This window comes from Mesocricetus auratus, unplaced genomic scaffold, assembly GCF_017639785.1.
Source record: "Mesocricetus auratus isolate SY011 unplaced genomic scaffold, BCM_Maur_2.0 Super-Scaffold_100009, whole genome shotgun sequence".
Lineage (NCBI taxonomy): Eukaryota > Metazoa > Chordata > Mammalia > Rodentia > Cricetidae > Mesocricetus > Mesocricetus auratus.
Genome location: NW_024429193.1, coordinates 26,850,103 through 26,986,174, shown reverse-complemented (window position 1 = coordinate 26,986,174; position 136,072 = coordinate 26,850,103). Strand labels below are relative to the sequence as shown.

Here is a 136,072-nt window from a genome sequence, read left to right as displayed (position 1 = left end):
TCTTTGTAATCTTCCAATAAGTTGTGAAGTCCTTAAGAATGAAAACAAGTAAACACTGAGAGCAGCAAGCTGGTTTCTCAGCAAATGGAGAGTTTGTGATCTTGCTATCAAGAAGAAACTAAATCGTAAACACAACTTAACTTTGGGTATCCTCAATAGTTTGGACAAGTAATGTTCCTCCAAAGGCCAGTGTATTAAAAGTTTGGTTGCTGGTCCAGTGATGTGGTGCACACCTTTAATCCCAGCACTCTGGGAGGCAGAGGCTGGCGGGTCTCTGTGAGTTCAAGGACAGGCTAGTCTACAGAGCGAGTTCCAGGACAGCCTCCAAAGCTACAGAGAAACCCTGTCTCAAAGAAAAGCAACAACAGCAAAAAGAAGTCTGGTGAAGTACTGAATCTCTTTACACAAATTTAAACTTTTGTGTTAACACTAGGCAAATAGTAAATGCCACCTCCAGGCAGATCTCTAACAGCCACATTAACATGACAAAAAATACTTTGAGACAGGTTCCTATGTAGCCCAAGTTGGTTTAGCACTTGCTGTGAAGCCAAAGATGACTTTTAACTCCTGTTCTACCTGGCTCCACCCCAGTGTGCTAGGATTACCAGTGTAAGCAACACATCTGGTTTGTGCAGTGCTGGGGGTTGAACCTGGGGCTTTGTTCATCCTAAGTAAGCATTGCGCTACACCCAACACACTAAAAATTCTTAAATATTGTCTGAAAAATGTCGTGTGTGTGTGTGTGTATGTGTGTGTGATGTGTGTACGTGTGTGTATGTGTGTGTGATGTGTAGTGTGTGTGCATATATGATGTGTGTGTGATGTGTGGTGTGTGTGTGATGTGTGTGTGTGTATGTATATGTGTGTGTGATGTGATATGTGTATGTATGTGTGTGATGTGTGTATGTGTGATGTGTGTATGTGTGGTGTTGTGTGTGTGTGTGGTGTGGTGTGTGTGTGTGTGTGTGTGTGTGTGTGTGTGTGATGTGCGAATGCCCTAACGTTCATGCAGCTCATGTGGAGATAAAGGACAACATATAGAAGCTGAGTCACTTATTTCCTTTCACCATGCGGTCTCTGGGAATCAAACTCAGATCCTTAAGCGTGGTGGCAAGTGACCTTACCCACTGAGAACCTGAAACAGTTTCTAGAAACATAGTTTGGAATCTATGACTACTTTTGGTTTAGAGAAGGCCTTATTGTGAAGTAAATGTAATATGCATACTATATTTATATGCAATTCAAATCATTATATTTTATATAAAACAAGTGATTAGGGTCACTTAGATAACAAGAGGCCTTATTTGAAGCCTCTTGTGACCTTTGACCTAGTTATCCTATGATTCTGTTGCGTATCATTCTCTTGATTTTCTTTTTGTTGTTGTTTTTGTTTTTTGAGACAGCGTTTCTCTGTGTAACATCCCTGGTTGTTCAATTCTCTTGATTTTCAAAGGCCTTGGTTACCTATCCAAAGAGACTTGAATAATTCTGCCTGAAGGAAAAGCGCAGGTACAGATGGACTCGTTTGAATATCCACGGATTTGTTGTTGCTTTCGAATTTTGGTTGCTACCCAGATTCACAAACTATCCAGTAAACATTTCCCCGGGGAAGTCACTCTTAGGAGCATTAGATAAAGCCTTGCTGCTGCCATCCCCTTCCCTAGGAGCCTCTTATCTTATACTCTAAAGATTTTGAAGATCTTGGCCATCATTCAAGAGCATGGATGACTCTTTCTATGCCCATAACCTTCCCTTTTAGGCAAACGATGTTTGGCACTGTCAGTGTTTTGCATGGTCTAAATGCTATTAAGGGCTCTTTTTAAAAGATTAAGAGAATGCAAAAACTGTAAAACCAGAACAGAGTAACACTGGGAATGCCATCTGACTTCAGAGTCCATCTTTACTTGCTCCTGAGTGCATATGCAATCCCGAGTGGGAGCCACACCTTTAGATGTGGTCCAGATAAGATCTTTACTCAGAACATCATTTTGAATAGGGGACTGCCAAGTGTGTTCTTGTGTCTATGAATAGCAGGTTCCTAGAGTTAAAATGTCACCACACATCACGAGCTAGGACTGGGCTTCAACTTGAATACACAGACATGGGCTGTGGTTTTGTGAGGTACCAAAACCAAGGTAGTAAGCACCCCCCAAGAGCCAGGAAAGAGTATTTAGCATTGGTGGTTGCCTGTCCTGCATATTCAGGCATTTTCAGGTTGCCAGTCCCAAAGGGTTTGAAGCGGTGCTCATAGCTCAGGTTATATAACCAGGAGAACTGACCTGGAGGAGAAGAGCCCTGAGTTGATTAGTGTTGAGAACATTCCAGGAAACTTAATGGACCAGTTGTGACAGGATTAGTTCTCTCTCTCTCTCTCTCTCTCTCTCTCTCTCTCTCTCTCTCTCTCTCTCTCTCTCTCTCTCTCTCTCTCCCTCCCTCTCCCTCTCCCTCTCCCTCTCTCTCTCCCTCTCTCTCTTTTTCTCTTTCTCTTTCCTCCTTCTCTCTCTTCTTTTCTTTCTTATATTCACGTGTGTGTGTGTGTGTGTGTGTGTATGTGTGTGTGCACGTGTGATTTCATTTATTTTTTTACATGGGGTTCTGAGATAGCCCTGGATTGCCTGGAACTCACTATGTGGACTAGGCTGGCTTTGAACTCCACAGAGGTCTACTTACCTCTGCCTCCAGCCAGTACTGGGATTAAAGGTGTGCACCACCATGCCTGGGTCCATGCTAGTTGTTTGTGACCATGACTAGGACTGTCACTAAAGCTCACTGTTGAGGCAGTCTAGCTGGTCATCAGGCTCCTGTCTTCTTAGACCTTCCCCTGGACTGTGATTGCAGACACCTGTGGCCATGCCTGGTTTTGATGTGAGTGCAGAGGATTGAACTCAGGACCTTTGGTTTTCATAGCCAGTGCTTCCTACCTACTGAGCTCTCTCCCCAGCCTAGGTGTGTTCTGTTCTGTTCTTTTTTGTTTTCTGTTTTTGGTTTTTTGAGACAGGGTTTCTCTGTGGCTTTGGAGGCTGTCCTGGAACTAGCTTTTGTAGACCAGATGGTCTCGAACTGTGTGTTCTTTATATGAGACAGTAGCAGTGTGTGCTCACCAACATCGAGTCTCCCTTCACGTCTACATTTATTCTTTCACTCAGTCAGCAAACAGTTTGATGGAGAAGGTGAAGCTAAGTATTGGGCATGAAATGCTAAGCATAGTGGACATGGTTCTTGTCCTCACAGAGCATACAGCTCTATAGAAAACAGATTTTTTTCTATTAAACTAAGTATACATAATACTTACCGTCTGACAGTTACAATGTTCTAAGGCATTTGTAAATATTGTTATTGATATTTATAGTCTATGTGGAGGGTATCATTGTCACTCTATCGATGAAGAAACTGAGCTATAGAGAAAGTGTGGCTGGGTTCATTCATCTGTTCCATCCTGTGCCAAGGTCTGAAGTCTACGTGTTTGGCAGCAAGATCCTGCTCGTAAGTATTTGTTTATACACTGAGCAAGTGTTCTGTAGGAAAGTATAGGCTGTCATAACAGCATCCGATCTAATTTAAGGAGAAGAAATTCAATTAGGCCTCAAATGAAATACACGTCGCAGCCATTAGTGTCAAATGTTCCAAGTCGTTCAAGTGATTGGAAATAAAAACGGAACGTTTAAAGGGGGGGACAAAGGCCAGCGAGACGGTTCAGCAGGTGAAGCTGCTTGCTGCCAAGGCTGATGGCCTGAGTTTGATTCCCAGAGCCTGCATAGCAGAAGAGAACCGACTCCCAAGAAACTTCTCTACATGTGAACGTGTATGTTTGAGCACACGCATACACACACACACACACACACACACACACACACACACACAAATAAATGTGATAAAATTTATTACAAATTGAAAAAGAAGAGAAAAAAGATGCAGGTGTGGTGGTGCACTCCTGTAGTCCCAGTACTTGAGACGATAAGTCAAGAGGACTGTCAGCCTGTGATATCTAGGAAAAAAATAAAAAGGAAGCATGGTACAGAGCACTGAATCATTGTGGCAATTCGAAGGCCAGCAGTGGGTGTGGTCAGAGCAGAGACACTACAAGCAGAAGGGGCGTGGCCACCATCAGTTCAGCACTGATTGCTCCAACGCTGTTCAGGGATAGACAGACAACATTCCTTCTTTTGGAAACTTCCCTCAGAAAAATTGGGAAGGACCCAGCATGGGCTGGGACAGTGTGTGCTTCATGAACGCAGCTGGCTCCTCGCTAGTGGACGTGTTTGAACAGACAGACCTTGAGATTTCTTCCAGCGCTAAGGAGCTACCATTTTCGTCTGCAGTGGGTTTCTGAGTTTCCAAATTCTGAGCTTCTGATGCTATAGCGGATTTGGTTCTGATGAAGTTTCTCTCTACAGTGTCAAAATGGCTTGATCTGGAAATTTATAATGGACCCAAGTTTTTCCAGACTAACATGGACTCTTTTTTAACCTTGACAAATCCTATTTGCACAAAGCTAATATGTTACTCTAACACAGGATTCTCTACCCTTTATTAAAACTTGCCACATTCATTGTTGCTATTAACGTCTATCATTTTGACAATCAAATGTAATCCAAGAAGTTGAGCTCTGTGAAAGCGCCCTCTTGTGGTTTGGGTCTCCAGGCCATCCCCACACAACTCTAGTTCTTCCAACGTTTAAATCTACGGGGAATTTCACTTTGGAGATATTCCTTTTCATAGTCAAAATACATATTAGAGTAGGAAAATGCCACACTCAGTTTTCATCTGAGGAGGCTGGAGATCTCGTCAGCATTGTGACTTCTGTTGTCTGAAGTTCCCTACCATCCATTCTCCTGCGGCCTCTTTCTTCTGTCCCAAAGCACTGGCCTAAGTGCGTTCCATAGACTTATCGGGTTCAGAGAAAGAGTTCATATATTGGTTTCTTTCTTTCTTTCTTTCTTTCTTTCTTTCTTTCTTTCTTTCTTTCTTTCTTTCTTTCTTCCTTCCTTCCTTTCTTTCTTGGTTTTTCGAACAGGGCTTCTCTGTATTGTTTGGAGGCTATCCTGGAACTCACTCTGTAGACCAGGCTGGCCTCCAACTCACAGAGCTCCTCCTGCCTCTGCCTCCCTAGTGCTGGAATTAAAGGCTTGTGCCACCAACTTCCAGTTGATTTTTTTTCAAATTAAGCTTGGTGATTGTAATGAGTTTACTTGCTTCATCAGAAATACTTGCTATTATATATTCCTATCCTAGTAAAAATGAGGAAAATCTTTCTTTAAAAATTATTACTTTTAGCCAGGCTTTGGTGGTGCCGTCTTCAATGTTCAAATATTTGTGTGTGCTTGGAGCCCAGCACAGCATCTAACCAGTCCAGGACTTGAGCATATATTGGTTGGTGCTCCAGCAGCTGGTTCCTTTGACTTCAGGTCTATCAAGGATTCATTTAGAAAGCATGGGCTTGTGGACCTTGGCCATGGCTACATATTAAAGTCACCTTGCTAGATTAAAAATACAGACAAAGGCAGCCAGGCGGTGGTGGTGCACGCCTTTAATCCCAGCACTTGGGAGGCAGAGGCAGGCGGTTCTCTGTGAGGTCGAGGCCGGGCTGGACCGACAGCCTCCAAAACAATACAGAGAAACCCTGTCTCGTAAAAACAAAACAAAACAAAAATACAGACAAAGAACAGTCAAATTGGGATCTCAGGCCCAGGGCCCAGGAGCCAACGCCTCGAACCATTGACATAGGCAAAACTGCTTGGAAATTTATTTTAATGTTTGTCTTACAACTGCTAAGAACCTAGGATTGATACAGGAACGAAGGAAGACATTCCCAAGTGCATGGACTGCAAAATAAAGTAACCCTTCCCGCTCTCTTCTTTCCTCCACTTTGACTACATGGGACGATTTAACTTCAGAAAGAAAGGCAGTGTGACCAAGGAGGCTGCAGCCTGCTGACTTAGCCTTTGTTCCTTCCCTGGAGCCCTTTGGTCTGGAGCAGCAATTACCTCAGAACGGTAGCTGACAAGTCAGTACTGAGCAAGGTCAGCCAGGGGGCCTATCTTTCACATGCCCTCCGTACACAAACAGTGGCTTGTGGACATGGAAAACTCAATGAGAGAGTAGAGTTCAAATGTGAGCTATTTAAAGCCCAAGGAGGTTTTGTCCTTCAAAGGCAAAGCTACATTAAATTAAGGACCTAAATCACAGTGTTCTGTGTGATGTTTTCAAAACATCTTATTTTTGTAGCTGGTTTGGAGGATAGTGGTACCTACAATTATAGACAAGGCCTTCTGATCTTTATTTCCCATAATTTTAACCTGTTTTTATAAGCCAGGGGTAGAAGCCACCAGAATTAAAGGACTTTTTGTGTTCTTTTGTAGTAAAACACTAGTATCTATTCCACAGTAAACAAAATACATACATGCTTGCATATACCCAAAGACAGTATCTGTTGCAAGGCAGATAAATGGATAATTAGGATCTCAGGTAGAAAGTTGGAAAACTAAATGAAGAGTTTTAATAGTATGAACTATAATAGTATTAAGAACTATTAATTACTTTACTGTCATATTATTACAGAGCAGTAAGAATTGTTACTTTATTATTACATTGTGAATTACAGTAGTATTAATAACTATTAATTACTACTATTGTACTATGAAACTATTAGGCTGGGAACGGTGGCACATGTCTCCAATCCCAGTACCTAGGTCAGAGGCAGGCCAATCTCTGTGAATTTGAGGCCATCCTGGTTGACATAGTAGGTTCCAGGCCAGCCAAGGCTACACAGAGAATCTTTGTCTTAAGATGATAATGACAGCAAAGAATTAGTGAAATGATTTATTGCTACTACCACTAATACGTTAAATACCGATGTTCTACTTACCTGTGCTGTCTAATGGAGGCTCACAACCATCCCATTCAACTAGAATTATTGCAACCCCTCCTTTACGGGGGTGACTAAGGCCTGGAGAAGTTTAAGGATGCAGCCGGGAGTGCAGCCTTGGAAAGCGTTGGAAGTGGTATCTAAATGCAGGGACTTTGGTTCCGGAACCTGCATACGCCCCTCTCCATTCCCCAGCTGTTCTGTACAACAGAGAAGTTTTTGGGCTACAGAGAAGAAACCAGATTAAATATCTTGTTTGGTTTGGGTGATAAAAATAGTTTTCTGTCTTTCATATAAATGTAATTTGGGGTGTATTTTCATTCCGATTGTGTTCTTATGGATAGTTTTTCCAAGGATTTGTTCCTATTTGTTTTTTCATGTCTGGGATTCAGTTCTGCTTGCTTTGTACTCTAGATTTTGATTACAGGACAGGAAGGTGCCTTGGCTGCAAACTAGATTGATCAAAAACTCTTCCAAATGAATGGCTTTCAAATGGGTTTGGCAAAGGATCTGTGACTAGTGAAGATAAATCTTATGTCTAAGTCCTCGTAGAGTGTTCCCTCAGGAAAAGTGGTTAATATTGCACAACTGGCATTTCCCATGGCCATTTTTTTAGATAGATAAAGGAATCTTTCTGCTTGGGAACAGATATGCTATCTATATGCAAAGCCCACTCCAAACATCCATGTTACAGACTATAAAGTTGGTTACTTCGGTTTCTCTACATGTTGGTATGTTTGTGTGTGTGTGTGTGTGTGTGTGTGTGTGTGTGTGTGTGTGTGAGTGTCATGTGTACCATGCCATAAATTTAACTGTGAGAAAAATGCATCTAATTTGTGCATCAATATTGTGCAAGCTTTGGGAATATGAGTGAGGGAGATCTAACCTCTCCTATAACAGCAACTTAATATTCTGTGTTTGGAAGACTTACTTGTAAATTTGAAAAGTAAACAAAGAGTTATCATACTGTGACTGTAGTACCCAAAACAGCTTGGGTACACTGCTGCCATGGCATGTAAAATAAAAACCAGCTAAAAAAGTAGGCTTGGGTTTCAGTTTACTGGCAGGCAGCACCAGATTCCAGGAAAATCCATGAGCTGACACTACCCAGAGAGGGCCAGCATCTAAGGGGAAGTAACTGCCATTCCAAACATCCCAATCTTTAGATAAGATTAGATAGGATCACCAGATGTCCTGGAGTCCAGCACACACGTATTCCCCTTTCAGCAAGACACCCCTAGACAAATGTCAACCAATCAGTGTCTTGAACCCTGGAAGTCCCCTCACCCCCCCGATCTCTACTATGATAAAACCCTACCCTGCCCAGGCTGGGTACCTTTTGTTTTTAACTGCTGCTTTGGAGTCCAATCTCAAGCTTGAATAAAGGTTTTTTGCTTTTGCATATAGATTCAGTCTCCTTAGTGTTTTTTTGGGGGGGGGTCCTTCTATCTGGACGTAACAGTGACATTAACAGCAATGAAAATGATTATGAAGTTACTGTTTATTTGAAACTATGAGCCAGGACTTCTGCTAACAAAGCTACAGGGAAAAAATGAGATTTACTAAAAGACAATTAGTGCTACAAGGAGGTCAGTGACATAGTAACACTTTTTTTAGTGTCTGAAAACCCCAGTGCAAAGGGGTCTTCAGTGTAAAGGGAAGCGTCGGGGTGGGATGATCAACCCAAAACACTTGCTGAGCCATTCTCGCCTGGAATTCCCAAGTCATGCTGTCCCTCTCACTAAGGAAGCCAATGCCTTGGTAATATAGTGTTAGACAAATATTGCTGTGAATGAACTTGAGTAGACCTTAAGAATTTATAAACCTTCCTTATCAAATATACTATATTTATCAAGCATATGCTGCTTATCTATTTTTTTTTTAGCAGCTTGGTGTTAACTCATACGAGAGTAGGCAGAGTTATCAGGCTATATGTTTCCACAGTGTCAGGGATTTTTCCCAAGGAATTCTTTTTGTTTAAGGAGACTGCCATTTTGTACATTTTCACCCTTCAAAGCCGGCACTAAATTTCCCAAAGGTAAAGGCACGAGAGAACTCCCATAACAGGTAGTGGTAAACATTCAAAATGAAAGTAAAGGGTGCTGGAGGATGGCGATCCACAGTGTGGAAATGCTAGAACTTCGCCACGCAGCCGTGGTTGTCACGTGCTCCACAGCACCGCGCCTCTCTGCGCCTGTCGGTGTATCTCCAACCGTAGGGGCAGGGGTTTAGCCCCATCTTACTTGTTGTATGGAGAGTTGCTGACCTTTTCAGTTTATTCGGATTTTTTTTATTCTTTTCTTTTTAAAAATTGTGGTGAGGACAGAGTAGCAACTACTAAACTCCTTCTATCCTGGACCAGAATCCCAGATCTCCCCATTAACTTTCATTCTTCCACAGGGTATAAGACTTATTGATGGGTGTGTTTAAGGAGCTCTGTGATCTTTTAATCCTTTGTTTTTTCTTGTAGTTCCTCAGAGTGCTCTTGTAGTTATAAGCATTGTCAAATAGATGTGTTGTAAGATCCAAAATTACAATTTTAAGTATTAAATGCTATGCCTAAGAGATCCATTAAACAAAAATGCCTCTGATCTCCAAGCTTCTTGGCCAAGGACAGATAGTTCCTGAACTGCTGGAGGTTATGGTTTATGGGAGATAACAGGCCACTTGTTTTTACTCCCCTTATCAAGTCTGTTTGACCCAACTGGGCTGACTGTACTAGATCCCATGTGGGTGGGAGGTTTATGGACAGGAAATACATCAGGACGTATGCTTGCTCCTGATTGGATGTAGGCTGTAGGTACATCAGTATGACTTAAGCCTCTGCAAACCATGACTGAGGGCCATTTTTCTGGAAATTCAAAGATGGACCTGGCCAGAGAGTCTATCCACCTGACCAGTATCTATTTAAAGCTTGCTTCAAATTTAAATTGTTGTAGTGGTCTTATTCTTAACCAGTGGGATTAACAATATCATCCTGTTACTCTTAATTCTGGGTGTGCTAATAAACTGCTACCATGATGTATTAAACTCAGTTCCAGCATCTGCCAGTTAGAATTATGTTAGTGTAGATATTTACTTGCGGAGACACACTCATATTCAAATTAAGCACACACTTCACATCATAGGCTATATATTCTTTTGAGTCATTGGAACTTCATCTTCTTATTTCTGTGGACACTGAGTTCAATCTAAAACAATATTTATCCAGTAAGGTTATTAGTAACTGGGAATGAAAGACATTTGGCTATTAGTTGTTTTCAACCAATAAGGACCTTTGCATTATACTAGTAAGAGAGCAAAAATAGCTACTTGCAATTTTCAAAGTGCATTTAAAATAGAAAGCAGGCTTATACACCTTATTTAAGCTGCATTATCTTTTTTTTTAAGTTGTCTAAATAGTCAATACTAGAAAAACTCAAATTGCACCGAGAGAGTATCCATTATAGAATGCATTCCCATTCTCTCTTAGTCATTTCATTGCCTGGTTATCATTTCTGTCATGTGTATTTCCAGAAATATTCTGTGAACATCGTATTTTCACAGATGGTAAGTATGATGGTCACACACTATAACATCTATGCTAGACAGTATCTTAGAGAATCTACCCAAGTCATCTCATATAATCATCAAGCCAGATTTGTACAATGTCCTTGATCACAAATCCCTTTAAAATAAAGGAATCTAGTTACTATCTGAACTAGCTGGTTTAAAAGAGCCAAGATTTTATTCTAGGCAACTCAGCTTCAAAGCACAGACTTTTAATCATTACAGTATTGCCATAAAATAATGTACATGTAATTTTGTATCTTTCATTGTTCATTGTTTTGTTTTGGAAATTGTTTTATAAATGCATAGAAATAATTCATTATTTTTGGCTGCTGAACATTATTCCATTATAGTCTTCTCCCAACAGGGACCCCCTGTTTTCCTCCAAGGGACATTAGGCAATGACAGAAGATATAGTTTGGTTGTCGTTGGGATAGAGAGATGCTTCTGGCATCTAGGGCACAGAATTCAGAGGCATAACCTTATAACAAAGCATTATTCAGCTCTCAATATCAAGAGTTTAATATTGGGAAATCTTACGATATGCTTCCATTTAAGCTATTTCATACTTTTCTCAAAATTTTAGCTAGGAATTTGATTGTGTCTTTTTTGCATTCTAATTTCTATAAAGTAATATAATATAAAAAACCACAAATTCTAAACTTGAGAGGTCAAGATGACAATGCGGATTCCTAGAAACTTCTTTCTTTCTGTAAATCCTTTAGAATCTGAGAGGGGCAAATCTGGAAAAGTCTAGAATTTTACTGCTCTTTTCATCCCTCCTTGCACTGTGTGACAACACACAATTCCTATTTGGCTAAGGAACATACTGAATCCAGAATGCATTCAACCTCAGAGAACACTGAGCTGGGCTGCTGAGTCTCCTGATGATCTGGAGCTGTAGAGTGGGTGTCTTTGGAGATGAGTAACAATTCCCTGAAGGGTTTTACTTATAACACTTATGCTTTCTCTGTTAAAAAATAACAATAGAAACATAGTTGTGACCAGTCAGGCAATACTGAAGCACAGTGAAATTTTCTCCCTGCCTACCTTTACACTGTTCCCTAAGGATAACCACTACCAAGAGTTTACTATGGAGCACAGGTTGTAGCCCAGTTAGTACAGGGTTTGTTAAGCATGCATGAGGCCTCAGATTCAATCCCCAGCACTGTATAAACTAAGTGTAAGTGCCACATAGGAGTAATCTCCACACTTGGGAGGTAGAGCCAGGAGGACCAGACGTTCAAGATTATCCTTGACTGGAGAGTGAGTTTGAGGCCAGTCTGGAATACATGAGACTCTGTCAAAAGAAAAAAAAAGGAGTTTATATATTTTAAAGTAAGCTATAGGAACATTGTTTAAACAAGGTGGGTGTTAGGGAAGTCCTGTTATTTGCCTGTGCATTTGTCAATAAAGTACTGTCTGGCCAGTAGAAAACCTAGATAGGAGGGACTAGGAGTCGAGGAGGATTCTGGGAGGAGAAACACAAGAGAGTCAACATGTAACCGCCATGGGGGTAGGAGCCCAGAACTATTCTCTGGTAAGAGACATACTTAGATTAACAATTATGGGGTAATTACTTAAAGCAGAGCTAGCCAGTAAGAGACAAGCAAGGCCAACAGCTTCATAATGAATATAGCCTCTTGTGTGTTTATTTGGGATTGAAGCGGCTCTGGAACCAGGCTGGCAGGAAGGCTCTTCTCAAGGAAAAAAGCTTCTCTTAACAGGTGGGCACATGCTGTGTGTCACGTTCATTTTTTTCTTTCATGCCAAAATGGATTCACTTACTCCATGGTGGAAAATGATTCTGCCAGGAAAGTTTTTTTTTTTCTTTTGGTTTCTTCAAGACAGGGTTTCTCTGTATTGTTTTGGAGGCTGTCCCGGAACTTTCTCTGTAGACCAGGCTGGCCTTGAACTCACAGAGATCCACCTGCCTGCCTCTGCCCCCTGAGTGCTGGGACTAAAGGCATGCACCACCAACACCCGGCTGGAGGCATTTTCTTAATTGAGGTTCCCTTCTCTCAGATGAGTTTGGCTTGTGTCAAGTTGACATAAAACTAACCAGTACAATAATATATACAAAAAGCTGCCTTTAATCCCAGCACTCAGGAGGCAGAGGCAGGCGGATCTCTGTGGGTTTGAGACCTGCCTGGTCTACAAAGCTACACAGAGCTTCTCCTCCTCCTCCTCCTCCTCCTCTCATCCTCTTCCTCCTCCTTATTCTTTGAGACAGAGTTTCTTTGCAGCTTTGGAGGTTGTTTTGGAACTCACTCTGTAGACCAGGTTGGCCTTGAACTCACAGAGATCCACCTGCCTCTGCCTACTGAGTGCTGGGATTAAAGGCAAGCGACACCAATGCCCGGATGCTGCTTCTTTATGTACTTTGCCTGACGATGTTCAGACCTACTTCGGGCTGCAGGCAGGGATGGGGCCAAGTGACCATGGGCTGAATCCTCTACAACGGGACTCACAATAAATAACTTTATTCAATTATTTATCTCAGGTATTTTGTCAAAGCAATAAAAAGCAAATTAACAGAATTATCTCAGACATCCCTACTTTGGGGGAAATTTAAGAATCTGTTATAGAAGCATAACTAATGCTTATGATTTGATTGGAATTATATGTCAATTATTTTGAGAGAATTGTATAATTAAGCCTCCATTGCTATGGACAAAGCACATCTACATATGAGCATCTTGCAGTATAGTTTTACTGTTTGTCTTAATTAGTTTATTAGAATTACTTCAGATATTTTATTTCTGCGCTATTTACATGACATCCCTATTTAAATTCTATCATTACATCAGAGAAATGTGTACTGAGTGCCTATTTCATTTTTTGAACTTTTCATATCAACTTTATGGGAGACATGAGTCTATGACTTGAGGTTAGGAATTTATATAATCTATCATCTCCCTTTAACAATAACATCCTTGTAGGGCATGGTGGCACATACCTTTAATCTCAAAGGCAGTCCTGGTTTACACAGAGAGAGACTGTCTCCAAAAACAACAAAAAAGTCCATTTTCTTTCCAAACTTTTGCCTTTGGTTTACCTTTTGTCTTTAAAAGCAAGTCTCATAGCTTGAAATCACTTTTCCCCCCACTTATCCAAAGTCATCGTGGTCCGAAGTATAGCTTGGCGCCATCTAGTGGTAGCCGCTCTCTAAATGAATTTCAGGGAAGTATTTGGGAATTTCTTGGTAATAACACAATTTTGTTGGTTCAGTTTGGGAAAGCTGGGTGTAGATATTGGGGTTTGTGGTAGACATGGAAAACATCTACTCTGTGTCAGAATTAATGATATCCTGGGTATACTTAGCAAGGTTTTACTGTATGTACCTGTATCCTCTGCCCCCCACTCCCAATATAATTTAAGCTTTAAATAGTTGAGGATTTTTATCATTCAATCCACAGCTATACCACCAATAATAACGATTCCTTGCAGGGAGACATTCAGATATTGAAGGAAGTGAGTGAATAGATAACTGAAATTTTGTTTATATGGTACATTTGCCAATTTCTCCTGAAAGTCTATCAGCCAACGACTTTACAGTTTTGGACACTTTCATCAAGTGGATACAAGATTAAAAGCTTCACTTCTTCTTTCATTGTGTTTTGCTTGAATCAGGAGCTCATGTATCTCAGGTCGGCCTCCAACTCTCTACGTAGCCAAGGATGGCCTTGAACTTGTGGTCTTACAGACTCCACCTCCTCGGTGCTGGGATTATAGACATGCACCACCACATCAAATTTATAAAGCTTCTCGATGAACTCAGACTCCCTTCATAAGGTTTTGGGGTAGTCTGTTTTCGTTTGGGGTCATAACAATTATTTAAATACTGATATGAATCAAGATTTCTTCTGGATAGTATCTATTAAGACCCTGGAAACTTGCTCTGTGGTATAACAATACTGAGAGGTGGGAAATGCTTTTTGAGGTGGAGCTTTGTGGGCGGTGACTGGATGACAGGACACCTGCTTTGGAAGGGACTCATGTTCACCTCTAGGTACAGAGCTCTCAGGACAGGTTAGTCCTTGAGAATGAATTCTTATAAGTAGCAAGCCTGACTCCTCATGGGCCTCTGCCTTCTCCTTGAATGGTTGCTTCCTTTTCCTGTCCTCAGTGCCTTTAAAAGCTCCCATCCAGCACATGTTGCTATGAGTCATGGGGTCCTCATCAGAAGCCACTGTGCCTTGGACCTTCAAAGCTACAAGCCAAAATACCTTCTTTAGGGGTGTTTTATTATACCAGTACAAGGCAGGCTAAGATTTCAGATACGATATAACTGTTTTACAGAAACACCAGAAAGTCTGATAAAGGTCTTCAGGTCAATTTCTGGTTTGGCATATTTGTCTAAGGACTCCATATGACTTCTCATATTGAAAACTCTTTGCTTTGACTATTATAAATATATTTTATTTGATTTCATGCTTACTATGGATTAAATGCCAGCTGGCAGTTTAATTTCCTAAGAAAAATAGAAGACTCACAGAACAGTGACTTTATTAGTTTGTTTATATATGGTGTCTTACTATCTAGTCTAGGCTAGCCTTGCTCTGATGTCCTACTGTCTCAACCTCTGGAGGGCTGGAATTAAAGATGTATGTGCTTAAAATAATTATGTTTCAAAGAATCATTCCATTTTATTTTCTAGTATCTATGTCCAAATTATCATCATATACATATATTGAATAAGGAAAAGCATGTCTTTTTATTTTGCATATCATATGATTTCACTTTTGCACTCTGTGATTTTAAATAAGAAAGCCTAGCTAATTCAAAGAAATAAATATACTTAAAGTACCATGAATTAAATTTATTTTTAAAAAGTGAGAAAATATTTAAATATGAAAATTAATGCTAATTCAAGATATAAAGAGAATTTACTTTTAAGAATGAAACATCATAGAGTTCCTTTGTAGACCAAACATACAATTTTTTCCTAGATTTGGTGACTTATACTTGTAGTGCATGCACTTGGGAGTCTGAGGTAGGACAACTGTTGTGAGTTCAAGGATAATATTGGTTATACAGTGAGTTCTAGACTAGCCTGTGCTACATAAAGAGAGAAGAACCTTGTCTCAAAAAATATTTGATTTTTTCAGACAACGTAAAAAATCTGAACATCCTAAATAATCATACATTTTTTGTTCCACTAGAATCAAAACAAAAACAATCCATCCCCATAACAAACCTAAACAGAATAAACTTTTGTCACTATCAGTCCCAGCAAAGAGCATAGTGTACAGACATTGCCATCTAGTGTCCAACTTTAGAATTTATTTGTAAAACCTGTAATCTAAACTGATTATCTCAAAACGTAGATAGAATCTTGACTGAAAATTGAAGTCAGAACCAGAAACTCTTCTCCATGTCTTTTCCTCCTCCCTTCTCATCCCTTTCCTCCTCCCTTCTCATCCCTTTCCTCCTCCCTTCTCCATCCCTTTCCTCCTCTCTTCTCCATCCTTTCCTCCTCTCTTCTCCATCCTTTTCCTCCTCTCTTCTCCATCCCCTCCCTACTCCTCTCTTCCCCATCCCCTCTCCTCTCTTCCTCCATTCCTTCTCCTCTCCTCTCTCTTCCCCTCCTTTATCTACTCCTTACACACCATGCTCCCTTCATTTCCCTTTCTAACCTGTCTTCTCTTGCCTTCCTGGACACAGGGCGTCAGTATGTAGACCAGACTGGCCTGAAGCTGTGATATCCCTGCCATATTCATACTAATGCTGGGATTATAGGCATGCACCACTAAGCTTAGCATTTAAGCCATTAAGGTAATTGAGCAATGTCTTAAAAATTGAGGAAAGGAAATAGCAGGTTACTAAAGTTGTTTATTTCTAATATGTAGGAGAACATAGAGGAAATGCCAAGCAGCCAGAATACATGAAAATGGACAAACAACACCAGGAGTCAATCTTTTATGTTTAATCTTTGTGTGTGTTGTATGCATATGTTTGTGTGTGTATGTGGGTATGTGTGCATGCTGGTATACATGTATGGATGTACAATGTGTGTGTGGAGGACAGAGGTTGATGTCAGTATCTTCCTTAGTTATTGTCCACCTTATCTTTTGAGACAGGGTCTCTTCGTGAACTTGGAGCTCATTGTTGCTGGCCATCAAGCTCCAGGATTCCTGCTGTCTCTGCCCCGGCTCCCAACAATGAGGTTACAGATTTATGGAGCTGCACTCAACTTCTAAATGGGTACTGGGGATCTGAACTCAGGTCTTCATGGTTTGTGGAAAACACTTTACTGACATCCATTTCCGCAGCTCCAAGAGTCAAATCTTTAAAATGATGCAAAACATAGTAGCTTTAATCATTTAAGGGTTTTGTGTGAGGGGGGGAAACTCTACATTAGGTATTCATCACTTTTATGAAATTTATTTGTTTTGACCTCTAACTACCATTTGTTGAAGATTTGGTGAGCTTACACATGAAGGTGTGTGCGTCCCTTGGCAGCCAGCAATGAGCATGACCATGACATTGCTACTGATCACAAGGAGGAGGAATTCACCCTTGCTACTGAAGCAGCGGATGCTCGCCCTTTGCTGAGGAGAGCTCGCTGCAGGAGCATTTCCACGCATAGTGAGATTTCTGAGAGCAAAGCCTGTGCTTGCTTCCATAGAGAAGGCAGGTCACAGAGAAAGGAACAACTGGCAGGTGTTCTCCGGATCCTCAGTATAAAAGTAATAGTCGATAAAACAAAAAAGTGATAGTAATGTAATTTGATAAAACTTACTTGGATGATTGTCTAAACCTTTACCATTGGTACATATACAAAGATTAATGTATCTTCAAAGTGTCTTTTCCTTTACTTTAACTTTAAACTTTGGAACAAAAGCTGAGCATGTCTGTCACCTTTAATCTTTTGTGAATGAATTCTATTACCTTGAGCTAAGGAGGCCCAAACTGTGTCTAACATCTTTCCTTTTTTCAAGGTAGGTGTGTGTGTGTGTGTGTGTGTGTGTGCATATGTAAGTTCACATGTGCTTGCACATGTAATTTTGGTGTCCACAGAGTCCAGAGGCTGGTGGTACAGGAACTTGTGAGAAGCCTGAAGTGCATGCCAGGAATCAAACTCTGGTCACTTGGAAAAACAGTATGCAATCTTACCAACTTGTTGGTTTTGATTTCCATGTAGTTCACACACAAGGTCCAGAGGCCCCTGACCCAAATGCCTCCTCTTTGAGGACTAGCTTTGAGACCAGAAGGTGGCATGCAATTGTCTAAAGGAAAGAAGCAACCACATCAAGGACCAGCATGACACCATTATCCTAAGTTTATTAATCGTGTTACACCTAAGGATGCAGTAATTACATGTATACCTTTGTAGTGACCAACAGCTGTGTAATTGGATGTAAGACCTGCTCAACAAGTAGGAAATCATGCCTGATACTGGAAAATTTACCCACTAGCCAGGGATAGTGGCGTCATAAATCTTGGAGAAGAACCTATAACCACCACTTCACTAACCCAGCGTAATCATTAGCTACATTCTGTTTGTCCTTATACCTGCAGATGAATGTAGTCCTCACCCCTCATCAAGGAAACTTCTTGACAGACCAAGACAATTACAGAAAATTACAGCCAATCATATTGCAAAGTTATGGAACTCTGTCCCAGTGGATACATCTATACAGAGAGCCATGTAGTTAGCGTGGTCTAGCTGCCTTGAGAGGCACGTGTCATAGGTTTTACAGGTTAGAGTCCATGGCTCCTGGGACACAGTGTGCCTTCCAGTTCCTGAGAGACTGATGCACTTCCCCAGGCAGTGAAGCTTTCAGGCCGCTTTGTGGTACTCTGAGTGTTCCTGCCAAGGAAGCACGAACGCTTGACAGGACAATTGGTCTTAGACATTCGTCTTGTGTATCCTGTATGACTTGCAAACTTCACTGTATTCTGGCAACTGCAACTGTATTGATCCTGATTGCTCTCAATAAGATTGTCACAGTCTCAATTGTGTTGTGCCCTCTCCAACCAGCTGGATTTTAATTATTTGAAGCCTTATCTGATGAGTAGGTCCGGTAAGTAGGTGGGGCACTTACACAACTCCTGCACCTTATCGATCAGGGATCACTCTAGAAGAGGATGAGGAAAGACTATAGGAGCCAGAGGACTGGGAAGAATGAACAAAGACTATAGGAGCCAGAGGACCAGGGAGTTTGCTGTGAGATTGTGTCTTCTAGATATTTTGTGTCAGAAGCTGTAAAGTCTCATTAATATGATTGCTTAAACATGAGCTGAACAAGAACAACATCAATAGTCAAGCTAATGTGGACAGGGGAAAGTTTAGGAGACCTTAACCCTACACAAAGAGACAACCAAGGAACACTGAGATGGGTAGGAATAGTCTCTCCCTTGGGGGGGAAAAAAGGCAGGTGGATCTCTGAGTTCGAGCCCAGCCTGGTCTACAGAGCAAGTTCCAGGACAGGCTCCAAAGTCATACAGAGAAGCCTGTCTTGAAAAACGAAAAAAAGTCTCTCCCAGTGAAGAGTACACCAACTGGATAAGTAACCCCGAATGATCAGCCCTGAAAACATACACACAGTATTGCTCGGACTGAGCAGGTTGCGTTTATGTGTTTTGGAACATGAACATGAACACACATACACATAATAACAATTAATGAACAAAGAGGCCAGGAATTTGAGAGATAGCTAGGAGGGATAATGGAAGAGTTTGGAGGGAGGAAAGGAGAAGGGGGAAATGATGTAAGTATATTATAACCTCAACAAATAAAACAAATGCTTAAAAACAAAGCGAAGCCCTGAAAAACCGGTTTCTTTTTGGTATTTTAAATTATGTGTATATGTGCATATACATATTTATATATGTGTTTGTGCCATAAGAGGGCACCGTGTCCTCTGGAGGAGTTAGCTACAGGTGATTGTTAGCTGCCTCATGTGGACATTAAAATTGAGGCCTCTGGAAGAGCAGCAAGGACTATTAACTACAGAACCATCTCTCCAGGTCAGCGATGATTTATTATGTTCCCAGATCCTATCTAGATCATTACCTTACCTTTTTTTCTTTTTTCTTTTGTCTGTTTTTTGGTCTTGTCTTCTTAGCCTTCTCCTGAATGGGTTAGCTTGGATTTTTTGTTTTTGTTTTTGTTTTGATGGCCTTGAGAATTCTGAGGACTATTTCCTAGGGATTTTGTAGCATATCCCACTATTTGGAATCTGATTTATAATTGTAATTATAAATATAAATATATATTATATTAATAGTATGTATGGCAATTCTTTTTTTATTTTTTATTTTTAAATTTAAATTAGAAACAAGGTTGCTTCACATGTCAATCCCAGGTCCCTCTCCCTTTCCCTCCCCTCTTCCCACACCCTCCCACCAACCGTCCCCCTCCCAATACCCTCTTCTTTCCCCAAGGAGGGTGAGGCCCTCCATGGGGGAGTATGTATGGCAATTCTTAGAAGGTGATTTGATTGCAGAGGAAGGTCACAGAGGTCAAGCATCATTTCCTCTACCGTACGAAGGCTACATATGAGCAAACTCATTGTTCACTTGCCCTGGCTCCAGGAGATTCTGTCCCTTTTATCACAACCAAGTTGCTCTTCCCTGATCTGTTTCTATAGCATGCTCTTTGGAAGGAAGCATGCGCAGCCCATGATAAGGGCCAGAGTCTTGTGCTCCCATGCCTTGACAGGCTCTACATCAACTATTTGAATTTCTGCATGGGAGGCCTCTTCCTCCTTCTCCATTAGCTCATCCAGCCACATGCCTGTATCAGCAGATTCACAGGTGTGTGTTTTACATTCCTGATACTCCATCACCACGGTATTTGTTTCTCAGATGTTCTCACTGTTGACCACGGGAAGCTCCCATTGGTTCCTTTGGCAGATCCTTGTGAGACAATGCATTTATTTATTGTAACATCCTTCTCTTCCTTTCTCTCCCACCCTTCTCTCTCTTTCTTTCGGACAGTTTTTCTTGCACCCCAGCCTGTCTTAAAACTCACCATTTTGCTATGGATGACTTCGAATTTCTGATTCTTCTGCCTCCCAATCCTGAGTGCTGGGATTAAGGATTTTTGCAGCACTATGCCCAGTTTACAAAATGCTGGGATTGAATCTAGGGCTTCATGCACGCTGGCTGAGTACTCTGCCCGGGGAACTATACCCCCAGTCCTGAATTTTTCTTATTTTCTGACCAAATATGTTTCAGCTCATCTTAGTTTCTGCCACGCTCCCAGAACCAGTCATTTTCCCATGCAGTCCTGGATCTTTTATTATTATTAGAAATGATATTAGAAAGCATCTTCTTATTTGTAAACACTGGAAATCAAATATCTGGGTGTTAGGTTCTTGCTCTGCTGAAGGTCACTTCTTTTGAACCCCCCTGAGCGGAGAGACAGAGAAACACATTTGCATGTTGTACCGATTGGTTTTTCTCAGCTTTTGACACTAACCTAGACACACCAGGGAAGATGGAATCTCTACTGAGCAACAGCTTCAGTCAGATTGGCCTGTAGTCTAGTCTCCAGGGAGCATTTTTCTTCCTGACTAATGATTGGTGTGGAGGGGCCTAGCTCACTGTGGGAGGTGCCGCCATTGCGCAGGTGGTTCGGGGTTGTATAGGAAAGCAGGCTGAGCAAGCCACAAGGAGAAAGCAGTGTTTTCCCATGACCTCTGCTTCAGTTCCTGCCTCCAGGTTCCTGCCTGGAAGTTCTGCCTTGGCCTCTGTTAATGGATTGGAACCTGGGAAATTTAGGCCAGTGCAGTGACATCGGATAGTGAACACACATTTACAAGCTGTTTTTGCTAAAAGGAATGGGCTCCTCACTTGGGTCTACAGGGTAACTAAATGCAGTCTGGAAGCCTAGCATATTCGCTTTCACTTTGTGTCTGTCCCCTTTACAGTTTAAGTTTAGCCTGTTTAGTCTCTGTGTGCAGCCATGTTAACCACTCTAGGAATGTTCATTTGAACTTTGAGGTCTAATCTATCTCATTTTCCTGAGCCACCGTCCTAAACCTGAAGTCATCTAGGAGGAACACTAGAACATCAAAGGACGGTCACATCCCACATGTAAAAATTATCTGTGATGGGTAGACACTACCCTGGAGCCAGAGTAAGCATCTCGTGGGTACCAGATTGTTCCCTTCAGGCAACAAGAACTGCTTCTGGTCCCCTTGCAGAACCACAATTGAGGTAACGATCACCCAGACCACACATTGCCAAACTACATGTTCATCTTCTCCCCTGCCTCCAACCTTTCCTCTACTTAAACTTGAAGCTCATATCACTATCCTAAAGATAAAACCCAGGGTCACCATAACCTTTCATGGGTTCCTCTTCCCAACATGCCACACTGATTTTATCTCCTTTGCTTTTCAACATCACTTGGTGAGACAGAGATCCTCGCCTGATGGGGCTACTGGAGCTGGGGATTTGCCTTAAAACTCCAGCTACAATGGGAAAACAAATGAAGACCTAGACTTGCTGTGGCTTATTACCTGCAGAGACCATTGTCCAGGAGGCGGAGCTCAGCTTTGCCTGAATGAAAGAGACGGAGCTGGGATCCCGAGGAGGCACAACACGGATGCTGGGAGAGGGCTGCACAGAGTGAGCTCCAGAGACTTCGGAGTCCACATGAAAGGTCAGGAGGAAATCCAAGTGAGTCAGGGAAATTCCCCTTAAGAGGGCCTGAGGAGAAACGCCCCGGAAGCGGGCTGTGTTCCCACCTGTCCAAGTGATCAAAGTATTCACAGGGCTTCTGAACAATTGGAATGAATTAAGGTCAGGATACTGTATTAGCACAAAAGGAAACTTCTCAGGTGACTTTTTGGTTAAGTGGGAAATTGTGACAAAAGCTCTATTGAAAGAAGTTTTAAAAAATGGATCTGAGAACCCATTAGGAAGCAGGACTCATCGTTTTTCAAACTACTGCCCAGGATATGAGTTTTAGTTACCTTCATCCTGTGCAGATATCTGTGGTGACCACAACGATTTGGCAGTTGTATCATGCTCTGTGGCGCAACTTACATCTCAAGAGTGCATCTGGCTCTTGCTTTGTGGACACTTTTATTCTGTTTTTACATATTTCGTCTACCCTTCTCCAGCCACATGGCCCTATTCCTGCTTAGTATTCAATAGCCTGCACTAAACCCTCACACTGCCTTCCTCGGAACGATTCAGAACTATCTGAACTCTGTCTCCACACTTTAAGCTCCGATGATCCTAAGCAAACCTTTGCCACTTCTGCAGATTCTGAGTTTGGAGTGACACCTGATATATAGATAACACAGGGAAAGGAGAGCAAATGTTTTCTTTTCTCCCTTACAAGTTTAAAAAACAAATCAGTTGGCAGGCTGGAGAGTTGGCTCAGTAGTTAAGAGCACTTGTTGCCCTTCCAGAGAACCTGGGTTCGATTCCCAGAACCCACATGGCAGCTCACAATTGTCTGTAACTCCAGTTCCAAGGGATCTGACGCCCTCCTTGGGACTCTATGGGCATCAGTCACCCATATAGTGCAAATCCCATGTGTTAGCAAAACACTCGTACACATAAAAACAAAAAGTTGTTTCAACAGCATCTCCCAAGGATTGCTAGTTCTTAAATCACGTTTAGAAACACTGGGACTTAAACACACTCATTGTTTCTTTATCTTGTGGTTGTCCTTTAGTTTTCTAATTGTGACATGCTTGACGTTAGAAAGCTTAGCAGTAAGGACACACTTACAATCAGTGAGTACTCCCACGGCGCAGATTGTGTCTAAGAACAATTTCCCTCACACAGCAATGGAGACTCTGAGAAATGGCTGTCTTCAGAGGAGACACTTTTTTTCTTTTTCTTTATGGGAAGCTTGGAATCTTTTAAAAAGAAGATAATCTGTTGGTGTAGTTTTCTTGTTCTACCAGGTTCCAGCACTCGTCAACCCCAAATAAACACACTGATGCTTTATTAATTATAATATAGGTGGCCAGGGCTTCTTATTGGCTAGCTCTCTTACTCATTAACCCATTTCATTAATAGATGTATTTCCTTGTGGTCTTATCTTACTGGAGAATGCCTGGTGCATCCTTTCTTCCCAGACCCTACATGGTGACTCCGTAGTCCCTCTCTGCCCACCTTTCCCAGAATTCTCCTTGTCTCCTAGTCCCACCTATCTTCCTGCCTCTATTGGCTACTGGCCAGACAGTGTTTTATTCATCAGCCCATAAGAGAAACATATATACAAAAGGACATCCCCCATCAATAATTATTTTTTAGATGCATACAAAAGTTTTCTTTATGACCTTTACACAGATTTTCCTGTTTATTATTGATCTTAATTTGGAATTCTCTCTTAGTCTCATGCTACTGTTACTGGCCGAATTTCGAATTGTACTGAAATTCAGTCTTACACCCAGACCCTCAGATTAAGAATCCTCTATATAGAGCTAAAAGGAAACATTGACAGTTTAGGTGGTGGAGGAACAAGATCAGAATTGCATTTTGTAAGTACCAGTCTGACACATCATTGGGAATGGAGAGGGTGGCAGGTGAGAAGAGGGCAGTATATGTTGTGCGTGTGGGTGGGTGCGTGTGTGTGTGTGTGTGTGTGTGTGTTCGTGCGTGCATTTGTGTGTGCGTGCATCTGTGTGTGTGCATGTGTGTGTGCGTGCGTACACCTGTGTGTGCGTGCATCTGTGTGTGTGCATGCGTGCATGTATCTGTGTGTGTGCGTGTGTGTGCGTGCGTGCACCTGTGTGTGCGTGCATCTGTGTGTGTGCATGCATCTATGTGTGTGTGCGTGGGTGCATCTGTGTGTGTGTGCGTGCATCTGTGTGTGTTTGTGTGTGGTGTGATGATTACGACTAGATGCAGGGTAGGGACTAATTTGAGATCTTGTCAGTGGGTAAACAAATAGAGGCTGACTGCAAGGCTACCAAGCCTCAGGTGTTGATGATTGGTGTGCGTGTGCGCGTGCGAGCGTGCATGCATCTGTGTGTGTGCTCGCGCGTGTGTGTGTGTGTGGTTACCAGAGCAGAGTGAACTGCTGGTGGTGCGGCTGTGGAACAGGGGCAGAAGGCTATGGGGAGGGGCCGGAGGGTCTACAACTCCCACTCCCAGCCCCATTCCTGTACGAACTTGGTTTTGGACTAGATGAGGTTGAAAATGCCCTCTATAGGTGATCATTCTGCCTTGCTTACTGGAGGACTTGGATTTCAGTCCTCTACGGTAGCAAGTCCTAGAGAAGACCCTTTGGGGCTAGTCAGTGGCCACAAACACCGCATAGAAATGTCCTGATAGGAATGGGGGTCTACAAGTGGCGAAGGAGGCACCTTACAAATACTTTCCAGTCCCGGATGAGAAACTGTTGATGTCAAAATATGGGGAATTTCCATTTAAAACAGTGTGCACTGAGTAGCATTTCAAAGCGATGAGCAACCTGGGAACCTGCTATTCGCTAAATTCATTCTTTCTTTTGCAGGGTTTCTTGGGCAACAGTTTTGGAAGGCGGCCTGGTTGACAAGTACACAAGTTGAGCTGTGGAAGCCATAGGCTGGGCTAGCGGAAGAAAACCTAGAGTCCACGTCAGCTTCTTCCCCGAACAGCCTCCGCTCGGAGCGCCTCCTACGCCCCCTCTGCAGGCGGTGCGCTTGCTCGCTCACGGCGCATGCTCAGCATCCGAAGGGGGGGGGGAATTCCCCGCATTAACCCTCAGGCCCCGCCCCTTCCCCGGGTCAAGGCGGAGCTTCAGGCGTCGCCCCTGGTGATTGGACGTCGAGGCTCAGATCCCGCGCCTCCCGCTTCGCTCCGCCCTCCACGCCGCAGAGACGCCGAGCTCTGGCCGAAGCGAACGCTCTCCCGGGCGCACGTCAGCGCGCGCCTTGAGCCCCGCGCGCAGGCCCCGCCCCTCCTCTCTGCTCCGCCCCGCCTCCGGCCTCTCCTCTCCGGCTCCGCTCTCAGGCGCTCGCTCAGCAGCTGGGCATCCGCGCTTCTCGGCCATGGAGATCCCTGGGAGTCTATGCAAGAAAGTCAAGCTGAGCAATAACGCGCAGAACTGGGTGAGTGGAGGCCGCAGGCGGGAGCGCGAGGTGCGGGGGCGGCTGTGGGACCCGCGGGCTGCCCGTGCATCCTGCGGGAGCCGGGGGCGGGGACCCAGGCGGCGGCGGTCCGCCGAGGCGAGCCCCGGGCGGGAGCTGTCTCCTGGGCTGGAGAGGCCGAGGGCTGCGGTGGAGACGTAGGAGGGCGCCTCAGCATGGTCCTGGTTTTCTTGGCTCTGCCGGTGGACTTGGGCCGGGTTTGGGTCGGTGTCCAGGTCTTTCCATTTCTGAGTTGCAGTGTGCCGAGAGCATACCCAACAATGTGGCCATTCATAAATCGGGACTGCTCTGGACTGAGGTTCTTTTGTGTCTCTGTTTTAAACCGGAATGCCTGACACAGACATACTTTTGAAGACTCGATTCCTGGTGACAGTTAGGTGTGGGAAGATTAATGGTTTCTAACATTGAGCAGCGAGTGCCAGTTGGCCTTGTTGGCCAAGTACTGTACCCTCGGAAGGGAAGGGTCTTTCCTTCTGAAGTTACTCAAGATGATAAGTGCGAAGGTGGAGACCGTCCAACTTTGGAGGTTGCAAAGGCACTGGTTTTAGGTTTAGATGGAATTTTTTTATTCCACAGCTAACAGGATCATGAGGTTTAAATTCAGTCTTGCAAATCATCGCTTGCCCTTGGCAAGTCGGGGAAGAAAAAAAGCTGTTTCAGGCAAATGTTCTTTTGAAGTTACTAATTTACCATGTCTGCTGTCAGGGTCAAGAATTCTTACTGTCTCCTTTCATTCTTATCTTTAACTTCTTAGAAGGTGAGGGGGGACCGAGGTAAAAGGGAGGTCACGATATTGGAAGGAGACCTGAACTTCTGGCTGGACTCTAGTCCCAGCCTTTGTAAGTTGGACGAACTTGAGGAAAATCACTCTACTTTGAGTCTCAGATGACTGAGGGTGTAACAGCGTGTCCTTTGCAGGATTGTTTTTCTGAGTAGAGAAGATAATGAACTTGAAAGGGCGGTGGACATTTCAACAGGTATTTTATAGGTAGAGAAGTAAGTTGATTAAATTGGAGTTTTTTTCTTTTTTCAAGACAGGGTTTCTCTGTGGCTTTGGAGGGGTTTCTCTGTGGTTTTGGAGGTTGTCCTGGAACTAGCTCTTGTAGACTAGGCTGGTCTCGAACTCACAGAGATCCGCCTGCCTCTGCCTCCCGAGTGCTGGGATTAAAGGCGTGTGCCACCACTGCCTGGCTAAATTGGACTATTTAAAAATAATTTCAGTAACACTGTCTATAAGTCATTTATTTATTTAAAACTTATTTTACTCTTCTGTGTGTCTGCGTGTTTTGCCTGCCTGTATGTATAGGCATCATGTGTGTGCCTGATGTCCATTGAGGTCAGAAGGGAGTGTTGGAGCCATTCAGACTGGAGTTACAGATGGTTGTGAGCCACCGTGTGGGTGCTGGGAATTGAACACAGCTTGTCTTCGAGAACAAGTCCTCTTAACCCCTGAGCTAACTTTCTAGCCCCAAGTTATTTGTATGTTACACTGTTTGCTAAATTAGTGTGTATTTTATGTAGCTGTCCATGCCAAATGTGGGGCTTAGTGGTTGCTTTTTAGTTGCATAGCCCAAGACAGGAGTTTTATTGCAGGTTAGAAGCAAAGTTAGTTTGGCCCCAGGGGATTTAATAAGTTTATGGAGGACCTCATATTTCCGAGGTGGGTGGGAGCCATTACATCTCTGAGTGGAGACTTGCTTGACAATTGCAGGGAGTTTTTGTTGGGGAGCAGAGATAAAGATGGGGTGGAGTAGGGTTGTTTGCTGTAAATGTTTAACTAAATAGTTAGGATGATTTTTGTAGGGGATTTTGGATGGAGCTAGAATTTGGAACTTCCTGAACTGTGTCTTTTCTCTGTGAACTAATAACCCGGGGCTCACTTCAATCTAGGGATGGGTGCAAGCATAACGAAGCTGTACACTGTTAATGTTCCCATTGCTAATCCGGGAAGACTGGTTTGCAGAAGACAGGCAGGCCTGATAGTGAGGATCAGGTAGACTAACTCGTGCCTGGTGCAGCAGCGTTATTGGAGGTGTTTTCGTTGCTGGTTGAGCCAGGGTGAATAGCAGGGTGAAAGGAGCAAAGATTGGAGAGGGGAGACGGGCAGACTAGATTGAGGTGATACAAAGGAAGAAACCGCAAAAGGTGGTCCCAATGTCTTGATCTGAGAAGATGGTTGAAAAGTCAGGACCCTGATTGTGTAAGATGGTGGACATCTGCTGTCCCAGAACTCAATGTTATCACACTTAGTATCTCTATTTTATTAATGAAACAATTGAGGTGCTGAGTTATTAAGGTGTCAATTGGAATTTTAAGCCTGTATTTGAAGGGCAGCCTTAGTTGAAATACTTTGTGGAGTAATTCTACCTAAGAGAAATTGAACCACCTACCTAACAACAACAACAAATTGAAGACCACATTAATATAATTGAAAAATATAAAATAATTGTCAATAATATATTTTGTTTAGCCTAATATAGCCCAAATATTTTCATTTAATATGTTTTTTTAATATACATATAAGCTCAGTACTGTTTGGAATCCGTGTAAAATTACTGGTTTTCCCTTTTTTCTACATTAGAATCTAGAGGGTGTTTTGCATTTATCACGCATCTTAGGGTGGGCATTTTGCATCTGCCCTCTGGGGCCTGTGCACATTGTTGTTACGGTATTGAATTAGGTTAGGCTGGAAGTAAGGACCTAATTGCTAATTTGAGTAGGTATAGAAAGGATGTTAATGAATGTATGGAGAGCAGATTGTAGTCTGCTAGGGAATGGGTAGAAGAAGTGGGCTCATGGAACCCCATAAGTAAGAGATAGAAACAGTGTCATGGCCCTAGGAAGTGCTTTGTTCAGATGTCACCACGTGCCCATAGGTGCAGTAAAGAGCAACCAGGAGTCTGTTTTCCACAGAAGCCCCTTGTATGTCAGCCTGAAATGTAATGAATATTGATTGGTCTTAGCTGACGTAACCTTTCTTCCATGGGGTCAGTCTCCATCTGCCCTTTGTAATGTGTCCCTTGGAGTCACTCATTTGGGACTCAGGTATCACCCTTTTGTATAATCATGTCCAGCTGAACGTCCTGCTCAGGTTAGCTCTATGGTGGGCTGGCTTGTATAAACTGGTCGCCTTGTTAGTATTTGCTACTGTTCTTCCCAGAGACAAATCTGAAACCCAGGATGAGATTCTGAAGGGTAGATAGTCTCTTTCTGGGTTTTCTGTTTTCTTCTCCTATCTTTCCCCATACCTCTGTAGCTCAGCACAGCTTCCTTTTTACACCGTATATCCTTAGCACTTTATCGTCCCTCCTGTCTGGGCTGTCTACAACGTCTTAGACTGGGATCTTCAGAGCCTTGCGCTATTTTGCCTCAAGTGTGTTGCTATGTGGACCTCTTTTTTTTTTTTTTTTTTTAAGAGACAGGGTTTCTCTGTATTGTTTTGGAGGCTATCGGTCCAGCCCGGCCTCGAACTCACAGAGATCTGCCTGCCTCTGCCTCCTGAGTGCTGGGATTAAAGGCGTGGGCCACCACCGCCCGGCCGCTATGTGGACCTCTTACATACTCCCTTGCTCCTGGGTTGAATTGCTTGTCCTGTCTGTGTATATACATTTCCTTAGAGATGTTTTGTGTCTACTGAACTCGGATAGAGTGTAGAGTGACCTGGGTGCTTCTGAGAGGAGAAACCCCTAGTCCGTTTAAGAAAGGGAATGGATGGTGTGTGTGGTGGGGTTCAGATTGCAGCTCTGTCCCTTAACCGTCTGCACGATTGAGGTCACCTCCCCTTAACCCCCTGTGTCATTGATTAATCAGCCGTCACCGTCAGGCTAGAGTATGCCTGTGTCAAAGGTACCGAGGTTTAGTTAGTTAAAAGTTAAGGCTCTGCGGTCCCTGGTCCCTGGCATGTGAGCACTATTCTTGCTGTTACTTATTGATTAATGAGGTATTTAGTACCTGCTTTGTGTGTGCACATCCTGGGTGTGCAGAGGAAGGAGGGCCAAGAGGAACTCTGCTCTGGCGCATTTCACCTCCTGCTTGGAGACAAACAGCCGAAGAAGTGACTACGATAACTCTTCCTTTCACCAACTTCATAGTTGCCAGTCTGTTCCCCTGTGTTGTTAGATTCCTTTCATAGAAGGCCAGCAGCCCAGTCTGCAGCTGGGGGAAGACTAGGATGGTACAGAGTGACCCACATTGAGATGGCTCACGTAGGACATTGTCCTGCATCTAGACGGGGTCATCTTACTCTGCAAGTGTGGGAGCGGATGCTACCGGAAGTGCCTAGAGGCTAGGGAAAGTTCAGATCCTACCAAGAAGCACAGTTTTAATACTGCCTAATGGGGTTTGCATGAATATCCTCCATAGGCCCATGTGGTAAGGGCTGGTGACCCGCCCATGTGCTCTTGGTAGGTGCTAGAACCTTTAAAAGGTTCTGGTGGGAGGAAGTCTGGTCTTTGGGGACATTCTTGAAGGGGTGGTTGCAATCCTGCCCACTTCCTGTCACTTCCCAGCTGCCATGTGGTGAGCATCTTGTTCTTCTTGAACTCACCATCACAAGATTTTGCCTTACAACAGTGGGCCCAGGGACCATGGCGTGAAACTCCTGAATCTGTGAGTCTGCTTTGCTGTTTTGTTGTAGTGATGGAACGCTGTTCTAATGTTTTACAAGATAGTGGTAAAGACTAGGAGAGTCTCTGTTGCTTAGTGTGTAGCCACTGGCCGCACGTGACAACTTTACTGTTAAATAAAGTAAACTCAGTTCCTCAGTTGTACTAGCCGCATATCCAGTGCTGTAGGTGTAGTTTATGATCACCACAGCATAGAACATTCCATCTGCTGGAGGGCTAGGTCTAGCCTTGGGAATCACTGCCCCTTCTCTGTTTTTATTGTACTTTTGTATGAATTTGCATATCTGTGAAGTTTTGCTTTCTTCCCAGGCAAGAGACAGTCACTGTTTTAGTTTTGTTTTTGGGCAGTGTGGCAGGGTGTCTAGGTATACTGAACTTCCTCTCAGCAAGGTTGCTCCATTACATTTGAAGTGACAGTGAGTGCCTTACCTGTTTCTATCACATTGAATTTTGACACTGATTTTCTTCACAGTGATTCTCAGCCTGGTGAGATTTTTGCCACCTTTAGGGTGGTTGGCAGTTCTGGAGATATTTTGGTTGTTTTTGTGGCATGGGGGTGATGATGCTTCTGACATCTATTGGATAGAGGCCAAGACTGTTGCTAAACATTTACCATGAAGTACTAGCCCTAAAAACTCATGGGTGCTGAAACCAAGAAGCCTTCTTCTGTTCTTTGCTTTGGCTAAGAAAAAGAAAAAAAAACCTTAAATCAGAGATGTAAAAGTAGTTACTAAAAATAAAGCCCCCGGTTGGGGAGATGGATGTGGCTAAGAGCTCTTGTTCTGCAGCATGAGGGCCTGTGGATAGACACCTAGCACCTATATCATAAGCAGGTGCTTGTGTCCATGTGTTGATTTCAGTGTCTCTGGTATAACAAACACCCCTTCTCTGAGTTGATGGACTATCCCACAAAAGTAGGGAAAGACGTTTTCCCGTGGATGTGTGTGTTATAGAGCATTAATTGGGTAGAATTTTTTAGTTTTGGTTCGAAGTAGACACAGAGCTATTGGCTCTTGTGAATTCTTTATCTGTAATCTACCTTTGCAATATTGGTGACTGACTGTCTCAGCAGCTGAGACCACGGGTGTTTGTGGAATCTGTAGTAGCGTAGGTTTGCAATGGGTAGAGGTTGCCATGGATGTTGAGTGCTGAGTGCTGGTTGCAGCAGTGTCTCTGGTAGTGAGGGACAGTACTGGGACCGTGTGCTCAGGCCTCACAGGGCTGGATACTTCTAGCAGTGGGGATCTCCAGCAATGGGAATTATGGCCCCAGGGACATAGCCCATAGAAGGCACGTATTTAAACCCTTCAGCAAGGAGACTAGTGATAACAGTGATGGTCTCGTTTCATAGGCCCCAGATCCCAGGGTACAAGATCCTTGGGTCTTAGAGGTAGCACACCATGCTGTGAGCCACTTGTGGTCCCCTTCTGATACAGGGAACTGCACGGACTTGGGTATTGATGTCACAAGTGCACAGTCTGGTTAGTGAGGTTGTAGCATTTTATATGAGTCCATGGTAGACTGTTTGTGGAACATTCGTTTGCTCCTAGCAGAAGCAAAGGTATCCTCGAGACACTTGTCTGCCAAACTATTGAGTCATTGCACCCCAAGGAATTGGAAATTGATCAAGGAATCCCATGCTGGGGAATTAGAAAAAAATAAAAGTTTTCCATCTAGCCTGGTGCCAGCAAGAAGAAGAACTTTTCTCTCAGTAACAGATTTCACACAGTTCTGATGCCATACCAGAAAGACTGGAGCCAGGACAGTAATGGGTTAGTGATGAGCAGGGCCACATTGTGACCAGGACCTATTAGCTTATGTGTCCCTCCCAGATGTCATGTTAGCACCCAGAAGATGGACTCAGAGGTCACTGGGCTTTTTTTTTCCTCTTTCCAGTTGTGGCCACAGTGAATAGATGGCCTTTTCCGTCTTTAATTGGTGTGTTGATGGTGAGTGATGAAGCCTAGCTTGCTAGGGTTGTTGGACCCACGCTTTCATCTTAGAAACTCAAGTAACACCAGGGATGTCGAGATGTAGACATTCCTATATCTGAGGCAGTCTGTACTTGAGCGGCCACTCCGTTTCCAGCCTGGCAGTGAGCAGTAGTGGCTCTGGAGGTGGAGTAGGCAGACAGTGGGAGAGACTTTTCTATAGCAGAGGTTGATTATGGCCTCCAGGCAGCCCTTCCAGCTGTGTTCAAACCTGTGATGACTGTGAAACCGGTCTGTGGCTGACATCCTGATGACAAGGTCTGTTCACCCATTTCCCTGTGGTAGGTAAAGCCCCTGACAGAGTCAGGTTTACCTTAGGCTCTGTTCTCTCTCCTTACCCCAGCTCTGTGTCTTCCTGGATCCCCACCTCTGCCTGGCTGAATTCTTGGGTTTCTCCTCAATCGCTTACATCGAAGCTATTCATTTGTTTATGATTTTGGTTCTTCCTTGGGCATGAAGTATGGATATCTTTATTTGGCCATCATGGATTCAGATTTATTTATTTATAATAGTTACTTACTGTTTGCTTGTTTTGATAAGGTCAGATGTCAAACACCATGCTGGTGTCAAGCTTGCTATGTAGCTGAGGCTTGCTTTAAACTCCTAACGTCTTGCCTCTACCTCCCAGTGCTGGAATTACAGGTGTGTGTACTGCCACTCCTGGCTTCAGATTTATTTTTAAATATGAAAAATATCAAATATATGTAAACAAAAAAGTTTCTTATACCCAGACTACCATAGTTTTCTGCCAGATTTGTTTTCAGTGTACTAGACAAGACATTGCCAGGGTATATCCTTTTTAGTGATTAAATGAGATAGTCTTTATGTATCTTATATTTACTCTCATTTGTAACTTCAGCAGTTTATAGTTTGTTGGGTAATTTTTATACCATTGAGCTCAATTTAATAGAAAAATGTTCAAATAGACTTTCAAGCCCATCCCACAATGAGGGATGCTCTCTCAGCCTGGACTCTTGATGGAGGGCCTAGCCCCTACCCTGGATGACATGACAGACTCTGGAGATCCACCATGGAGGGCCTCACCCTGCCTGGGGATCGGAGTGGAGATTGGGTGGGGGACTGGTGGGGAGGGCGGGGGAAGGAGGGGAGGGAGAGGGAGCTGGGATTGACATGTGAAACAAGCTTGTTTCTAACTTAAATGGAAAAAATCAATAAAATTGTGATGAAATTAAAAAAATATTTCATAGGAACAAAACAAATTAAAACACGTTAGAATCACGTTTCTCCTTGTCTAGGAGTGAAGTGACCTGGAAACATCCCAGAACAAAATGAGCAAGTGGAACAGGTTTGGAGAAGAGGCCGGTTACCTGGTAGCACTCTTCATTGATATCCCCAGACACCTAGCTTCCTTCCGTGCAGGGGGATGGGAGCACACTCTAGAGAGGTTCTCTACTTTCCAAAGAGGCCAGTGTCTGTGTCTGGAACCCTTCAGGCTTGAAATGCACAGCTGCCAAGCTTTGTTTCCTTAAGACATGAGTCCAGTTTCCCATATTAGAGATTTTCATAGGTAATTACTCGATATATGTGGTGTAGTTTTATTGGAAATGTATCCATCAATGATATTAGTGGAAGGAGGGTGTAGCCCTTGTGGTATTCTTATTAAAAGAATTTTCAAGTTGTCCCTTTGACCTGTGAAGGTTTCATACTTCAGGGCAGTGAGTATTAAAATTCAGTTGGGCAGGAGATGCCTTTCCAGCACATGATTGTGTAAGGGAAAGTGGGAAGACAGACTTGCCTTCAGGCACTTCCACACAGCAGGACAGCTGGAGCTGAGTATGAGGGTAGACGTCTGCATGGAAACTTATTCCTTAAAATAGTGTCGGGCTGGAGAGGGGACTAGCTGTTTAAGAGAGCTCAGTTCTCTTCCAGAGAACCCAGGTTTGGTTCCCAGCACCCACGTTGGGTGTTTTACAACTGCCTGTAACTCCAGCTCCAGGGGTCCTATGCTCTCTTCTTGTCTCTGTAGGTACCTGCACACACAGGGCACACACACAGGACATGCACACACAGATATACTCACATATACATGTGGTGATTTGTATCTGTAATCTCAGCGTTGGGAGGGGGAGGCAGGAGTATCATCCTTGGTTACCTAGGGAGTTCACAGCCAGCCTGATGTACATGTCCTGTCTCAAAAAGATAAGAAATGTGTTATTGGTGGACATTAGCAAGATAGCAGAAGTTCCAAGTGCTTGTTCTCTGGTAAAAGATTAACAACACTGTACACAATTGCCTTCAAGAGCCATGGAAGCCAGGTGAGGTATCATAGCATGTGGGCACAGCACAGAAATGAGAACAGATAAATCCATAAGGCAGGGAGACGATTTTGTGTTATGTATATCACCCTCTCCCAAATCAGGCAGCACAGTTTGGAGAGACACACCATCTGCTTGGGACAAGGAGGAGGAATGACTACCTGACTTAGACTAACACAGAGCTCTAGACAGTGAAAGCCAGCACTAGTTAAGTTCCTGAAGCTGCAGTGTCCAGGTTGGTACCTGTAATTGGCCTCCAAACCTGCCCTGGCACCATGTGGAATTCTGCAGCCTAGATTCGGAGCTTGCCACATTGTTAGGCTGACCACAGCGGCTTTTGTTAATAGACGTTGGGGCTCACAATCTCAGAAACACTAATGGGCATAAAGATTCATGTAGGTCTTGATAGGACAATGGTGGATGATTTCGGGACCCCACTCTTATCTCCAGACAGGTATTTCTGATGGCTTGTCAAGTAGATAAACAGCATAACAGCTCCTTAACAGTCAGTAAGCTTGAAGAAGTGGTGGAAAGTCTCCCAACAAAAGCCTAGGTCTAGTCGGAGTTACTGCCCAGTATTGAAAAAAGAGCTAGCCAGTGCTCCACAAACTGTTCTGTAAAGACAGACTAGTGCACCATGACTCATGTTCCCTCAGATCCAAGATCAGAAAGAGAATAACGAAGAAAGAAACTTACAGAAAATTTGTCTGATAAACAGATGAAAACATTTTTGATGAAATTCTTATCAGATACAATCAAAGATGATATGAAGACATTCACATACTATAACCAGGTTGCTTTCTCTTTAGAGATACAGTGTTTGTTTGTTTGTTTTTTTTTTTTTTTGAGAAAGGGTTTCTTTGTTGGCTTTGGAGGCTGTCCTGGAACTAGCTCTTGTAGATCAGGCTAGTCTTGAACTCACAGAGATCCGCCTGCCTCTGCCTCCCAAGTGCTGGGATTAAAGTTAGAGCTGCAAGCCAAGAAAATAAACAAAAGGAATATAGATAGAAAAAAGTCAAATTCTTATTTGCACTCCACACAATCCTTAAAAGACCCTAAAGACTATCAGAAAACAGCAGATATTTTCAGCAAAGTAACAACATACAAAATCAACATCGAAACACCAGCAGCTTGTAAATATATATTGACGTGTTGGTACATGCCTTTAATCTCAGAGTTTTGGAGGCAGAGGCAGGTGGATCTCTAGGTTCAAGGCCACCCTGTCTACAGAGTGAGTTCCAGGAGAGCCAGAGCTACACAGAGAAACCCCTGTCTCGAAGAAGTAAAGAAAGAACTCACTGAGAAATTGGAGAGTTGGCGGGTGGGGTGGGGGAATCCGCATTCACAGTAGCATTCCCAAAAAAAGCACCTGTGGGAGTAAACCTGAGTGGTGAAAGTTCTCAGCAGTGAAACTCTAGAAAGAAATTGAAGAAGACATTAGAGGATGGAAATGCTCCCCTTGTTCATGGATAGACAGGAATAGTACTGTGAAGATGGCTGTATTAGTGAGAGCAAGGTAGAGATTTAACACAGTCCTTGTTGAATCTCAGCGACATTCTTCACTAGAGAAAACAGTTATAAAGTTCACAGGGAAGCAGAGGGCCCAGAACCAGCTAAAGTTGTCCTCAGAGTAGTGCTCAGAAGTGTCACAACACCTGAGCTTGTATTATATTACAGAGCCAGAGTAACAGTATATCTACTGACACACAAACAGATCTGTAGAGCAGTGGAAGAGAATTGGAGACCCAGAGATAAACCTAGTCACAGCACCTAATTTTTCACAAAAGTGAAAACTGTACATTAGAGAACAAGATATCCTCTGGCAGTTGTTTTCACAGGAGAACAACTAATGGAAACTAGACCCTTCTCTGACCTCACAGAAAGTTCAAGTTCAGAATGGATCAGAGACCTTCATAGAAGACCCGGAACTTTGGAACTGCTCAGGAAACTTAGACAAGACATTTCAAGATAAATTATAAACCAGTGTTTCCTGAACTCCAGTGGCACAGGAAGTGATCGTAAGAATTGGCAAACTGGGTTATATTAATAGGATTCTGTGGGCTGTCAAGAGGGCTCAGTGGTTGAAGGAACTTGATGCCCAGCTTGATGTCCTGAGTTTTATCCTTGGAACCCACACAGTGGGCGAAGAGAACCAATTTCCCCAAAGTCGTCCGACCTCCATATGTGCCCAGTGTCAAATGTTTGCACTCCCACACACAAATAAATGCATGTATAAAGATTGTGCATTGCAAAGGAAACATCTCTGGGGTGAAGAGAGCCTATTGAACAGTCTTTGCCTGCAGTGCATCAGACAGGTTGCTGGTGTTCACTGTTAATCCTAGCACCTGGGAGGCAGAGGCAGGGGAATCTCTGAATTTGAGACTGACCAGGTCTATATAGTGAGTTTCAGGCCAACCAGGGCTCATAGTAAGTGTTTCAAGGAAAAGACCCAAAGTAGACCCCACCCCCAAACAACAAAAAGAGAAAGAAGTGAGGGCAGCGGTGGCAGGGACTGCGTGAAGAGGAGCCGTTACTCACTAGTGGGAACGTGATGGTGTGTGGAAGTCAGTATGGAGGTTCCTCAGCATTCCGAAGATAGAACTACCATGTGGCACTGCTGTACCACTAACTGTTTAGTTGGAGTGTCTGTTTGTTGTGATGAAACACCACGACCAAAAGCAACTTGGGGAGGAAAGGGTATCTGTGTCATCATCGAAGGAAGTCAGGGCAGGAACTGAAACGGGGCAGGATCTTGGAGGCAGGAGCTGATGCAGAAGGCATGGAGGAGTGCTGCTTACTGGGATGCTCAACCTGCTTTCTTATAGAACCCCAGACCACCAGCCACTCACCGTGGTAACCCTCACAATGGACTGACACTACCTCCTACCCCACTACTAATTAATTGAAAGTGCTCTACAGATGTGGCTACAGTCTGGTATTAAGAGGAGGCATTTTTTTCAGTTGGAGTTAACCCCTCTCAAATGACTGGGTTGTATTCAATTGATACAAAAGTAGCCAACACACTGAAGTGTTAAGCTAATTAATCTTAATCAATAAAATAGTCAGGAGTCAGATAGTGGGGTAAAAACCTAGAAGAGCAGAGAACCTGTCTCATTCCTCTGTCCAAAAAGGTCGGGATCCTATCTCCACCCCACCTTATCACTTCCTGTCTCTTCCCCCAGAGTGCTGGGATTAAAATTGAGAGCTACCACCACCCAGCTTCTGTGGTTAACTACTGGCTAGCTCTGCCTTCTCATCACCAGACACACTTCTATATCACACAATACCGCACCACTCTTGATGAGTCAGGATAACACATAGGTATTGGACATTGTATGCATAGCTGTACTCTTCGAAATAGCCAGGAAGTGGAACCAGCCTAGGTGTTCATCAATAATAAAGTGTTGTTCATATAAGCAATGGGATTTTATGCAGTCATAAAGAAAAATGCCACTCTTAAATTTGCAGGAACTGAATCATTAAGTAAAGTAAGACAGTCTCAAATACTGCATGTTTCCTCTTGCACCTAAATTTAAAATAAAATTGTAAGCACATTTGTTTGCTTATGGTGTGTGTTTATAGTTTACAAAACTAGAATGTGGATCATAGGAGAGTAGGAGGAGATCTTAAGGGAGGGTAAGGATTCCAGGCAAGAGCAAAGCAGAAGCAATGTTAGCTGGGGATAGAAGGGGACCTGCTGAAGGGGTGTGGTGGGAGGGCAGTTGGGGAGGTTCGAGAACCAAGTGCTGTCTACACACATGTATGAAGATCCCGTGAAGATGGATGGTGGTAGTTGTGAAGAGTTGGAGGAGATAGGGAGGATGGGTATGCTCTGAATATACTGCATGCATGCATGAAATTACTAAAAAAATTGTCATGATAAAAAATATTCCACTAACTCATTTTCTCACAGAGCTAGAACAACCACTTTGAAATTGCTAAAGGACTTCAGAAAGTCTCAGATAACCCAAGCTGTCTTAGCAGAGGAGAGCCTGCCAGGAGATACCACACTGCTTGGCTTCAGAATCTACTATAAGGCTGTAGAGACAGATCCAGGCACACATATAGACCACAGGGACAGAATACTGTCTAGAATTAAACCCACACACCACCTATCGAGTTTTGAAAGGGGTGCCCGGAGCACATAACCCAGTAAAGTCAGTTTTCCGTTGGTGCTGTTGGGAAAATTGACTATTCCTATGCAGGTGAATGAGACGTGTCACACCTTAGAGCTACTCTCTTTATCATTCTACTGAAGGAAGCCCTCATCCCACACTTCCCTTCTCTCCTACTCTCCTTTCTTTTCAATGTGATGTATCCCAGTTCTGTAATAAACCAATCTTAGTGGCTTGGTTATCCAGTTAAATATAAGCTTATCAAGGGTGGAGACTATTTATTTGACATACTAGATAGATCTCAGTAATAACTGGTTGAATGAATGATTAAATAAGTATGTGAAAGAAAATGAGGGCTGGAATATTCCAGATTCTACTCCTAGCTATGAGATCTTGGGCAAATTATTTAATAACTTTTCTCAGGTTTAACGTCTTTCATAAAACTACAGTAGTATGAGTACCCATGTTGTTGGGTTACTGACAGGATTAAGTTGGCTGGTAAATGCTAAATGCTAAACATAAAAGTGTGTAAAAGAAAATGAAAGTTGTTTTAGCTTTTCCTTGCTTTTGACGTCTTATACAGTGAGTGTAATCAGACTTTTTCATTGGTACCATTGGCTCCCCAGTAATATGGAAACTTATTATTAATTATAAAGGCTTGGCCGATAGCTTAGGCTTGTTTTTAACTAGCTCTTATAACTTAACCCATTTCTATTAACTTACTTTCTGCCTGTGGCTTTATTATCTCCTCACCATAGTCCTGCATCTCCTGGTGTCTCTGCTTTCTTCCCGTGTCCTTTGTGCCTGGAAATCCTGCCTAGCTATTGGCCATTCAGCTTTTTCTTAAAAACCAATCCGAGTGACATATTTTCACAGTGTACAAAAAGATTATTTCTCAACAATACAGAATACTGATAGCATGTTTACAAGGAATATGTGTTGACATTTTAAAGGACTTGTGTAAACCAGAATTCTTTTTCATTTTCTCCTTTTCTAGGGGATGCAGAGAGCAACTAATGTCACCTATCAAGCCCACCATGTTAGCAGGAACAAGAGAGGTCAGGTGGTGGGGACCAGAGGTGGCTTTCGTGGCTGCACAGTTTGGCTGACAGGTATGGTCAAGAGAAATGAGTGGGTGTGGTGATGCATGCCTGGAATCCCAGATCTTGGGAGGCTGAGGTGGGGATTGCCTCTACTTGGAAGGCAGCCTGGGTACAAAGTGAGTTCAGGATCAGCCTGGACTGTGTAGCAAGCCACAACAAGACAATGACTGATCTTAGTGGGTGACTTGAAGCAGAACAGGGGTTTGGGTACATAAGTGCCAGTGTGCACAAAGGAACCACCAAAAAGACCATGGCAGGAACCATGACGTAGGGATGCCAGAAGCAAGCTATGTCCTGTGGGAATACTGCCATATTCCCATGAGGTACAGGGGGCTTGGTTTTCCTAGGAAACTGAAGTCCACATTCCATGAAGATTTCTTCTGGCTTCTTCCTCAAACACTGTGGTAACATTGTGGCAGATGGGGGGAGCCCCTCCTCCCCAAATTCCATAAACCACTGCTTAGAAACCAATCTACAATGGCTGGCAGACGGCTGTTCATCCCCATACCAGGGTGTCACCAGCTCTCCCCATGTACAAATGCTGCATAACCATCAGAAACAGAACCACCATTTAAGAGATTACTTTCCTGAAGTTTAGTAGCTTCTCTAGGATATGCCCGTAACATGAAACCCTTTAGCTTACTTTTTCTAGAGACATTTCATTGACCAGGTTGTACTTTGATACTTTCTTGGAAGTGTTGGCATATTAGTTCCTAACTGTTGTAACACATCAGCTAAAGCCAGTGGATTCAAGCCTGGCAGCCACTCTTGCTCCCATGTAGGCCACTTACACTTCTGAGTGACAGTGTACTGCCATGATTTTGTTCTAGATCACTGGCGTATTAGACTTCCATATTCATTTTTTGCCTTATCATTCTCTTGGCTTTGATCTGTAATTATAGTCTTCAAGTTGGTGAAATGTTTGAATATAAATGTTTTCTTTCTTTCTCTTAGTCACTTAGTGATTGGGAAGGAGAGTGAATGGAAATTATGATTATTAGGTTTATTATATTGTGAATTGACTTCTAGATAGTTCTATCATGGTCCATGAGCAGCATGATCCTGGAATGTGGAGGTAACTTCGTGGTGCCACATTGACTTTTCTCCTTCCTTTTTCTTCCCTTATTATATACAGTGTGGCATTTGATTATAAAAATGGGGCATGTGAGAGCCAGGCATTGGTGGCGCACACCTTTAATCCCAGCACTCGGGAAGCAGAGGCAGGCGGATCTCTGTGAGTTCGAGGCCAGCCTGGTCTACAGAGCAAGTTCCAGGACAATAAAGACAAACACACACACACACACACACACACACAAAATGGGGCATGTGTCTTTCAATAGTGTCACCAGTGACAAAGTAAACATACCTACCCAACCATGACACTAAAACTGGTTAGTAATTTTTGGATCTTACTGGTGATTGGTGATTTCTGGGTTATTTAAGTTATCAAAGATAAATGCTTAAGAAGAACACCCCCATGTTCCCCCAAAATGTAAACTCTAGATGCTTACAGATGTTTTGAGTAGGTAAAAGGCCACTTTTAAAGAAACAGTGGGCAAGAGTGCTTCTGAGACCCCGATGCTGTGAGTAACGGATATAATTGATTTTGTCATTAGACTCCTGGTTCTAACATCGCAGGTGGGATTTGTTTGGACTTTCCCTCTAGGACTGTCTGGGGCCGGGAAGACGACCGTGAGCATGGCACTGGAGGAATACCTGGTCTGCCATGGCATTCCATGCTACACTTTGGATGGTGACAACATCCGTCAGGGTCTCAATAAAAACCTCGGCTTCAGTCCTGAGGACAGAGAAGAGAATGTTCGACGCATTGCGGAGGTGGCGAAGCTGTTTGCCGATGCCGGCTTAGTGTGCATCACAAGCTTTATCTCCCCTTACACGCAGGTGTGCAACTTTATCTCCCCTTACACGCAGGTGTGCAGCTTTTGTGCTGGTATTAGGTGCAGATTGCGTATTGAAAGTGTGGCATTAGGCCATGCATGCAGTTAAATATTGGCCTGTATTTTGAGGCTAAATCCAACCTTATTATTTCCCTGGAGACCAAATAACTTAAATTATATTCTGTGATTTTTTTTCTGAATAAATACAGTGTGTGTAAAACCTATTATTAAAACATCCAGAAGTATAGCCATTGGCTGAATGGTTTCAAGCTTCTCTCTCTCTCTCTCTCTCTCTCTCTCTCTCTCTCTCTCTCTCTCTCACACACACACACACACACACACACACGCGCAAGTACACGTATATACATATATAAACAAATTCAGGTACCAAGTCTTCTTCATTTATCTTTTATGTTGGTACATCTGGCTTTTTATTGTTCACTTTTTATTGATCACTTACTGATTTTGAACATTTTTTCCCTTTTTTCCTGAAGGATCGCAACAATGCCAGGCAGATTCACGAGGGTGCAAGCTTACCTTTCTTTGAAGTTTTTGTTGATGCTCCTCTGCATGTTTGTGAACAGAGGGATGTCAAGGGTCTCTACAAGAAAGCACGGGCAGGAGAAATAAAAGGCAAGAAACATTTTCTTCAGATTTCTCTTTATCCAGATATTTCATGCTTTTGTGTGTGGGTCTGATGGTCCCTTTTTTTTTTTAATTAAATTGTATTTATGTCTGTGTGTGTGTCCTGTCAGTACAGGTGCCTGTGCAGGCTAGAAGCATTGAATCTTCTGCAGCTAGAGTTCCAGGTAGTCTAAGGCCGCCTGACATAGGTGCTAGGAACCGAACTCTGGTCCTTTGTCAGATCATTATGTGCTCTTAATCAGTGGTCCATGTCTCCAGCCTCCAGGACTGATGCTCTTGTCTAAGAAATTGGGAGTGAGTAGTGACGGGGCTGGTTGAGGGGTAAGTGGTTCTTATACTGTTCCCACGCTCAGCTTCAGCAACAGTGCTTGGGACTGTGCCCCTGTGAGCTTTGCTGGCTGTGTTGGAATTCTCCTCACAGGACAGCTGGGGCTTTGAGAGGTGGTGCTGAAACCCACTTCACGTAATTAGATGTCTAGAAGTAGGTTGCCAGCCATCACTACCTCTAGTCTTTGTTGGGACGTGAAAGGGTAGGATGTCCCCCAGCTATTGGGAAAAATACTTGATGCATAAGAGCCTTGATGGAAGGAGAGTGTCCCATTTTTATGTCGTAGCACTTGACATGGCTCTTTAGTGAACCTCTCTAATGTCGAGTTTGAACTAACATGTCCGGTTCCATGAAAACATGCATACCTTGCTCAGGGCTCATGGGCTGCTCACAGTTCAGTGTGCTACACATTTGTCACATTTGATACTAGTTGTGTTCATTCTGTTGGCAATCCTGGAAACAGTACATACTGTATTAATAAAACGTCGAAGGTAGTTTATTCTGTGAATATTCTTTAGGGATGAGTCATGCAAGTAACTTGCTTGCCTCCCTAACAAGGTACGATGGATAGCCTGGGACCATTGTAGGAGCTCTGAATTCTAGATTGGGTATCCAGTTTTTGGCTCCGGAAGGTAAAAGGAAATTGGAAAGGAAAATATTTGTTACCCATTTTTCCTCTGTTTTTGGGCCCAAGAATAAGCAGCTGAGGAGAATTCTGCCTGCCCTGGTGACGTCTTGTCTTGTGAGCAAAGCTGATGCCAGGTCCCCCTGTCTTAGGGCTCAGTTCACTGATGAGGCCACTGCCTGTCATACCTCACATCCATTGAGATGACAGCTTCCTGACTCAGAGAGAATAGGCTGCCTGCTTGGAGTAATGGATACAGTGGGCAGGAGAGCAGATTAGTTATTTCTCATTTCCATGCTTTTTTTTTTTGAGTGATATTTAAAATGACCACCAGTATTGAAAATGCTGTGTAGCACTACTGTGTTTTTATTTCACTTATCATCAGTTGTGTGTGAGTAGGCCAGAGGACAGCTGTAAGAGTTGACTGTCTCTTTCCACCACATGGGTTCTAGGCTTTGAACTCAGGTTGTTAGACTTGGTGGCAAGTTCCTTTACTCCTGGCCCTGTATATCTGATTGCAAGGACGCTGGGAGGCCTCAGGGGAGGCGTGCATTAGTTTCATTCTAGCTGAGCTGTGCTGCGGCTCTGAGGTCAGTGTAAACCAGTCAATATGCTCGATAAGTTGCCTTCAGACAGAAATGCGCATGACACCTGAGACTGGCAGGAGCTTGACTTTGGATTTCACCCAGGAGACATGATTCAGTGTTTACTTCATTAGTATTTGTGACAACTTCATTGGACACAGCTGCAGTGGATAGTGAGAACTGACTGTATGTGTAAGGAAGAGGTCTCCCAAGAAAGGCGTCAGTACGTGATGCCCATGGCGGCGTGACAGGGCAGTGAGAGCCTAGCTTCGGTGCAGACTGGTGCAGATGAAATAACCCTTTACATATCTGCCGCCTCTGCTGTGTGCTGTCCTTTAAAGGCTTTACTGGAATCGATTCTGAGTATGAAAAACCAGAGGCCCCGGAGCTGGTGCTGAAAACGGACTCCTGTGACGTCAACGACTGTGTCCAGCAAGTTGTGGAGCTTCTCCAGGAACGGGTGAGAGAAAGCAATCGAGAAGAAAACTGCCCCATAACCTGGCCTCTAAAAATGACCGGCTTGCGTAGAGTGTCTTTCAGATTCATCATAAAAGCCAGGAACTTCCTGCATGCTACTATTTTAGCATTGTGGGGCATACACAGTGCACGGAATACCCCGTAATAACTTGTACACACCTGCTTCAACTTGGTGGTGCCCTTACGACTGGATTTTAGAGACGGGTCCTGTGGAGGGAGGCTTCCTGAACTTACTACCTCTTTCTGGCTCTTGTGCTTACGGAAGCATGAGACATGAGGGCCCCATAACAGATACGTGGTTCCCTTGGATTTTGCTCTGGTTTTAGAAATAATTTTTCTTTCCTCTGAAGTGCCATTACCTCTTCATTCACTCCACTGTGCCATAGTTCATTTTAGCTGGAGAGAATTGAGCTTCTGTGTGGGTGGTGGGACCTGGCATGCTAGTGTTCACCTGTTTTTCATGTGAGCCCACCTATGCTGGCCTCTTCTACTGTGCAGGATGAGGTGGCATCATCCCCATTCTGTTCTAGCCGGGTGATGGTATTTCAACTTCTTTTTTATGCACAGAAGTTTGACCAGAACCCCCTTTCATCTGCAGTCTCCCTCATAGCTTTAATTTCTCTGTCTTCACCTTTGAAGTTTTCTGAATTATAATATATATCCCAGGTCATTAGCGTAAAGCTTTTCTTCTGAGTTTATTTTTCCTATTCAAATGCTTTGTCTGAATAAATAGAAATAATAGGAACTAGTGACTTCAACTGTTCTGACATTTTATATGTGCATGTGTGTGCTACTGATGCTCTGACCACTACCTTCAGGCCAACTGCATTATCTTAGGAGGGTTTTTTTTTATGATTTTTAAAATTTAAATTAGAAACAATCTTGTTTTACATGTCAATCCCAGTTCCCTCTCCCTCCCCTCCTCCCCTGCCCCCGCTTTCTGCTCCCCGGGGGGGGGGGGTAAGGCCTTCCATGGGGGAATCTTCAAAGTCTGTCACATCATTTGGAGGAGGGCCTAGGCCCTCCCCCATGTGTCTAGGCTGAGAGAGTATCCCTCTATGTGGAGTGAGCTCCCAAAGTCCATTTGTAACTAGGGATAAATACTGATCCACTTCTAGAGGCCCCAGAGACTGCCCAGTCCTCCTACCGACACCCACATTCAGGGGGTCTGGGTTGGTCCTATGCTGGTTTCGCAGCTATCAGTCTGGCGTACATGAGCTCCCCCTTATTCAGATCAGCTGTTTCTGCGGGCTTCCCCAGCCTTGTCTTGACCCCTTTGCTTATCACTCCTCCCTCTGTGCAACTGGATTCCAGGAGTTCGGCTCATGTTTAGCTGTGGTGTCTGCTTCTGCTTCCATCAGCTACTGGATGAAGGCTCTATGATGGCATTTAAGGTAGTCATCAATCTCATTATAGGGGAAGGGCATTTTAAGTAGCTTCTCCACTATTGCTTAGATTCTTAGTTGGGGTCATTCTTGTAGATTTCTAGACCTTTTCCTAGTGCCAGATTTCTTTTAAACCTATAATGGCTCCCTCTATTATGGTATCTCTTTTCTTGCTCTCCTGTTTTTTCTCCTGACTCAATCTTCCTGCTCCCTCATGTCCTCCTCTCCCCTCCTCTTCTCCCCTTCTCTCTCTCCTAGCTCCCTCTCCCCTCCTCTCATGCTCCCAGTTTGCTCAGGAGATCTTGTCCCTTTCCCCTATTCTGGGGGACTATGTATGTCTCTCTTAGGGTCCTCCTTGTTTCCTAGCTTTTCTGGCAGTGTGGATTGTAGGCTGGTAATCCTTTGTTCCATGTCTAAAATCCATATATGAGTGAGTACCATGTTTGTCTTTTTGTGACTGGGTTACCTCACTCAGGATGCTTTCTTCTAGTTCCATCCATTTACCTGCGAATTTCAAGATTCCATCTTTTTTTTCTGCTGAGTAGTACCTTAGGAGGGTTTTTAAAATTTCATCTTCAGTTTCTAGGTTTCCTGTTAACTAACTTCTGGGCTCTAGTCTATTCCTCTGCCTTCGGCTTCCCTCTCAGCTCTCCGGCAGTCATTCCTCATATATTAATTAAAACCCTATTACTTGATCAGTCCCATGCTGGCCAAGACCCCCTGAATCTGGGTGTCAGTGAGGAGGCCTAGGGAATCTATTGAGCCTTGGGCAGCAGATCAGTACCCATCCCAAGTATACACACGGACTTTGGACTCCCGTAGAACAATGTGAGGTGCATTCTCACCCGAACTCTTGGGGAAGGGTCTAGGCCCTGCCCTATATGAAATGACAGACTATGCACACCCCCATGGAGGGCCTCACCCTCCCTGGGGAAATGAGGGGATAACGGGGGGGGGAGTGCTCGGGAGGAAGGGAGGGAATGGGAGAGGGACCTGGAACTGACTTGTGAAGCAACCTTGTTTCTTATCCAAATTTAAACTGGAAAATAAAATTAAAAAAAAAAAGAAAAAAAAAAGAAAAAAAGCAGAGCAACACAATGGCGTGTGCTGCGATTTGACTTTGTAAATTTAATCCTAGTTACTTGCTCTCTTTCTGAAATGGACATTTGTGGATGCAAGACAAAAATAAAAAAGGAGAGAGAAAAAAAATAAAACCCTATTACTGTAGTTAGTAACAAATGTAGGCACTAGTGCAGAGGTTGATCAGCCACGATTCCATCCTGGGCGGTTTGCATTGTAGGGCAGAGAAGAAGAAAGAGGAACACAGAGCTCCTGGGGAGTGTGCTAGCAGCGTGGTTCAGGGTGCAGGCTGTGTCTGGAGGCGGAGAGGAGTGTCTGGAGAAGTCGTTTCTGAGATCCCTCCTCTGCTTGGTCTGCTTTCGACGAATGTTGGCCAGGTGGATTTGCTTTCTTGCAGTCCTGTGAAGATGTCTCTTCACAGTCATTTCATTGTCTGAGACAACCTCTTGCTATGTAGCCCTGGCTGGCCTGGAACTCACTCTGTGGTCCAGGCTAGCCTCCAGTTTGCCTCTGCCTTCCCAATGTTGAGATTTCAGGTGGGTGGGTGTGCCCCCCTGCCTAGCATTTTATTGATGTTTAGAAATCCATGCCATTACATTGCTTTAAAATGTGTCTTCGTTTAATTGACATACAGTAGCTTGCATATGTATAGCTATTGTGACTTCAGTGTTTGTGTCCTGTGTGTAATCATTAGTCTAGCCATTCTCTCTCTCTCCCTCTCTCCCTCTCTCTCTCTCTCTCTCTCTCTCTCTCTCTCTCTCTCTCTCTCTCTCTCTCTCTCTCTTTGATTTTTCGAGACAGGGTTTCTCTGTATTGTTTTGGAACTCGCTCTGTAGATCAGGATGGCCTCGAACTTACAGAGATCCGCCTGCCTCTGCCTCCTGAGTGCTGGGATTAAAGGCGTGCGCCACCAAAACTTGGCTGCCATTCTCTTTTTAAATGTTTCTTTTACATCATCACCTCTTCTCCAACAGGGAATCTAGTTAGCTATATGTTAAGCCGTGAGCTATTGTTGCACAGACGCCCTGCTTTTTTCAGTTAATAAATAACCTTAGTTATTTGAATTAATTTATTTTTAAGTTTCTTAATTTTTTATTGTACTCAATATATTGACAAGCTTATAGAAGGATTTTTTGTTTTGAGACAGGGTCTCTATATGTATTTCTGGATGTCCTAGTGCTCCCTATGTAGGTCAGGCTTGCCTCAAACTCCTTCCTGAGTGCTGGGCTTAAAGGTGGGCATTACCAGGGCTTGCCCAGAAGGAGTTTTAAACTGTGGTAATCAGTAACTAACAGTTTAGGGGCTGGAGAATTGGCTTGCTGGTTAAGAATCTCTAGAAGACCAGTCACATAGAGGTCCACAGCTCCCTGTAACTTCAATGCCAGGGAGTCTTATGCCCGTTTCTGGCCCCCAAGGTGTGTGTGTGCGTAGGATCCGGTGGAATGTAGTCAGCATACATGAATTCCTGGAGAACTTCAAGAGGGACATACATGATAGTGAAGAAAAGTCAAATGATGACAAAATTGGTTTGCTTTTTGTACTGTTTGGTTTTCATGTGTATGAGTGTTTTGCCCAGCGTGTGTGTGTGTGTGTGTGTGTGTGTGTGTGTGCGTGCGTGTGTGTGCGTGCGTGCGTGCGTGCCATGGAGGTCATAAGACAGCTGACTATTTGGTTCTCTCCTTCCTTCTACTGTGTGGGTTCTGAGGATTGAACTCAGGTTGTCAGCTTTGGCAGTGAGTGTCTTAACCTGCTGAGCCGTCTCACTGGCTGGAGATAATGTTTTTTTCACTTGTAGTTCAGACTGGTGTTATACTCCCTACATAACCAGGAATGAACTTGAACTTCTTGATGTTCTCTGCCTCTTATGTACTGACTGGGCATACAGTGTACTCCACTACTATGCCTGGGTTATGTGGTCCTGGGATTGAACCCTGGGCTTTGTGTGTAGTTATCAATCACTCTACCCCAAAGAGCTGTATCACCAAGCTGTTCTGCCTGCCCTCTTTTTTTAATTTTCAAAGACCAGGTTTGTTCAACCTGTGGTTCAGGGTAGTTATGAGTGTAGCCCAACATAAAACTAACCTTAGTAAAACATTATGAGGTTGTTTTGGGGATTTGTTATTATTATTGGTAGTATTTTGTTTCATTACTTGGTTGTGTGGTCCTCAAAGGTGGACCGTGTAGAGAATGTGGGGATGTTAAAGGCTGGACATGCTTATGTTGTGGGCCTCTCTTGGTGTCTGCCATGCCGTGGGTGTATTTAGTTAGTAATCACTTGTAAAGTACCACAGGCTCCAAGTTCTTCAAGGTCAGCTATTAGTCTTCGTGCTCAGTGTAGGGCCTTTTTACATTTGTCTACATTGAACTTACTTGCTTTACTTGAATTTTGTTGATGAAAGTTAAAAAGTTGTATGTAATCTAATTTCATGATTTTTATCTTTTTTTGTGTACTCATCAGTTCTTAAATGGGTTATAGAATCCTAGGAAACTGTGCAGAGGTCCTCCTGTGTGGATTACTGATAATACCAGGGTCAGCCTCTAAGAGGGATTGTTAAGCTCAGTGTGTATTGGCTACTGCCGGCATCACCCCTCTTTCCTTGTTTCTTTGATTTCCTCATCACTGTTTGGGGTGCTGTTTAGAAAAGCATTCTTGGGATTTCATGCTTTGCCCGCATAAATCTGCCTCTTGCCTCTGCCGCCCCTACCCCTGTGTAATGCTTTGTGTTGTTGATGATTTGTATTGTTCCTTAAATGTCTGTGAAGATACTGCTGTTCCTCTGTAAGTCCAGGAGTGGCACAGACTCCCATATACCCTTAATTCCTCGCGTTAAGTTTTCCAAGGATGCTCTTTCTTATCCAACACCCAACACAGCGCGTTATATTCAGGCTGCTTGGGGTTTCACTGTCGTCCTGTAGGTGAGGCACAGATTTGCGGGTTCCTGCCAAGCATGTGAGTTCCATGTTGTTTTCCCTAGTGGTCAGAGGACAGTGTCAGTGCCACTCTGACTCTGTGACCACTCCTCTGTTCTTTCATGTACGTCATTCATTGAATTATCTCTATGAAGCTTAATCCAAGTATTCCCTTTTTCTTTTAAAAAATTATTTTATGTGCATTTGCATTTCGCTGGGTCTGTGTGAGAGTGTCAGATCCTAAGGAGCAGGAGCTACAGATAGTTGTGAGCTGCCATGTGGGTGCTGAGAATTGAACCTGGGTCCTCTGGAAGAGCAGGCAGTGCTCTTCACCCTTCACCCTGAGCCCATCTCTCCATCCACCCCCAGTATTTCATTGCTGATCCCCCCTGTTTTTTTGTTTGTTTGTTTGTTTTTTTTTACAGAATTGGGAGATTTGTGTGGGGATTTCTCATAGTCTGGTTCTAAGATGCATACCTTTGTGTGTATTGTCATTATGTATTCTACCATAATGTATACACCCCCCTCACTCCTCTTCCTCCCTTCTCTTTCCATTGTGTATCTTAATCTCTGTACTTTCAGTTAATGCCTTCCTCCTGATTTATTTCATCTTAATTAGAGAATGGATTAGTTATCCTTTTTTATGTGATGATTGGACGGTTTCACCCAGTGTCTCAAAAAGAGGCTTAGACGTATATAGTACTCACCATCCTTCGACACTTGCTGAGTATTATAAAGGGCGCACGTGTACTGCTTCTTTCTTTCACAGTGATTCTTTCTGACCTTTAGAAACTGGGCTCATTTTCCCTCCTATTTTACCTTCTAATACCGTCTCCCTTGTATTTCCTTTTAAATTAAAGCTGTTCTCAGTTTTCGTTTATGTTTATGGGTGTTTTGCTTGCACATATGTCTGCACCACATGTGTGCAGTGCTCCCGGAAGCGAGAATCCCCTGGAATTAGAGTTACAGACCACTGTTAGCTGCCATGTGAGTGCCTGGATACAGAATAGTCAGTGCTCTTAAGCCCTGAGCGTCTGCGCTCCCGTCTTACCCCCATTTCTGTGACATTCCTAAGAGCTCTGTGTGCTCAGCCCTTCCTGTGTGTCCCCTTTCACACACACAAAACCTCGGGAGTATTTCAGAGCAGTTAGGAGATTTTGCTTACGGCGGTGCTGGGTTCTGTTTCTAGGGATTTCACAATGATTTGTATGTATCTTTGGCCTTAGTTTAGGAGTCTTCTTATACTTCTGTTTAGGTCTAGAAAGTGACTCTGGTTGCATGGGCTTAGAACGGAGAAGTTTTCTTAGGAAGGCTGTTTTTATCACAAAGCAGGGTGACCACAGAGAAGACATCCAGTGCCCCAATTCTGTCATTTGTTCTCCTGGCATCATCCTTACTTGGGGAAAGGGTCTCAGTTACGTACTCTCCTAAGCAGACAACCTCCCTGACAGCATGTGAGTACTGTTCTGTTGTGCATGGCGAGCCTCGTTATCTGGACAGCCACTCAGAACCATACATGGGAGACAGTACAGGGAACACTGGGCTGTGGCGGCTGACCCAATAGTGCCGTTGCTTTATGGAGCTACATGTTCGGTCCTTCCATTCTTACTTAGTTTATAGTATGTAGACAGGATGGCCATGTGTGCATTAGGTTATGCTGCTTCTTTTGTAGCATGATGTAGAATTCAGAATGACAGTTGGAGGAAGACACACATCTGTTCTACCATGTATACTTGTGGATTGTTTCCTAGTAAAGTTGACTCTTAGATAAGCCTTAGGGCACATGGAGAAACCAGGGAACAGATACCAGATCACAGTTGTCAGCTGGTGGGGTGCACACTGCTTTCCCATGGAGTGGTTACTTGGAATAATGCACACTAGGAAATGCCATTCACATTCATTACTAATGCAGCGATGTTTGTGAGTTTCCACAGGTGGTTAGGGAGAGAGCATGGTGGACTCCAGAGCGATTGGAGATGTATGAGTATAGCGGTGATTTAAAGCAAAGGAGGATAGCCTGATCAGTTTCCAGTACATGCCTTGATCGGTGATGTGAAGATAGGTTCTCACTAATCAGCATTCTGTGGTGACTGTAACTGTTCTGAAAGAGAAGCCCATGAGCAGAGGTGAGAGCCATGAACAGCTTGCTAGGCCTGTTGTTACCCTGTTAGGCCGTGTGTTAGGTATGTAGGTAGCGCTGGTGTATTCAGTGTGTTTTAAAGTCCTGAGGAGTGATGATAACTGTTGCCATTTTACTGATGAGAAGCAGCTTTGGGTTTGCGATGTGTCTCAGAATAGTTAGTCAGGTGTAGTTGGCATTGTCACAGTGTGAATTCTGCAGCCCACACTTAGATCTTTCTTTCTTTTCTTTTTTCTTTTCTTTTTTTTTTTTTTTTGGTTTTACGAGATAGCGTTTCTCTGTATTGTTTTGGAGGCTGTCGGTCCAGCCCGGCCTCGAACTCACAGAGATCAGCCTGCCTCTGCCTCCCGAGTGCTGGGATTAAAGACGTGTGCCACCACTGCCTGGCCCACTTAGATCTTTCTAATGCACCACCATCTCTATATTATAATTACTCTCTTTTCTAGTTTGTTATTGAAACCTGACTCTTTCATCCAATTCCCTTTTACTTCCTTGAGAGTTGATTCCTGAGTGTAGACAGAGTACTTTTAGAATACTTTGTAAGTATTCTAGAGAAAAATCAATGACAATACTGCCTAGTCTGGAAAAGATATTCTCTATACAGAAAAAGAAACTTCCCAGGTGTGTAAGTCTAGATAGTGTAAAATGTTCTACATGGTGGGAAATAAGGTTTTTGTAGGCTATATTTGTTTAAAGGTGTGTATGTGTGTGCGTGTGTGTGTGTGTGTGTGTGCGTGTGTGTGCGTGTACGTGTGTGTGTGTGTGCAGTACACTCCTGCACTCACATGTGTGCCCTGATGCCCACAGAGGTCAGTAGAAGGTATTGTTTCTCCTGGAACTAGGATTACAGGTGGTTGTGAGTTGCCCAGTATGGGTGTTACAAACTGAATTTGGGTGCCCTGAAAGAGCAGCAAGAGTTCTTAACCACCGAGAAGCGTCCCTGTGAGTTTTGTTTGTAGCATGAATAATAAAAAACCCAGAGGCAGATATTGGGGTCAAAGAGAGGCAAAGCAGCCAGCCAGTAGCTCTTACCTCTCCCAAGGCTGGATTGGAGATCCTGTCTTCCCTGCAACTGAAAACTGTCAGAATATAGCACAAGACACTGGGCTCCTGTCTTTTATAGACCTCTCTAGGGCTGGGATTAAAGGCGTGAGCTCTGTTTCTCTTTTAGACTGATTCACTCTCATGTAGCCCTGGGTGGCCTTGAACTCAGAGGAATCAATCTGCCTCTGTCTCCTGAGCCCTGGGATTAAAGGTGTGTGACACCACTGCCCAGCTTCTATAGCTGTTTAGTGTGGCTGATCTCCAGTGGCCTTATTAGATCATAAACAATATATTATCACATTTATCTCTTCTTCTTATTATTACTATTATTTTAGATAAGAACTCCCTGGCTGTCTTAAAACTTCCTATGTAGACCAGGTTGGCCTCCAACTCACAGCCATCTGCTAGGATTAAAGGTTTGCACCACCATGCCCTGCAGCAAGACAGGGCTTTCTAAAGGGTAAGTGAGGAGGTTCTAAAAGTTGGCTTGGGACAGTTGTCCTTGACTGCAAAGATCGATAACGTGGGTGGCATACAATCCAAGGTGGACAGGTGGGTTTGCTCAAGTGTCTCGCCTGCAAGGCTGCTGACTGTCCCAGCGGTTGGCTGTGGCAGCTCTTGCTAACTCATGTGCATGGGCTCCCTCCTTGGTTGGGATCCTAACAAAACCCATTGCTGCTTATAATGACGACGTTGCTCCTGAAATAAACCAAGGACAGTTTTATCTCTGCTTCTGGTTCACTTCTAAGGGTTTTGCTTGTTTTTCCTCACAGTGACTGGTTATCTTCCCTCTGACATCACTGGAGTGTCCCAACAGCGTGGCTCAATTTTTTTTAAAGATTTTATTTATTCTTGGGAGGCAGAGGCAGACGGATCTCTGTGAGTTTGAGACCAGCCTGGTCTACAAGAGCTAGTTCCAGGACAGCCTCCAAAGCCACAGAGAAACCCTGTCTCAAAAACAAAACAAAACAAAAAACCCAAAAGATTTTATTATTTATTATGTATACAGTCTTCTGCCTCCATGCTAGCAGAGGGCACCAGATCTCATTCAAGGTGGTTGTGAGCCACCATGTGGTTGCTGGGAATTGAACTCAGGACCTCTGGAAGAGCAGTCAGTGCTCTTAATCGCTGAGCCATCTCTCCAGCTCCACTCAGCTCAATTCTTACCTTTCTGGAGTTAGTTTAGTTCACAGGGTAAGGGCCTGATCTCAGAAGACTGCCTGTTCAAATAGGAGTCAGAAATGCACTTTTCTGCCCGTCTCTTATATAAGTTCTTAGGCTTTATAATGCTCAGAATGACTCAGCAAGGCACTGTATTGGTTGCTGCTGACTTACTGCAGTTTAGGAATAGCTGGATGGAAGGGATGGATAGGGTAGTGTGGGGTAGGGGGAACCACATTTCCATGCTTTCTTTAGGCTGCCACTCTCTTAGCATCTCCACATGTATAGCAACCAAGGAGCCTTTGAATGCCATTGTTTAGGGATTCTTAGGGAGGCTTTCTGTAGACGATGACTGTTAAGCAGGCATGGGTTGAGGCTGAAAGTTACCAACCTGCAATCAAGGTAATCCTTCTGATGACAGAATCCTATCTTGAAGCTGTCCAGGACACATCGACCAAGAGTCTGTACGAAAGACATTGCCACTCAGGCAATTCAAAACTTGTAGTTCTGCGTTGGGAACTGGGTGTAAGGACCAAATATAGAATACATTTCCCATTGTGCTGTGTGTGGCTTTGTGTTAGAGAGTATAAGAATTCAGGCATTATGCTGGCCCGCCCCTGTCACCTGGCAGAATGCACTCAGGCAGTACCCTGGTCAGCCCAGGTGCAAAGGACCCCTTTAAAACAAGACCACCGTCCACTTCCGCTCTCTCTTTCCCCATCTCTTTCTCTCTCTTTCCTGCTGTTCCCCTGGAGCAGACAGGATTTTTCCTGTCTCCCTCTTCTCTTCTGTCTTCTCTGTGTCTCTTTCCTTCCTTTCCCTTTCCTTCTCCCCTTTCCCTTTCCAATAGAACTTCTCACTAAGCTCTCCCTGCCTGCCATGTTTGTCCCTCGTCCCCCAACACCCTCACCTGCCATGGTATTTTCCAAGCTTCCCCTCACGCTTTATTCATAACCGAGAGGAGCTGACGCGCTCTGAAGGAACTTGAGAAGGCTGTGCCCATGGGAATAGTAGTGGCAGGTGGCCTTTTCTCATCAGTATTACTTTGGAGAGACTCTTCTGAAATGAATTCTGCCTGGTATTCCTAAGGTACTGTCAGCAAGGAAGGTAAATACTTACTTTTCGTGTTCAAGAAAAGTGGGTGCTGCAACTGTGAGGTCTTTGGTCACGTGGTTGCTTTAGATTCTAGTGTCTCTTTCGGTCTGGCTGTGTGATGCAGTCATTCAGATAAAGAGTACACATCTCAGCATTTAGTCCAAGGACCTTGGCTTTCTTAACTTGCTCCATTTCCTATGCATTTATTCAGGAATACAGAAGACAAGCAAGCAGGAGACTTTGTCTTTTCTTTCTACTAACCCGAGTGGTCACTAGATGGCCTGCTAGTGTTGCGTTTTAACTTGGCCCGTTAGAACACAAGGGAGTAGGCTTCTTGCCGCTGGTTTTAATCTAAAGTGATATTTTAAGTGCTGTTTTTAAATCTACCAGGAACTCTGGGTTTACTAGTGCTATAAATTATTTAAAGGTTTGTCTTCTTACAAAATGGTGGTTTAGTGCTCTAAATGGATTTTATACTGCACATAAAAACCAGGCTTTGTAGCTCAATTTTAAAGCGTTGCCAGGATGTCGTTTGCTCGTGTTTTGGATGCGTGTAGTTGAGATATTAGGAACCTCACAGTTGCATGAAAATGTGATTGTGCCCCAGCATTCAGTCTGTTGAGCAGCTCTGGCTCCAGAAGTGTGGCAGATACGTAGAAGACAGTCGTAAAGTGTGGGCTCGCCGTTTATTGACACGCTCAGGCTGCTATAGGAGGACTCACTGAGAGGATAAGAATTACTAGTTTTAGATGGTGGTTATTTGCCCTGTTCACCAATTTCCAGGGAGAAGCAAACAGTTGCCCAAACAAGGATGTAGATGTGGCATACATCGATCATATGTAGTGTTTAGTCAATTGAAGAAAAAGTTTGGCTATCTATCTTGCATTTTAAATCACATTAGCATTTGAATTCATAGCACCTAATATCTCTGTACTTGGAGGTCTGGAACTCAACCTTCATTAAGGGTGATATGTGAACTGTTCACTGACCTGTGCTCAGGACACTTGAGCAGCCCAGGACTCTGTTATTTTCACCTGGAACTTGGGAGCCTCTGAGATGGAGTGAAGTGTCTAATCAGGTGAAGACTTTCGCTGGCCAGGCTTGTGATCTGTATGTTGTTTGGAAGGAAGTTTGCTGAAATAAAGGAGATTATATGAATAACCAGGACACTGTTTCTGATCGCCAGATGAGTCTGTGGAAACTCTAGGGAGTTCCAAATAGAACAATCACTTGATGTGGCAGGGACTCTGCATCCTATTGTCTAGGTATCCACTCTCACTTTGAGGTGATATTGGGTCTTTAGTGGTGGCTTTGGAGACTGAGGTTTGTCATTAGAATGTGCTAGAAACTGACCGTGTCTAATCCAACATAAATAAGTGATTTTTATGTGTATGGGTATTTTGTCTGCATGTATGCCTGTGCAGCATGTGTGTGCCCGGTGCCTGCAATGGCCAGAAGAAGGCGACGGATCCTCTGAAACTGGAGTCACAGCTGGCTGTGAGCTGCCATATGAGTGCTGGGAATTGAATCCAGATCCTCTGGACGAGCAGCCAGTGCTCTTAACTGCTGAGCTGTTTCTCCAGTCCTGTGTCTGCATTTGAAAGGCTCTCTTTGTATTTCTCATAATCAGTTGTCCCATCTCTACTGAGAGTCTACACAGAGCTGTCTTCCCCTTGACTCATGCCGTTGTGTTGGTGTTAATTCCAGAAATACTAACTTTATCTTTCCAGAGGAAAAGCATAGCAGACTGTTGACCTGCGGTTAGCATTGGTTATCCACCAGAAGGATTGCACACCCATGTTGTAAGGCTACAATTCATTTCATGAATATTGTTAGATAGGAATCTACAAAGGGAGGAATTTTGTTGAATGCTTGTGATGAAAAGTTATTTTGACTTAAAAATAAAATATGAAACTATTTCTTCTTGATCTCAAAAAGAATGATTATAGCCTCCATTTTGGTATTTGAAAGCAGCACATGACTGAATTTGCACGTGTGCTGAAGCCCAGTATTTGGGAGTGAATTCCTCTGAGACATGTGGTCTGGTCGAAGGAACCTGTTGACATTATCTTTGGAAGCACTGGCTCCTTTGCAGATCTTGCTCTGTTCAGGGAAAGCACAGTCAGATAGCTCTAAGTTGTGTTTCTGGGGAGTGCTGACTCCTGTTGGAGGGAAGGGTAGGCGGAGTTTTTTGTCAGGATGGCCCAACGTAACCAAATAACCACACAGAGACTTACTATTAATTGTAAATGCTTAGGCTTGTTACTAACTAGGTCTTACATATTATTAACCCATATTTGTCATCCACCCTCTACCACGTGGCTCTCCCTGTTTTCAGTACAGCATGCTTATCTTGCTTCTCTTCATATCTGCCCTTCTTCATCTCTGCACTCTCTCTTTCCCTGTCCACCAATCCAGCCTCACCTCTGCCTGCCTAGCTTTGCCCATTAGCTCTTTGTTAACCCTTTGAAGAGTAGCACGTCTCCACAGTGTACAGAAAGACTACTCCATCTCAGGGAAGAGCACTGCTCCAGGAGCTCCAGCCCTGTGCTAGAGCATTTGTGGTGGTCTGGTCTTGCTACTGTGATCAATCAGTCTTGGGGAGCTTTATCTTGGGGTGCTGGCCAAGGAAACCAGCTAAAAATCTAAAGTAACTTGTATCAAATGGAGTTGAAAGACTCGTCTACTGAGTGCTTTTCTTTCGACTTCTCCAGACTTTGGACAGATATCAACAGTAAATGTGGGAGAAAGTCCCACACCAGTCCCCACCACCAGGAAGTGTCCACACCACTGTAATACAGCAGAGAAAGAGGACAAAACAAACACCTGGGAAGTTGCTCTTCCCAGAGCGGGGCTGAGACCGGCTTTGGACATCCATGTCATCGCTCCCACATGGTGCATTCTGTGTGTGCCAAGAGTTCTCTGCACTGCCGTGGGATTGGAAGAAGTGGGGTTGCAGCTGTTCACGTCTCATTAACAGAACCGTTCCAGGCCAAACAGGGATGGCGACTATCTCTTTTGTGAAGAACACAGTCAGCGCACTGAAAGATCATACATAGACTAGAAACCTTTAGAATTATAAATAGTGAACAGGAAAATAACTTTGTTTCTGGCCTCATTTCTTTCATGTGTGAAATAGAACTAGTAATAGTACCCGCCTTAGCGTTTACTGAGAATTCTGTGAGTTAATATACTACATCAGGAGCTTAGGGTGGCTAGCACAGCGAGTGTTAGCATCGTTTAAATGCATTGGAAAATAGTATAGTGGGGGGGCATCGTCTATCTCTTGGGCCTTAGTGCCCTCCTATGTTGAGGGGGCAGATAGCATAGTTTCCTTTGGCTTGAAAGGTACGTGTTAGAGCAAACGAACGAGGCCACGTGAAGCCTTTAAAACAGTGTATTGAAGGAGCATCCCTGTAAGTGTTAGCACCAAAGTTCAGACACCATGCTGTTTCATTCTTACAAAAGCCTGGATTTTTTACAACAGCCCTGGGTTACAGCAGTGTCTGGAATTTATTTTGTAAGTGGTTGAGGAAGAGGAGGAACCGGGCTGTGAGGTGAGGAAGCCTGTCAGGGCTGCAAATGTAGAACTGGAGAAAGCGATCACAGAGTTTTAGGTAAAAAATGTTCGTGTCTTCCTTTCTTCTGTCACAGCAGTGGGAACACCAGAAATAAATGACTTATGGGCTCCTGCTACCCCTGACTCTCTTTGGTTTGAAAATGTGTCCCTTAAATTTTGTGCCTAGTTTACTGACTTCCGTATCCTTTCTGTGAGCCTTACTATACTCTTCCTCGTAGAAGCCTAATGAGTACTTGGCCTTTTATATAGTTGGTTACTCTTGACACCATTTACTTCCCTTAGTGTGACTCTGGGGCTTTGCGCGTCCATCTGAACATGTGGGGTGTGTGGAGCTTCTTCACGTGCGCCCCACTGTCCCTCAGGGAAGGTAGATTCTGGACTCTCACTTTCCAGTTGAAGTACCATGGGCTTGGTGGAGACTGCTGACAGCCATTTGCCCTGTAGTGCATCCACGGTGGAGACCAGTTAAACGGGATAATAGGCAGATGACAGTGACACACACAGAAGGATTCGGGGCATTTTGCTCTACTCTTTCCCAAATCCTGCCAACATGCCCTTTTCACATTTTAACTAGAAACAAAGAGGAACCCTAAGCTGTTTATCTGGCTAGATTGTTTTCCTTCTGTATGCATTCTCAAAGCCATGCATTCCATATAAACTGACTGCTGACCTGTCATCCCTCCCCCCGCCCTCCCCCCCCAGAGCTGGCACACACACACTTTGACATGGGTTCATCTTATAAGTACATGGTTACATGTGAAATCCACCAAATCAGACTGGAGTTGTTGGAGGAGCTGGAGGGACTGGGCTACCTTTGTTCACTTTTTCTTTAATGACTTCAGATAGTATTTCTCCCCGGTAAATGAAACAGTAACTTCCTACTATGAAGTATGGAAGATCTAGGAGGTTTATGGAGAGTGCGCTGGGCAGTGTGTGTCTCATATACATGCTTGCTGTGTACTCCTTGACTAGCCCTCGAGTGACAGAGGTCTCTGGGAAATGCTGCTCTGCTCCCGGAGTGGTGCTGCGGGGCCAAGCTGGCCACGGTCTCTCACTGTGGGCTTTGATTTTGTTATTTCTTTTCCTGTATGTGTAGTCTTGCTTACTCTTGGGTTTATTATGAGAAGTCAGAGGCCCTGATCAAAGGAGAAACCAGGTTTTGCTACCTGATTTTGTGCTGGTGCTGAGCTATATTCTCCCTTTTCCCCATGTGGGAGCTGAGTATCTGAGAAGATAGAGCTGTAGTCTATCAATTCTAGATTCTCAGACCCCCTAGGGAGTGCTTAAACAGCTACTCTTGGTCTTCTTGTACCTCTTTTGGTATAAACATGTGACCTAGCCTTATTAATATTATTTTTCTGTGATGCTATAGAACCAAATACAGTCAGGTTCCACTTTGAGCTCTTCTTCCCTTAGATGAGGCATGTGGTTGAACGCATTTAGAATTCTTTGGGGAACGGAATGTCTTGGGAGCCAGCCTTGTAAAGATCTAGTAGCAGTGCAAGCCGGTGTGCTGTGGCACACGCACTCCTGTGTGCCCACACCACCTCTCCGTGCTCACATGTGCAGTGTGTGGAGGGTGAGCAGGGAGAAAGCTGTCTTAGTGTCATAGGCGAGTGCTTAGAGTTTTGACTGCAGTTCAGACCGCTTCTTGTGGAATCAAATGGTGCTGGCTTTAGGCTGATAGCCGTGGGAGGCCTGCCTGTGTCTGAAGAGAAGCGGTGGGGGAGGAACTGGGAAGAGGGAGGGAAGGGAAACTTTGGGATGTAAAGAAAAAGCACTAGTTTGACTTGATGAGTAAAATGGCTTCAGTGACACCAAGGATAAAGGTACAGGGGAAAAATAGTGGTGTCTTACATGGGCTGTTTTGTGTTTGAAATTTTTGTCGCAGTGTATCTGAGGTCAGCTCTATTTACAGTTACCTGTTCTGACACATAGACCATTCTAGGAATTCTTTTCTTTCCTATTAGATAATGGGGCATAATGCAGATTTCTTGTGTGGGATGCAATTTTGGAGTAAACCAACTAATAGGAAAATTGAAGAGAGAATGTGGCACTAAAGCCCTCCTTTCTGCTAGAAATGCTGATTTTTCTCGTCTAGGATACCTTTTGGGGACACCTGCATGGTTGGATCACTTGTCTAACTGCTCTCTTGTTGTTGTGAAGGATATTGTCCCCGTGGATGCCTCCTATGAAGTGAAGGAATTGTATGTGCCGGAGAATAAACTGCATTTGGCAAAAACTGATGCAGAAGCCTTACCAGCACTGAAAATCAGTAAAGTAAGTTCTCTGCTGCTTGTCAAGCCAAGTGGTGCAGCCGTCCGAGGAGCGTTAGCTTGACGGATGTGGGGCTTAGTGGCCGTGTTTGAAGTCAGGGTGGCAGTAGCAGGTCAGGGTGTTGTGGTGTGTATCACAGATCCCAGGGGTGGAGAATGTGTTTAATGGGGGAACAGTATTCCCATATTACCACAACTTTGATTTGCTTTTAGTCATATTTGTTTATTTTGAAATATCAAAGGATAAAGATTATGTGAGCTTTGGGGCCATAAGAGAGAAAGGAATGTTTCTAAAACATTAAGAAATGCTAATCCATAATAATTAGAATGAACTTTACCACTTTAAACATGTTTCCTAATTTCCTGCTCAACATTTGACTTTCCCTTATATTAAGAAAAATGGACATATTAGGATTAGTTCTGTTGAATAGCTGTGTCTAATGATATCATTAGGTGCCTTTCTCAATTAACAATTTCTGAGTTAAACTAGGCAGGATGAGAGTGGAAACTGATTTATTCTCAAATCTTAGGAAACTTTAAACTGTATAATTTATACATATTTTAAAAACACATAAAAAAGAAAAGACAAGCAAAACCCCACAAAGGGTAAGGAATAAGAATATGGAGTGCAGTTGGCTATTCCCTCAACTCTTCATTTATGATAAGAAGAACCTAGAAGACTTGGGGAAGTGTCACATCTCCGTACTGAGGCTGGAGAACTGAGCTTGGCCTGGACAAAGGCTCCTCCATAGTTGTTCCAATTCTTTGGTAGGAGTGATCTTAATGGGCTGTATGTGACCTGATCTTAGGTGGACGTGTGTCAGGGAGGGATGGTTCCAGGTGGCCATGGAGAAGGACCAGAGTCTGCACAGACAGAGGGAAAGAGAGATATCTGTAGGTGTACTGACTGCAGAACCTAAAGGTGAACTTTCTTCAGTCCGGAGTTCACAGTTCAGTTTAGGGTACCCACAGGCACACCGCCGGTCTGCTCCTTCACAGTGCTTCCTCACTAGTTCTGCTTGCTTAGTCATATTGAAGGCTAAGGCTTCAGCATAAGAAGCTTGCAGAGCTCCTAACTGATGCCATCTAGAGTTGAGATAAGCAATGACCACTGTCATGGGTTTAGGAACAGGCGATGTATTTAGGCTGTGTAACTCCTCATGCTGCTGGCTGTTTCCTTTCACACACTGGCTGTCATGCTTTAGTAATAACGGGGAGACTCCATTTTTCTGCACACCATGGGCCAGGTGTTTAGTCTTTTCTCACTTGGGATCCATTGCTGTATGATACATATATATATATACATACATACATACATATATGCAGTTGGCCAGTTCTTTACTGTTCTGCAGGAATGTAACCATAAGTCTGGAAGTTTAAGCAATAGTGACCTTAGTAGGATAAAGTTACTCTGGGAAAGAGTCTTTTTGGTAAATATTTTGTGTAAGGTATCTTTTTGTTAGGATAGTGACTGTCAGCCAGGTGATGGTGGCACAAGCCTTTGATCCCAGCACTCGGGAGGCAGAGGCAGGTGGATCTCTGTGAGTTTGAGGCCAGCCTGGTTTACAGAGTGAGTTCCAGGACAGCCTGGGCTACACAGAGAAACCCTGTTTCTAAAAACAAACAAAAGTAAAACAGTGAACAAAAGGAAGGTAGCGACTATCAACATGTAGTTTCCAGGTCTTCATGGACAGCAGTTCTGGAAACTTGCAGAATTTTAAAACTTCTGCTGCCTTGGAAATTGAGTGTGAAGTAATACGCATTCGTCTGTTCGCTTGCTGTGAGACAGGCTCTCACCCTATGGTCCGACTTGACCTGAAACTTGCTGTGTACACCAGGCTGTACTTAAACTCACCGAGATCCACTTGCCTCTGCCTCTGCTTCCCAAGTGCTAAGAGTAAGTTTGCACCACCATACCCATCTAGCAATCTGTAGTGTGACACGCCTCCCAGAGGTTGTCTGGTAGACAGTAATGTTTGAGACCTACTGGCTTAGGTGAGGCCATCTCTGGTGGAAGTATGCGAGGGTAATACATTATGGGTGTGCTAGAAGAAAAGCTTGTTCTCTAGGAGTTCCTCAATCTGTAGGATCCACAGTCTTGTTGACATTACTTTCAAAATTACATGCGTAACACTTTTTGCTGCTTGGGTTCATAAATACATAAAATCAGTATTTTTTTATTTACTGTCTAATTTGCTAGGTGGATATGCAGTGGGTGCAGGTTTTGGCAGAAGGTTGGGCGACTCCTCTGAATGGCTTCATGAGAGAGAGGGAATACTTGCAGTGCCTTCATTTTGATTGTCTTCTGGATGGTAAGATAGTCTACATCTAAAATTAAATTGGGCATGGAGGAGGCATGGCATGATTTCAGGTATTTGTCGCTTTTCATTAAGGTAGTCATGGTCTCTCAATAGTAGTCATGAAGACTAAGCTATGCTAGTTCCTAACACTCCAAGTAAACCATGGATCTATTTCTACTCTTCCTTTTCCTTCCCATGATTGTTCATCATGGAGCAGAAGGAAAGCCTGCTGTTAGGGCCACTGTTCCCTGTGTCATACCACCTGTCCACTGTGGAGAGCTTCTCCCTCAGTGCCCATACACTCCGAACCATTCCTCTACGAAGCCTGTGAACTCAGGGTCTGTTTTGTTTGCATGTTTGTTTTCTGCAAAGATTAAATACTGTAGTTTGATATTCCTCCTTAGAGTTAGTGGTGGTCCTTAACTGCCTGATCAGTAATGACTCAGCCTGGAGTTTAGTGCATATTGACTTCTTAGTTTCCATCTTAGCCTGTCTTGACAAACAGATTAAGTGTAGCCAGATTTGTTGATAGCTGATAACTTTGTCCAAAGATTTTATTTTATTTATTTATTTTTAAATTTAAAAAAATTTTACACACCAACCCAGTTCCCCCCACCCTCTCACCCCTTATCCACTCCTCAGAGGGGGGTAAGGCCTCCCTTGGGGAGTCAACAAGGTCTTGTCCAAAGATTTTTTTTTGTCCATGATTCTCTACACAATAGATTTCTTCCGTATATAAATCCAAATAGGAATTTAAGAGTATTCTGTTGTAGTGACTTACACACACACACACACACACACACACACACACACACACACACACACACACACACACACCTCAAATGCATAAATAAAAAGAAAAAATTGGATTATCTTTGTCTTGTAAATATACTCAAGGGTACATAATCAGTTTGCCACTTGAAATGTAGTTATTTGTGTCATTCTTCTTTCAACAAAGATTTAGACTTTTCTTGGTTTAAAGCTTTAAATGAAATAGAATTCTTGGTCTCATTCATATAATGGGATGTACAATATTTTTTGATAGTCATCATCATCTGCTGCTTCCTTTACTTTTATAATTCTATATAAAATTTCTTCCCAAGCATAGTTGGATGGCTTGTGAGAATTAGTATATGATATGTGTTGGTTCTTTTGCCTCTTGTTTTAATTCTTCCTCCCTCTTCTCCCATCCCCACCTCTCTCTCCCTATCTATCCGTCCTCCCCATCCCATCCCTCCTCCTCTATCCCATCCCTCCTCCCCATCCCCACCTCTCTCTCCCTATCCATCCCTCCTCCCCATCCCCACCCCTCTCTCCCTATCCCATCCCTCCTCCCCATCCCCACCCCTCTCTTCCTATCCCATCCCTCCTCCCCATCCCCACTTCTCTCTCCCTATCCATCCCTCCTCCCCATCCCCACCTCTCTCTCCCTATCATCCCTCCTCCCCATCCCCACCTCTCTCTCCCCATCCATCCCTCCTCCCCATCCCCACCTCTCTCTCCCCATCCATCCCTCCTCCCCATCCCCACCTCTCTCTCCCCATCCCATCCCTCCTCCTCATCCCCACCTCCCTATCCATCCCTCCTCCCCATCTCCACCTCTCTCCCTATCATCCCTCCTCCCTATCCCCACCTCTCTCTCCCTATCCATCCCTCCTCCCCATCCCCACCTCTCTCTCCCTATCCATCCCTCCTCCCCATCCCCACCTCTCTGTCCCCATCCATCCCTCCTCCCCATCCCCACCTCTCTCCCCATCCCATCCCTCCTCCTCATCCCCACCTCCCTATCCATCCCTCCTCCCCATCTCCACCTCTCTCCCTATCCATCCCTCCTCCCCATCCCCACCTCTCTCTCCCTATCCATCCCTCCTCCCCATCCCCACCTCTCTCTCCCTATCCATCCCTCCTCCCCATCCCCACCTCTCTCTCCCTATCCATCCCTCCTCCCCATCCCCACCTCTCTCTCCCTATCCATCTCTTTGCTTCCCTGCTTCTTCCTTCTCTTTCTTTAACTTTCTGAATAAATTAGTTGCTCTTCTGATTCTTTTGCCCCAGGTACTCAAGAGACAGACAGTGCACCGCTTCTTTAAAAATGTTTCCGTTAGTTAAAGGATTAATATTTGTTGTGTGTATGTTCATGTCCATGCATCTGCAGTCATTCACGCCACAGCACACATGTTGAGGACAGAGGACAACTTGCATCTGTCAGTTCAGTCTTTAACCATGTGGGTTCCAGGGGTTGAGCTCTTGTTTGTGAGGTTTGGTGACAAGTGCCCTTAACTGCTGAACCATCTCCCTGTCTCCGGTTCTTTGAGACATTAGTTGTTGTTGTTGTTGTTATGTGAATTGTGTCACTGAATATGAAGGTGCCTATACCAAGACCCACTGAGTAAGCGGTGCTCCTTATGTTCTTTTTGTGTCCTGCAGGAGGTGTCATCAACTTGTCAGTGCCTATAGTTCTGACAGCTACGCATGAGGACAAAGAGAGGCTGGATGGCTGTACAGCCTTCGCTCTGATGTATGAGGGCCGCCGGGTAGCCATTCTTCGAAATCCGGAGTTTTTCGAGCACCGGAAAGAGGAGCGTTGTGCCAGACAGTGGGGAACAACATGCAAGAACCACCCCTACATTAAGGTCTTGACTCATCTGACAGTAACATTGTGTTGAGATGTGGCCATCGGCTGTGTGTTAATTGTTCCTCTGGGCTGTGAAGTTTTGCAGAATTGAGACTGGCTCTTAGATGAGTGCAATGAGCAGATGGTTTTGTTGTTTTGGCTCATGTAAATATTTATTCAGTGACTCTTTGTAGTTTTTTGAAATCATTGATGCTGGGCATTAAATCCAGAGCCCTGTGCATGCTAGATCTGTATTTATACTCCAGCTTGTAACACATAATTTTCAGTATTTACTGGGTACCAGGTACTGATCTCAGGGCTGACTTAGAACACAGGATGTGGATGTGTTGGGCAAAGGTTTGTTCTCTTGGAATGTAGTGGAGGGAAAGATAATGTGTTCTTACAAGGAAGATGCAAGGGTAGGTTGCAGTGGGAGCCCATACCAAGGTGACTTAATATTTTTGGCCTTTTAACATTGTATTCTTGTGGGAAATCAGAGAAAAATGATTCATCTCCCCAAAGTACCTCATTTGTGTGTTGAGTGTGGAAATGTCAGTATTGAAGGCAAATATCTGTCAGTTGTTTAGTGTTTTAAAAGCAGGTTCTAAGCTTTAGAAAAAATGAAGTGCACTTGGTTGGGCTTCAGCTACATCCTATAAATGTGGGTCCTGAGGGTATAGACCTCCAGATATAGGGCAAGGTGGGTGATGGTAGATGAAATTTGAGAAAATGTGTGTTAATTTGTTAGTGAGCTTGACAAATTTTCATACACTTGTCAGTAATCATTGGTGTCAGAAGTTTGAGATTGGAGGACATGTAAGATGGGATTCCTATAGGTTACAAATCTATCTGTTAACCAACATCTAATAACAGTGGGGAAAAATTCCTTTGTTTTTTTAAACTGACAAAGTAATAATCATTCCCTTAGGTTTTGGTTGCTTTTCAGAAATTCATCCAGACATTATATCACAGTATTTCTTCAGTATCTTTCATTCCAGTGATGTCCATAAGCCTAGGTTGGCCTTTAAGATAGAGATGAGCTTGTAGAAGCTGTGCTTAGCTCATGTGAAAGTAATGTTCTTACTTCTATTGTAGCAACTAATTTCCTGTTGCTTCCTGTTAGATGGTTATGGAACAAGGGGATTGGCTGATTGGAGGAGATCTTCAAGTCCTCGACCGAATTTACTGGAATGATGGTCTTGATCAGTATCGTCTTACTCCTACTGAGCTCAAGCAGAAGTTTAAAGATATGAATGCTGGTAAGATGTATACCTGCTCATCTAGAATGAGACTACTGTCTCGTGTGTGTGTGTGTGTGTGTGTGTGTGTGTGTGTGTACATATATATCAGGGTGATAACTAAAGGTATATGAGGCAATGGAATAGATAAAGAATAGCGACAGTCAAGCCAGGCCTCTGTAGTTTGTTTTTTTTGTATTTTGCTACATTCTTAGAATTTGATTTAGCATTTTCCATATGATACGGAAGATGGATGTAGCAAATTGGCTGTTTATTATAAAGCTTGTGTTAAAGCTGAGTAGAACTTTGTATAGACGATCAGATCTGTTCACTCACACCAGTGGTGTACCTCGTGGAACAAGTGATGGCGCCATGCCACCTTACAGTGTCTGTTCCATTACCTGTACTTGTTGTGTACCTTTGTCTGCTCCTGTGCTGAGTGCTGAGGTTTCAAAAGTAAACATGAGAAGGGGCTTTTATGGGATGACGTGGAGCACCTGCACTGCTGTCTTCATTCTGGGATGATGGGGAGCACCTGCACTGCTCTCTTCATTCTGGGATGACGTGGAGCACCTGCAGTGCTCTCTTCATTCTGGGATGGGGTGGAGCATGTGCAGTGCTCTCTTCATTCTGGGATGACGTGGAGCACCTGCAGTGCTCTCATTATTCTGGGATGGGGTGGAGTACCTGCAGTGCTCTCATTATTCTGGGATGGGGTGGAGTACCTGCAGTGCTCTCTTCTTCTGGGATGATGTGGAGCACCTGCAGTGCTCTCATCATTCTGGGATAGGGTGGAGCACCTGCAGTGCTCGCTTCATTCTGGGATGACGTGGAGCACCTGCAGGGCTCTCTTCATTCTGGGATGACGTGGAGCACCTGCAGGGCTCTCTTCATTCTGGGATGACGTGGAGCAGTGTGTGTTCAGGAAAGCTGAGGTGCGTTCTCTGCAGTCATACACTCCCAGGCGCTCCAGGACGCTATCTTCTCACCAAGTGTGCTACGTGGGTGTTGGTAAAGGATGTGCTGCCCAGATGCACCAGATGCACGTGCTCAGATACTGGAGGTGTTGGTGAAAAGAGCATTCCCTGTAGAGTAGACATGGCTAGACTGCTAAAAGGCTTAAGTGCTCTTACTGTCATCTGTGTCAGCTCACCAGCAGAGGCGCAGAGCCCTCAGCCCTGGTGCCAGTCCTTAATGCTTTCTGTGTGGAAGTCTGGCCGTGGCCTGGAAGGGGGCATGAACGTGGGTATGGGTAATGTGGAATCAATAACGGACAATAGCTGACCGCTCAGCTGTACTTAAGAGCCTGCAGCCTCTGTCCCAGGTGGGGATAGAGCAGTAGGGACAGGACAGCTCCACCTCACCCCTAAGCACCAGGTCGTTTAGAGTCCTGAGTGTGGATAGTGTCCTGCTTTACCATGTGGGAGTTTCATATCTTGTTTTCCTCTGTGCTCTTTGACAGTTGGTGGGAACACTTATTGACCCTAATGCATAGGGCTTCATCCATCCATCCATCCGTTTATTTATTTATATTTGAAACAGGGTCTCACAGTGATTCTGGCTGGCCCAGAACTCACTAGTAGACCAGGCTGGTCTCAAACTCATAGAGATTTGCCTGCCTCTACCTCCTGAGTGCCACCATGACAGACATAGTAGTAGTAGCATGTGATTCCCTTGTATCAGTATGAAATTTGGGGAACCTATGAAGGTTGTTTCTGGCCATTAGCCTATAAAGGAAAGAGACAGCTTCCAGGAAAAAAAAGTCCTTGTGAAAGAAACTGTATTATCACCAATAATGAGAGAAAGAAAGAAGAAAGAAAGAAAGAAAGAAAGGAAGAAAGAAAGAAAGGAAGGAAGGAACCATTTGCCTGTCTTTTTCCCCCATCTGGGTGCTGTCACTGAGGATAGAGTATTTGGAGCTCTTGGAGCCATTCATTCTGTGTTCTTAAGAATCCCAAACATGTGTTCTGTGTTGAGTTTCTGTCATTTATTTCCAGACTTCATATCTAAAGAGACACTACATATTTAAATTATTTAAGACACTTTTAGTTGGGTCTTTTATTTATAATCAGCAGTAGTAGTGCATTTCATTCCCTTCCTCATTCCCTCCCTTCCTCCCTCCCTCTGTCCCTTTTTCTGGTGGTGAACAGAAACACATTTAGGATTTGTTGAGACCACCTTAGTTTGTTTTTGCCCAAATCTGAATCCCTATCTTGAATCACTGTTAGTCAATTATTGGCTCTGCTGAGACATCTTATCATGGAATTATTGTTCATAATCAGAGACTTCACTAGTCCATCTGTTTGTGCCCTTCGTGAGCCAAACATTTTAAGTCATTTAGGGAACTTGTTGCATAATGAGTGATTGTGACTTTGTTTAAAGTAGCTGAAAGCCAGTTATTAGCCTTACATCAAACAACAAAGATTTGTGGTGTTATTTTGTTTACTTTTCCATTTTAGACCAAGGCAAATAAGCAACAGACGGAGGGAGTTTACTTTGTAGTTTTTGTTTACTCATTAGGAAGCCAGTGACAACCAGTCTACTGATGTGTTCAAGAGACAGAGAGCAGGAACAGTGCCTCACTTTTGTCTCTAGTGTCTGTCCATGCCTCTGCTCGCTCCTCTCCATCTCGTCTGAAGTGTTCAGGTTATCTGCTATAAATTGTTGTCCTGTGTACACCGATGTGACAGTTCAGTGTTGGAGTCCCTTCTGTAGCTGGGAGGATTGAGATTTCCCTGTTGCTAGCTACATTGCTAGTTTAGAAGGTGATCTATTTACTAGTGGAGGTTCCTGGTATCCAGATGATCGGTAGACTAGAGAGGAAGAAGAATTTCACTGAGCAGGCTAAGAGCCTGTTTGTCCTCATTCTACACAGAATATTGGTGTCCTGCCGGTTACAAAGTGAAAAATTCACACACTCTTTCAGACTAGCATGGTGCTGCACAGTACTGAGTCAGTCTGTGAGGGCTTTTGTTGAGTTGTTGAATTACAGACTGTTTTAAAAGAATGAGTAGAGATTGTTAGAAGGATATTTTAGGCAAAGACAGGGGCAACATAGGAGGCTGGTGAGGCAGTGAGGTTAGTGTATTTTCTTATGGTAAAAGCAGTGAGCCAGAGATGTTGCAGTCAGAAACCAGATAAGGAGACTCCCTGTCTGGCAGGTTCTAGTGGAAGGCAGAAGCACTGTCGGATAGAGTCCAGAGTTAACCAAGTGAGCATGGGAGAAGAGATGCGTGCAGTTATGGGAACCCACAAGTAGTGCTGGGGGATCGAACTGGCAACACCAGGGACAGGCAACAAGCAATCCTCCCCCCTCCCCCTCCCTCCCTCCCTCCCTCCCTTCCCCCTCCCTCCCCCCTCCCTCCCTCCCTCTCTCCCTCCCTCCCTCCCTTCCTTCTTTCTTTCCTTCTTCCCTCCTTCCTTCCCCTTCCTTTTTCCTTGTCTTCTTCCCTCTTTCTTTCCTCCCTCCCTCCCTTCTTTCCTCCCTCCCTCCATCCCTCCCTCCCTCCCTTCTTTCCTCCCTCCCTCCATCCCTCCCTCCCTCCCTCCTGCAATTGTCTTTGGTCACTCAGCTGGTGCAGAGCCTGGTCCATCTAGCTCTTTGCACTAAGTCCTGGCAGTTCCTGCTGCCCGGGTCATTGGATGGGCCATCACATGACCTATGCTACACACATCCAGGGAGTTGTTGCTGTTTTTCACTATCAGGAAATGCTGATGTTGTCCTTTACATTCTAAGCAGCGAAACACATTTTGAAAAGGACCTTCTCCACTCTCTTCTACCCCTCTACTTGCTGGAAGGAAAGGGCTCCAACTTCACTTGCTTCTTACATGTTGCCTCCTGGCCTGGTGGGGGGCAGTCCAGAGCACAGGGAAGGAGAGCTTGCCACACCGAGCAGTCCTTTTACACAGACACGGTATAGGGGTTGGGACAGTGATGAGGAATAGACCGAGTGGGGTTTGGGTTGAGGCAGTGATACCCAGTGTGGGAAGACAGAGTGTGGTCAGTGTTGAGATGACTTCGTTATGTCAGTGCCTGATGAGTGGGGAGTCAGGCCATGGAGATAGGGCTGAGATACCACGTAGTAGTCGAGTACAGTTGATGGTGGGGGGTTGAGTGGGAAGTTTCTGAATGACCATGTCAGTGGAGTGTCACACAGCACGGCAGTGACCCCCGATGTCCCAGTTACCCAGTGAGAAATAGGCGGTTAGACTCAGATGGCCCAGCAGAGCCTGCAGTTTCACATTTGTCTGATTATGGTTGTGTAAAATATGTGCACAAAACATTAATTCGGAGACTAGGCAAAATCAAGATTTAAAACCAAAGACGGCGATACAGAAATAGTCTATTTATGGACAGTTTCCCCTCAAGTTCTCTGTGGTGGTTCATGCTTTCTATTTTAAAGAGGGGTTAGGAAGCGGCTGGTGAGTTTAGGAGGCCAGTCCTGTGTGACATTTAGTCTGGGCAGACTGGGTAGGTGTTCATAGAGACAGAAAGCAGGGCACCTTTGGGATTTGGCAGGTTCGTGCTCACTGAGTGGCAGAGCAGGAAGCAGCTAGTTGTCTGGGTGAGTGCAGTTCAGCAGCTCCACGTGGAGGCGAGGAAATGAAGTTCTTTTCCTCCATCACACTCTCCACACTGTCAGCACCCTTCTCTGCAAACAGACTTCTCAACCTTCCCTGCTGGACTCGGAAGAATGTTTGCTCCTTCTTTCTCTGAATAAACTGCACACTCCGAGGGCACGGGAGACCAACTGTTACCTTGGGGAGAGCTTGCCTGAACTGGAGTTTTCATCTGTTCAGACCTTCCCTGTCCCTGTGCCCTGCACTGTCAGACTGCAGAGGGAGGGAGAGTAGTCAGTACAGATCTCTGTGGTGAGCTGATGGGGGTCTGAGCACATGCGTGGGAGGAAGGAGAGCTGGAGTGTTCTGGACTCAGGATCAGATACTGTGCTCCAAAGCCAGGGAGCAGACCTGGAGGTGGGGACAAGGTGGCTGGTTTGACTCTTGGATGGTTCCGGGGCACTAAGAGGCAGATGGAGAGGTGATCTGAGCTTGGGGCCAACTTTTGCTCAGTTAACAGAAATTTGCAAGTCAGTGCTACAGAGCCCAGCCTAGAACCCTTGGAGCTTGTGACCTCATCGCAGTGTGCAGGGTATGGTCCATCAGGTGAATTGGCCCCGGGGGGCACATCGGTTAAAGGAGGAGAGAAAATAGAAGAGCTGGTAGAGTTCTGTTTTATGTGGAAATGCGTACAGCGTTTTATCGGTAGTGTCTGTACCTACTTCCTGTACTGTGCTGTGTCAATCCTGTATAGTGTCACGGGGCTAATTTGCTACAGAATGTCACAGGCCACTTCACGTTCCATTCATAGCCCTTATTTGGTACCAACATCTTTTCCAAGGAACATAATGTGATTGTCCTGTGACAGGTTTTACATCCAGCTGTGCCCTCCATCTTTGGCAAAATGGATGACTTTATTATCACATTCCCTCTGGAAAGCAGGGATGCCTCCACACTTTCCTCTTGGTCGGAATTTTATCTCACTTCTTCTTGTCCTATCTTATTCTGCAGACTGCAGCTGGCATGCTAAACCTGGCAGTCACAATGGCCTGTTGGATAGCCAGAGATAGCCCGACTAATGGGTCTGGGTTCTGTCTCTGGATGCTTTTGCACTGTGGAGTTTGGGTTGCGTGGTTGCAGCAGAGCCCAGTGGCTTGCAAAGCACCGAATGCTTCAAGGCTTCTTAGGGATCAAATTTGCTTTCACGAATGGTCAGCTGACTCGTAGTAAACTTCGCAGAAGTGAGGGTTATATAATTGAATCTAAAAGCAGCTCTGCTTCGGATTCCCCGCCTGTGTCTTCTCTTTTAAAACATGTTACGGGGAATTTAAAACATATGCAGCGATAACAGTGTACTGAGTCCCCGTGCCTCTGAGCCAGCTACAACACTGCCTTTTGGACCATTCCCCTTTCATCTGTGCCATTTCTGCCCTCTCTGAATGCTCTCGCCACATTCTGAAACAAATCTCAGTTCTCATGTCATTTCGTCGAAATATTTCAGTATGTATCTCTTTAACAGAAAAGGCTTCAAGGAAAAACCATGGCACCACTGTTTCTTCTTAATAAGGCTCTGGTAATGACCTAGTTTTGTTACCAACTCAAATCTTAGGGCTTTGGAGGATTTGACTGAGGAGTGTCATTGACACACTGACCCCAAATTTGTGTGTGCTGTAAGCAGCTGACTCTTAGGACCGGAAAGAAAGCCTGACTCCTGCTGTCAATCCCCCTGCACACAGGAGTAACTATGTGTCTGTGGCTCTTGAATCACACTTCCTCAGGTGAATGCGGGCTGGTAATACTGAATGGTCAGAGTGGATGTTATCTGTTGCAGTAGGCATTCACCTGTCCATGGCTTTACCCATTTCTGATTCTGAGCTTGCAGGCTCGTTACTTGTAAGCATCAGTCGGGAGAGAATGACTTGTCCCAGGCAGGGCGACGCTGGAAAGTCCTAACTCTGGAAACTCTCTTTTCAGATGCTGTCTTTGCATTTCAGTTGCGCAACCCAGTGCACAACGGACATGCTCTGCTAATGCAGGACACCCACAAGCAGCTTCTGGAGAGGGGCTACCGGCGCCCCGTCCTGCTCCTCCATCCTCTTGGTGGCTGGACGAAGGATGATGATGTCCCTTTGATGTGGCGTATGAAGCAGCATGCTGCAGTGCTGGAGGAGGGGATCTTGAACCCGGAAACAACAGTGGTGGCCATCTTTCCTTCTCCTATGATGTATGCTGGGCCAACCGAGGTAGGCCGCTTTTAGGATATCAGGGCAGTGCTAACGTCACCCTTGTGAACACTAGAGCATCACCAACCTACCTGTTGACCCTTCCCTGATGGCTAGGTGTGTTCCAAACATTGAGTACTTCCGAGTACTCTCCTGCTGCTGGGAGTGTCCTCATGTGCTGCACCCCATGGGCATCCAGTTGTTGGGAAGGGTGGGAGAGGTTTCTTTGCCTCTTTTTATGCTTCTTGATCCAATCTGAGGAAGATACAGAAGTGAGAACAGTGCATGGTTGTTTTGTATCCACCAGTCAAGGTCCAGACACAGTTAGAACAACACTGATTTTGTTCCGTCAATGGAGTCCCAGAGCAGAGGACGGATGCAGTGTGACTTTTGGTTTTTCTAAAATTTTCAAAGACTAAAGGGGCTCTTGTGTTCCAGCCAGCTGTTTCCCCATAACAAATACCTAAGGTAATGAATTTATAAAGACATAAGGGTTATTTGGCTCATGATGTGAGTGCTTCAGCACGTTGGTCTTTTGCTTCTGGGCTTGTGGTAAAATGGCCTATCGTGGTGGGATTGAATGGCAGAGCAGAGTGTTTGCATTGTGGTCTGACAGTGAAAGAAGGAGGAAGGGGCCTAGTCCCACTGTTTTTGTCAAGGATGGGAGCCTTGTGACTCCCCTTCAGTCCCGTGTCCTAAAGGCCTCGCCATCGCCAGGAGTTCTAGACTAGCTATGAAACTTCTGATACATGTGCTTTAGGATAACTTGCAGAACCACATGGTTGTTTGTCCCTGGTCCCAAAGGCATTCATGTACAGTGTCCGTCTGAGTGAAATGCATTCAGTATTTTGGGGAAGTATCCAGTAAGACAGTCAGTTTTTAAAAAGATTTATTTTTAACTGTATGTCTACATGAGGTTATGTGCGTGCACATGAGTACAGGTGTCTGTGGAGGTCAGTGGCATTGGATCCCCTGGGACCTGGTGTTAGAGGCTGTCGTCAGCCACCCAGCATGGGCCCGGGAAACCAGACTTATGACTGTGAGTCTTCTGGAAGAGCAGTACTGGATCTTAACTTCTGAACCTTCAACCCCCAGGGGACGATCTTCATGGGTTCTTCTGTGAAGGACTAGAACATGATTGAATCAGGAAGTCAAATTGCTTCCTGATAGGAGGGCAGGGTTTTGGAATTCTGCCTGCGGTCAAAGAGATGTTTGAGATCTTTTTATAGCCATATGTAAAGATGATGAAAATTAGGTTTCAGTTTCAAGGTAGAGTAGGCTTTCAAAATATATTTGCTGAATGAGTTAATAAATCAGTTGAGTGACCTCAGAAGTGGTGAGTGGGAAATTCCCAGCCAGCTTCTTGTGTTTTCAAGATAAAAATGGAATGCACATTATTACTGCACCATTTCATCCCTTCCATAGAGGAAGATGAACGCACTTGGATTTATCTGAGAGTCAGACTCATTTGTAAAAAAAAAAAAAAAGATCTAAGTAATTCAGTGATAGGAACTCCTTCCAAGATTTTAAAAGAGAATCTAAGACATTTGACTGTTTGGGATGGAGCCTATGAATCTTATTGGAGCTTAGCTTACGGGGTTGAATTCTCTGTTTCCTCTTTATGCAAACAAACAAAACAGCAGGCTAAAAGATGAAGATGTGATTGGCTCTTCTTTTGGCCCCCTGTCCACTAATACATTGAAACGTTGCCCATCTTTCTGTTAGAGTAAGGTGTTGCTTAGGATAGGCCAGTGATGGCCCTTGGTGCTCACCGTATGGTTCCAGGACTTCTATCTAGTTTTCTTGCATTTCACATTTGTTTAGTAGTTCCTCTAGCTGGTATTTATCCCTGCTCCAGAGCCGGGGGGACCTGGGAGAATGGAGCCAATAAATGAGGCGGACTAAAGTCTCATGCAATAGCCAACTTTATTCAGAGCCCCAGACAATTTATACTCAGAGGGTTAAGAGAGGTCACCTGAGTAAAGTTCCCATGAGTTCAAGCTGTTCACAATCACAGGACAAGCCACATGTGGCAAAAACATGTTTTTCCATAGAGGCTTATAAAGGATAGTTTAAACATTTAATTGAATAACAACATCAAGCAATAATGAGTACTCTGAAGTAAACTTACTCTTATCCACTACACCTGGAAAGAGCACAGAAACATTCCCAGAACAATTCTGTGTTTTGAAGAAACTGAGGTCACAAAACTGTTGTTTAGTTTTCTTGGAGTTTTCTCATAAGCGCTCAGAATTCTCACATCACTGTTTCTGTACCAGTACTCCTAGCTGGCCTCACATTCAGAGGGCTTGGTTCGGTCCAATGCTGGTTCCCCAGCTTTACGACTAGGGTCTCTGTGCTCTCACTAGGTCAGGTCAGCTGTTTCTGTGTAACCTCATCATTTTAAGGAAGTCATTTGAGCTGAGTTTCTCTAGAATGTCATGTAGTGTGAGAATGACCCAAATGAAGTCAGAGCAGTGTGCTGGTTAGTTTTTTGTCAACTTGACACAAGCTGTAGTCATTTGGGAAGAGGGAAACGTGATTAAGAAATGTCCCTACCAGATTGGCCTGTGGGCAAACGTGTGGGTCATTTTCTTGATTTATGATCGATGTCAGAGGGTCTAGCTCACCATGGGCTGGTGGGCCTGTGTGTTATGAGAAAGCAGGATGTGCAAGCTTCAGTAAGCGGACATCCTCCATGACCTCCGCATCAGCTCCTGTCTCCAGGTTCCTGCCTTGAGTTCTTTCCCTGACATCCCTGGATGATGGACTCTGGGTTACATCAGTTGTAAACTTTTACCTTCCCAAGATGCATGGTGTTTATCACAGCAATAGAAACCATAATTATGGCAGGCAGGGATAGGGTTATGTGCAGCAACCTTATTAAATATTCAGCTTGGAAAATGAACCTCTTTATTTGTGGCCTGTCTTGTTCTCTTTGTGATTCTTATGTGACTCTGTATGAAAGTGGGGTTGATGTGAAATTTTATTCAGTAAGCTAACAAAAAGAATGTTTTAAAAAATGAGAATGGGAGGATGTGTAATGGAATAACCTGTGATAATCAACAAAAGTTCCTTCCTGAGTTAGAAAGGGACTTGGGGGCAGTCTCAAGTGTCCCAGGCTGGCCTTAAGCACTCATATAGGTGAGGCTGGTCTGGAGCTCCTGGTATCCTTGCCATTCCTTCCAGAGTTATGGGGTTGCAAGCCTATTGCACTGTGCCTAGCTTTACATTGGAAGGATTTTTATGTTTTAAGTTTTGTCATTTGTGCTTCTGAAGGAAGGTTCAAAAGTGAAAGCCAGGGCTGAAGAGATGTCTTGAAGATACAAGTTTGGATCCTAGCACCTATCTAAAAAAATGGGTATGGGATGGCTGTACATGTGCTAATAACCTAGGCATGGTGGAGGGTAGAGACAGGAGGATTGCTGTAGCCAGCTAGGTGCCTAGCTCTAGACTCAGTAAGAGACCTGTCACAGAGGAGTAGGGCAGAGAGTGATAGAGCAGATCATTCAACGTGCACATACTACACAGACAGACAGACAGACAGACACGGGAAGAACAGTGAAGATACCTGAGGGTTGGCATCTCACTTTAGCAGTCTTGCGCTTTGCATGGCACAGTTGAGTAGCTGGTGTTTATCCTTCCCTTTACCCACCCTGGGTTCATGGCTGAGACATTACTTGGAAGAGATTAGCATAAGGAGAGCATGCATATTTATTAAAGTCTTCTATGACACAAGAGCCTTTAGAAATGAAGATCCAAGGAAGGCTGTGCATTGTGTGTCCGAATCTGATGAGCAGTGGACAGTCATGCAGGTTAGGTGGGAGAAAGGGTGTGTGATTGGCTAGTGATGAGCCTGGGCTTAGGAAGGCCTGTTGCTCTTGTTCTTCTCTGTCCCCGTCTCTTTAGAGAAAGGACATTCCTTTCCTCCATGTGTAGAGAGCCTCATGGCCTACATCAGGGCAGCTCAGCTGGGCTTAATGGCCGTCTTTGAGGGAGAAGGAAAAGAAGGCAAGCTGGCCTTCCTGCTTCTGGTCCTGCACTGCTCTGGCAGGAGGACCTCCCTGGCCTCTGATTGGCTCTTGTCACTACCCACAGGAGTGCACTGAGGGCTGCAGCATGAGTGTGCACTGTTGGCCACCAGCTCCTGTGTAATCTGTTACACTACCCTGAGCTGCGTTTACCACGTGTACATGAACACTTGTTTGTAGGAGGCATAGTAGGATTCAGTATTCCTACATTCAGTTGTGCATATTTTCTAATTTGTTTTATTTTAACTCCATATTGAACTATACATAGGCAAAAAGACACATCTCATAGATGTTCAGTGAGGCCAAGTTTTCCAGAATAAACAACTCTTCACCCAGAAGCTCTTGTCCTGTTCCTTCTGATCCACACCTGTCCTTACCACAGTAGTCACTGTCCTCATGTCAGGAAGGATCCAGTTCCCTCGTGTGGAAGGTTGTGAGCACTGGGTATCAGACAGAGAGCAAGGCTAAGCTTCGGACATTCATGCGAGCCCTTGCCAGCACACTTGGAGAGAAGAGAAGGGAGGGAGCTGGACAGGGAACAGGGAGAATCTGAGCTGCAGTTCAGTCTCAGATGTTTTATGTATTAAGTAACTCAATCCTTGAGCCACCATTCATTTTTAGGCGAGGCTTACCCACGTTGAAAGGCTACATAGCTTGCTCAGAATCACATAGTAGCAGATAGTGAAGATGGAGTCTGAACCTGCATGCCCTGAAGGGTTCTGGGAGATTTCAGAGATGCCCTCCCTGAGTTGCGGGGAAGCAGGCATCATAGCCTGCTAGGCATTGACTGCCAAGGGAGGTGCCTCCTTTGGACCTGCTGCTCTCTACAACGGGGGCTGTTTCTGAAGAGAGCCGACAGCTGTGTGTGCCTGCTGGCTGCACTCCCAGAAACAAATACTTGTCTTCCTGAAGTAACCTGGGCCACCGCAGCGTTCAGTGTTCAGACCAGCCTGGTGTGACACCTGTCAGCTAGACTCTGACGTTGTGGTCTCTTATGCCTGACTTTACTTACCCTTACTCACTGCAGTGTTATGGAATAGAATATTTGTTTAACTATGTAAACATGTATTGCATTTGTTTAATTATGTGAATTTGCCTGTTGGGTATCGCTGGGTAGATTGGCTGGCTATGGATGTGCATTTATGTGGCATTAGGAGAAGTTTCCAGTCCTTTCTAATGAAGATGTGCATTGTATAGCCTCCAGTTCTGGAATGCCTTGTATGTTAACTGCTTTGGCCTTCTGATCCCGATCTCTAGCCGAATGCTGTATAGTACTTCCATTTCTTAACCAATCTGAAGAATCTATTTGTTGGATCAGATTCACTGAAAAGGGAATAAATACGGATTATAAATTAGTGTAGTTCTAGGTAGTGATTAGGAAATAAATGCCATAATCCACTACATTCTTTTTTTTTTATGTGTATGGGTTTTTTACCTACATCTATGTGTGTTTACATGTATGACTGTTCACAAAGGCCAGAAAAGGGTGTCAGATCCCCTGGAGCTGGAGTTCCCAGTGGTTGTTAGTTACTATGTAGGTGCTGGGAATGGAACCTGGGTTCTGTGGAACAGCAGCCAGTGCTCTTAACCACCAAGCTGTCTCTTTCAGACAGTATTCCAAGTGATTTACGTGTGTTCACTTAGTCCTTGTAACCACACTGAGAGGCAGGGCAGGCACTGTTACTATTCACAGTTTGTGGATGGGGCCTGTGGTAGAGGCTAACTAACAGTTGCTCACGGTCAGGTGGTATGTGGTGGGGATGGAATTGGCATCTAAGCGACCTGGTCTGAAGCACGCCTTGCAGCTCCAGCCTCTGGTATCGGTTAGGGTTGCAGTAGTTGAAAACTGTACACGCGTGTGTGTTTGGAAGGCAGACTTTCAGCACGTCCATCGAAGTCTAAAATAGTGAGCTGGCCCGGCTCTGGCGCTGTTCCGCAGAGATCCAGTCTCCCCTTGAATAGTTTACACACCTGTTCACCATAGTCCAGACTGGAGCTTTGTACTTTCTCTGTATAATCTGCATTTCTATTCTAGGGACAGCGGCCTCATATTATTAGTAATGTCTTCCTGCGGGTTTCCTTTGTTTTGATTTTTAGACAGGGTCTCCCTATGTAGCTTTGACTTAGCTTGGTACTCCCAGTGTTATGTCTTCCAGGCTGGCCTTGAACTCACAGAGTGCTTTTGCTTCCACAGTGCTGGGATTAAAGCTGTGTGCCACCATGCCTAGCCCTGTCTGTGTTTTTGTTACTGGTTTTGTACCTCATTGTCTGGCTGGTACTAATATGTAAAAATATGTATTATTGACTGGATGAAAGTGAGTCATTACTTTGCTTCTAGTTCACACTGTCCCTGTCCTGACTCCACATAAAGGTGCTGTCTGTGTCTCATAAGGGTGCTTTGTAAATTTGTGTAAGAATCCTAGAGCTTGGAACATGGCGGAGAGCCTGGGATGCCTTGCTTTTTGTAGACTTCATGTCACCACACATGCCCTGGGCCTGATTTGGGATGTCGCTGGTGTCTGACTGATAGTAACACAAAGGAGGTGGGAACAACGGTCTTTGTGTGCCTGTGTGTATTCGCACACTTGGACTGATGCTCTTCGAGGATTATGTAACCCACAGTTTCCTGAGGTACGGATTTTATTCCCTTTCTGCCACTGTGACTTCTGAAGCTGAGTCTGCGACTTCACTGCGTGTGTCCAAGAAGCTAGAGTTGAACAGTAGTTTTTAACTTCGTATCCTTTGAGGAGTAAACTAAGTTCTAGCAGTCGTTTTAATGTTTTAAGTAATTAGATGTTTCAGTGTTTATGAACTGGTATGATTTAAGGGGCTTGTGAAAAACTATCCATTCTTCTTGCTGTCTTATGCCCCTTCCCTCTTTCTTTTTTGAGATATAGGGTCCTGCTATGTAGCCCAGGCTACTCTGTAACTCACTGGGTAGCCCAGGTTGAACAGTCCTCCTTCCTCTGTCTCCCAAGGGCTGGGATTATAAGAGTGTGCCACCGTGCCTGGCTCTTGTCTCTGTAGTGCCTCACTTATGTGTTTGACTTTTTTTTTAAACAGTTTTTAAGTGAAGACTATACTAATAATAAAATAATAATGATAAATAATGGCGAACCCACCTCATTGTTTTTTCCGGTGACATCAGGAACAAGCCTGCCAATACATATTTGCCAAGTTGTCATAATAAAGTACGAACGTGCTTCTTCGGTAGTTGTCCTCCGGGTTATTGAAAAGGCACTGGTACCAGATTTGTTTCCTTAGCACAAATGCATTTCAGAACAATGAGCAGCTGTTAAGGCTGTGTGGTTATCAACAGGATGTTCCTCATTTTCCAGTCTGTAAGATTTAATGGCTCGATTCCGAAATTCCATCCTAGGAACAGAGTGGGAGCTGTGCAGGGAATAATTTACTTTCTAATGCTGAAACTGGCGTTGTGAACATACAGTTTTATTATTTATATGAATAATTAGTTGGCAAATTGAAAATGTTTGTCTCTTGTCATTAAACACTAAATCTATTTCCTAAAGAACAATTAATGCTTCCTAAAATCTGTTATGTGAAAGTATAAAAAATGAGATGGGTTTGAGAATGTACAGCTAACAGCCATATCCTGAGCTTAGGAAGTTATAATGAGGATCATCTTTTAGGGTTTTTTTTTTCTTGGAGAGGGGAGGAGTTATTCTCCAGTTGTTAAATGACTCCATGTTAGAAACAGATTCATGTAAGTGAGCAGAGGCGCATAAACAGGAGCATTTGAAACACTGCTCTGTGGATTCCTGAGTATTTCCTTAATTAGGTCATGTTTTACACTAGTCTCTGGAGCAGTCAATACAGTATCTGGATGTGAACCTGCCCTATTGATCCTTCTGGAAGGCCCCTGTAGCCTTACATGTGTTCATGGGTCAACCCCATCCAACTTCCAGCCTTGGAGACTGGAGCTTGAGCTCTGTGAGTGACTTCTTATGTGTATGTAAAATCTTACACATGGATATATGTATATCCATATATCTCATAAGCAAATAATACGCAAATGTATGCACCTTAATATTCATGCCCATCTGTGATCCTGCTTTGGGGGCCTGGTTTTAATTCTAGCTTCATTAAATGTGTTAGAATTTCCTACTGTTTGGTGGCGATGAAGTGAGACATAAACAGAGGTGCAGCTCAGTGGGAAAGAGTTAAACACAAACGCATATACATTTATTATCTGCTTGCTGTTTCTCACCACTCAGCCATCAAAGTGTAGTTAGCTAATATGCGGACATCTTTTCTAGGTCCAGTGGCATTGCAGAGCGCGGATGGTGGCAGGAGCCAATTTTTATATTGTTGGCCGAGACCCTGCTGGCATGCCTCATCCAGAGACAGGGAAGGACCTCTATGAGCCAACACACGGTGCCAAAGTGCTGACGATGGCCCCTGGCCTGATCACCCTGGAAATAGTTCCCTTCCGAGTTGCAGCTTACAACAAGAAAAAGAAGCGGATGGACTACTATGACTCTGAGCAGTAAGTTTCACACTGCCCCAACTGATGGCAGCAGTTGTCTGACTGTTTCCAGGGTTCAGCATATCATCTGGTCTTTCTAAGTTCTGATGGGAGGCTTTGTTGGATCCATCTCAGGAAAAGTCAAGAAAACTAGCTCAGTATTCTAGGCTAGAAGTGAAAGTAAAGAGTGGATCTAAGCTGGATGTGGTAGGGTACTCTTTAATCTAAGCACTTGGGAGGCAGATCTTTGTGATTTGAGGCCAGTCTGGTCTACATAGCTAGTTCCAGGCCAAGCAAACAAACAAGTAGAAACTCCCCCGCCCCACCAGCACACACTGGATCTACAGTTGGTGGCTTGGGAGATTTTGTTATGTGGTCTTTATGGGCAGCGTTAATATTTAATGTCTGTATGACGACTGTCAACTTTTAGAATAAATGATTGGAGTGCCAGGTCTGGTTGCAGAGGCTGGTAATCCTAGCTTACTAGAAAGCTGAGGCAGGAGGATTACAAGTTCAAGAATAGGGCAAGGTAGGGAGACTCTGTCTCAGAATAAAAATTAGAGTGAGCTGGGGGTGTAGTTGAGTGATAGTTTCTCAGCACACACAAGGCTTTGGTTCAGTTTCTGGCATTGCCAATACGTACAGACATATGCATGTGCATACATATGTACATAGTAATATTAAGTATGTGTCTATTTCTTTTGGACTGATAGATTGTAAATTGTAGTCATTTTTGTCTGTGGATGATGTCTGTATAAGGTTACAGTGGCAGTGTGCAGCTGAGTTTCAGGGTCTAGTCCTGTCTTTGCTATATGATCTGAATTCTAAGCCTTTCTGCCCTATTTCCTCGTCTCTGGGATGAAGACAGGGGATGATGAACTGCCCTCCTAGGTCTTTCTGTGGTTCTTCCCATGACCTGCAACACCAAGCTATTTTCTTAAGATAGGGTCTCCCTATGCAGCCCCAGCTGGCCTGGTACTCACTTTATAGATCAGGCTGGCCTTGAACCTCCTGAGTGCTGGGATAAAAGACATGTGCCATTGGCTGATTTTTGTCACAGAGGGGACAGGACGGGAGAAAGAAATCTTGTGAGAAATGAAAACCTCTCTCTTGTTTCTAAAAGGCATATTAGCACACACTTCCGGTCGCAGCACTTGGAAGGTGGAGACAGTGGGACCAGTGGTTCAGGGTCGTTCCTGCTGCACAGAGAACAGGAGACTACCCTGGACTGCATGAAATCCCGTCTCAAAAATTAAAAGCAAATTATAAGCAAATAAAGTAAATAAGTAGAAAGGCCGTGAAATGGCTCAGCAGGTAAAGTTGCTCGCTGTCAAATCTGCAGATTGGAGTTCAATCCCTGGGATCCACATAGTGGGAAAAGAGATTTTCTCAAGTTGTCTTCTGATCTCCCCATGCGTGCCATGGCATGAGTGCACGCACACAGACACGCAAAGAAATACACGTAATTAAAGAATAAGTTAAAGGGATACAAAGCTTTGAATTTCTTTGAGTAAATCATCTGGATTAAAGGCTGTCATTGCCACTGGAGATTGGAAGATGTCTTGGTTTCGCACATGCTGATATAGCAGTTTTAGAGACAGTGCGCCTTCAGTGTGTGATGCACTGTATCTGAAATTCAAGAAATCCTAAATGCCTGTGGCAAAAAGGATTTTGCTCTAGGCACAAGGAAGAATAGAAGGACTCCTTCTTAATGACAGCAGTGGCTGTGTGTGGAAGACAGGATGGGGGCTGCTGATGGCCTCTGTGGTGATGCAGATCCAGGATACTCTGAGCCCCTCAGAAGAATTTGCAGTCAACAGCATGTTTTTACCCTGTGACAAAATCATATTCCTAACCACATGGGCTTGTTCTTTAACCTTGAAGATGTGTGAGTGCCTGTGTATGCACATTTGTACATGTACATGAGTGTACGTAGTAATTGCCCCATCCCAAAGTACAGTACCAAGGAGATGGCTTAGAGTCCTTTAAAAGAAGAATATTAAGGAGAATGTTATCAATTATGATAAGCTGTATCACCTCAAAAGGTGACTGAAATCTATGTAGAAATGACAAAGAAAAGTGAAAGCAGTTTGGGCACACTCCTGCTCTTTTGTAGTTAAGTTATGTAAAGAGCCCGACTCAGTCTGTGGCTAGACCTGCCTGTTGGCAGTCTGCAGAAGTAAGCCACATGGCGTCAGAGGCAGTTGCTGCAGTGTAGTACTTGTCTTCTTATCCCAAGTGCAGTTTGTCTAGTTGGTGTACAGCATTCTTGACTTCCATTTTTCTGAGAACTGTGGTGGAAGCAGAGCCGCTCGGCCAGTCTGCATGCTTTTACTTTAGAAGAGTTTCCATTTGTGACATTAAGAAAACTGAGCAGGGGTCTGCAGAGATAGTTCCATGGGTGAAGCAATTGCTGTGCAAACACGAGGACTGAGCTTTTATCCCTAACACCTGTGGGGAAAGTCTGGCGTAGGGCTGCATGAATGGCTCAGCATTTAAGGACAGGCACTGCTCTTGCAGAGGACTGTGGTTCTCAGTGCCTATGGCAGGCGGTTCATAACCATCTGTAGGCACCTGCATTCCAAGCGCATACCCACATCCAGACACACCCATACAGAATAAAAAATCAATCATAAAAAAGGCCTGGAATGGTGGCATGTCCTTGTAATCTCACTCTCAATGAGACAGATGCAGCCAGATCCCTTGTGTTCCCTGACCAGCTCAGCTCTTTCTTCCGTCAGTCCCAAGCCAGCAAGAGGCCTCATCTCGGTAAGCAAGGTGGTTGGATCCTGAGTTCGGTCTCTGGCCTTTGCAGCCACGTGCACATCCGACTGTATCTGCATCTGCAACTCTGTACACACAAGTGCAAACACACACACACACACACACACACACACACAGAAAACAAAGTAAAAAAGCGCAGATTTCCTTTCCAGCTCCTGGGCTGATGTGTGTACTCTGTCCCTGTGGTCCCTCTGCGAGGCCAGCTGCTTTCATCACACACAGGATCCTAGCTCCATCTGTGTGCAGTTGATTAATGTGCTTCTAAGACCCTTGATAACTTTGATGTTTGGCTAAATCTGGGTAGTGCTGCTTTAAGTCTCTCTTTTAATCATTTAAAAGCTAAATAATTACATCATTCCTCATAAGATTTTCCAGAGATGAATTCTATGTTAGTCACATGAGTGGCTCATTTCCTTGGAATTTTTTTTTGAGTTACCAAATCTTAATAAGTTGTAACTTGGGAAGTTTTAAAAATGCTTTAGATTTTAAATTTTCTGTACTTGTGTTCAAATATAATTAAGTTGATGGGAATATGTTGGAGAGTGATTAAAATTTTGTGGAAAGGCGATTGTCTTTGATGTAGCGAGAAAACAGTTATTAATTATGCACATATGAGCTTGTCCATGTTTGATTAATGGACATTACTCAATGCCAGCTTTTATTTAATTAATGATTTTGTAGCTTTTGGTTTGACTGAATACTAGTGTAAGACATGGCTTAGGGAGGAAAATTCCCTGAAGATTTCAGACAAGATAATTATTGATAGGAATTATGATAGAGTCATCTGTTTACATTTAGGAAGTCAAGGAAGCTGTGTTAGCTTTAGAAGTGACTCAGCATGACTGAGCTGCAGGATTTCAATCCCATTACAGATATTAACAGCTATTAGGGTATCTTTTTTCCCGTTTTTTCCTTTTTACTCTTTTAAAGTGTTACTATTTGTATTCTGGGTAGACAAATGCAGAATTACTTGCATTATAGAAACAGCATGCTCAGCAAAAGGAGAGTCCACGAGTGGAAAGTACCCATGGGGCTGAGTAAATGAAGGATGGAAGGGTGAGTGTGCCTGCTCTGCCATCGTCACCTTCTAACAGATGTCTTCCTGCTTGTGATGGGAGAGTGTACTTAACCTGTGTAATGCTAGAGAGAGCATTGGCCACTAAAGGTGCACCTCTCACCATAAGGGACACCACTTACCATCTAGAAGATGTTCCTTTACCATCTAGAAGATGGCCCCTCACCATCTAGAAGATCCCATGTTCCTTTACCATCTAGACGCCCCCTTACCATTCTAGAAGATACAGTTTGGTTGATGGTGTTAGAAACAATGACTGTATACCTCTTTCAAGGTGTTTTTGGATTTCTTTTTTTTTGTGTACGTTCACTGGTGAGCCTACCTAGTATATTAGTTTTTGAGCTGTGACTATTAAATCTGTATATCAGTGTTCCTCTGTTACTGTCAGTTTTCTATTATTAAAATAACAAATCTTTGAAAAAAACAACACATGAGCTGGTTAGGTCAGAAAACCCAGTTGCTTGTCCTCCTGCCAGGCCGGGCTCTTCTGTGACATCTCTGGAGTCTCCTCCCATGGTGCTCCTTGGCAGCAGAATTCCTTTCCTTGCAGATGTAGGACTGGGTTCCCCAGTTTCTAGCTGTTGGCTGATGATTGCACCCTGTTCCCAGAGGCCTCCCTAAGCCTTCCCTGCAGCTTCTCCATCTCAGCATGCACCCTTCCTTTATTTCACACAATCTCTAAAGCCTTGGATCCCTCTCATGCCCCTTGTTGTTTAGCTGGGAAAACTCTTACATGATTAAGTTTACCTAGGTAATTTCATGGCCAATTGATTAGCAATTTGAATCACATCTCCGAAATTCCCTTTGTGGTATTCCTACAGTATGCTGAAGCAAACTCTGGAGGTGACATGGGACAGAGGTCATCAGGACCATCTTTAAATTCTGCCTATGACAAATGCGAAGTTCTGCATTAATATAAATTGCAGTGACCAGGATCAATATTACTCTAATAATATATCCAGATCCTCAATTTTGTTATTACTCTTTTTCCCCACTTGTGCTGCCTAGTGTCACTTGACAGGGTCACCTGGGAGCATGCCCATGGGAAATGTCTGGTTTGCATTATCTGGGGTGGAGACCTGTGCACTGTGGGTGTCACTCTTCCCTGGGTGGGATCCTATACTGTGTAAGTAAAGTGAGCTGGGAAGCAGCAAACATTTATCTCTACTTCCTGGCGGTCCTAGTCAGGGTTCCTATTGCTGCAACAAACACTGGCCAGAAAGGAACCTGGGGAGGAAGAGTTTCTCTGGCTCACACTTCCACAACAGTCTTCATCATCGAGGGAAGTCAGGGCAGGAACTCAAGCAGGGCAGGAACCTGGAGGCAGGAGCTGATGCAGAGGCCACAGGGGAGTGCTGCTTACTGACTTGCTCCCCGTGACCTGCTCAGTCTGCTTTCTTATAGAACCCAGGACCAGCAGCCCAGGGATGACACAGCCCACCATGGACTGGACCCTCCACATCAGTCACTAATTTTAAAAAATGCCCTTCAGGCTTGCCTACAGCCTGATCTTCTAGAGGCATTTTCTTCTGAGGTTCCCCGTCTCAGATGACCGGCTTCTGCCAAGTTGATGTAAGACTGCCCAGCATGCTGTGTGTGGATGCAATGTGACCACCTGCTGCAAGCTCCTGCTGCCTGACTTCTTTTCCTGTACCTGAGTCATGAGACACAATAAACCCTTCCCCTTTAAGTCACACTGGTCAGGGGGGTGGGCCCATGAACTCTGACCTGGGATTAGTGCCACTCTCGAATCTGAATGTCTGAGAGGAGCTTTTTTATAGATTTTATGAACTCAGGTGCTGGCTGGGATATGACTCAGTAATAAAGAGCTTGGGTAGCATGAGTGGCACCCTGATTTTAGTCCACAACATTTAAAAACAAATAAATGACAGTTTGAAAGAGTGAGGTGCTAGGTGGGAAACAAAAATTTAGATTCAAGCTGTGTATCGTGGTACATGTCTTTGGTCCCAGCACTCTAGAGGCAGAGGCAGGCAGATGTTTGTGAGTTTGAGGCCATCATGGTGTACAGAGTGAGTTTCAGGACAGACAGAGCTACATAGTGAGATCATGTCTGAACACCTCCCCACCAAAAAAGAAATTTAAATTCAAAATAATTGAACTTAAATCTTTCTATGTTGTGTGTGTCTGTGTATGTGTTTTGTGTGTGTGTGTGTGTGTCTGTGTGTCTATAAAACTGGATGTGGGTGTGAGTGCAAGCGCATACATCTGCTGGTGCACATGTAGAAGTGTGTGTGTGTGTGTGTGTGTGTGTGTGTGTCTGTATAACTGGATGTGGGTATGAGTACAGGTGCACACATCTGCTGGTGCACATGTAGAATTGTGTCTGTGTGTCTGTGTGTATGTGTGTATGTGTGTGTGTCTGTGTGTGTGTGTGTGTGTGTCTGTCTGTATAACTGAATGTGGGTATGAGTATAGGTGCACACATCTGCTGGTGCGCATGTAGAAGCGTGTGTGTGTGTGTGTCTGTGTCTGTGTGTGTGTCCTGTGTGTGTGTGTGTCTGTATAACTGGATGTGGGTATGAGTGCAGGTGCATACATCTGCTGGTGCACATGTAGAAGTGTGTGTGTGTGTGTCTGTGTGTGTGTGTGTCTGTATAACTGGATGGGGTATGAGTGCAGGTGCATACATCTGCTGGTGCGCATGTAGAATTGTGTGTGTGTGTGTCTGTGTATGTGTGTATGTCTGTGTCTGTGTGTGTGTGTGTCTGTATAACTGGATGTGGGTATGAGTGCAGGTGCACAGATCTGCTGGTGCGCATGTAGAATTGTGTGTGTGTATGTCTGTGTGTGTGTGTCTGTGTGTGTGTGTGTGTCTTTCTGTATAACTGGATGTGGGTATGAGTGCAGGTGCACACATCTGCTGGTGCACATGTAGAATTGTGTCTGTGTGTATGTGTGTGTGTCTGTGTGTGTGTGTCTGTCTGTCTGTATAACTGGATGTGGGTATGAGTGCAGGTGCACACATCTGGCGTGCATGTAGAAGTCAGAGGACAGCCTCAGATGTCACAGAGTCCTTGCCTTTCAACCTTGTTTGAGACAGGGTCTCCTTGTTGTTCTGGTTGGCACTGCATAGCCAGGCCAGCTCTCAGGGGCTTCCGGTGTCTCCTGTCTGCTTCCCGTCTTGCCGTAGGAGCCCTGGAATTACAGGTGTGGTCTACAGCATCTGGCTTTGTGTGCAATCTAGGAGTTCAGAAAGAGGTCCTCATACTTGTGTGGCAAGTACTTTCCCTGCTGAGCCACCTTCCCAGCCCCCTGATCAAACGTCTCATGTATTTCATTTAGTCTTTGGTTAGAAATAATAAGAGAAAAAATAAAATTGTCATATAAGATGTTGTCCAGTGTGTTTAGTCTCTGAAAGAAGGCCACAATAGCTGTTTATCTGGTTTTGAAAAGATCATTTTAAATCATAGAATTCTTAGTGTTTTGATGTATTATAAATGACCAGCTTTCAAATTGGATGAAACATTAACTAGAATAAAAATAATCAGATCCACTTACAAGCCACCACCATTAGTTTTATTTCTGTCAAGTGAGAAATTCTCTTTTGCTTGCCTGAATTGCTTATCATTCAATTTGTGTTGTGAGAATGCTGGAGATTTGAATGTGAGCCTTCAAAAGACATACGTGTAGGCCATCTGCTGACCCCAACTCTTGTCCTTGTGACTAACTTGTTCTGGTACCTCTGAAGGCCACATGTGTGGATGGAGGGACAGCAGATGGCTGTAAAGAATTACAGTCGTCAGCAAGTGGCCAGAAGCCATCGTGCCTTGGAGTTCTTCAGGCTCCTGGCCACAAGTGGTTAGTGCGTTAGGCTGCAAGCTTTTGGGTTCACTCTACCCTCTCCGATGTCACAACTCTTCCTTTTGTTTTTTAAGAGTTAGCATTCTGTATGCTTAGATTAAAAGGAATATAATCCAGTGGCTTTGAGAAGAGGAGGAGGAGGAGGAGGAGGAAGTGGAGGAAAAGGAAGAGGAGGAAGAGGAGGAGGAGGAGGAGGCGGCTGCAGCAAACATACTTAGGGTTTCTTTTTTTTCAGGTTGCCATGAAGGATTAGCTTGCTAGTGTTATAAAATGACCCAACCTAAAACTGCTCTGCAGTGAACGTGAAGGGTCCTGTCTGTTTGTGGTAGATCATTCCAGAAATTGTTCAGATTCTACTATGTGGAATTATTTCTTCAAATCCTATTGTGCAACTGTGATTTAATTGTAGACAGTGACTTGAACCTGGCCGCTGATAAAAAGTGAGATGCTTACGTAAAAGAGAGACATGCAGGAATGGGCCTAGGGCAGTGTGTGGAGCCAGGGTGGAGAACAGAAACTCCCATCTCACGGGATGAAGAGATGGATGTCTGGCGCGTGCAGGGCAGATGGTGTGAAACGGCTTCAGGAAGAGGTGCCCAGGGGCCTTGGCTTAGAAAGGCAACTTCAGAAGGAATGCAAGCAATTCTGGATTTCAGACAGTTTAGCATTCTGGGAGGAAGAAAGGACTTAGTTGGTTTGGCTTTTTTCCTCTTACTCTCCAAGTTCAGGCAGAGTCCTGCAGGAGTGGTTTGCTCACTCACCACCACCAAGAACCCGCAATTCATGTGTATGACTGGGGCTCTCATCCTGGAAGTAAAATTTCAATTTTACGTGGGCAGATGCTCCAGGACCGTGGCTTTCCTCAGTGAGGTTTCTATAAGAATTGTAAGTACCACTCCCAGGGAGTGGAGACAGCCCTCTGCTGTGAGTTGGCTTAGATTACCTTGGGTGATATTCTCTGTCCGGAAGAGGAGCCCCTGACTGTGCTGACAGATTCGCCGACACAGGTGCTCGTGGCCCTCAGGGCAGCCTGGCGCCTCCCAACTGCTGCTCTTCTTGTCTCCTGCGCTCGACTCCTGTCCTTCCTCCTTGTTAAAGCCTGGTCCTCACTCGCCGTGGCATCTCTTGCTTTAAATCCTGTCATCGCCCCCCTCCTTTGTGTCGACATTTATTTTCTTCTGCCTGGATGCTTGGTAACATTTCCCTTACGACAAAGCTCTCCCTTACGACAAACAGATCCCGCCTTGCTTGCGCCATGAATGCCGTTTCTGTGATTCTCCCCTTTCTTTCATCATCATGGGCTATCTCTTCTATGGAAGGAAATTTAAATTCTGATTAGAGAGTGTGGGCTTTGGTTGGTTGCTTTTGCCCTGGGTCCCTCATGGCTTTGACATTTTAAGAGTCCTTGTGTCTGACTGCCATCTTGGTTTTCTTCTCCCTTCCTTTTGCCTAGAGCTGGGACTTCCTTTTGTGAGAGCTTATTTTCTCAGATTCACTTTTCATTATAAGTACACAGATGATGGTGCCAACACTTTTTAATTTACGTAAGAAAGGGGTGGGGGATAAACCTTTTATCTGTCTGTCTATCTGTCTGTCTATCTATAGCCATAGTAGCCAACCTGTTTAGAGGCTAATACTTTGAAGCTGCCATTTTATATTTATTTTTAAATTTTTAAGTGTGTGGCTGTTTTGACTACATCCATATCTTTGTACCACATGCCTGGTGCCCATTGAAACCAGAGGAGGGTGTCCGATTCCCAGGAGCTGGAGTTTCATGTACCTATGGTTGTAAGCCACCATGTGGGCGCTGGGAAGTGAGCATGCGGTCTCTGGAAGAGCAGCTCTTAACCACTGAGCCATCTCTCCAGCCCCCACGTTGCCTTTCCTTACAAGACATTAAACTCAGAGAGGTGGGAGGTAAGCCTCACATTTCAGCGTTAAATGTTTTGTTTCGAAGCAGCATTGGGCGACTGTTTCCTGAAGATCATCTCTGATCACTTTCTAGTCATTTGAAACAGTTCTCTAGAGAGCATGAGAGGTCTGAAGACACTGGGCCCAGCGTGTGTGATGCTCGGTGTGATGTGGTTGTGCTGGTCAAGTGGGCGAGCACACGGGACATGGTGAATGGGGGGGGGCAGTGCCTTCTGTCACTGACTGTGTAGACCATCGGCACTGGTCTCCTGGCACTGCTTATACTCACATTCCATGTGCATAGGTTCTAGACCCAAGCCCACACAAGTTCAGAGGGGACTGGGATACTCAGTGTCACTGTGTAGCGCTGGGGTGTCTCGGTGGTCACCAGGGAGAGCTAGGTTTAGGACCAGGTGTCTCAGGAATGGTTTGTGAGGAGTGGAAGCCGTCCTGCCAGGTGGAGCTGCTGCTTAGAGGCCAGTGGCTAAGGCCATGTCTGTCTCTGTGAGCAGTCTGACCATTGAACACACACACCAGAAAAGCAGATGCCGCGTGTACAGTGTGATCACTAAGAAGTTGCGTCTTTCTTGTCCTTGGACCATTTCCAGTGAAAGGACAACCTAGAGCGCTTTATTGTGGGAAAGGCCAAGTGTCTGAGGCTAGGAAGTTGACTTGCCAGGTCCCCCCACAGAGGAGGCCAGCAAGGTCTGGAGGAAGTTAGACTGAAGGTGTTATGCTGAAATCATTGTGAAGGATTCTCCATGTAAGAAATCCAGATGTAGATTGAAAGGAAATGGGACAGTAGTTCAAGCTGGCATTTGTGAGTCTTGGGGCAACAAGCATTCTGTGTTGAGCTAGGTGCTTCACACCGCCTGTTCGCTGCTTCACGCTCTCCTGGTATTCATTGAGCTCCTCCAGCGGAAAGATGATAAAGTACGTGATCTCCAGTCAGTGACATTTATTGCCGGTGCCCTGTGTCTGTGGCGCTGTTCTGGGGCCACTTTCACACTCTTGTTTGTGTTGAAGGGACCGGCCAGGTGGGGTGGGGAGTGGCTGTTGTGACCATTGTGAGAACAGAACGATGTAACAGCACCCTAGTGATCAGCTTCTCGGGGAAGGTGTCCAGGTAATTGAGGCTTCTGGTTAATTTAAGGTTACAGTACTTGAAATGATTTAAGGTATCTTTAGGAAATATAACAAGCTGTCTTATTCACTATAGAGGTCATTACTGATTATTTATCTGTAATGTATCTATTTCTTTGAAGGAGGATCTCTTTTTGTAGGCATGGTTGGCCTTGGACTTGGGTCAGTCCTCCAGCTTTAGCCTCCAGAGTGCTGGGATGAACGGGCAGCTACTTTTAATCTCATGGACAGGTCTCGGTTCATTTTGTTGCTGGAAAGTTTTTTTTTTACACTACTGATAACTTTATATGTCATTTGATTTTGATAACATTGACAGTTGATAATTACTGTAGGAAGCAAAGTGAGCGGAACATAAGCACCTGTAATATTTCATAGACATTACTGGCTCTGTTGCCTTCCATTCCCTCTTTTCTTTCTCTGCATTTTGACAGAATTACAGTACCTGTCTGTACAAAATACCATGGGTAGCTTAAATGACAGTTATTTCTCATAGATGTTGAAGCTGGGAGATTCAGGTCTGAGCATTGGCAGGCAGCCAGCCACTTTCTTGCTGTGTCTTTGAATGACTGTGGGGATCCTGAGTCTCTGTTTGTAAGTGGGTCAGTCCCACCATGGGATCTTGCTCTCGTGACCTCTTCTAACTCTTGCCATCTCCCCAAAGCCCCACCCCCTAGTGCATCTCATTGGGAACTGGGCTTTCAGTGTGAGCTTGGGGTACACAACCTAATCTTGATTTCATTCATAACTGTTAGTTACATCTTGAATTTTTTATCTGATGTTCACTGTAATACTCTAATCAGAGCAGGTGGTAGCTTATTTAGGACGTGGTGACAGAAGAGACCTGGAACTCTTGCTTTCTGAGTTGGTTCCATGTTTGGAAGCAGCAGGTGAATTACAGATAAACAGCATGTGCTGTGGGTGTAGATGCCCGAGCTGATGGTCTAAAGACTTCCATGTGGTTTTGTGTGTTTAAAGACAAGGAAGCCTGTTTGCTCATTGGTATCTCATCTAAGGGACAGTGTGGGTGGCTCCTGTGTCTGTCGCATCATGTCCCAGACTTTCAGATGAAAGCTTTCTAAATGTTTAATCTGTGCCAGGCAGATTCGTCTTCGTGTTTTATGAGAATAAACATAAATGAATCCAGGACTAGAGAGATAGCTCAGTGTCAGGAGCACCTGCTGTTCTTCCAGAGGACCTGAGTTTGTATTCCAGCCCCGACACCAGCTCTAGTTCAGGGGGATCCAGTGCTTTCTTCTGGCATCTGCATGCACGGCACACACGCACACCTTAAGTACATAAATCTTAAGAGAAATGCCAAGGCTAACAGCACTTCCCAGGGGCTGGAGAAGGGTGAGTGAGACAGGGAAGTAGAGGGAGGTCAGGAAAGGGTTGGGAGCTGCGCAGTGACCGTGCAGTGGCAATTCCCCGAGCCTGAGTGCTGATTATTTGGAGCTAAGTACTCACTTGGAGAAGAGAAGCGGGAAAGCTGAGGAGGCCCGGGAGTGATGACAGCTCATCTCTGTGCCATTACCTCACTGCAATGGCTGCTGTGCTGGGCAGGATGGCCCTGCTGGGAGGGGCAAGTTATCGAGGGCACAGAGTTGCTGTGTTATTTGTAACTTTTGTAAGACACTGATTTCCTTAATAACTTCAGTAGATTTTTGTGTGTGTCCTAGCTCTAAAACTGAAGGATGTTGTGTGGTGGTTTTGCTCAATGACAAATTAGACATGAGATTGATGCTTTCTCTCGCTAGTTTAAACTTAACATGAACTGAAGGGAGGGTCAGATGCCCCTTAAACATTTCTTAGTAACTTTGTAAGACAGTGAAGTGACTACGTTTTCTCTCTTTTTCAGCCATGAAGATTTTGAATTTATTTCAGGAACACGGATGCGCAAACTGGCACGTGAAGGTCAGAAGCCTCCAGAAGGCTTCATGGCTCCCAAGGCCTGGACTGTGTTGGTGGAGTACTACAAGTCCTTAGAGAAAGTGTAGCCATTCTGCCTGGGATGCAAGGCTGAGTGACAGAGGGGACCACACAGTCACCGACAGCATTTCTCTGTGGTTGTGTCCGTCTGAACACACTTCCTGAAAACAGAGCATTTTTCTCCGTGTGCATCAGTTTTGGTCTGCCTTTGAATTCTGTTTCAAACTAGTGTAACGCATCTCTGTTCTTAATGTGTCTTTTCCACTTCCTGTTAATATTCTTATAATACGATTTTAAAAATCTTGCCTTTTTATATTGTATTTATGCTTGTGTCTTAGGATTTTCCAAGCTGATTTATTAGTTATAACCAGTAATACTCACATCATCTAGCTTTCTTTAAGCAGCGGGGGTAGGGGATCACTAAACTTGGCTAGACCTTGTTTGGGTATTTTACAAAATATCTGTAGCAATTAGTTTTTTTTTTTTTCATTAAAAATGTAAACTGCTCCCTCTCTTGCAACCCAACATGTTGAGGTATTCTTGCAATTTGTGTTAAGTGCTGAATGAATGCCTTGATTCAATAAAATTGATTTTTGGGGGGCTTCTTATTTAGTTTTGTGTACATACACACCTTTCCTTGGGAAAATTCCTGGCAGAGGGGGACTGTGAAGGCATCTTTAATTTCTGGGGTCTGATTTGTAGCTCCTAATACCGTGTGTTTGCTGAAGCTCTGCACAGCAGGAACTGTGCTCTGTAGTTATGTGGGAAAATTATAAAGAATTTAGTCCATCTGAAATCTCAGTTTTGCCCTATATATCTCCAATACCCTTTTGTGGGGGCGGGGTTTCGAGACAGGGTTTCTCTGTATTGCTTTGGAGGCTGTCCTGGAACGAGCTCTTGTAGACCAGGCTGGTCTCAAACTCACAGAGATCCCTCCTGCCTCTGCCTCCTGAGTGCTGGGATTCAAGGCGTGCGCCACCAACGCCCAGCTATATCTCCAATATTCTTAAACACAAGGATTGGGATGGCAGCAGAGTGTCACTGCTTTGTAGCCACAGTGTAGGTCAAAGCTGCTTCAAGCCAGGAAGGCTGTCTCCTGCCCTACACTCTTCCAGCCCCATGGGCAGATGCGTGCTTTATGCCTTCAGTCCATGTGGGCAGATGCGTGCTTTGCTTACCTTGATGGTTTATGTTGTGGTTGTGAGGCATATGAGAAAGATGGAAAATTCTGGGAACACGAAAAGAGGAACTTTTCATCCAGGAATCTGATTGAAGCCTTTTGCCAGCAGAAAAGCAAGAATTCCAGCACAATGGACAACTGCTGAAGACCCTACCCGTTTTGAGCTGCAAACATGCTGTTTTCTAGGAATTTCACCAGAAAATGGATTTATAGGGAAAGGACATGTACCAAACCCCTTGCTCAGACCTAGTGGCTTCTGGTTTTGCCTTATATGATTATAACTCTCAAAGACATCTCCAGACTTCCCTATAATCTCACGTATCAAAAGAGGAAAAAAAAATGAGGGGCTCAGTAGCCTTTAGAGATTTGAGAGCCACCAAAATGACTTGTCTGGCTTATGCTAAGACAATTAACACTGTCCCTTGAGGAGCCCATACCACACTTGTATATGTCTTTCTGAACTCCCTTAGAGACACTCACATCCATGTGTCCATCCCCGCCCTTTTGTGTCTATGATAGTGAGAGGTATACAGAATAAAAATCATGTATACATCTAGCCATGGGGCCACATGTCTGTAGTTCCAGATGTTTAGGATCTGAGGCAGGTTTGCAAGAGTAACAAGAGAGACCTTGCTTTGAAGGGTCATGCACAGGCTCTGAAGTATTCTGGTTCAGAAGAGCCAGTGTTCCACAGCTAAACACTGAACTGAACTCCTGGAATCCAGTGACAGGAAGAACTGATGAGCAAAGGGGTTAAGACTGGGCTGGTTTAACCCACAGAAACAATTGACCTGAACAAGGGGGAGCTCTTGGACTCCAGATTGATGGCTGTGTGGAAAGCATGGGACTGACCAAGACCCCCTGAATATCTGTAAGGAGGCCTAGGTAATCTATGGGGCCTTGGGTAGTATTTATCCCTGGTGTACAAATAGACTTTGAGTGCCCATCCCACTCTCTCAGCCTGGACTCTTGTGGGAGGGCCTAGGTCCTGCCCTGGATAAAATGACAGACTATGGAGATCCACCATGGAGGGCCTCACCCTCCCTGGGAATCAGAGTGGAGATTGGGTGGGGGATGGGGGGCCTGATGGGGAGGAGGGGAGGAAGAGGGAGCTGGGATTGATATGTGAAACAAGCTTGTTTCTAACTTAAATTTAAAAAAAATAAGAAGAGCCAGTGTTACCTGCTAAGTCAGTGAGGCAGAGCTGATCTCATAGTCCCACTCACATGTAGTGAGTTGGGAGAAGAATTCTGTCACAGGAAAACCAGCAGAACCACCAAACTGTAAAATAATGTTTACTGTCAAAATGTTTTTAAAAATTAAAAGTCAGGAAAAAGATATTTTTAAATGCTGTTCATAAAACAGCACTGACCCTTGGGTCGGGTGCACACCTGTAATCCTAGACCTTAGATGGTAGAAGCAAGAAGACCATGAGTTCAAGGCCAATCTGGCCTACATTGCAAATTCCAGTTTGGGGTTGCCCAGAGATCCTGTCTCCAGAAAGAAACCAAACAAGCAAGCAAAAGAAGTCTCAGAATTTTTAACACAAAGTAAGAGCAGGAAGACTGGCTTTCCAAAACACTACTCCTCCTTAGGGATGACAGGGTTGCAACCTGGGAGAGGGTGCTGTCTTATGGCTTCTCTTGCTGTGAACAGACACCATGGCTATGGTGACTCTTATAAAAGAAAACACTTAGTTGAGGCCAGCTTACAGTTTCAGAGGTTTAGTCCATTATCATGTCAAAAAGCATGGTAGCATTCAGGCAGACTTGGTGCTGGAGAAGGAGCTGAGAGGTCTACATGTTGATCTACAGGCAGCAGAAGGAGACTGCCACACTAGACCTAGCTTGTGCATATAAGACCTCAAAGCCCTCCTCCACGGTGACACACTTCCTCCAACAAAGCCACACCTTTTAATATCACCACTTCCTATGGGCCAAGCATTTAAACACGTGAGTCTACAGGGGCCATTCCTATTCAAACCACAAAATGTAAACAGGGAAGATGATGTAAATTGTTTTGAAATAATTGTCTTTGATGATTTTAGGTCAAAGGGCAAACTAGACAAACATCTTTGTAGAAGTAGTTGTGTGCCAAGTTGTGGTTTGGCCGAGTCTCTTTGTGAACATTTTTGATATCAGTCAAATATATGTGAAGGCCACCCACTCAATCCCACTGCATATCTTATTAATTCCATTTTCTTAGGGCATAATAAGTCCATTTTGATTCTGATCTTTTCATAGTGCTCTTTCCATTTGTGATCAAAATTCTTACAGAATTAAAATAAATGTGGTAGAAATGAGACTAACAAGGATGAATTATAGTATAAAAAGTCACCTTGCATTTTCTCAGGTAGTTGTCCTGGGCCCACTAAAAACACATCTGGTAAAAACATGGCTCCAGACCATTCCCTTGGGATTAGACACCTCCTTGCGTGCTTTAGAAAAACATTGAAGAAATAAAAGCAGCCAATAATTTCTATCAGTTCATAGACTGGCATGTGCTTCTAAAGCTGATAGATGTGGAAATTTTATTTTTCCCCTTCCTAGTTTATAAAGAGAGACCAAACCAATCTTTAAAACATCCAACCCTTCCGAGGAATGTCTCCTGCCAAGTGGTTTCAGAAATCTAAGTGCCTTTTAATCTATTCATCAACTGGAGAAGGGAATGGAAAAATGATTTTTTTTAAAGGAAAGTGTGATGATCTTGGCAGAAATGGAGTGTCTTAAATCTGTCAGTCCTCTCTTCCACTGTGATAATCAAGACCACATATTTGGGTTTCATTTCCATCCAAGAGGGGAGCAATTATACCTATCTTTTGGAAGCCAGCCTTCAGATGCTTAATCAGGAAAAATTCGGAAGTTGTGCTTCCACAGATGGCCTATCTTTATGAGTACATATGAATCCAGGAATGGGTTGGCTCACAAAGCAGGGAGGTATTTGCCTGCTGGGCCTCTCACACGTAGCATATACTTCTTAGAAAGCCTCCAGGCCTCTTTTCTTGTATTGCCACTAGATGTCATTTCTGATTGATTCTACATAGTCTTGTGCCAAATATAATTCTATATGTCTTTCAAGGACCACCCTGGCCATACAACTCTCAGCATTTTTCTGGACCGAGGCGAAATCTGGCCTTATTACAACTATATATTTACAAATGGTGCTTCTCATCTTCACTTCCTGCCTCCCTGGTTCGCAGGGAAAATAGCTTCAGGATTTAGGACCCAGTACTGATGAGTGATTGGAGGTCTGGATGTGACCTTATAAATCATAGCTGGAATACTGAGTGCTAAAGCCTAGACTGGGCCAGAGTGAAATCTGAGCATAGGCCTCTCTGAGGGGCACTCCATCCTTTTTTGCATGTCAAGGAAAGAGGACTCAGAGCACTTGTTTCCTAGGAATATCTGTTTCCTTCATGTAAGAGAAGCCCTAGGAAGGCTTTTTTGTGCATCTGTTGGTTCTCATGTATCTCGGCTCATATTGATCTGTTTGACAGTGTTGTACACCGGGGTGGCATATTCTTGTCCTCCACATTGATAGCAACAATTTAGGTTCATATGGCCCGATACAACTGTACTCACCAGCCTAGTCAAGGCTAGGAGATTTGTGAAGGTAAAGAAAAACAATTTGAAGTAGGAGCCAGAGAAAGCCCTTACAATTAAATTAGTAGATAAATTTAAATCGAGCAACCGCATTTAAAACTAAGCTGCTAGGAAACTATAAAATGGTGTATATTCTCAGCACACTAACGAAAAATCAAAATGAACTAGCAACAGTAATTTTCTACATTACTAATTCTCAACCTTCCTAATGCTGCGACCCTTTAATATAGTTCCTCATGCTGTGGAGACCCCAACCATAAAATTATTTTTGTAGCTACTTCACAACTAATTTTTCTATGGTTATGAATTGCAATGTAAATATTTGATATGCAACCCCTATGAAAGGGTTGTTAGACTCCCAGAGGGGTCATGGCCCACAGGTTGAGAACCACTGCTCTAGCGCCAACTTATTAAAGTGACCTGGCTGGCTGCCTGGTTTTGTAAATTTACAGTGATACTGTTAAACGCTTACTTTTTTCTCAATATATGTTTTTATTTAAATTAGAAACATGCACGCTTCACATGTCAAACCCACTTCCCTCTCCCACCCCTCCTCCCTTGTCCCTTGTCAAACTCTTTTGTTCGCAAAGTGTATCTAAAGGCAGAGTTGGGTTTTCAGAGAAAGTCCCCAGGTCCTGATCAGCTGAGGCTATTAAATATGTTAATACAGCACACAGGAAACAAATTACAGGAAGTCATCTGATTTCTATTCTGAGCCAAGAATTACTTCTATAGCTTGGATCCCGACATCAGACCCCCACCCCCACCCCAACCTTGCAAGAGGAAGATGCACACCTGGAAAATGGCAAAATACACATGGTTGTTAGTGTGTTGCTCTCATCACCTTTGTATTCCTTTCTCCATCGTATTGAGGAGCTGGGGAGTTGTGGGGATGGGGAAGGAGAAATCAAAAGTTTTCCCACAGGTTTTCCCTCTCAAAGTCATGAACAGCTATCTCCTGTTCTGTTGTTGGATGCTAATGACCGCGAGGCTGCCCAATCGTTCAGTTGAGGACACCACATCCATGATGTGCTGCCGTTTGGGTCCGTGTGAATAGATTTGTTTACTGAATTGACCAGAGTTTTTAAAGCAACGATTCCTGTGATGGGAACTAAACGCTTGTAACAACATAGTTTATACACATAGTTTGAAGAATAAAAATAAATATAAATTTTAGTTCACAGTGATCCTAGCGGGAGTTTTTTTCCCCTTCTACATTTATGATGTCTGTCTATGAAACTACTGATTCATACAAGTTGATGATCATCAGAAGCTCCAAGAATGTAGAGGCTGTGTGACAGGTTGGCAAGCCTGTGAGGAGGATGGGAGCATTTCCTTCTGGATTTCACGACTTCCACATGGTAATTTGTATTCTGCACACTGTATTAGCATTTCCCCTACATCTAGGGGGGGACATACTTTTTTTCGTATTTATTTTATTTTTTTCTTCTTAAATTTAAATTTAGATTAGAACAAGGTTGCTTCACAAGTCAGTTCCAGGTCCCTCTCCCTTTCCCTCGCCCTCCCATGTCCTCCCCCAACCCCCCCCATTATCCTCTCATTTCCCCAGGGAGGGTGAGGCCCTCCTTGGGGGTGTCCATAGTCTGTCATTTCATCCAGGGCAGGGCCTAGACCCTCCCCCAAGAGTTCAGGGTGAGAGTGCCTCTCACATTGTTGGATGGGAGTCCAAAGTCCATGTGTATACTCGGGATAAATACTGATCTACTGCCCAAGGCTCAATAGATTACCTAGGCCTCCTCACTGACACCCAGATTCAGGGGGTCTTGATCAGCCCCATGCTGGATTCCCAGGCATCAGCCTGGGATTCAAGAGTTAACCTTTGTCTGGTCAGCTGTTTCTGGGGGTTAAACCAGCCCAGTCTTAATCCCTTTGATCATCAGTCCTCCCTCTCTGTTACTGGCTTTCTTGAGTTCAGCTCAGTACTTAACCGAGGGAGTCTGCCTCTTCTTCCATCAGCCACTGAATGAAGGTTCTGTTTCCCAGACTCTCTGGCCATGGGATTGTAGGCCGGCACTCCCCAGATCTATGTCTAAAATCCATATATGAGAGAATACATGCCATGTTTCTCTTTTTGTGACTGGGTTACCTCACTCAGGATGGTTTCTTCTAGTGGGGGACATGCTTTAAAACAGGAGGACAACATAAAATATCCAAACGCCAGTCTCTCAGGGAAATCACAAGACACCATATACGCTATCTATTGTGGGGTAGGGTGTGTCTCAAAGTATTTTACACTTTCGACTTTGGAAGAAGGAGGCGTTCTTTGTCTTACATTTCTATGGATTGAAACTATTACACTCAAAGTTCAAATTATGTTTTTCCTTCTAATGGCAGAAATAGCCAAAAGAGAACAAAGAGCTTCAGTAAAGAGGACAAGAATTGCAAACTCAGTTCAAGTTCTTCCTCATTTGAGGTGGATGGTTGTCTCTTTGTATGCGTGTGTACCACGTGCATGAAGTGCCCACAGAGACCAGAAGAAGGCATCAAATTCCCTGGGAGCTGGAGTCAGAGATGGTTGCGAGACTGGTTGGCTGAAATAAGACACGGGCCACCCCGGATTCAAGGGAAGAGGAAGTGGTCTCTTTCTCTCTTGATGGCAGGAACCAAACAGCCACATAAAAGTCAGTCACATTGCAAAGGCAAAAAGGAGGGAGGTAATTTGTGGTAATTGTTTCATTTAGGCAGGAGCCCCACAAGCCAATAGACCAGAGAAAGAACCCTCATTCTTTCATTTACTGGAATCCTCTCCTAGTCCTCCCATCTTTCCGTGGTCCAGGGGACTTAGCTGGGGGAAGTCTTACCTCCTTTTCTCACACTGAAGTACTGAAGAGTTGTCCACAGTAGAGACGTAGTTTCCATTTTTCAAGTAAACAGAAATTCCCACAAACACTCCAGAGCTCCTGTCCTTTTCTGTGATGGCAAGTGGCTGTCAATCATGAAGTACCCGTCACTGAGTCAGATGAAGCGGTACCTCTCTCGGTTTTATACGCCTCAAAGTGAGACCAAGTCGGAGGTGGGGTTGTCCTCCCCGTGGGACCTCCAGGTACTGGTAGCTTCAGGCTTCACCACCTCCTTCTCACAGGCTGTGTTTTTCTCCTTTTCTGCCTTTCCTAAGGACAGTCTTTATTGGATTTAAGGACTCACTTGGACCACACAAGATGATCTTTATAAGATTTTGATTGTAATTACATCTATAACCTTTTGTTCCTAAAGAAGTCACACTCAGAGATTCTGGGGATTGGGTCAGGAGGATATCTTCTCCCTCCCTCCTTAAGGAGAAGAAAGTCTATTTAGCAAACTCCAGGGTATTAAAAGGATTGGGATCTTTTCTGTGGAAAAAGTTATTTATGCAATGGAATATTACTCAGCTGTTAAAAACAAGGACACCAGAAATTTGAAAGCAAATGGATGGAAATAGAAAAAATTATCCTGAGTGAGGTAATCCAGACTGAGAAAGACAAAGATGGTGTGTATTCACTCATAAATAGATATTAGCTGTAAAATAAAGGATAACTATGCTACAATCCACAGGCCCAGAAAGACTAGGTAGCAAGGAGGGAGGACTCCCAAATCTCCCTGGGAAGCAGAAATAGAAGAGATTTTGTGAATGGATTGAGGGCGGGTGAGGAAGGGAACATAAGTGATCAGGATGGGGGAGGGTCAGGGGAGGAAGAAGGATGGGGAAAGGAACATGGGGGATCAGGATGGGGAAGGGTCAGGGGAGGGGAGGGTACTGAGAGAAACTACTGGAAAGGGGGGCATTTCAGGGTCAGGTAAAACCCTGGTGCAGTCAGACTTCGTCATGTGTAAGAGTCACCCAGGTGGTGCTGGTTTTGAAGGCTGAAGGAGTCATGGAGAGCAGCTGAGGCTTGATACTATGAGAGGCTAGGAGAGGCCATTGGTGAAGCTGTGGCCTCCGTGGTAGTTGAAGGCCCAGGACTGAAGGGATCATGCAAAGTTGAGGCTTGGCACAATGAGGAGAGCCTAAGAGAGGCTATTGGTGAAACTGCAGCCCAGTTGCAGCAGGAGACTCCAGTACCATGGATACCTGCCATCTTTGCCGGGTGCACAGCACAGCTCCCTAATTCACAATTGACTCCAATATTGTGGTGCTCAGCACAGATTTACATTTCTGATGCCTCAGCCTTTTTGGTCTCCTTTCTTCTTGTTGAATGCCATAAATAAGAAAATAAACAATAAATCCTGCTGCCAGAATCCATTGTCACCATGGCAGTTGAAGTTTTATTTTTGTTTTTGGGTTTTTTTGTTTTTGTTTTTGTTTTTGTTTTGTTTTTTGATTTTGTCTTTGTTTTATAGCATCGTTGTCTCCTCTATATCAGAAAACAGTGGTAAATGCCCTTCCAGACTATTCCTGGCTAAGGCATATTTTGAATTATTTTTATTCTACACCCCCCCCAAATAAAATCTGTCTTTTATTTAAACCCTTGTATCCACAGGGGGAAAAGGGAAAGAAAGGCAAAAAGGGGCCTAAAGGGGAGAAAGGAGAACAGGGCGCTCCTGGATTAGATGCACCCTGCCCGTTGGTATGTCTGACTTGTGCAACTGTCTCCAGATGTTTTGTGCGAGGGTTAAGATGGGAGAGGAGCAGGCCAGAGGGACCAGTAACAGCAGCTTCCCATGAGGGCCATGTACACGGGCCTGCAGACGTGTGCTCAGAAGTGTGTGCTCAGTATCCACCGATGTGTTACACATCACGTTGCTGGCCATTCCCCCTACTCTAGTTGTAAACTCTCAAGCCATGCGGGCGGATTCAAGCCTGGCTGTAGGATGGGAAGAAAAGCCAACGCCGGTCCATTCCCCTCCAAAGAAGAGGCTACAGTCTCCTGACAAAGCCTCGTCATGATATTGTGAAACTTCTCTGCGTGTTACTGTCCCTGCTAAATCGTTCCTCTCCCAGCTTTTTCTTCTAGTTGTTTCTTTAGCAGATTTTTTTGCTTTCAATGAATTCTTGGAATAGTAACGTTATGAGTTAATCTTTACAAACAGGGATTCCGTGGCGTTAAGGGTGACCACCAAGACCAGCAGCAGCAGTGGAGTGGAGCCTGTCAGAGCCTAGGAGACAGCTGTGTGTGCTGCGGAGAATGGGGCTGGAGGAGTGACCCACACCCTTTGGAGGAGTCCAGAAGATCGTGAGTGGATCCCAGATAATTGGCCATTCATTTATTTATACTGTTAGGGTTTGGTTTTGATTGGTTCAGATTGTGGTGGTGCCCTGGTTCTTCCGTCTTGAAAAAGGTATTTAATTTAAGCTTGAGTTTCAGAGGACCTCACAGACGAACGACTCAAACTTTTAAAAGAGATTGGATATTTTAAAGAGACTAAAAATTTAAAAAGTGGATTTGTAAAGACTTTGGAACTTTGAAAATTACTTACAAATTTAATGTGAGATCTTGGGGATGAATAAGAAAGGAAGGAATGTGGCTTAATAGTGATGTGTTTGTGCGTCATCCTGACAAGGGGTAAGTTGTACTGGCTGGTTTTGTGTGTCAGCTTGACACAAGCAAGAGTCATCAGAGGAAGGAGCCTCAGTTGGGGTAATCCTTCAGTGAGATCCAGGTGTAAGGCATTTTCTCATTCAGTAATAAATTAGGGATGGCCCAGCCCATGGTGGGTGGTGCCATGCCTGGGCTGTTGGTCCTGGGTTCTAAAGAAGGAGGGTTGAGCAAACCATGGGAAGCAAGCCAGTAAGCAGCTGTCCTCCATCGCTTGTGCATCTGCTCCTGCCTCTAGGATCCTGCCCTGCATGAGTTCCTGTCCTAACTTCCTTCAGTGATGAACAGTAATGCTGAAGTGTAAGCCAAGTAAACCCATTCATCTCCAACTTGCATTTTGGTCATGGTGTTTTATAACAGCAATAAAAACCCTAACTAAGAAAGATAGTGATAGATATCTTGTGCTTTAAATTCTGAGAGATTAGCTATTTTTCTTTTAGTACCATAAAACTGACAGCATTGTGTTCCTTAACCTACCAGTTCAGAATTCTTGATGCAAATCAGTTTTTCTGTGCTTGGACCAAATCAGGTATTGAAATTGGAATTCCTGTTTAGTCTCATCTACATTATTTACATTTGTGATTCTCAAAGTGGCTTTCCCAGTGCATATAAACCAAGCACTGAAACCCATTTTATATAAAACAAGTTATGGAAAACTATGACTGTCACACCTGCAGTTGTCATAATACTTGTGTCCTCATGACACATGGAGAACAATTTGAAATGGATTGCCTGGCAACTTGTTGCCAAGGGATTTTTCTTTTAACTTCATACAGTGACAGTGTCCCTGATTGCCAAGATGGAGTGGGCTATTGTAGGAATCTCATATCAGCAAGACCCTGAATTAGGTGCTCTATCTCCTTAACAAGGGACAAAGCCAAATGGGTTCTTACGAACGTCTCTTCATTTCTCAATTGTCTTGCCTATTTAGTGAGAGACTTGTGGTTTGGCAAGATAAAATATCTGGAAGTAGTTCACTCATAGTTTCTGGCACATCAGAAAGAATTCACAAGTATTCACTGAATTCTCTGATAGTTGGCCTGTGTTTCCTAGTCAGAGCCTGTATGCCCCTCTGACGTGGCTCAGTGCTGGGAAAAGGTGATCTGGACCACGGACACAGAAGGAACATCAGCTGAGGGACAGCAGCGTGGCCTCCATCTCTGTGCTACAGCATGAAGTAGTTGGCTCATTGTGAACACATGGGACTCTGGGTATATTTATAACACTAAATACCACCAACTTTAAGCCAGCCTTTGAGCCTTGTAGAGATAAAGCTTTGTGGGTGGGAGGCCTCTTGTCATAATCCATGGAGTCTATTTTGGGATAAGGAGTGGGGATGGAAAGATGAATCTAAAGCATGAATGATGATCTGGCCCCCAGTGGTATTAGGAGCTCTTTGGCAAGGAGCATGTCAGGGCTTTGGGGGTCTCCTTTGTTCTCTCAGATCCACTTGCCAGGGAAGATCTGAGCGAGAAAGATTGGTCTTGTGCCTGGAGCTGTCCCATCAGCTTTCTATCCTATATTTCTATTTTCATCCATCTGGGTCCAGACTTTCCGCAGAGAAGTAGTATCAAAGAGAACCGACAGCCTCCTCTTTAGCCAGTGTGAAAGACTGTCAGAATGTACCCACTGATCTCCAGGAGTTCTTTGTAAGACTCCTAAGGTCTGCCATCTTGGAAAAGTTTGTGGTGGTCAGCCAACGTGGCCTTTTCCATTCTCTTCATCGTAGGGGTTTAGGGAAGTTTGAGGAGGAAAAGTGTTTGCTTTGGTTACTCTCTGGGTACTTGAGCAGTATCTCTCTAACATCAACACTAGTGCATAGTTTTCTGCATTCAAGTACACACAGGTCAGAGTTTAAAACCTGGGGTACGTGAATAAGCTACATAAATTTCATGCCCTTCTCAAATTACCTAAACACCCAACCCATTCACATATTTGTATGCATATTTGTGTGTGCATTTTCCTAATAGATTCTCACATTATTATTACTCACAAAATGTTAGCAATCACTGAGTGGCATGGCATCGGCCTTACTGTGTTGAATCGAACCATTGGGCACCCATTCACGCTGCATTTTCTAGAAGAGGCTAACTGCTCTTTGCAGCTAATATTGTTTGCCTAACTCCACACAAGTTAATGGTAGAATTCACTGAGTTTTGGAATTTAGAATTGGCAAGAAAGGGTTCAGATTCTGATCTGTTGCCTTTGTGATCATGTGACTCGGGTGAAACTACTTTAAACACTGGGCCTCCATTTCTTCAGTTGTTCTTTGTGGCTCACAGGAAGCTTTGTGGCTCACAGGAAGCTTGAAAGAAGTGCCCACCCAGCCTTTATTTTGGTGAATTTTCAAAAAAAAATAGTTTAAATTTTGATTAACATATAAGGTAACAGACTCTATGCCGGAATGTAAACAGACTTTGGTAACTCACAGTTTTATGTGAAAATTCTGCTAAAACCACACATTGTAAAGTTTCAATTAGAAAGTGCTGATTATGAAAAAGTAGAGAACTCAGGTAAGGCAACAAGAAATCTGTTACAGCCTCACTGCAAATGCAACTCTGCTGTCTGATGCATGCATGCATCTAAGTCTTGTGTTCATGAATACGTTTTTAAAATAAGTAGTCATGATTATAGTGTGTTTCTCCTCAGATCTGACAGCTTGAGAACATACTTTGGTGCCTCCCTTACTGTTGGGTTTTAAGTTACGTTCATTTTCAAAATGCTAGTGACTTGTCATTGATCATTAGGGATAAGACTTTTGTTTCTGAGATAGTGTCTCATGCTGTAACCTACCTGCCCTTGAATTTAAGGCAATCCTGCTTTAGCATTGTGAGTGCCAGAATTACAAGCATAAGCCACCATGCCTTGTTGGGATAAAGGTTTTTAAAAGAGTATAAATGCCTGTGGGGTAGATTCCTAAAGGTAGAATTAGTGTAACAGAGAACATTAGACTCTATTTAACACACACACAATTGGTTTTGCAAATTATTTTTTCTTACTTTCACATTATGCAGTCAGATTTTACACATGTAGAAAATTACACATAGCCATGAACATAGCTTGTTTTTTTTTCATTTTTTAAAAAAAATAACAAAGCAAACCCCCATTTACTTTTATTGCCATTGCTGGAGATGTGCCCTCACACCCCTGCCAATCGGTCTTTCCCTTGTTCCTTGCTGAGAAAACCACAATATTGCTTTTATTTTAAGTTTTATCATCAATGCACACCAATACTAGCTAAGTTTTGCCTGCTTGTAAAATCTTATATAAAGCGAGTTGCACGGCATGTGTCCCTTGGTCTGACTTTTAATGTTTGATTTTATATCTATGAGATTCATTGATGTTTCATATAGCTGGCAAGCTTTTGGTGTCTCCAAATGTGGGTGACATTATACCCTGGGTCCACTTTCTTCTCACTGGTATGCCTAAAGGGGTTGTTAAACTTGGGAGCTCATAAAAAAGCACAACTTTCATTCGGACATGATTAATTTGAACGCGTAAGGGAAAAAACAAGTTTTGTGTGCGTGCTTTAGTTTTTATGTGTCCAGCGTGTGACAGGGAAAGTAACTAATATACAACATATGAAACATAATCTGTGCTATGAATACATGTCCTTTATTTTATTTTTTTGAGACAGGGCATTAGTATGTAGCTCTGGCTGTCTTAGAACTCACTATGTAGTCCAGGCTAGCCTCAAACTCACAGAGAACCACCTGCCTCTGCCTTCCAAGTGTTGGGACTAAAGGCATGAGCTACTATATCTGGCTTAGGTGTTCCTCATTTTGAAGACAAAAGTCCATATATGAGGGTATATGTGTGTATTTGCTTACATATCTACAAAACTTTTTCTTACGGTAAGGAAAAGAAAGAAATATCTTTCCGAGTAGATTGCCACTGACTTACTGCAATGCAGCTTACTTTGGTATATTTGGTACCGAATGAAGGGAAAGGGTGAGTAGGAACTGATTTAGCTATGATTATAAACCTGTGCGGGCACTCTGTGTCCTGGCTGCGAACAGCAATGAAAGGTATGATTCTTGCTTGACTCATCAGGAATCACATACATACCTATGCAATTTAAAAACTCCCATTTATAAAGTACAGTGAGTATGAAGTAAGCACCTTTCTTATTTTCTCAGATGCCTTAGGCAGATCCATCTTTATGAATTGACTTATGTGAAACTAGACTTATCTTCCTTCACGTCATGGGGTCTCTTCTCTCATTGCCTTTGGCTGAGGAGTGATTATTGCTATTTGTGTTTCTTTAGCAGGATCACAGTCTAAATGAGAAGTGCTACCAGATGAGGGTAGTAACTTTCTGTCCTCTTCTGGCAGATGGACCTTTCAACGAACATTTCATTTTATCTTAATGCTACCTTAGCGAGTGTTACTGTCTGCCCACCTCTGACAGCGAAGGAAGGTGAGGCAGGCTCTCTGCTTGGAGCTGTATTTAAACAAGGCAAGTGCTGGGTGCCACGCAGCCACACACAGCGTTGAAAAGAGGAGTGGCCCTTGTGGTCTACCTGTCACTCCTCCTTGATTTATTTTCTGTGATCTTCTGTATCCAGCTCTCAAATCCTTCCGTTCTCTTCCCTCTGGGAAACTTCTTCCATTCTTACAGTGTTTTGCAAAGATTCTGCCTTCAGCTAGGTCCCCATGGGCACTTTTGTGCTGTTAAACTGGGTGATTTTGAAGACAGAAGAGGAAACAACTCTGAGATGCCATCTTACTCCTGTCAGAAGGGCTAAAATCAATAACTCCAACGACAATTTATGCTGGAGAGGATGTGGAGAAAGGGGAACACTCCTCCACTGCTGGTGGGAGTACTGACTCGTACAGCCATTTTGAAAATCAGTATGGAGATTCATCAGGAAAATGGGAATCAGTCTACCACAAGATACAGCAATTCCACTCTTAGGCATATACCCAAAAGATGCACATCCATACAACAAGGATGTCTGTTCCTCTACGTTCATAGCAGAATTATTTGTAATAGCCAGAACCTGGAAGCAACCTAGATGTCCCTCAACTGAAGAGTGGATAGAGAAAATGTGGTACATTTACACAATGGAGGAGTACTATTCAGAGGAAAAAAACAATGGAATCTTGAAATTTTCAGGCAAATGGATGGCACTAGAAGAAACCATCCTGAGTGAGGTAACCCAGTCACAAAAAGCCAGACATAGTATGTACTCACTCATATATGGGTTTTAGACATCAATCAGGGGAGTGCCAGCCTACAATCTCATCGCCAGAGAGTCTGGGAAACAGAACCTTCATCCAGCGACTGATGGAAGCAGAGGCAGACACCCACAGCTAAACACTGAACTGAACTCCTGGAATCCAGTGTCAGACAGAGAGAACTGATGAGCAAAGGAGTTAAGACTGGGCTAGTTTAACCCACAGAAACAGTTGACCTGAACAAGGGGGAACTCTTGGACTCCAGATTGATGGCTGTGTGGAAAACATGGGACTGACCCAGACCCCCTGAATGTGTCAGTGAAGAGGCCTAGGTAATCTATGGGGCCTTGGGTAATATTTATCCTTGGCGTACAAATAGACTTTGAGTGCCCATCCCACAATGAGGGATGCTCTCTCAGCCTGGACTCTTGTGGGAGGGCCTAGGCCCTGTTCTGGATGAAACGACAGACTCTGGAGATCCAACATGGAGTGCCTCACCCTCCCTGGGAATTGGAGTGGGGATTAAGAGGGGGCCTGAGAGAAGAAGATTCATCCTGAGGTATAAGCAACAGGGAATCCTGCATGACACCATATGTTGTGGAAACCTGATTTATGACATATAAAGTATATGATATATATAAAGTCAACATATTAAAGGGCACATGGGCACCTTTGCCCCTCTCCCACCCCACCCCCGCCTTTCTGGAAGTTATAACGTGACCTGTGGCTGCAGATATGTACTTCATGACTAGCACAGTTCATGCTTCAGTGAATGCTTCCCACGTGACTTATCCTCTGTCCTCTAGCAAAAATACCTCTGTCTGTAGGCCATGTGGCTGTCCTGCTGCCAACACAGAGGTAAAAACTAGGTCAGCATGCCAGAAGAACCGGAATGGCCAATGCACTTAGGTAAGACAAATGAATCAACTCATCACCCGCTCTGCTCAGAGTATACAACTTCAATAGTCTCTTGGGTCAGGAATAATTCTTATTAGTTCTGAGAACCCATTTTCTCATGTTCAGTTTGTGAAAATAGACGTGCAGTTCTAACGCTTTGCGCATGACTGGTGTCTTATTCAGTTAAAGTTCCTATCACATTTTAGGCACATGGGTCTAGATGTGACATTGCTGAAGGGTGGCAGTCATGAGCCTTGTACATTGGAGCTACAAATAGTTGGATTTTTATAAATGTATTTTACAAGACATAGTTGTACTTATTTTTTGTACTTAATTTTTATTCACTTATTTCATTACTATGTTTTATTCACTTATCACTATGTTGTCTAAGCTAGTGTTGGGCTTGTGAGCTCAAGCTTTTCTCCCTCAGTCTCCTGAGTAGCTTGGGATGGTTGCTGCGTGTCACTCATCACACCCAACTCAAGCCATGTGACAAAAATATTCAGGTAGGGTTTCCATTTATGTGATTTTCTGTTTGATAATTTTTGATTGGCTATTCTGATTTTACATCATGCTGACACTTTACCTTTTGATTTCTACATGATTTTGACATTTAGAAAAAATAATAGTTTTTAAAAATACATAAAATTTTAATTCTTCTACTTTGGATGAAAATATTTCCAATTTTATAACCATGAATATAATTACATTTTAATTTTTATTTATCAGATCATGATTGTCAGAAGGTCTCAACTTTCATAAAGGATCTTCACTCTGGCAGTATAGTGATCATACAAATCTCACTGATCTGTGAGTGGAATATCCAGACAGGAGGGCTAGTGATTAGATTCAGGTCTTTAAAATATCTCACCAGCTTTTGGTTGTGATAAAAGTCAGCTTTCTCCAGCCTTTTCAATGTCATTGCTATGGAAGTGTTTGTCAATTAACAAGGAGCTGACATTTCAGTGTGGCCTTCTGGTTGCTAGCAGCTGACTTAGTGGTGTCTACTGACCACAGGCCATGTCCCAGAGCAACACTGGCATAAGCCTGCTGCATGACTGTGAACAGCAAGACAGAAACTGTCTGGAGTCATGATCTGAGCATAAGAACCTTTTCCAGATCTGGCAGTGCAAAACCACGTATCTTCTTTGTGTTGGACAGTTTTATGTCAACTTGACACAAGACAGAGTCATCCCAGAGGAGGGAACTTCAATTAAGAAAATGCCTTCATAATACAGGCCATAGGTAAGCCTGTAGAGCATTTTCTTAATTAGTGACTGATGGGGGAGCATCCAGCTCATTGTGGATGGTGCTATCCCTGGGCTGGTGGTCCTGAGTGCTATAAGAAAGCAGACTGAGCAAGCCATGGGGGGCAAGTCAGTAAGCAGCACCCCTCCATGGCCTCTGCATCAGCTCCTACCTCCAGGTTCCTACCCTGTTTGAGTTCCTGTCCTGGCTTCCTTCTGTGATGGACTATGGTGTGGAAGTGTGAGCCAGAGAAACGCTTTCCTTCCCAAGTTGCTTTTGGTCGAGGTGCTTCCTCACAGCAATAGAAAGCCTGACTGAGATATCACTCTAGGTATTGTGTGAGACTGCTTCTTTATCATAGAGCTTAGCCTTCGCTCTTCTCATTTATAGGTGGGAACTGTAATAGCAGCCATAGACAGCACCCACCCTCACCTGACTTCCATACATTCCCTTTACAACCGCTTAACCCACTTAACATAAGGCCACATCCTGGAAGCCCCTTCCAGTTATTGCTCCTCGGCTTCCTCCTCCTCCCTCCCCTCCTCTTCCTTAATCCTCCACCCCATTCTGAACCCAGGACCTTACCGTGCAGAGCAGGAACTCTACCAGTGAGCTACAACCCAGCCCTAACACTTCCCTCTAACTAGGAAGACCTGTGTCTCCATGGTGACCCCATGCCCTATGTTCCTGGCATCTTGGGATGGATTGTTAGGATCCTTGTCTGGGTCCAGCAGACAGGAGGGAAGTCCTTTCTGGGTGTGGTTTCTGATTAGTTAGGCTTTCTCAGAAGCAAGGGCTGTTATTTCTCTCTCACTACTTAAGGATCAAGACACGTCTCACAGACCTTAAGGTCATCGTGACTCACTATCTCCAGACAGGGCAGAGGTGAGTACAGATCTACTGCTAAAACACTATCTTTAATGACACCACTTGTGATACGACAGTGTTGGCATTGTTTAATTACTCATGGGAAAATTTAATCAATATTCATTAAATACCACTCTTGTGGTGGCTGAGGAGTAATGGTACATAAAAGAACAAACTCCCAGACTTCACTCTGTTTTCATGCTGTGAAGCCTTATGGGTTCTTCCTGCTTCTGATTGATGCTAACAGAATCTCCTTATTAGGTGCAAACAGTTCTCATTATTGGGAACAGGTGATATCCAGCCAAATGAGAAGCAACTGATAACCTGTCCTTATCACTTCCCCACGCCTCCTCTAGGTGTCTTTCCTTATTGAGGAGGGATATTTAAACTTCAAAGCATGTACATCACAGGTCTTAATTCTCCAAATATAGGTGAAAACTCTGTTTGAACAGCATTGTTACTGTCATCAGCAACATGTCTTTATATGCAAATGACATGAAATTAAAAAGACTTGGTTTCAGCAGAAGCACGCTGACTTTCATATCTAACGTCCTACTGGCACTATTTAGGGAAGTCAAGGGTTTTCTTTGTAGCTGGAACAGATAACCCTAATCATAATACTGGCAAGGCTATCCCCAAATCTAAAGTAATACAATCCAAACTCAATTTAATGCAACAAATTTGTGGTGAATGTCTTTGATGAGGAAGGATAGGATCTTTCATTTATGAATATTAAAATGCTTTGAAAACATGAGTGGACATTTTCAGGATAGTACTTATATCTGATCTCAATAAATTTGAGGAATAGTCTATAAAGTTCACCACGTATGCACGTATAAAGCAGTGTATTTAGTAATGGCTCATATATAATAGTGTCTGCAATGTGGTTTCCATTATTTTCCTCATCTGCAAGTAACTTTCTCCAAATTGAATTTTTTAGGTTGAAATTTTCCATGCCTCATTTAAGCTCAAAGCTATTTAAAAATTAATTTTTTAAACTCCCAAGGCAATTATTTTGCCTATCAAACGAACCTCTTCGAATTTCGGTAAAGGCAAGAGAAGCTTTTGAGAATTTGAGTGTAACAGTAAGGCATTTGTGTCCTTAACTGGATCTCTGGATCCCACGCAGTCCATACCTATGACCACTGCATTGCACTTACCTCCTAAGGTAAGTCGAGCAGGCTGGCTGGGATCAAGTGCCCTTGATCATTGCACAGCTAGTCTTCTGTATGGACACAGGGGTTATAAAGATCCTTAGATGCCCATGGCATTGAAATACATCTAGTCACAGTGTCATATCCCAGGCCTCTGCTATGTCCTCTTCTTCCCCCCAACCCCCCATGGAGCAAACAAAACTTCAAAACTCAACAAGGATCTTGCTATTTTAAAATATAATCTTTAGATGCTTTTTACTGAAAAAAGATGCCCCTGGTGTTAGTTGTGGACCAACATTGCCACACAAGTCTCAGAGCTGGTTGTAGACTTTATCTTTGACCTCGGGTATCTATCTACATGTGTAACTATAGAGCATCCCTCCTCTAATAGGGACAAAATGAACATACACGCCCCAGGAAGGTCTTAGTTTGCTCAAGCTTGCTGCTGAGTGAGGAGAGACAAGAAGAACCAGAGGAAAGAAACCACGGGTTCATCTCTTTCTGGACTCACACAAGAAAAATGACATCCCTCTATCTTACGTTTCCGTGTGTGTCACGAATCTTTACTCTGAGTGTCATGGGTCTTTACCTTACACTTGATTTAAACTTTGTCTTTATTACATGCCATTAAAAACTGGTCACTTTTGAAATTATGTAGCAGTATTGACTTTAAAAATAAAGTGACTATCAACTTTCCCCAGGGCTTTTTTAAAGATGGCTTCTTACTTATATCCTCTCGAAGGCTTAGCCATGTGTGTATCTGAGTTCCTGGTTTGCCTGTCTGTCTAGTCTCTTTCTTGTAGGTCCCCCATGTAGGCATATACATACACATCCGTGCAGGTTCAGGATATCCCACAAGGAACAAAGGCTCTTATAATGAAAAGCAACATTTTCTCTGGCTGTATGCCAAAGTACTGGGGTCCTTGTTCTTCTCTAGTTGATGGATCCTAACGATTCTCTGTCAGGCAAAACCTCCGAGAATTCTGCACAATGTCTCCTCCGATTACCGCATCTGCCTTGGCTTTGGGGGGCTCAGTTCCGGGTAAATTTGCTTCTTAGACCCTCTCTCATACTGAGATCAGTTGTTGCTGAGGGGGGGCATAATTAGCAGCAACAACATTAACAAGAGTGTTTCTTCACAAGTCTCAGGCTTAAAGTCTCCCCCGATGAATTTGCCAGCTTTCTTTCTAGTTGGAGCCGACCTTACTACGCCTTTTCTGGGTTGGGTTAGACAAAGGCTTCAGGGCGTGATTTGATCAGTTTTATGCTTGAGAAGGTAGAATACATGGTCGCTGTTCCCTTTCATCTTTAGCGTTCTACATAGAAATGGGGGCAGAGCTCTGGGTTGTCTGTAACTGATCTCTGGTAGAACTTTCTACGATAATTGGGAACATTTTGTGATCTGCTTCCACGGCATGTAGCTGTAACCACCAGTGCTTTGGGTGTTTAGCCTGGGAAATGAGTCTTGTATGGCTTAGAAACTGACTTTTAAATGTAATTTAAATGCAATTAATTCCCATTTAAATAGGTGCATGTCTAGAGACCACTCTAATTCACACCCCAAGAGTATAGAATTTAAATCTTGAAAATTGTGCAGGGATTTTGGACAAAAGAAATGACTTTTGGTATCTACTACTACTACTACCAAACTGCTTCAAACCTAGTGAGTGTAAATAGTATTTTGTTGCTTTTTATTAGTATTTTGTGGATTGGCTGTGTTTGGTTTTCCCTTTAGCCCCTGATGTCTAACCACCAAATGTCAGACGGGGCTGGCTCCGTCTGCTGTCTTCCTTGGACATATGACGACAATGACTTTCTACTTTATGTCAGGTCCTGGGCTGGTGTGTCTGGACCAGGATGTAGCTATCCTGAAATCCCTGTCTTCAGAGAGCTTCTGTATGTGACCACTGTGGTTTTGCTCATAGCATGGAAAACTCAGAAAGTCGAGATTCTTACTAGCTTTCCCAGTGTTGGTGTTTGAAGAGTTTGGGAGCTAATGATGTCATGTTTTTCAGGCATGGGGAATGGCCTAGGATCACATCTGTGACGTATTGTTCAGAGCAATGCCAGAGTTTAAGAGGAAATGGCCAGACCCTGCCCTTTGTATAGGAAAGGGGTAAAATTAGTGTGTCTGTGTTTGGTTTTCACAATTCCTTTGTAATGACATCTTCCCCTAAGCATGTGCAGAAGGAAATGTAAAGGCAAAGAAATAGACTACCCTTTTCTGGTGACCAATTGAATGAGTTCAGTTGCTTATTCTGGAGGTCAAGAAGTGGCAAGAACAAAGAGTTCTGTGGTTCTAGTGGGGATTCAAAGATGTATAATTGGAACAGGGGGTGTCAAAGTGAGAACAATAGTAAAGTGCCAGTGGCCATTATGAGAGAAACAAATGTCATCATCTTAGGGTCCTTTCAAATTAATGGGGGACCAAATTCTGAATACAAGACCTTCCCACAGTGCATGCATAGAAATGGACATGCATATTTGTAAATATAATTCCATATATTCATAACTATTTAGTTAATATAGTTTCAGTGCTCTGTTTTTTCTCTCCATGTGCATATGTGTGTGTGTGGTGTATGTGTGTGTGTGTGGTGTGTGTGTATGAGATGTGCGATGTATATATATGGTGTGTGTGTGATGTGTATGTATGGTGTGTGTGTGAGATGTGTATGTATGGTGTGTGGGTGGGTGTAATGCGTATGTATGTATGATGTGTGTGTAGTGTATGTGTGTGTGAGATGTGTGATGTGTATGAATGTATGGTGTGTGTGTGAGATGTATATGGATGGTGTGTGTGGGGGTGTAATATGTATGTATGAAGTGTGTGTGTGATGTGTGTTTGGTGTGTGTGTGTGAGATGTGTGTTGTATATGTATGGTGTGTGTGTGAGATGTCTATGTATGGTATGTGGGTATAATGTGTATGTATGTATGATGTGTGTGTGATGTATGTGATGTGTGTGTATGATGTGTGTGTGGTGTATGTGTGTGTGTGATGTGTGTGTGTATGAGATGTACAATGTATATATATGGTATGTGTGTGATGTGTATGTATGGTGTATGTGTGAGATGTGTATGTATGGTGTGTGGGTAGGTGTAATGTGTATGTATGTATGATGTGTGTGTGATGTATGTGATGTGTGTGTATGATGTGTGTGTGATGTGTGTGTGTATGAGATGTGTGATGTGTATGTATGGTGTGTGTGGGATATGCATGTATGGTGTGTGGGTGGGTGCAATGTGTATGTATGTATGATGTGTGTGTGATGTATGTGATGTGTGTACGATGTGTGTTTGGTGTGTGTGTATGTGTGTGGGTGTGAGAGGATAACTTTCAGGAGTCAGTTCTCTCCTTTCACAATGTGAGTCCCCAAAATCCCACTCAGGTCCCATCAGGCGTGGCAGCGAGTACCCTCCCCCATTGAGCCCCCTCACTTGCCAGCTTCAGTGTCACTAATCTAATGGGACCTTTTTGTCCTGCTGTGTTTGGTGTCAGGCTGACTTCTTCTTAAGACAACGATGAATGATCCCATGTGAGTAAACGTCCTCCAGTTTCTGTGAGCATTGCATAAGCTTGGTAGAGCTCTGGATTTTTCATGAGGCTCAGCAGAGACATTTGCTCCTTTGATATGTGTTTCACTTAACATTCAGAACATTCCGGGTTGGCAGCAGCCCTCCTCAGCTTTGAAACACATGCATGGCACTCTGCAGGCAGCCAGCATTCACCTGTCTCACCCAGGAGCACTATGTCCAGGTAGCATGGCTGCTGTCCTCGAAGGCAGCCTGCATTTTTCAGCCCGCTGGGAATAATTTTCTTTTACCATTTGGTGGTAATCAGCACTGCTCATGGGACACCATGACAGGCAGAGTCTAGGTGTCCTCATCATGTGGTGGGTTTGCACTTGCCTCAGATGGAAGGGCTTTGGCTTCTTCCTGGGGTACCCCCATCCCAGCTGTGCTGTCAGAGGCCTCCAAAAGACGTTTAGCTACGCTTTGATTTGCATGTCTGCTGTTTCTTAGATCTTTGTGGTGGAGAGTGTTTTTAAGGTAATCAAATACAACAAGGCTTTGAGGTCTTCCTCGCAGAAGGAGATGGGGCTTTGGAGGGCTTATGGGTGCTCACTGATCAAAGGAGGGCTCTTCTCATCATCATTCATGGGCCAGATTAAGGGCTGACTGGGATCCTGATGGGTCTTTGTTCCAATGATGTCTTCTTCCCTTGCCATCACCTCCATTCTGATCCCACAGTAAGTTATACGCCCTGTTCCTGTCGGTTTTTTCTATTTCTGCTTTGCCTCGATTTGTTTCGGCAGTGTGGTTGAGGTTATGGCCCTCTCTTTATGACCTGTAGCTGTACTAGGTAGGACCTCTTCTGAAGAGAGGAGTGAGTGGATAACAGATATGGTTTGGAGCTGGTGATGTTTTCTGGGTGGAGGTACTATTTTTTGGAAGCTAAAATGTTATCTGAAGAGCCTCCATCTCTGGAGCTCACACTACATCTCCTCCCTCACAGCTACCAGCTGCAGTAGATCAACAGCAATTCACCCACCCTTCCTCTCCTTCAAGACAATCTTCACCTACTACCAAAGAGACACAGCTGGAGTGTAAGACACAAGAGCCTCCCCTCTACCCCTTCCCCATTGCTTCTCACTTTCATTAGCATAAATTCAAATATCCTCCTTGAAATTGAAAATTGAAATGTTGTCTGCTTCTCAGAGGTAGCTCTTGTGTCTTAGGATTTCTATTGCTGTGAAGAGACACCATGACCACAGCGACTCTTTTGAAAGAAAACATTCAATTGGGGTGGCTTGCTTGCACTTCAGAGGTTTAGTACCTTATCATCACGGTGGGACACGATGGCAGGTCAGCAGATATGGTGTTGGAGAAGGAGTTGAGAGTTCTACATCTTGATCTGTAAACAACAGGAAGTAAACTGAGACACTGGGTGTGGCTTGACCATAGATGAGACCTCAGAGTCCACTTCATAGTGACATACTTCCACCAACAAGGCCACACCTACTCCAACCAATCCATACTACCAAATAGTGCCATTCCCTGTGAACTTAAGGGGGCCAATTACATTCAAACGACCATATTCCATTCCCAGCCCTATTATCTTCTAACAATATTGTAATGCGAAACGCATTTAATACAACTTCAAAAGTCCCCGTAGTCTATCATAGTCTCAACAGTGTTTTAAAGTCCAAAGTTCAAAGTCGCTTTTGAGATTCATGTAATCTCTTAACAGTAATTTCATGTAAAATAAAAACAAAAACAAAACCCAGATAATATACTCCCAACATATAATGGCACAGGATATACAATATCATTCCAAAATATAGGGAAGGGAGAATAGTGAGGAAATACTGGACCAAAGCAAGACTGGAAACCAGCTGGGTAAATTCCAAACTCTGCATTTCCATGTCTGATTTCAAACACTCTTCAGATTTCCAGTTCTGTTCAGCTTTGTTGTCTGCAACACACTTCTTTCTCTTGGATTGGTTCTCTTCCATGTTAGCAACTTTCCTCAGCAGGTATCCCACAGCTCTGGCTCTTTAACATCTTTTGAGGTCTCCAAGAGAATCCAGACTTCATCTTCACAACTCCATACAATGACCTCTTTGAACCTCCATTCAGGGACACCCCTGGCACATGCATGGCCTCAGTGGTTTTCCTTAGTCTCAGAGGGAGATTTCATAAACCCTTTCTTCTATCATTGACTCTATAGCAAGAACAACAGGGCTACAGCTGCCAGGTTCTGCTGCTTGTTGAGGCTGAAACATGGCTTTTTCTTTCAATTGCATCTTCACCAGATTTCTGTTTTCAGTGGTTTGTTTCCTTTACTGCCTATGCTTGACTACCTTGGAACTTGCTTTTTAGTCTAGGCTGGCCTTGAACTCAGAGATCTTCTTGCCTCTGTCTCCTGAGTGCTGGGATTAAAGGCATGTATTATTATGCCTGAATATAAATTATTCTTTAATTCCTTTTCAATAGTTGGAAGCCTAGTTGGGTGGGATTGTGCCTTGAGGTCACCACTACCTTTACTCCATTTAATATCAGGCTTTTCTTGGGGGCTGGAGAGATGGCTCAGCGGTTAAGAGCACTGACTATTCTTTCAGAGGTCCTGAGTTCAATTCCCAGAGACCACATGTTGGCTCACAACCACCTTGAATGAGATCTGGTGCCCTCTGCTGGCATGCAGGCAGAAGACTGTATACATAACTTATAAATAGATAAATATTTTTTAAAAATCAGGCTTTTCTTTAATTTATTTTCTACAGCACAAGACATAGCTCTAATATACTCTCTTGTACCCCTTTTTCCCCAAATTGTACATTTTTTTATTTTTCCTTGTTTGTTTATTTTTCATTATAGAGCTGCATAAGAGTTACTACTAATAATCACACAACAGAGTCAAAACTCTTCAATTTAGCCTTAGGCAGACTCTTTGCAAAGGACAAAAATTAGCCACATTTTTTTGGCCACAATATTACAAGTACAGTCTCTGGTCCATGTACTAACATTCTTCTTTGAAACCTCTTGAGTCAGGCCTGAACAGTTCAAATCACTCTCAGCACCACTGTCTTCCATGCTCCTACTAGTATGGCCCATTAAAGTTCCACATAAAGCATTCAACTTCTCTCTCTGTCTCTCTGTCTCTCTCTGTTTCTCTCTATCTCTCTGAGATAGGGTTTCTCTGTATAACAGCGTTGACTGTCCCGGAACTCGTTTTGTAGAACAGGTTGGACTTGAACTTATAGAGATCTACCTGCCTCTGCCTCCCAAGTGGTGGGATTAAAGACATAGCCTGGTTTAACTGCTTTTCTAATCTAAAGTCCTGAAGTCCACATTCCTAAAAAAAAAAGGCATGGTCTGGCTTATTATAGCAATACTCCAGTTTAGTTAGGGCTTCTATTGCTGTGAAGAGACACCATGACCATGGCAACTCTCATAAAGGAAAACATTTAATTGGTGTGGCTTGCTTACAGTTCAGAGGTTTAGTCTGTGCTGGAGAAGGAGCTGAGAGTTCTACATCTTGATCAGAAGGCAACAGGAAGTGAAGTGAGACGACACTGGGCATGACTTGAGCATATATGAAACTTCAAAGCCCACCCCCACAGTGACACACTTTTGCCAACAAGGCCATACCTACTCCATCAAAGCCACATTGCCTAATAGTGTTTATGAGCTTATAGGGGCCAATTACATTCAAATTCCCAAATCTTTTTTAAAAACAATTTTTATTCAATCTTTTCTCATTTTATACACCAATCCCAGTTCCTACTCCCTCCCCTCCTCCTGCTCTCCACACCTTTCCCCCACCCACCCCATCCACTCCTCAGAGAGGTTAAGACTTCCCATGGAGAGTCAAGAAGTCCATCACATTTCTTTGAAGCAGGATTAAGGCCCTCCCCCATTTCCAGGCTGAGCAAGGAATTCCTCCAAGGAGAATGGGCTCCAAAAAGCTAATTCAAGCACCAGGGATAAATCCTGGTCCCATTGCCAGCAACCTCACAGATGCCAAGCCACACAACTGTCACCCACATTCAAAGAGCCCAGTTCAGTTCCATGCAGATTCCCAGCTTTCAGTCCAGAGTCAGTGAGCTCCCACTAGCTCAGGCCAGCCCTCTCTGTAAATTACCACATCTTATTAACCCTTGTACACTCAGTAATCTCCTAAATATCTGCAAGCAAGTGATGTCATCTCTTCTCAGCTCCTCAGGGATTTTGCTCATCTACCCATCTCTTTCTGGTGACTCTTGACCCTTCAGAGCAAACACCAACACTTGTGTCCCTGTAAAGTTTTCATTTGAATGTCATTGCTTTCCAGAAATCGCTTCTGGCTTTGTAGACTAGGGTAGGCTCATTGTTGAAGACACTTTTTTTTAAATTCCCTGTCACACTCATCAATTTCACAGTATTTACTCTAGCTCTTCGTTGCTTTTGTTTGTTTTGGTTTTTACCTTGTGTGTATGAACCATAATTTTTTCCAAAGTAGATGAAACTAAGAATTCATTAGTCAAGCGAAATAAGCAAAATGCAAAATGACAGAGTATCTGACTTGTGTAGAATTCAAAGGCTTGTCTTAGAAATCCTTAATCTATAAGAAGCTAATTTTACATATAAGGATAAATACATACTGAAAACACATAACAGAATGGGAGTGGCTATACAAATTCCAAACAAAGTGAGTATAATGAACACCATTTACAACAGAAAAGCATGGACATAAATGATAAAAGGACAACCGTATTCAAGGTATTTAATAATATAAATACATGTACACAATTTTTGAGAGTTCCCTATTTTACAGGAATCAAATGAACCATAATTTTATATGAATTATATAAGAATATCAGATATCAGAAAGACAAATACCACATGATTTCACTAATACATGGGATTTAAAATAGAAAAGCAGGGCTGGAGAGATGACTCAATGGCTAAGAACACCGGATGCTCTTCAAGATGATCAGGATTCAATTCTTCAAACCCACACGGCAGCTTATAGCTGTTTGTAACTCCAGTTCCAGGGAATCTGACACTCTCACCCAGGCATACATACAGACAAAACACCAATGCACATAAAATGAACATAATAGTTTTTAAAAAGAAAAGAAAATAGTTGACCCAGCAGTAGAGAGAACAGTAGTTTTCAAAGGCCAGGAAAGTTGCTTTGAAATGAGGTGGAGAGTGGATAATGGTTAAAAAAATACATCTAGAAAGAAGGGATAAATTGCCATGTTCTGTTGCATGTTAAGACAAGTACGGTTTCATTTTTTTATTATATATTTTATAAAACACTAGAAGAAAGTAGGTCAAAGATCCCCAAATTGGAAATTATAAAGCTTTCATAAGAAGAACATAATAGGAGAAGGGAAGCCTGTTTATACTGGTTTGACCATAGGGCATTATACGCATGTATTGAATTATCACACTGTTGTAACACGAAAAATAAAAGGACCCAGAGACTGATATTGGGGTTCAAACTCAAGCTGAAGGTCAGAAAAGCAGCTGGGCTGGAGAATGAATTTTTCTACTGAATATTTGCTCCTGTCTTTTATACCCTTCTAATGCTGGGATTAAATGTGTGAGATATAATTCTCTTTTAGACTGATTTAGATCTGAGTGGCCTTGAACTCACAAGACCCATCTATCTCTTTATCCTGGGTCCTGGGATTAAAGGTTTGTATCACCACTGCCTGATCTCTATAGCTTGAGGCTGATTTGCTTTTCTGAATCCTCAGTCAAGCTTTAATAAATTGTCAATAATGTATCACTACACAGTACCCCATAAAGATGTATATTTATAATGTATCAAAACCAAAGAATTGTTGACTATTAACACAAATTTCAAATTATGCAGCTTTATGAAAACTTATAACAGAAACTTTAATTTTATAGAAAATGGTTTTTTACCTTTTGGCTTAGTTTTAGTGATAACTATAAAAAAACGTATCTTTGGAGCTGTTAATAGATCCACAATAGTAACAGTGCCCAAGGTATTTTTGGATAGTACTCATGTACAAAGAAAGTTGTATATCAAAGACGACACAGACAAAAGAGTTTTTCTTTTGTAGGCACACTGCTGGGCATTGCCTTGTATAGTTCATGCCCAGTCCAGCCTGGCCTACATGAAAGGGCTCCATTGGCTTTTAATAAGCCCCAAGTCATAAGTATCCACACATATTTCTTCTGATGTCTCCAGGCACTGCTACACAGCTGGTATTCATGAACAAGAATGGCCAATGTGGTCCCAGTGCGCTGTTGCTAGGGAACAGTTTATAGCCAAGAGAATGACAGAGTAGTAGGCCAGCACAGATGGGGATAGCAGGGACATGTGACTCTGTATTACATACAGGTTGTCCACCTATACTGCTGTGAAGGCAGTACAATGCTGGGTTGATTTGTAAGGATTAATTTTGTTCGCTGATGGAGGTTTTGGGAGATGAGATGGGACCACTAATTTCAATGCCTACTAAAAGTGCTTCAGGCGTTGCCCCTCAGTGAAGCCAGTGGGGGGCTGTAAGCCAGAACACAGACTGGTTTAAAAACACAATAGTGACATGCTTTGTAATGTTGTTTGTTTACATTTTCCATCTTCTGTTACATAAAAAAATTATTTCTTTCCATCACATTCATTAATGTTGATAATGTTGAGACCTCAGTTCCTGTGACAGCCCTTAAGAGACTCATTTTCTAAGCCCACAATGCAAGCAGAGGGTGTTCCCAGGTACATGAGGCCTTTTGAGCTTTCTGTAATCTTCCATGCAAAAGTCAGCACTTTCCCTAGCTCATTCAATACACAAATAAGTAAGAATAAAGTGAAGTACAAGCATGTGGTTATAGTATTATCCTGCACTCCACACTGAGGCACCATGGTGATAGTTCCCTTGTTTCTCTCAGAGTCTGGACTTCTGCTTCATTATCTTCTGCACCCTTGGACAGTGCTGTGTCCAGTTCCCCAGATTTCTTTTTATCTTCTGCATTATTACCATTTAACCTTTTTGACCTTGCTGCAGTGCTGACGTTGAAGCAAGGCCTCATGCACCCCAGTCACTGAGTGACATCTGTCCATTCCCTTCTCATCAGGAAGCATGGCCAACTTGGACCAATAGGCTTACAAAAGAGATTTCATAGTAAAATCTTTTGATCAATGATAGATAACATTTTCTCTATTGGAACACTGTAGTATGCTAGAAGTGGTGTCTTATTCATTTTTATGTCATCTCTTTTTCCCTCTCCCTATCTTGTGTTTGATGCTAGCTTGTTTATATATGTGAATCTGAGTATGAACCCAATTTTTGTTTTTGAGACAATTTCCCTGGCTGGCATAACTGGAATTGAACTCACTTTGTAGCCCAGGCTGATTGCAAACTTGAAACCATTTTGCCTCAACCTCATGAAAACATGACGTTTTAAAATAGTGCTGTTTTGATAGTTGGGAAAATATTTAATAATGCAATTATACCCAAAGTATGTCAAGTGTCTCTCTGCACACAGGGCATAGGAGTGTACGCCTCTTCTTGCCATGCAACCATCTGTTGAGATTTTCTTCTTCTTCAGAAGTTATACTGCTTTAGGATGCTGCAAAGGGACCATTCAGAAGGAAAAGGAAACACAAGGCTGAACACATCCTCAGGGACCAACCAGGTATACATTCCACCGTAATTTCCCAAGTGCTTCTTTGGGAAATGCCTTTTCTGAGGTGGGAGTCATGGACAGCTATCTTGGCTTTGAATAGAGGTCATGAAGAGTGCTTTAAGTGCCTTAGGATTTATTGATAGCATTATCATAAGCCATCAAGGAAATACTTGGGGATGGAACTTTGAGGAGGTGGTTGGCAGTTCATAAGATCAAGAAGGGGGGAGTCTCAGGAGTTGAATACTAGAGGCCTTATAAGAAGGAGACAGACAGACAGATGTATACGCACGCTCGCGCGAGCGCGCGCGCGCGCGCGCGCACACACACACACACACACACACACAATCTTCCACAGCATTGGTATTTTACCAGCAATGAATTTATCACTATCTGCTAGCTTGTGGCTGCCCTAGCTAGAAGAGTACAACCTGGAGGACATGGTTCAGGTTGGATTAAATATGTCACCAGCTGACCCACAACTAATCAAAAGAAACAAACAAAAAAACAAAACAAAACCCAAGCCTATGTCGAGGGCTAAATATTTATCTGGGAAATCTCAAATATGAGTAGAACTGGGAATGGCAGCCTTGGAAAAGCATTGGTTTTGAGAGAAGGAAGACAAAGGAAAAAAAAAAAGATATTCCTTTGTAGCATAGGTGGGCAAAGGCAGTAAAATATGGAATTAGTAATCACATGGGAATACAAAGAAGACAAACAATCAAAGAAGTCATCCATTCAAGAAGGTAGACTTTAATATTTTGACAGAACAAGATTATGTTAAAGTAGAAATCTTAATGTCTAATAAGACTATCAGATATAATTCCTAAGGAAGGAAACAGGAAAGGGAACACAAGTATTTTAACTGCTGGAAATTTCCCCCAGACAACCAGTCAGACAGCAGAATGATGCTTCACACTGAATTTAATTTCACTAGGCAGGCCCAGCATTTAAGGAATGCAGCCAGCCTCAGGCTGGGGAGATGGCTCAGTGGTCAGGGGAGCTTACTGCTGTCTTCCAGAGGACCTGGGCTGAGCGCCCAGCACCCTCATCACATGGCTCACAGCTGCTGGTAACTTCAGTTCTGGGGATCTGACACAGTATACACTTGGCAGGTACCTGCACACACATAAATTCACATGTGCACACATACATGAGTACTTTCACATTTGCATATGAATGCATACGTATACATCCATATAAATACACATCGAGAGATCTTTCATGAAAGAAATGCAGCTTTATCTATATGGGGCTCTCTATTTTTTATTTAAATTAAAAACACTCTTATTTTACATACCCATTCCAGTTTCCTCTCCCTCCTGTCCTCCCAAGCCCTCCACAAAGTTATATATCTTTTAATTGGTGATTTAAACTATCGAATCCCTGTACCAGGCTTTTCCTTTTGGGCCACCAACCAGCTCCAAAATCATGACACAGACACTTACTATTACTTTTGAATGCCCAGCACAAAGATTATGCTGGTTTCTGGCTAGCTCTTTTAACTCAAATTAACCTGTTTCTCTTTATCCATCTTTTGCCTCAGGGGTTATTACCTTTCTTCCTTCTGTGTTTCTTACTTTCCCTGCTTCTCCCATCAGTCTGCTGGTGGCTGCCTGGCTTCTTGCCTCAGATGTGTTCCTCGTTCTCTCCTCCATCTTCTCTTATTCTTCCTCTCAGTTTTTTTTGAGCCTAGATTTCTCTCCTTTTTATTCTCTCTGCCTGCCGACCTTGACTGTCCTTCCTCTCTGTCCAGCTATTGGCCACTCAGCTTCTATTTTTTCTTTTTAAAAAATTTAGATTAGAAACAAGCTTATTTTACATGTCAATCCCAGTTCCCTCTCCTTCCCCTCTTCCCCTGCCCCTCACTGACCCCCTATCCCATTCCCCTTCCTGCTCCCCAGGGAGGGTGAGACCTTCCATGGGGGATCTTCAAAGTCTGTCATATCATTTGGAGCAGGGCCTATGCCCTCCCCCGTGTGTCTAGGCTGAGAGAGTATGCCTCTATGTGGAATGGGCTCCCAAAGTTCATTCATATACTAGGGATAAATACTGATCCACTACCAGAGGCTCCATAAATTAACCAGACCTCCAAACTGACACCCTCATTCAGGGAGTCTGGGACAGTCCTATGCTGGTTTCCCAGCTATCAGTCTGGGGTCCATGAGCTCCCCCTTGTTCAGGTCAACTGTTTCTGTGGGTTTCTCCAGCCTGGTCTTGACCCCTTTACTCATCACTCCTCCCTCTCTACAACTGGATTCCAGAGTTGAGCTCAGTGTTTAGCTGTGAGTGTCTGCCTCTGCTTCTATCAGCTACTGGATGAAGTCTCTAGGATGGGATATAAGGTAGTCATCAATCTCATTATCAGAGAAGGGCATTTAAGGTAGCCTCTCCACTATTGCTTAGATTCAACCTAGTAGATCTCTGAACATTTCCCTAGTGCCAGATTTCTCTTTAAACCTATAATGGCTCCCTCTATTATGGTATCTCTTGTCTTGCTCTCCTCTATTCTTCCCCTGACTTGATTTTCCTGTTCTCTCCTGTCCTCCTCTTCCCTTCTCTTTCTCCTAACACCCTCTTCCCTGCCTCCCCACCCTCTTGCTCACTATTAGCTCAGAAGATGTTGTCCTTTCACCCTTCTTGGGGGGGCATATATGTCTCTCTTAGGGTTCTTGTTTTCTGGCTTCTCTGGTGGTGTGGATTGTAGGCTGGTATTCCTTTGCTCTATGTCTAAAATCCATATATGAGTGAGTACATACCATTTTTGTCTTTTTGTGACTGGGTTACCTTACTCAAGATGGTTTCTTCTGGTTCTATCAATTTTCCTGTGAATTTCGAGATTCCATTGTTTTTTTCTGCTGAGTAGTACTCCATTGTGTAAATATACCATATTTTTTTAATCCACTTTTCAGTGCAGGGGCATCTAGGTTGCTTCCAGGTTCTGTCTATTACAAATAATGCTGCTATGAACATAGTTGAACAGATATCCTTATTGTATGAATGTGCATCCTTTGGGTATATGCCTAAGAGTGGAATTGCTGGATTTAGATGGATTCCCATTTTCCTGAGGAACCACCATATTGATTTCCAAAGTGTCTGTACAAGTTTGCACTCCCATCAACAGTGAAGAAGTGCTCCTCTTTCTCCACATCGTCTCCAGCATGAATTGTCATTGGTGTTTTTAATTTTGACCATTCTGAAAGGAGTAAGATGGTATCTCAGAGTTGTTTGGATCTGCATTTCCCTGATGGCTAAGGATATTGAGTCATTTTAGATTCCTCCATTGAGAATTCTCTATTTAGTTTTGCACCCCACTTTTTATTCTGATTATTTGGTGTTTTGGAGACTTGCTGTTTGAGTTCTTTGTAAATTTTGGAAATCAGCACTCAGATGTGAGGTTGGTGAATATCTTTTCCCATTCTGTGGGTTGCCTTTTTGTCTTGTTTACTGTGACCTTTGCCTTACAAAAGCTTCTCAGTTTCAGGGGGTCCCATTTATTAATTGTCAATCTCAGTGTCTGTGGTACTGGTGTTATGTTCTAGAAGCAGTCTCCTGTACCAATTCATTTGAGAGAACCACCTACCTTCTCTTCTAAGAGGCTCAGTGAGGCTGGATTTCTTTTTTCTCTATTTTTTTAAATTTAAGTTAGAAACAAGCTTGTTTCACATGTCAATCCCAGCTCCCTCTCCCTCCCCTCCTCCTCAGCCCTCCTCACCAGACCCCCCAGTCCTCCACCGAGGCTGAATTTATGTTGAGGTCTTTGATTCATTTGGACTTACGTTTTGTGCATGGTGGTAGATATGGATCTATCTGCAATCTTCTACATGCCAGCATCCAGTTATGCCAGCACCATTTGTTGAAGATGCTTTATTTCCTTTGTATAATTTTAGCTTCTTTGTCAAAATGTTTGTAGGTGTGTGGGCTAATATCAGGGTTTTAAGTTGGGTTCCATTGGTCTACTCGTCTATGTTTGTGCCAATACCAGCTGTTTTCAGGACTATAGCTCTATAATACAGCTAGAAGTCAGGGATGGTGATGCCTCCTGAAGTTCCTTTATTGTACATGGTTGTTTTGGGTATCTTGGGTCTTTTGTTTTTCCATATAAAGTTGAGAATTGTTGTTTCAAGGTCTGTGAAGAATTGTGCTGGTATTTTGATGGGGGTTGCATTGAATATGAAGATTGCTTTTGGTAAGATTGCCATTTTTACTTTGTCCATCCTACTTATCCAAGAGCATGGTAGATCTTTACATTTTCTGGTATCTTCTTTAATTTCTTTCTTTAAAGACTCGAAGTTCTTGTGATACAGGTCTTTCACTTGTTTGTCTAGCATTACCCCAAGGTATTTTATATTGTTTGTGTCAATTGTAAAAGGTGATGTTTCTCTGATTTCTTTCTCAGCCCATTTATCTTCTGTATATAGTAGGGCTACTGATTTTTTTGAGTTAATCTTGTATCCTGCTACTTTGCTAGAGATATTTATCAGCTGTAGGAGTTCCCTGGTAGAGATTTTTGGCTCACTAATGTAAACTAGCATATCATCTTCAAATAGTGAAAGTTTGACTTCTTCTTTTCCAATTTGTATCCCATTGATCTCCTTTTGTTGTCTTATTGCTCTAACTAGAACTTCAGGTACAATATTGAAGAGGTATGGAGAGAGTGGACAGTCTTGTCTTGTTCCTGGTTTTAGTGGAATCAGGTTGTGTTTCTGTCCATTTAGTTTGATGTTGGCTGTTGGTTTGCTGTCTATTGCTTTTATTATGTTTAGGTATGTTCCTGTTATCCCTGAGCTCTTCAAGACCTTTATCATGAAGGGGTGATGGATTTTGTGGAAGGCTTTTTCAGCATCTAGTGAGATGATCATGTGATTTTTCTTTCTCAGTTTGTTTATATGGTGGATTACATTGATATGTTGAACCATCCTTGCATCCCTGAGATGAAGCCTACTTGATCATGGTGGATTATCATTTTGATGTGTTCTTGGATCCACTTTGCCAGTATTTTATTGAGTAGTTTTGCATCAGAGTTCATGACGGACATTGGTCTGTAGTTTTCTTTCTTAGTTGTGTCTTTGTGTGACTTAGGTACCAATATTATTGAAGCCTCATAGAAAGAGTTTGGCAATGACCCTTCTGCTTCTATTGTGTGGAATCTTTGAGAAGAAATGGTATTAGCTGTTCTTTGAATTTCTGGTAGAATTCTGCACTGAAGCCATCTGGGCCTGGACTTTTTTTTTGGTTGGGAGACTTTTGATGACTGCTTCTATTTAATTAGGGGTTATAGGTCTACTTAAATTGCTTGTCTTTTCTTGATTTAATTTTGGTAAGTAATATCTATACAGAAAGTTGTTCATTTCGTTTAGACTTTCGAATTTTGAGGAGTACAGGTTTTCAAAGTATGACCTGATGATTCTCTGAATTTCCTCAGTGTCCATTGTTATGTCCCCCTTTTTGTTTCTGATTTTGTTAATATACATGCTCTCTCCCTGTCTTTTGGTTAGCTTGGATAAAGGTTTGTCTATCTTATTGATTTTCTCAAAGAACCAACTCTTTATTACATTGATTCTTTGTATTGTTTTCCTAGTTTCTCCTTTGTTGATTTCAGACCTCAATTTGTTTATTTCCTGGAAGCTCCTCCTCCTGGATGAGTTTGCTTCTTTTTGTTCTAGAGCTTTCAGTTGTGCTGTTAATTCTCTAGTGTGACTATTCTCAAGTTTCTTCATGTGGACACTTAGTGCTATGAATGTTCCTCTTAGTACTGCTTTCGAAGTGTCCCATAAGTTTGTGTATGTTGTGTCTTCATTCTCATTGAATTCATGGAACTCTTCAATTTTTTTTTTACCCAGGAGTGCATTATTGTGCTTTATTCAATTTCCATGACTTTGTAGGGTTTCTGCAATTTGTATTGTTGTTGAATTCTAACTTTAAAACATGGTGGTCTGATAATATGCATGGAGTTATTCCAGTTCTTTTGTACCTGTTGAGGTTTTCTATGTTGCCAAGTATGTGGTTGATTTTTGAGAAGGTTCCATGTGGTGCTGAGAAGGATGTATGTTCTTTTGTGTTTGCATGGAATGTTCTATAGATGTCTATTAAACCTAATTGGGTCATGACTTCTGTTAGTTCCTTTATTTCTTTGTTAAGTTTCTGTTTGGTGGTCCTTTCTAGTGGTCAGAGTGTGGTGTTGAAGTCTCGCAGTGTAAGTGTGTGAGATATTATGTGTGATTTGAGTTTTAGTAAAGTTCCTTTTATTAACACGAATGCCTTTGTATTTGGGGCATAGATGTTCAAAATTGAGACTTCATCTTGATGGATTTCTCTTGTGATGAGTATGAAATAACTTCCTTCAACTCTTTTGATTGATTTTAGTTTAAAGCCTAATTTGTTACATATTAGGATTGCTATGCCAGCTTGTTTCTTGAGTCCATTTGATCGGAAAATCTTTTTACAACCCTTAACTCTGAGGTGCCATTCTGTCTTTGAAGTTCAGGTGTGTTTCTTGTATGCAGTAGAGGGATGGATTCTGTCTTTGTATCTATTCTGTTAGCCTGAGTCATTTTATAGGTGAGTTAAGACCATTAATATTGAGGGATATTAAGGACCATTGATTGTTCATTCTTGTTTTGGATTTGTCAGTGGTGGTGGATTGTGTGTAGATTTCCACTGCTTTCTTCTTTCGGCTGTTGGTAAAGTGAGATCATGTATTGCCTATGTTTTTCTGATTGTAATTAACTTCCTTGGGTTAGAGTTTTCCTTCCAGAACTTTCTGAAGGGCTGGATTAATGAATATGTATTGTTTAAATCTGATATCTTGTTTTCTCCATCTCTAGTGATTGAAAGCTTTGCTGGGTATAGTAATCTGGGCTGGCATCCATGATCTTTTAGTGTTGGTAGACTATCTATCCAGGATTTTCTTGCTTTCAGAGTTTCCATGGAGAAGTCAGGTGTAGTTCTGATAGGTTTGCCTTTATATGTTACTTGACCTTTTTCCTTAGCTGCTCTTAATATTCTTTCATTATTTTGTATGTTTGGGGTTTTAATTATTATTATGTGACAAGGGGACTTTTTTTGTGGTCCATTCTATTTTGTGTTCTGTAAACTCTTGTACTTTGGTTGACATGCCTTTCTTTAGGTTGGAAAAGTTTTCTTCTATGATTTTGTTGAATATGTTTTCTGCACCTTGAGTTGGGTTTCTTCACCTTCTATACCTATTATTCTTAGGTTTGGCCTTTTCACAGTGTCCCATATTTCCTAAATATTTTGTACTAGGAATTTGTTGGACTTAAGATATTCTTTGCCTTACAGAAATTTCTCAGTTTCAGTAGGTCCCATTTATTAATTGTTAATCTCACTGTCTGTGCTACTGGTGTTATGTTCAGGAAGCTGTCTCCTGTACCAATTTGTTCAAGGGTACCACCCACTTTCTCTTCTAAGAGGTTCAGTGTGGCTGGATTTATATTGAGGTCTTTGATCCATTTGGACTTAAGTTTTGTGCATGGCGATAAACATGGATCGATCCGCATTCTTCTACATGCCAGTCTCCAGTTATGCCAGCACCATTTGTTGAAGATGCTTTCTTTATTCCATTGTATATTTTTAGCTTCTTTGTCAAAGATCAGATGTAAGGACACAGTCAGCAAGACAAAAAGCCAGCCCACAGAATGGGAAAAAATATTCACTAATACCACATCTGACAGAGGGTTGATCTCCAAAATTTACAAAGAACTCAAGAAGCAAGTCTCCAAAACATCAAAGGACCCAATTAAAAAGTGGGCTGCAGAACTAAATAGAGAGTTTTCAATAGGAGTCTAAAATGGCTGAGAGGCACTTGAGAAAGTGCTCAACATCCTTAGCCATCTGGGAAATGCAAATCAAAACAACTCTGAGATACCATCTCACTCCTGTCAGAATGGCTAAAATCAAAAACACCAATGACAATTTATGCTGGAGAGGATGTGGTGAAAGGGGGACATTCCTCCATTGCTGGTGGGAGTGCCAACTGGTTCAGCCACTTTGGAAATCAGTATGGAGATTCCTCAGAAAAATGGGTATAAACCTACCACAAGACCCAGCAACTCCACTCTTAGGCATATATCCAAAAGATGCCCATTCATACAACAAAGATGTCTGTTCCACTATGTTCATAGCAGCTTTATTTGTAATAGCCAGAACTTGGAAGCAACCTAGATGTCCCTCAACCGAAGAGTGGATAGAGGAAGTGTGGTACATCTACACAATGGAGTACTATTCAGCAGAAAAAAGTAATGGAATCATGAGATTCGCAGGCAAATGGATGACACTAGAAGAAACCATCCTGAGTGAGGTAACCCAGTCACAAAAAGAGAAACATGGCATGTACTCTCTCATATATGGATTTTAGACATAGATCTGGGGAGTACCAGCCTACAATCCTATGGCCAGAGAGTCTGGGAAACAGAAACTTCATTTAGTGGCTGATCGAAGAAGAGGCAGACTCCCTTGGTTAAGTACTGAGCTGAACTCAAGAAAGCCAGTAACAGAGAGGGAGGACTGATGATCAAAGGGATTAAGACTGGGCTAGTTTAACCCCCAGAAACAGCTGACCAGACAAAGGTTAACTCTTGAATCCCAGGCATCAGCCTGGGAATCCAGCATGGGACTGATCAAGACCCCCTGAATCTGGGTGTCAGTGAGGAGGCCTAGGGAATCTATTGAGCCTTGGGCAGCAGATCAGTACCCATCCCAAGTATACACACGGACTTTGGACTCCCATAGAACAATGTGAGGTGCACTCTCACCCTGAACTCTTGGGGAAGGGTCTAGGCCCTGCCCTATATGAAATGACAGACTATGGACACCCCCATGGAGGGCCTCACCCTCCCTGGGGGAATGAGGGGATAATGGGGGGGGAGGGGAGGAGTTGGAGGGAGGGCACGGGAGGAGGGGAGGGAAAGGGAGAGGGACCTGGAACTGACTTGTGAAGCAACCTTGTTTCTTATCTAAATTTAAACTGGAAAATAAAATAAAAAAGAAAAGAAAAAATGTTCCAAAGAGAAAGTTGCGTTTCAATAAATTTGAAAGCTCGCATCTTTAAAAAAAAAAGATATTCTTTGGCTGATGAATCTATTTCTCCTAATGTATCTTCAACACCTGAGATTCTCTCTTCCATCTCTTGCATTCTGTTGGTTGTGCTTGCATCTGTAGTTCCTGATCGGTTACCCAACTTTTCTATTTCCAGAATTCCCTTAGTTTTTGTTTTCTTTATTGTCTCTATTTATGTCTTGAACTTTTTGAATTGTTTCTTTCATCTGTTTGATTGTTTATTCTTTAAGAGATATGTTGATTTCTTTTATTTTCGGTTTTTTTTCTTCCATTTTTAAAGGGATTTTCTCATATCTTCTTTGAGGGCCTCTATCATTTTCATGAAGCTGTTTTTAAGGTCATTCTCTTCTGCTTCATCTGTGTTGGGATGTTCAGTTCTTGCTGGTGTAGAGTCTCTTAAGTGAGAAATGAAAAACGAAACATCAAAAGAGTTGACTTTGAACATTTAGAAAACTTGATTATAGGGTTGAGACCAGACAAGGCTGGTTTCATATTGAGATGAGAACATGTAAGAGTTATATATCTTGCAGAGTAGAAAGAATAAATTTAAAGTGGAAAGGATGAGAAGGGGTAAAGGGGGGCATTATGGAATTATGCAGAAAGTAAAAATACAGAGTAAGTCAACATTTTCAATAAATAGATGCAGCTTAGCTTGCTTTTGAAAAACAAGAGAGGCTCATGGAACAGTCTTAGCTTCATGCTGATTGTGAGAGATGTACCTAAGGCAATAGAATTAAAAAAGGATAAAAATTGGCGAACAAATTTATACCAGGCTTATCTGAGCCTCTTGTCAGACAAAGCAGGTTTTGTACCAATAAAAGCATTAATCAAGGGAAAGAAAAGCAAAGCCACACTTACAACCAACACACAATAGTTATGTGTGTCTTCATGTCAAACTGCACAACTGTTAGCAGAAGTTGCATAACATAAATGAGGAATATGCTGAAACACATGTCTAACCAAAGACTTTAATCTCACTTAAAACATGAGACAGATCAATAGGACAAAGGAAAAGATTAGACTGTTACCAATGATGAAGTTGTTTTGAATATATACAGAATATTACATATTGGTAATACAGAATTCCTTTTGCATACTTGCACTTTGTGTTCATAAAAGTAAATTATATTTTAGATCATAAGGAAGATATCAATACATTCATATAGTAAAAATATTATAAATAGTATTCCCAGATCATAATGTGGCATGGCTATGACCTTAAAATGAATTAAATCTCAGAAGACTCTTACATGCTGATATTAGAAAATGT

The 136,072-nt window shown here is 43.5% G+C and overlaps 1 protein-coding gene across 2 annotated transcripts; it reads left to right on the top strand.

Annotated features, from left to right (window-relative positions):
• The first annotated feature begins 25,270 nt into the window (after positions 1-25,270).
• On the top strand, positions 25,271-95,525 carry Papss1 (3'-phosphoadenosine 5'-phosphosulfate synthase 1). 2 transcript variants are annotated; one of them, XM_013122611.3, is made up of 12 exons: positions 25,271-25,428; positions 39,472-39,586; positions 41,244-41,509; positions 41,970-42,108; positions 43,999-44,117; positions 60,696-60,809; positions 63,006-63,117; positions 65,533-65,738; positions 66,843-66,978; positions 73,492-73,760; positions 82,048-82,277; positions 94,847-95,525. In XM_013122611.3, the coding sequence occupies exons 1-12, from the start codon at positions 25,369-25,371 to the stop codon at positions 94,983-94,985; spliced, it is 1,905 nt and encodes a 634-aa protein (XP_012978065.1). In that variant the 5' UTR covers positions 25,271-25,368; the 3' UTR covers positions 94,986-95,525. The 2 variants fall into 2 exon arrangements, with proteins under 2 accessions (XP_012978065.1, XP_005082855.1); XM_005082798.4 differs by having other exon boundaries at positions 25,274-25,428; positions 41,244-41,479.
• Positions 95,526-136,072: the final 40,547 nt, after the last annotated feature.

Excerpts from the sequence above, each read along its gene's own strand:
- Papss1 (XM_013122611.3), top strand. The coding sequence starts at position 25,369 with ATGGAGATCCCTGGGAGTCTATGCAAGAAAGTCAAGCTGAGCAATAAC. Across the intron at positions 39,587-41,243 it reads CTGCACAGTTTGGCTGACAG|GACTGTCTGGGGCCGGGAAG; the intron begins GTATGGTCAAGA and ends CTTTCCCTCTAG. Across the intron at positions 41,510-41,969 it reads TTATCTCCCCTTACACGCAG|GATCGCAACAATGCCAGGCA; the intron begins GTGTGCAGCTTT and ends TTTTTCCTGAAG.